We start from the raw sequence: 144,179 nt of genomic DNA, 5'->3' as shown, positions 1-144,179 counted from the left end.
GCCGGGGCTTCTTTACGGCCTGAGGACTTATCCGACTTTTGAGCCTTTCTCGCTCCACCAGCGCGACTGCTGCCACTGGATCGACGCTGGGAGATCACCACAGGCTCCTCCGATTCTACGTTGTGCTGCTGCTGCTGCCGCTGCTGCGAAGTTCCGTCTGGCGATTCCATTGTGTAGGGAAATGGCCAGGAACACCATGTGGCCCACATGCAGCAGTTAAATAAAGCCCCCGAAAAGGTACCGCCCCCGGATGGGGGTCAGCAGGGAGAAGGAGTGGGGAGACCGGTACCACCAATAGGGTCCGCTCTACCCCTGGGCTCTGCCTCCGACCGCCGCAATCGCCGCCTCTCCCGGGCCCTAGCCGGCAGAAAACGCCGGAGCGCCGCCATCAGCCGGAAGGACGCAACTGCGCATGCCCCGTCGCGTCATCACACCGCACAGCCGCGTCACTTCCGGTCGCGGCTGCAGCCAGCACAGCGAGACGCGACCGAGGATGCGAGCGGTCCCCCCGACCGATGCACACGCCGCCCGGACGATGCGGACAGACGGCCAAGTCACAGCGGACGCAGCTACCCAGGAGGAGCCCCCATACTCACCAGGTACCCGGCTCTGTAGACCACCAAAGAAGCCAGCCCCGCCATGTAGGCTGCTTCCTCCTGCTGTCACCGACACTAACAGTGCCCCTGCCGTGTGGTGCTTCCAGCTTCCTGACCAAACCGAGGTGGGGGACCCCCGCCACCTGTATCGGCCTGTCAGGAGTGGGATTCTTCCTAGTCTTCAACCTTCTTCATAAGGCCTGCCTGAAGAGGTTCCGCTGTCAGGGACAGGAAACCAACTGATGCGAGGGAGAGGTACCGCCCTTTTATGTCTGTAGGTTTCCTGTCCCTGAAGGGCGGATCCCCTCTCTTGTTGTGCTGTCATGGCGACTGAATAAATTTTGTTTTAGCCCCAGATTTTACATTTTCACATGGGGAAATGGGTAAAAATGGCACCAAAATGTACTCACAATTCATGCTGAATGTGGCAATACCCCATATGGGGCTGTACAGGACTTAGCCACATGGCGAGACTCGGGAGGGACGCTATTTTGCCTACTGGAGCACAAATTTCAGTTTGCGGACTCCATAAAATACAGAGCCCCTAATTGCTAGAAGAGCAGAATCTCATCTTAAGTGACTCCATTTTGGAAATTATGCCCCTTTGGGAATTTATATACAGGTGTAGAGATGATTTTGACTCCATCGGTATTTCCCAGAAACAAGCAGCAGTGGATAGATCATATAGCAGCAGTGGATGGTGCCAAGTAAAAATTGCAAACAGCCATTGTAGAGCCCAGCTTCTGGAGACACGCACCCATAAATTAGGTGGTCTCTCATCACTACAGAAATGCCAAACATTTGGACGCTGAATGTGGTTTAGGCATACTGGGGAGCTCAGAAGAGAGGCACTTGAATTTGGGAGCACAGAATTCGTTGGATTGTTCTGTGGGAGCCATTTTGCTTTTCTAGAGCCTTTGTACTACCAGTAACGTGGAAGCCCCCTATACTTCCGTTAACTGATGACAGACCTGAGCGAGGACTTGCTTTTTTTGTGGATTGAAGTGAAGCTTTTATTGAGAACATTTTACGTAAAATTTTGGGTCACATTTATCCGGTGCTCTACACTGAGCACTTATATCGGGGTTTCCATCTAAACCTCCGAAGGACGCGATTCTGATGAAACCCCAGAGGGATCCACTATAATGAGGAAGCAGTTATTCTTGACTCCATCAGGCCTCTGTTCAGCAGTTTCCTTTTTTTCCCCAGAAGTACACAAAACTGTGGTCAATGACACTTTTATACTTACATAAAAAGACGGATACCACCGGATCATAGGCCAGATAACATCGACAATGTCTCCATCTACATCTTTATAAGGAATCTCTCGCCGGGGAGTCCATCCGAATCACATATTTCTGAGATTTACACGAAAATCTCAATATAAGCGCTCAGCGCAGAATAAATGTGAGCCGAGCCTTACTGCGATCTTTGGGAGGCAGAATAAACAAATCAACAGCAGGTGAAGAATTGTTTATTTTTTATGCCGTCCCTTGTGTGGTAGAAGTGATTCTACAACTTTATTCTGTATGTCGGTGCGACTACAGCACTAACAGGTTTATATCGGTTTATGTTTGGCTGCTGTCACACTAAAAGAGGGGTTTTTTTGTTGCAAAAACTAGTTTTTGCATCACCATATTTGAGAGCCATAATTTTTCTATATTTCTGCTGACAGTCCTGTGAGGGCTTTTTTTTTGCAGACAAGTTAACGTTTTTATTGGTACCATTTTGCATGTCATAAAATTGATAAGGCAGCATTATTCTTCGGGTCAGCAAGATTATAGCGATATCACATTACATAGTTTTTTTATGTTTTGGCTCTTTTGCCCCAGGTGCAAGTTATCCCATTAAATTGCATTTATGATGACACATGGCAGAAGTTAGGGGTCTCAGCTGACAATAGACTAGATGCATTTTTTGAGGGTCTTACAGCAGACACAGTCTGCCTCTATGGGATGTAGTACTTTGGAAGGAAGTGGCTAAGAGGTAAAAAGTTCAGTATGTGACCATGAAAGTTTCTGTAACCTCTGTAGAAAGTTCATCACAACTCCTCCTTTACTCTCGGTGTATTCTAAAGTCATCACAATACAGGATTTTGAATCTGATTATCAGATTTCAGACCATCAATGAAGCAGATGATGACCTCTTTTTCTCCAACTTCCCTTTAACTAGAACACACTTCCCTACTAAAGTTCATCAGATTTTTTTTTTTTAAACTCAGAAAATTTCTTAACAGCCTTTAAGATTTGCAGCATTTCCTTTTTGGGAAATAGGTGATTCATATAAAACTGGAAATTAGCAAATAAGTTATTTTTACATCCAGAATTCAGTTATGCTTGGTTTTATAAATTATTGGGAGGCCGACTTCAAATATTTACATGTTCAAATTCTGTCTGCAGCCACCACTAGGGGGAGCTCATTGCATACTGCTTAAAAATAATATAAAAAGGGTTATTTTTCACTTAGAAAGTGATCAACTTTGAACAGCTAAGAAGCTGCTGATCAGTTGGGGTCCAAAAGCCGTGACCCACACAAATCCAGGGAACAAGTCTCTGAAATGGAGCAGTGGCCGCATATTCACCTTTTATTTCTGGTAGTCCCTTAGACAAGGAATGGAATAGTTGTGCATGTGTGGCCATCACTCCAATCTAATGGGGCATTTCAGAGATCCATGAGGGTCCTATAGGTCAGAACGTTCTTATCTAATTAGTGATTGGAGTTTATTACAGTTTTTGTCATTTGGTTTGACCACCTGCTTTCGAGGATTGACCACAGGTTCTCAATGATTGGTCTCAGAACTCATGGCAGCGCTAAATCATTCTTCCAGATGTCCCAAACAGTCTGAAGGGGTCTTAATCAGAGAGAATCGCAGGATTACAGGGATTGCACCACAGTGGACTGGGGTAAAGTTATGTTCTCTGATGAATACCCTTGATACAGTCTGGGACATGAAGAAGAAAGATTGTCCGGAGAAGAAAAGGTGAGCACCACCATGAATCCCGTGTCCTGCTAACAGTAAAGCATCCGGAGACCAATCACTGAGAAACTGTGGTCAATCCTCAAAAGTAGGTGGCACAGAAGAGGATATCCAGATCACAGGGCGAAGGGCAGAAGTCTTGAAAAATAAGGCTAAACTTTGTAAATATTAAGAGTTTGCATAAGCTTAATGTATCAACTTGTGTCAGTCTCAAAACTTTTGGCTACAACTGAAATTAGATGTTTGAACACCAAGCAAGCAGTAATGGAAGCTGCAGAGAATCTTTGGGATAAGTATCACTTATGGTGTTTGTTTTTTTACCTGCGTAACAATTTTTATTTTTTTTTTTTTAAATCAGCTGGATAACATTGTGCGGTTTTATTCCCAGTAAAAATAGCAGCAACATAATATCCACGCTCGAGGTATTTTTACTTGAAAATCTGTTTCAAATTTGACCATGGAATCAATTCAAGCCCCAAAAATGCTCCATACACAAACACAGGATTTAATAAAAACCAAAAAACCTCAAAATTTTTTATATTGATTTTTCAGCATGAAAAAAAAAATCATGTAAAAGAATTAAACCTTCTAGTGGATTTCCACACCAAGAATTTTTAAGCCACGGATTGCGTGCAGATTTTGACGCTGATTTTTCCCAGAATTGCTGCATTTTCTTTTTTGCAATGAGGGAAAAAAAAACGCTTGCGAATTTTGGGGTGGAGTCAGTGCAGCCACATCAGCGGTTTAGAAATGCACCAGCTGTGAATTCATTCTCAGTTGTATCAGCCCATAGTATAACTTTTATAGACTGCGGCGGGGCCCCACTGTACTTCTAGATGCCATCAGTTACATAGAGATTTTTTTTCCTTCTTAGGGAGTAATCCATGTTTTTACATGCTGGGAGAGCAGCACTGTCTTCCCACTTACTAATTGTGTTTTTCCTTTTTCTTCTCTTCAGCATAACGATTAGTACATACCTTAACAGCTCATTTCAGGGTTATGTAATCCAAAGTCAGGACTGAGTCAGACAATGGATTCAAAGCTCAAAGTGGGAATTCCACTACACACCCACTCAAGAATGGGGCGACGGCACACTATTCGGGTGAAAAGATCTTTTTACAACTCACATTACACCCCTGTAGGTGATAATAAAGGCAGAAAATGCATTAAATTGTATTACTTATATACCTTCAACAGTGTAAAGGACGCCTGCCACGGCATTGTGTTATCAAAATAGTAGCCATGTTAGAGAAGATATTTTACTGGCACAACTTTATCATTTCTAGATCAACATAACCTATATACAATATTCAGTAATTGTACATACATACAACACTGTTTCTATTCTAGATTGCTCCTGAGTTACATCCTGTATTATACCCCAGAGCTGCACTCACTATTCTGCTGGTGCAGTCACTGTGTACATACATTACTAATCCTGTACTGATCCCGAGTTACATCCTGTATTATTCTCCAGAGCTGCGCTCACTATTCTGCTGGTGCAGTCACTTTGTACATACATTACATTACTGATCCTGAGTTACATCCTGTATTATACCCCAGAGCTGCACTCACTATTCTGCTGGTGCGGTCACTGTGTACATACATTACTAATCCTGTACTGATCCCGAGTTACATCCTGTATTATTCTCCAGAGCTGCGCTCACTATTCTGCTGGTGCAGTCACTGTGTACATACATTACTGATCCTGAGTTACATCCTGTATTATTCTCCAGAGCTGCACTCACTATTCTGCTGGTGCAGTCACTGTGTACATACATTACATTAGTGATCCTGTACTGATCCTGAGTTACATCCTGTATTATACCCCAGAGCTGCACTCACTTTTCTGCTGGTGCAGTCACTGTGTACATACATTACTAATCCTGTACTGATCCCGAGTTACATCCTGTATTATTCTCCAGAGCTGCGCTCACTATTCTGCTGGTGCAGTCACGGTGTACATACATTACTGATCCTGAGTTACATCCTGTATTATACCCCAGAGCTGCACTCAGTATTCTGCTGGTGCAGTCACTGTGTACATTACATTACTGATCCTGAGTTACATCCTGTATTATACTCCAGAGCTGCACTCACTATTCTGCTGGTGCAGTCACTGTGTACATACATTACATATCCTGAGTTACATCCTGTATTATACCCCAGAGCTGCACTCACTATTCTGCTGGTGCGGCCACTGTGTACATACATTACTAATCCTGTACTGATCCCGAGTTACATCCTGTATTATTCTCCAGAGCTGCGCTCACTATTCTGCTGGTGCAGTCACTGTGTACATACATTACTGATCCTGAGTTACATCCTGTATTATTCTCCAGAGCTGCACTCACTATTCTGCTGGTGCAGTCACTGTGTACATACATTACATTAGTGATCCTGTACTGATCCTGAGTTACATCCTGTATTATACCCCAGAGCTGCACTCACTTTTCTGCTGGTGCAGTCACTGTGTACATACATTACTAATCCTGTACTGATCCAGAGTTACATCCTGTATTATTCTCCAGAGCTGCGCTCACTATTCTGCTGGTGCAGTCACTGTGTACATACATTACTGATCCTGAGTTACATCCTGTATTATACCCCAGAGCTGCACTCAGTATTCTGCTGGTGCAGTCACTGTGTACATTACATTACTGATCCTGAGTTACATCCTGTATTATACTCCAGAGCTGCACTCACTATTCTGCTGGTGCAGTCACTGTGTACATACATTACATATCCTGAGTTACATCCTGTATTATGCCCCAGAGCTGCACTCAGTATTCTGCTGGTGCAGTCACTGTGTACATTACTGATCTTGAGTTACATCCTGTATTATACTCCAGAGCTGCACTCACTATTCTGCTGGTGCAGTCACTGTGTACATACATTACTGATCCTGAGTTACATCCTGTATTATACTCCAGAGCTGTAGTCACTATTCTGCTGGTGCAGTTACTGTGTACATACATTACTGATCCTGTATTATACCCAGAGCTGCACTCACTATTCTGGTGTAGTCACTGTGTAGATACATTAATGATCCTGTATTATACCCCAGAGCTGCACTCACTGTTCTGCTGGTGTAGTCACTGTGTACATTACATTTACCCCCCTCTGCAGCAATAACACTCCTACTCTTCTTTCTCCAAGATTTTGGGGGAGTTGGGGAGAATCCTTGTCCCTTCATTCAGTAGAGCATTTGTGAAGTCAGACACTGATGTCTCAGAGAGGCCGTGCTCACAGTTTCTGTTCTAGTTCATCTCCAAGGCGTTCAATTGGGTTGAGGTCGGGGCTCTGAGTCAGGTCGTCTGTTGGGCAGCAATCCAAAAAAGGGGGAAAAAGCAAACTAAATTAACCTACTGTGCTGTGTGGCTTCATCCAGTATTACACTGATCGCAAACTGTGGCTTTAGAAAAGTAATATGGACATAACTGTGTATTCTGTTTTCTCCCCATAGTGGCAGCTTTCTTCAGTGAAAAAGTATGGATTTAAAGTCCATCAACAAAAAATGTCTATAGTATGTCTGAGTCCAGTGGTTCTCCCTATGATTAATATTAGGTGCGCACTGACTAATTATGTCAGCATTAAAGGGTACCTGTTAGTGGGACGAACCCTGCTAAGCAGTTTATATACAGTATATGGGCATGTAGGTCATAGGAAGTTAAACATGATACTGTACAGCAGAGCTAACACCATCCAACTTTGTCTCATTACAAACACATCTGCAGCAGCAGTTATCCTCTCATAGTGCTGTCAGCTCTGCTGCAGAGCTGCCTGATTATAACAGTACAGTAAAGTTACACGTCTCATTGCAAACACAAGAAGCACATTTGCAGTTGTCTTCTCACAGTGTCGTCAGCTCTGCTGTAACACCCTTCTCCCCACACTGGCTGCCTATGAGACGGAAGCTGAAGCACTGAGAAAGGACAACTGCTGCTGCAAATGTGTTTGTAATGAGACAAAGTTCAGTTCCCTTGTGTTAGCTCTGATCTCACTGCAGAACTGTGTGTGATTATGAGAGAAGTCAGTCAGTCATTAACTGGTAACGCCTCCTGCCATAAAATAATCTCTGGAGGCAGATTCTCAGGAAGATCTATGTCCGGCCCATAGGTCTTAACAGCTAATTTACATATTAGTAAAAATGTAACTTTCTCTGGAATAAAACATTGGATCGCAGATATCATGGTATCATTTTATTCAGCTTTATGACCAGCATGGCCATGTAGATGGCTTAGGAGGGTTGATCCTACTGACAGACTCCCTTTAATGACAACTATATAGTATTTATCGGTGTAAACTGGGGCATTCATTTCTGTGATAGAACTGCAGAGTGTATATATGAAGAAGAGGAATAATAAGTCTGCACAATCTGCAGGGAGTTTCAGAGCTCTTCATGTAATATGATGAACCACAGACATCCGTGTCAGATTGCTCAAGATGGCTACAATAAGCTGTAATAAGAAGTTAATGATTAGGACATCTGGTACAGAATGATCCTGGAGAAAGTAAATAAAAAAGACATCCGAGATCATCTGGATATGACCTGCATTAAAATGACGCAACCAACATTGCAAGAATAGGAAACGGTCATACAAGGGTCAATAAAATGATTTAAAGGGATTGGCATTTGCTAATACACAATGTATCAGAGTGCAACACAGAGAAAACGTGGTGCACAATGGGCACAGGAGGCTATGGGAGGTCTCTCACCCCCAATCCTGTGGTCGTATGGGGTGGGCACTGTACATGCTCGCTTGTATGCGCAGTTCACATCAGCAGCTTTTTTTTTTTATAGTGGAAAGTTTTGGGAGCAGAGAGAGTTCTTATAGAAGGGCCACGGCGATTTGATTTGTGGCAGTGATCAGACCCTGCAGTGGCCACCTGTACAATCTGTGGGCTGCGGTGGTGAGCAGACCCATCCAGCGCTCTGTTAGGATAAGAGCGGTATAAATACAGATAAGACAGTGGTACAGTATTCACATCTACACGTGAATCACACTGCAGGCTCCAGCAAAACTGCACTAAAAGTTAATCTCCCATCATTTTGCATGCACCCAGATGAGTAGTAGAGTAGTACTAGCTCGTCTTTGCAACAATCGTAATGATAATGCAATGTATCATTGCTTTTCAAGTGGTAAATTGTGGGAACATATAGAAAATTAAGTAACATTTTTTATATTTTTTACCATTTAAAAACAAAAAAAATAGATATATTTATATTTTTTGTGGGGTGTGGGGGGCAGATTCCCTTTAACACAACAAATTCCTGTGGAAAGGCACAAAGGAAACGAACAATTGTACACGAAATGGCCACTTTATCAGAGCGACCCGTCTAGTAGTTCACTGGACCTCCTATGTTGCTTGCGGTATAGATGCCACTTGTGGGTCTGCAGGAATATTGGTGCGTCCAGACAGGACAGCTGGTCCTGCATGATGGAGATACCGACGCGTTCTGAGCAGTCCAGCTTATCTCTTACTAAAGATACTCTACAGAAGACCTGGCTCAAGTGCGGCCCACGGCCTACAGCTAAAGTACTGGCATCAGTGACATCCCGCACTATCCCAGCGCCTCACTTTCACTGGTGTCTGCAGATGCCGGCGAACATAATGATGGAGCAGTCAGCTCTCTTCCATCGCTGAGCCCGTGTGTCTGAGCGCGCACTGGGTGTCAGCTGCTCCTCCGTACACAGCTCAGCTCGGTTTTGTTTTTTTCTAATTCAAAGTAGGTTGTGGAAAATTGTAGCAATGACATGCTGCCCTATAGGGGTAGGTGTGGGAGAATCAGTCTGTATGGGGAACGGTGTGGGGATATTATACTGTGCAAGAGTCATGTGTAAGGACCTCATTACACATGTATGGAGGCATCATACATTATATGCGTGGCATCATACTGTGTAGGGGGGGCTCTGCCGGGACACCATACTGTGTAAGGGGGGCTCTGCCGGGACAGCATACTGTGTAAGGGGTCTGCGGGGATATCCTACTGTGTAGGGGGGCTCTGCCGGGACATCGTACTGTGTAGGGGGCTCTGCCGGGACATCGTACTGTGTAGGGGGCTCTGCCGGGACATCATACTGTGTAGCGGGCTCTGCGGGGACATCATACTGTGTAGGGGGCTCTGCCGGGACATCGTACTGTATAGGGGGCTCTGCCGGGACATCATACTGTGTAGCGGGCTCTGCGGGGACATCATACTGTGTAGGGGGCTCTGCCGGGACATCATACTGTGTAGGGGGCTCTGTGGGGACATCATACTGTGTAGGGGGCACTGCGGGGACATCATACTGTGTAGGGGCTCTGCGGGGACACCTACTGTGGAGCAGGCTCTGTGGGGACATCATACTGTGTAGGGGGCTCTGCGGGGACATCATACTGTGTAGGGGGCTCTGCCAGGACATCATACTGTGTAGCGGGCTCTGTGGGGACATCATACTGTGTAGGGGGCACTGCGGGGACATCATACTGTGTAGGGGGCACTGCGGGGACATCATGCTGTGTAGGGGGCTCTGCCGGGACATCATACTGTGTAGCGGGCTCTGCCGGGACATCATACTGTGTAGCGGGCTCTGTTGGGACATCATACTGTGTAGGGGGCACTGCGGGGACATCATACTGTGTAGGGGCTCTGCGGGGAAAACTACTGTGGAGCAGGCTCTGTGGGGACATCATACTGTGTAGCGGGCTCTGTGGGGACATCATACTGTGCAGGGGGCTCTGCGGGGACATCATACTGTATAGGGGGCTCTGCGGGGACACCTACTGTGGAGCGGGCTCTGCGGGGACATCATACTGTGTAGGGGGCTCTACGGGGACATCATGCTGTGTAGGGGGCTCTGCGGGGACATCATACTGTATAGGGGGCACTGCGGGACATCATACTGTATAGGGGGCTCTGCCGGGACATCATACTGTGTAGCGGGCTCTGTGGGGACATCATACTGTGTAGGGGGCACTGCGGGGACATCATACTGTATAGGGGGCTCTGCGGGGACACCTACTGTGGAGCGGGCTCTGCGGGGACATCATACTGTGTAGGGGGCTCTGCGGGGACATCATGCTGTGTAGGGGGCTCTGCGGGGACATCATACTGTATAGGGGGCACTGCGGGACATCATGCTCTGTGGGGACTCTCTCCAACCTCATAGGAAGGGGTCATCCATCCACAGGAACCAGAGGAGCCAGGGTGTGCCCAGAAACCATTCACCCACCATTACTCCACATCCGCCAGCATTAAAAGCCAAAATCTGAGAGATCATTGCTGGTAGTGCCAATTTCACAAAAGCAGCCCGAAAAACATGGAACCATAGTGATATGTAGTAGCAAGTTTTTTTTGTTTCGTTAAATGGGATTATGACTAGTGGTGAGCACAATGAGTATTGTGGGTGCTTGAGTGACTTGCACGTGTCCCTGCAGAGGTCAGAGGCACAAAACGTGGGGGGTTGACTGACAAACACGGGCAATACCCGCAAGTTATGTGGCTGTCTAACAGCAGTGAAACGGTTGCGGGGAACATCTCATTTGAGCACCCACGATACTCTACGCCAGTGTTCCCCATTGCATCACCAGGAAATCCTGAAAGCATGACCTGCTGGAGGCTCTTGAGGACCGGAGTTGGGGAACACTGCTCTACTCATACCAGAGCACTTGCACTCATCACTAGTTAGGACTTGTTCTCCACAGATTTGACATGGCTAGAGCGAGCATGCCTACTTATTCCCATAAGAATGGAACAAGCCGAAACACCTCCGTCCTTTCATCTCAGGATCAGGATGTGAACCTTCAAGCCAAGACACAAATTATAGCGTTCACTGATCCAGCTACACTCGCATGATTAATGGATTAATTTAAAGGGCAGATTAGGTCAAGAGCGAGACCACACACAATGATCGCGCTTCTGCTGCCACACTGTGGCCAAGAGACACAATGACATAAGCTATATGTTGCAGTTAACATATATCGGGCAATTTTGCAAAGTTGGCAGCATAGAAGCATCCCACAAAGAAAAACCCTTATCATTTGTATCATATGGAATACACTGCAGAAATCTGAACAAAAAAAACAAAGAAAAAACATTTGCAATGCAAAGAAAAATCAGCAGCAAAAGCCACATTCAACACCACTTTTTGTCTAAGGTGTTATCTGAGCATGCTTGGGTGCTATCAGAGTGTCTTCGGCATGCTCGATTAATATTTTTGAGTCTCCGTGGCTGCAATCTCTGAATGTGTTGCAGCTGTCGAACAGTGGTGAGACATGCACCCACGAAGACGCGAACATATTTTTCAAGCACGCAGACGACACTGATAGCACCCAAGCATGCTCAGATAACACCTTATCCCAGCATGTTCGCTCATCACTACTCCTGTTCACGGGAGAATCGGCTGAGATAGTTGTTGGCCGAACGAGTATCAGTTGGCAGACAGACATCCGAAGTGTAAGGCCAAACCTTACTGTAAAGAATCCATTATCTCTCAGCTCTTACAGTAAAGTTATGCACTGCCCCTACATACGTTTTTCCTAGAGTATTCCCTTATCCAATTTTAAGGGAATCTGAGAAAAGCATGAGGTGAAGGCATAGCACCCGAATCCAGCGATTTGTCGCTTGCTGCAGTTTATCAGCAGATTACCAATGTAGGACTGTGTGTCCTGTGCCAGGCAGTCCAGCTAATCGTGAAACCCCGCCTCCACCACTGATTGGCAGCTTGATGACAGCGTACACAAAGCTGCCAATCAGGGGTGTGGGCGGGGTTATACAGAGCTCAGCATTCAAAGCTTTGCTACATCTATCAAAACGACACAAAGACAAGCGATTCCTCACTGAAATCAGGCTCTCTGCCTCTACATCAAGCTGCGCTCACATTACATAGCAAAAACCATTCTTTTTTAAAGCGAATAGTTTTCACGTGCACATTTTTCAGCCTGATGGACAGTTCCGCAATGTTTCTCCTTCCGGCGGAGATCTCCCAGTGCAAGCTGCAGCCGTCCCGTCAAGCTTGGTGGGCAGAGATCAAGTACGGTGGGCAGAGATCAAGTACGGTAAACTTGGAATCATGAGCTTTCTCTCACTCTAAAGCTGGACTCAGTATCAGGATTATACAATCATTCTTAAATGGATTTTCACAGCAAGTACATCAGTCTCATCAGGTAAAAATAACTATTGTGAACCTAATTATAAAGGGTTATCTGACAGTAAAATATTTTATTTTCTAGGCATGAATTGATTAATAATAAACAGAAGCATTCTCACTTCCCAGCACCCCCACGGATCAAGCACAAGCCTCTCCCGAGGTCTCCACTGGCTCCGGCAGAGGAATCAGCCCGGTCCGGTGGTCCCAGCACCGCTGCAGCCAGTAGTTAGTTGCAGGGGTCAGGTCACTAGACGAGCGCATTAGCAGATGTTTTTTGGATGACACAATCTTATAATTAGCTGATCACAGGGCAGACATCCTCGGAGGCAGCTTGCGCTGGATCCGCAGGGGCATTGGAAACTGAGCATGTGCAGTTTTCTTTTATAATTTGTTAAAAAAAAAATCCATGCCAAAAAAAGAAAAAAAAATCCTGTCAGACAAGGGTTTTTTTTGTTTTTTTTTAAACAATCAGATCTTCAGATTTTTTTCACTGAGGTTTATGTCAGTATGTATATGTGAAAGAGATGGTGGATTATCTATAATACAACAGAGGTTCAGCGGTAAATAGTTTTTAATAATTTTATTCTTGGTATAATGGTGTTTGTTACATGTTGGCATGAGGCCGGTATTAGGCTGCTTTCACACATCAGTTTTTTGCCATCAGTCACAATCTGTCGAATTTTGAAAAAAACGGATCCGTCGCAGATTGTGATGGATCAGCTGATCCAGCTAATTGGATCCTAAAAAAAAAAAAATCGGAGTATGCTCAGTTAAAAAAAAAAAACGGAATCTGTCACCGGATTCCGACAGTTGAACGATCCGGCGCCCATAGGCTCCCATTGTAACAAACGACAGACGGCGACGGATCTGTCGCTGTCCGTTTTTTTCGACGGACACACACAAAAAAAAAGTTATGTCAGTTTTCTCCGGCCGCCGGATAAACAATTTTCAACAGATCTGGCGAACGACAGATGAAACGCGAGGCCATCCATTGCAATCCGTCGCTAATACAAGTCTATGAGAAAAAAAACGGATCCAGCGGCAATATTCGCTGGATACATTTTTTCAAAATTCGCCGGATTGTGACTGATGGCAAAAAACTGATGTGTGAAAGCAGCCTTGCACAGCAGCAGATTCTGGGGTTCTTGTAGTGTAACGTCTCCTAGCCTCAGGTCATGAAGGGGCAAAAGAACCATAAAGTGGCTTAAGATGGTAAAAGCTAAAAGCGCACAATATCTGTAACCACGGCTGTGGAGTCGGTAAGCCAAACCTCCGACTCCTCAATTTCCATGACACCAACTCCACGACGCTGACTCAGACTCCCTCATACATGGCTCATGTTTAAGTGATAAATTTACTGTAGCAAAATGGCAACATCAGGCTTTTAATATTTATAATGATACAATAATCAAGCCATTTAGATAAAATATATTTATTGGAATACAAAAACTTTCATATTTACAATTTATTATACACTATGCAGTAAGTGGAAAAAAAAGTTTTCAACAAAAACATACTGAATAGCATTTGCGCAGTCTATGAATTTGTTCTGAGAAATAGTATCGCCTCCATCAGATGCTCCTTCATAGATGACTTCAAATCTGACCTAATTATTTTAAGGCTAGAGAACAACCTCTCTACACTAACTTGGGTAGGTGGCAAAGCAGTAACCACATGGGAAACATCTCTAACAATTTCAGGGTATAAAGGAATTGCCTCGTGCCCAGTCAGTTTTGATGAACGATTGAACTCATACTTCTTTGAGAGCAAGTGAAAAATTTTGCTGAAATATGGTCAATCTGTTTTCTATGGGAGAGGAATCTCTTTCCCTGCAGTTACGCTTTGCCTGCTCCATGTCGTCCAAATACTTGTCGAAATCAAACTCCTCATCTGATGAGGATGAAGGAACGGCAGCAGCACCACTGGCAGGACCTGAGTCCTTGCTCTTGGCCGTCCTGTAGCCCACATCCTAATTGCTACCTCAATCAGAGCTTCTTTTCCTTTAGTAAACTGTTGATCATCCAGCAATATACGATGACTCTGGTCCACATAAACAGCTGCCAGAAGAATTTTATTTTCTAATAGCAGTGTCTCTCTCCGTTTCATTGAAGCAGCAATGCCACCTGCGATTACACCTCCTCTTTGGGACAGGCAAAACAACAGGTTCTTCCACTCCTTTATAAAAATGCCAGGAGTTAAATCCTCAACTTGTAACTTTTTAGTCACTGTAAATGGTGATGAAGCAATTCCTTTAATTCAGCCACCTGTGTCCATTGACCTTAATATAGTGTTACCTGAGGGTTGGCCACATCTACAAGGAAGGGTTTCAGCTCAAGCAATTGCTCAATCATTAAATAGGTGCTGCCTCACCGAGTGGCTTGATCCACAATTGCCCCTTTTCCAGCACATCTCTTCAAGATGGAATCAATTTTAGTGGTTCTGGCAGCAATAGCCAATTTCCTCACTTTGCTAATCAGAATTCCAGCATGTCCCTCTTGCAGACTATCTCTTATTGCCAGCTGCAGCGTGTGCACAACACAGTGCATTTGATGAATAGGAAAGAGGTGTGAAGCAGCTTCAACAAGATCATCTAATTGTAAAGAATTATTTTGCTGTTCTTCTGTAGTAATATCTGTTTGTTCCTCCGTTATGGAAACAGGACTGTGGCCTTCCATCTCCAACATACTGAATGTGAAATGTTCTTCTAGCTGCTGTTCACCTTCATTATTCTCATTCATCAGTTTAATTGTACTTATGTTTGAAGCATTTATCAGTTACAGTAGCAAGAACCTGTTCTTTTTTTGAGTTCATAATCTTGCAGAAGTTTTTCCACTAAGGTCTGGAGAAACTGGCTGCTGTGATAAGCTTTAGTATCTTTTACTGCCAGCGTCTTCGTAAGAATTTTTTTGCTGTCACAAACATATCGAACGTTGATAGCAAAATAGGGATTTTTGTGTACTCACCATAAAATCCTTTTCTCCGAGCCATTCATTGGGGGACACAGAACGTGGGTGTATGCTGCTGCCACTAGGAGGCTGACACTAAGTGATACAAAGAAAGTTAGCTCCTCCCCTGCAGTATACACCCTCCTGCTGGCTCTCAGCTAACCAGTTCGGTGCAAAAGCAGGAGATCAATAATATATGAGCGTATAGCATGTCACATTATATATGAGAGTATAGCATGTCAAATTATAAAACAAGCACAAGCTAATAACAGGGTGGGAGCTGTGTCCCCCAATGAATGGCTCGGAGAAAAGGATTTTATGGTGAGTACACAAAAATCTCTATTTCTCCTTCGCCTCATTGGGGGACACAGACCATGGGACGTCCCAATGCAGTCTCTGGGTGGGGACAACATCAGATCAGGCCCTGTGTAACCTCTACTTACAAGTGCGCCACCGCAGCCTGGAGAGTCCGCCTGCCCAGCCTCACACCTGTGGAAGTCTGGGAATTATAGTGTTTCAAGAATGCATGCGGACTGGGTGAACCCGCAAACTTGCAGGCGTGCATTGCAGACGCCTGGTGCCTAGAACCCACAAAACCTCGATAGACAGGGAGATAGGCTGACATCTAACACGGAAGGACTCCTGGATGGTGTAACGAATACACCAGGCTAATATGGCCGATGAAATGGCTAAACCCTTCCTGTAACCTTCAGGAAGCCTTCCTCTGACAGTCAGGGAGCCCAAATAAGGTGTCCAACCTTCGGAAGGACGCCGTGCTCGATACGTACCTAAACAGAGCGCTCACTTAGTCCAGAATATGGAGAAAACCATCTCGTTTTGTGGACTGGTGCTGAAAGAGGTGAGGGAAGAACGATGCCCTCGTAACATTGGGAATACAATACCACCATGGTAACAAGGGACGGGGATGGCCTGAAGACAACCTTGCCTTGATGGTAATAAGGAAAAGAAAAAAAAAGTCTGAAGGAACGGAGCAGCTAGCTCCGAAGGCTCGTCAGGATGACGAGATCACAGAGAAAAAAGGGGGCGACCTTCCCTGATAGTAAAGTCTGTCTGGATCAAAAAGGAGTCTATTGTAAGACTCCCAGGACCATTAAGGTCCCAAAGAACTAACGGTATGTGAAAGAGAAGAACCACATGTGAAAATTCCCTGCAAGAAAGTCCCTACTTGCAGCTTTATTGCAATAAGGAGAAAAAGTACTAGCTCCGCAAACAAAAAACCTGACGTGGTCCGTGCGCATCTCCCAGGATCACTGGGGCCTATCCTGCTTCCGAAAGACTCTCGGAAGCAGTGGAAGAGGAGTTATGGAACCTGGTACCACGAAAAAACCAGAGCATGCACTGCGATGGCTTCTGGATCTCGAGGCTGAACCATGAACTCGAGTACATTGGCGTTCAGTGTGGACGCCATACGAACTTACATCTGGAGTGCTCCAGTGAAGGCAGATCTGTTGGCAGATTTCCAGATGAAGTTCCCACTCTCCTGAGGAGAGACCCTGACGGCTGAAGTCTGCCACCCAGAGATCTACTCCTGGGATGAGTACTGCCAAGATCGCCGAATGAGAGATCTTGGCCCATCAGAGTGTGTGAGGTACCTCGATCAAGGCGCCTGACTGCGGGTACCTGTTGGATGATAGACATATGGCACAGCCGTGACAATATCCGATTGAATTCAGATGGAGAGACCTGCCAGAAGGCATTGGACTTGCTGTAGGAGCAGTGGTACCATTCAAATCCCCAGAAAACTGATCGGGAGACTGGATTCCCGAGATAACCAGCAGCCTTGAGCAGTGTGGTGACGCTCTACAGCCCAGAAGACTGGTATTGGAAGTCACTAGTAACCATTGAACCAGGAGAAAGGATCTCCCCCCGGAAGAGTAAGAAGCTCAGAGACTACCCTCTGGAACCTGTTTGACAGAAAAACAAGCGGAGCGAAGGGAACTGCCTTCATTGTCACCATTTTTCCTCAGGACCCTCATAGCAAATCGGATGGAATGAGGGCAGGTACGGACTGGGGCTAAAATTCAGCCCTGTGTTGAGAACCCGTTTTTTTTAACGATGTAGCAGACAAGGAAGCCCACGACCAGAAAGGCCCTTCTGGCGTTTGCCAGAATTGCCAGTCCGGCTCTGAATGAGAGGATGAGTGACCGAGTGCGGGGGCTCCCTGTTGAAGGGCCACGGCCTTGTCTCAAGGGGGGGGGGGGGGGGGATTACCAACCCTCTCTGGAGGTGTCCAGGATCATCCTTAAAAGGATATCTGCTGGGCTGGAAATGAGGAAGAACGGTCTAAGTCTACCCGCCAGCCCAGGTGAGGAAGGGTATAGCAAAGTATATATAGATAGACTCAGGGCAGCCCTGGAAGAACGGCTGAAAAGTCGACCAGATAGGGCAGGACGGCCACGCACTCAGAGTGGAAGAGGGACATGGCAGCTGCCATGATTATGGCGAATACTCTGAGAGCGGTAGTAAGGCCGAAGGGCAAGGTCGTGACCTGAAAATGTTGTTTGCGAATAGAAAAGCGAAGGAATTTTTGAAGAGAGGAAATTAGGAATGCGAAGGTAAGCATCCCGAATGTCGATGGATGCCAGAAAAACGCCACCTTTTTTCCATTGAAGTAATGGCCGAGTGGAGGGACTCCATCCGAAGGAGGAGGACCTTGTCAAGCTTGTTAGAAGTTTGAGGCCCAGAATCGGTCTTACTTTACGGTCCCCTTTTTGGAACCAAGATCCCTTAGATCTAGACTGTCCTGGACAACCCTTCCACTGCTGGTTGGGTCTATAGGACACCAGCGATCCTTTGTTCCTGTGTGGGGAATGCCCCCAACTTCTCAGCGAATAAGCGACCACTCTGTAAGGGAGTGATGTGAGAGGTTTTTGAAAGCGGAGTATGCTTCCGTTCTCTGAGCCATAAAGCCCTTCTGAATGAAATAAAATCAATAGTGGGCAGTTTGCTCCAGAGCGCCAAGAAGGTACCCCAAAGGAAGGGGGAAAGTGCAAAGTCCCCCCGCAGCTCCAGCCGAACACCTCCAATGGAGGATACAGACACAGAAAAAAAAAAATGAAAGCTCATCTAATTTTAAATGTCCACCTGATGAAGACGATATTTCCGTTGAAACGCGTTGCGGCTTAACTCTATCCTGGTGTCAGTCTTCTTTCTGTGCTCCTTAGACTGAGCTTCTGAATGAAATGGCATTCACTGCTGACAGCATCGCGCAACTAGCCCCATTCAAAGAGGCGTGAACCAGATAGTCTGCCACTCAAGAGACTCGATTGGCCAGCTGTACTGTCTCTGGGAAAAGGTTACTGTTCTGAATCAAAGTAGCTTAGGTCTCTGACCAGGAGACCATTGCTCTAGCAACCCGTGCGGCGGCTAAGGAAAGGTAGAGCACTGAACTCGAGGCCGCAAGACGGAACAAGTGAGATTGTCTGACAGACCGTGGTATTTTTTTTTTTTTTTAAATGATGATCCATCAGGTAGGGACACACTAGGTATACCACAGGAGTTAAGCTGCCAGGTGGCAAAGTGCACAGCTGCATCCAGCAGGAATGGAAAAACCCATCTGTTGAGTCGCTGCGGTCTTTGAACGGTGCAGAGATAAAAAGTATGAACCCTCGATCAACCATCCTCTTTACAGGGAAGTGGAGAGGGATCGTCAGCCTTCTTGCATCATCCGCTAAATAGTGGTGATGAAGAGGGGGGCTGCTCGGACGTCAAAAGGAGGACATCTGTACATCCACAGAGATCAAGTCCCTGGGTGGATCAGTTTGGCATTAGGCCCAACTGTAGAAGAGTATACATGGAAGCGACACTCCTTGTGCTCGTTTGATGATGGTGTGAGGAGATCGGTGTCCTTTGAAGGACCCGTCGCCTTTACAAAAAAATCAGACCAGACATGGCATCTCTTGTCGCAGTGTATGCATATTGCTGAAAAAGGGTAACGCGCTTGAAGAGGCTTCTGCTTCTAGAGCAGAGGTCCCCAACGTTTCTGACCTTGAGAGCCACATTCAGTTCTGAGAGAGGGTCGCAAACCACATCCAGCTTTGAGAGAGGGTCGCGAGCCACTTTCAGCTCTCACCCCCTCACAATAGTGGCAACCAAAGCCCCTGTTACATGCATAATGGTAACCAAAGCTTTTCCACAAAAATCAATCACCCCAAAGAAGTATACAAAGATCTAAGGGTTCCTATAATACCCCCATTCAGTATTCTCCTATAAAGCACTCCCAAGACACTGTCATATTCAGCTTCAAACACCTCCTCTGACAGGTGGTGTCATCTGGTCTCCAGCATACCATACTTAAATCATCTCAAAACCCCTAAGAAGAGTATATGTGCATCCAGATCTTCTCTTCTGTGCAGGGTTGCTCACAAAATTCACCATTTTCAGATGTGCTCTTCATACCTGTTTGCTAGACCTGGAGCTAATGCACCAAGCTGACAGCCAGCCGCGAGCCACATGTGGCTCCCGAGATACAGGTTGGGGACCCCTGTTCTAGAGCAAGCCCATTTGCAAATGCTCATAGTGGGACTGGAACCCTGGACTCCCATGCTGCAAAACACCAGTGTTTTCCACTGTGCTGCCATGGTGCTCGCCAGTGAATCGCTTATCCGGATGCTCACTGTCCAGGAAACTGGCAAACTCACTACGAGGGAGTTTAGTCTCCGTTTTGAGGGACCCAGTGTGATCTAGAGCACCGTAGTCCTTGTCAATCTACAGAGATTGGTTGATGGCCTAAATAGGCATATCCATCTTGTTCGGAGGCTCTGGCGAGTCCAGACCCAAGGCAACCTCCGATTCATATGCGGAGTCTTGTTTGTGGCCCGTTAGCCGATGGCTCCCATGTGGTCCTGTGAGCACTTCAAACCACAGAGGGTTCACATAGGGATTCATTCTCTTGGTCAGAGAAGCCAAGGATTGCGTCAGTGACGAAGCCCCTTCAGGGGAACTAGGTACTCTGAGAAAAAAACAACTGGGATCGGCAGCAGCCTCCTGAGTTCATTTGAACAAGGTTCTCTGGGAAAGGTGACCAGCATCGGGCTGGTCATGTGCCTTTAAGACCAGGGAATGCAGGTCATGTACCTTTAAGACCAAGTGTGCCTTTAAGACCAGTGAATGCTGGTCATGCAGTGAATACTGGACATGTGCCCTTTTAAACTAGGGGGTGAATGCTTGCTGGTCATAGCCTTTATGCTGCCGGAGTGCGGGGGGAGGAGTGGGATGGAGCGGTGTCTCCCTACCTGGATCCTGAGTCCCCCGTCAGCGTTGGATTAGCGCTGTCTGCAGCGCTGAATACCACCGGTGTGATGCAGCAGCTGCTTCCGGATGTTTACAGCTCGTGTCCGGAAGCAGCAGGAGGAAGATTACCGCCGAGAATATGCTGCGAGAGTTCTCGTCCTGAACGAGAAGCGCCTGAACAGGGAGGGCGGAGCCATGAAGCGTAGCCTAGCGTGGGCTCTGGCCTACACAAACCCGAAGCCGGGGGCTAAATTTTTGGCGCTGGCCGGGATGAAGGAAAAAAGCGACCCGATGCTGCGAAAAAAAAGGGGGGGGCGGGGGGGGGGGGGGGCGGGCGGGGAATCCGCCGGATGCGCAGAGCCCTCCAGCAGCTCGAGTCCCGGTACTTACCAAGGAAGCTGCCAGAAGGCAGAATATGCAGCTCTGTTCAGCAGGTCAGAGGAGTAGAAGAGATCCTCTGCTGTCTGGATGGTGCACGGATAAAGAGAAGCCCTCAATCCATCATCCCTTTGCTAGGGAGGTGGAGAGGAACCGTCCGCCTCCTTGTACCATCCGCTTTCAACAGTGGTGGTGCAGTGGGGGTTGCTCGGACGCTACGAGGTGGGCCTCTGTACATCCAAAGGGTTATCACCTAGGATGGGACAGGGCTGAATGTCCGGCAATAGGCCTGGCTGGGGAAGAGGGTACATGGAGGCGACACTCCATGTGCTCGTCTGTACAGGTTGTGGGGAGATCGGTGCCCCTGAAGGGACCCGTCGCCCCTAAGAATCAGCTCAGGCGTGGCATCCCACGTCGCAGGAGAGGATACAGAGAGGCGACACTCTCTGTGCTCCGGTCTATGTCCCCCAATGAGGCGAAGGAGAAATAATTCACTCTGTGACGTGTGCAGGCATCCATTTTAAGAAATACAAAGTGTCTCTTGAGTCTTTTTAAGATCTTCCTCAAGCACTAATTTTCTAATACTTTCTCTTTCCAGAGAAACACCAAGTTTGCAGGCCATTCCTCCATTAAGAGCTGTAAAAGCTGGTCATGAAAATAATGATAACACACAGTCCTTTAAAAGCTCGGTGAGCTGTCTATTAAACACATCTGCTGTCATTGTTAGGCTGCCGTCACACTAGCAGTATTTGGTCAGTATTTTACATCAGTATTTGTAAGCCAAAACCAGGAGTGGAACAATTAGAGGAAAAGTATAATAGAAACATATGCACCACTTCTGTATTTATCACCCACTCCTGGTTTTGGCTTCCAAATACTGATGTAAAATACTGACCAAATACTGCTAGTGTGACGGCAGCCTTACAGTAACCTTGTAATTTACAAGATATCTTGTAACTGACATTTGAGACGCTCTTTCCTCCTCCTTTGCCTGGCGGGAAGTGCTGATCTCTGTTTTCTTGGTGCTGCTGTGGAATTTTTCAATCACAGCTTTATAAACTTCTGGGTGGCAGCGTTGTAAATGTCTTTTTAGACTGAAAGCTCTTGGAGGACAATTTTTATCATTGCCTGAGTATGCACTGATTTTGGCATCACAGCATTTGTTTTCATCTGGGTCACTTATACACTGACACAAAATGTTTATTATCTTGAGTCACTGTGAAATGCTCAAATACAGCTGACTTCATAAGATGCTTCTTAGACATTTTGTAACTATGTAAATTCACTCAAAATAATTTCGTCCTGTAAAAAAATTAAGGTATATTGTAATTCTTGTAAGAATAGGGAATCATGCATTGTATAATTTAGGATAGAAATAAAACAATCTTTGCATAAATCAATAGGACAGATAAGTATAAAGTATAAAGTTTGTAAAATATGTTGTTAGATAGCTTTATTCTGAACAAGCTTGTCTCAGGGTACAGCTCACTAAATGCTTCACATCATATTTCTTCACAGTCTATGAAGAGGGGAGGAGAGAGGGAGCATATTTGTGCTGAATCATATTCCAGAACACACACACACACAAATATATATATGTCCTCATCGATCCTGTTACTGTATTTCCGAATTTGAGATGTTAGAAAACAGTTTTTCCCCTTATATTCTATGTATAGTGTATATAAGTCATCAGAGCAGCTAATTTCTCCAAACATAAGCTGAGAGGAAAAACAAACTAAAACAAAAGCATAGAGACAACATACTGGACTATTGATTAATGCACAGTTTATTGTAAGTTTAGATATGCTTTAAGAAGTACTTACCTTCTTTAATCCTGTTTTCCTGTTCACTCCAGAACTTCTGAGATGAATGCAGGTTTTCCTTCCCAGTGTGCTTGTTATTTCTTTCCACTTATCTGTAGAGGAGCTTCATTACTTACCATGCACTAACTGCAGCACAGATTCATCTCAGCTAAAAGTCTAGAACTTAGATCAGGAATAGGACAGACAATTATAGGACATTTCATAACTTTCCCAAATTCTTATGAAAAAAATATTCCCCACAAACTGCAATGAACTACTACTGTACCCATTTTATTATATATTTTAGGAGTCGGTCCATTTTATACAGACTCTACGGCCCTGTCTGTAACGTTCATCTATATTGTTTTCATTCATTCACATTATTACTAAAATCATTGGTATAGGGTCACGTTACATTGTAGCAAACCAGCAACTCTTTGATATAAATAAACGAAATGGTTATAAGACTCGCTTTCTTAGTATCACTGTATGCCGGCTGGTGACTTTCTGAAACCTTAATAACGTGATATATAAATTATTATAACAGTGGGGTTCATGTGACCCCCCCAGTCCGCAGCTTGTGCACCTGCCCTTGAGTCAAAAAACACCCAAGGGGAGGGGAGGGGGGGGGGGGGGGGTTGGGGGGGAGAAAAAAAAAAAAGTAAAAGGAGTTGTTACTTACCACATTTTTTTCAATAATAAATAATATTAGATGAATCTGTCCACAATTCAACGCACAACATTGCCTGTCCATGTGGCTCCCCTTAGGCGTCATCCTTGTCACATCCAGGCATTCATCATTATCTTTGCCAGGGGGTCCCTCCTTCCCATCCAGCCATGTCCTGTCCAGGAAGTCTTTTTCTCTGAAGCCGTAAACCCGCGGACTGTTTTGACAACCCTTTTCTGTATCGATCGCTCGCATAAAAAAAAGAAGTGAAATACCGATAACACTTAGAAATGAAGGACACATGAACAGACCATCCTTTTGCCATACTAATGTATTCCATCTTTCAAAAAGAAAGATATGATTTTAATATTACTTAACAATATGTTAAAAAAGTAGCCACTTGGGCGTCAGTGTTAATACAATTATACACTCTATAACAGATTGATAGTGTGAGTATTTTTTTTCTTCTTTTTTTTCTTTTTCTTCTGTTAACATCCTCATTCTGCAAGTATTCTTTACACAAGCCGGCTACGAGTTTAGGGGAGGGAAAAAAAAAAAAATCCAAAAAAAAAAAAAAACCACAGATAAGCGTATCTTGTACACTTCTTTTCGACAGTAGATTGTATGTGAGCAGAGAAACGTCCGTCCGTTTACGAGAATTTCGCCCATGAGAAAATCGGAGCAGTGATTATTTCATGAGTGGGTATGAAGTCCATTCTTTTATTTTTATCTCGCCGGTAGTCCGTGTGATAAAACGTAGTGTACTGCAGAAGTGACATGAGCCATCGTGGATGACGCAACTAGCTAGGCCTCAACTCAACCCAAGGAACCAGTCTTGAGCCTGACGCCAAGGCAATTTAGAAGAGAGCGTATTGCTACAACCAAAGTCTCACTCACAGACTACAAGCACACAAGCTAACAAATCCAGGTAGAAAGTGGCATATTCGGGGGTTTTCTTTTTTTCAGATCAGCGAGAATGGTCAGGGCTGCGGGGGGTTCAGTGCAGATCCATACAGCACTGGGGACAAGGCAAGGCAGCACTGGCTTGGGGCCGAATTAAGCGGTCAGAACAGCAGGGCATACACCAGTGGCATCGGTTCCTGCAGGGTGACCCCCTCCCCTCTTACACATCTCCATAGTCAGTGTGCAGCATAGGTGGTCTTCTTCAGGCTGAAGTTGGACCAGTTGATTGACAACCTCTGTCTTGTCTGCCGGGCAGAGTCTAAGCAGAACCTGCAAGAAAAAGACCATGAAAATTCACTAAATGCATTAGAGGGGTTCACCAGGCACAAAAAGTCAAGCAGAATTGAATTAGGAACCGTGTGTGTGGCAGGTCGGGTTTTCTAGACAGGAAAGGTCCCCTTCTATTCTGTAGTTATCCAGTTTTCTAGATACAGGAGGGCCCCTTCTATTCTTTAGATATCCAGTTTTCTAGATACAGGAGAGCCCCTTCTATTCTGTAGATAAACAGTTTTCTAGATGCAGGAGGGCCCCCCTTCTATTCTATATATAACCCGTTTTCTAGATACAGGAGGGCCCCTTCTATTCTGTAGATATCCAGTTTCCTAGATAGCGGAAGGCCGTTTCTATTCTCTAGATATCCCGTTTTCTAGATACAGGAGGGCCCCTTCTATTCTATAGATATCCTGTTTTCTAGATATAGGAGGGCCCCTTCTATTCTATAGATACACAGTAAGTGAATAATAAGCCTTTTAAGAAACCCATGAACATCACATTTGCAGCAATACACCTATGCAGTCGGCCGCTTGTAATGAAGCGCTGTATACATCGAAATCTTGCCCATGACAAGGAATCACGAGCAGCTCAGCCCCACAATCTGCTCATGTGTGAAGGGGTCCCTGCAGGGAAGAAAAATCCTTCACCTTTTGAAATATTCCACTTCTCTTTCGGTCTCGTCCATTTCAACACTGTCAAGATCAATGTCTTTTGGAAGAAAAACATCATCTGGAAGAAAAAACAGAAATGATGTATGAAGGAGTTATAGGACTAAGTAAGGTCTGAATAAGACACATCTCACGGTACGTGGGGGACAACATAGTAACATAGTTAGTAAGGCCGAAAAAAGACATTTGTCCATCCAGTTCAGCCTATATTCCATCATAATAAATCCCCAGATCTACGTCCTTCTACAGAACCTAATTGTATGATACAATATTGTTCTGCTCCAGGAAGACAGCCAGGCCTCTCTTGAACCCCTCGACTGAGTTCGCCATCACTACCTCCTCATTCTCACTGCCCTAACAGTAAAGAATCCTCTTCTATGTTGGCGACAACAACGTCGCGCTCACGGATCAACTACTGTAAGGTTTGATCACCTCCTATTTTATACTTTCCAATCTGTCACCATTGCATTAAGTGTAGTCTGTAAACACCAGATAAGTAACACCACAGTCCTGTTAGGGCACGTCCAGCAGAAAGAGCACAGTCCCGTTAGGGTACGTCCAGCAGAAAAAGCACAGTCCCGTTAGGGTACGTCCAGCAGAAAAAGCACAGTCCCGTTAGGGTACGTCCGGCAGAAAGAGCACAGTCCCGTTAGGGTACGTCCGGCAGAAAGAGCACAGTCCCGTTCGGGTAAGTCCGGCAGAAAGAGCACAGTCCCATTAGGGTATGTCCGGCAGAAAGAGCACAGTCTTGTTATAGTTAGCAAACGCAAAAATATATATATATATATTTATATATAAAATGGGGCATTAAAGCAGTCGTCTCAAGTTTATAAAATGGTTAAAATTGGAAAGGGCTAGTAAAAACAAACAACTTTGCGATCGCTTACTAAAATAGGGATTTTTGTGTACTCACCGTAAAATCCTTTTCTCCGAGCCAATCATTGGGGAACACAGGACCATGGGGTGTTATGCTGCTGCCACTAGGAGGACACTAAGTTAACACAAAGAATAACTCCTCCCCTGCAGTAAAAACCCTCCTGCTGGCTCTAAGTGAACCAGTTCGGTAACAAAGCAGTAGGAGCTTAACAATTAACAAGAATGAACTGTCAAGACCAGGTCAACACAGAAAAAAACTAAAGCCAATAGGCCAACAGGGTGGGTGCTGTGTCCCCCAATGATTGGCTCAGAGAAAAGGATTTTACGGCGAGTACACAAAAATCCCTATTTCTCCTACACCTCACTGGGGGACACAGGACCATGGGACGTCCTAAAGCAGTCCCTGGGTGGGAAACAATCCACTGCAATTGCTCCTCGTACCACTGCAATTGCTCCTTGTACCTACAAGTTACAGATGCGGTACTGCCGCCTGCAAAATTCTTCTGCTGACGGACGCATCTGCTGAGGCCTGAGAATGGACATGGTAAAGTTTCGTAAACGTATGCAGGCTGGACCAGGTCGCAGCCCTGTAGACCTGTGCTGCAGACGCCTGGTGCCGGATGGCCCAAGACACACCCACTGACTGAGTAGAATGAGCCTTAATCCCTGCTGGGACGGAGTGACCTCTAACTCGGTAGGACTCCTGGATAGCTGAACGAATCCCCTTGGCTATTGTAGCCTTGGAAGCGGCTAGACCCTTCCGGGTGCACAAACAGGGCATCTGACCTGCGGAAAGACGCCGTCCTCGAGACGTATCTCCTGAGAGCCCTCACCAAATCCAGTGTGTGGAGAGCCTTTTCGGTGCGATGTACCAGCGCCGGGCAAAGCAAAGGCAAGACAATCTCTTCATTGAGGTGGAAAGATGAGACAACTTTCGGTAGAAAAGACGGGGATGTTCTCAAAACCACCTTATCCTGATGAAAAATGAGGAAAGGAACTTGGCAAGACAAGGCCGTCAGTTCTGAAACTCGTCGGATGGACGTGACCGCAACCAGGAAGGCAACCTTCCATGACAGAAAAGACAGGGAAACATCCTGCAGAGGTTCAAAAGGGGCCTCATGCAAGACTCCGAGGACCAGATTAAGGTCCCATGGTTCCCACTGCATCTTATAGGGCGGCACCACATGGGAGACTCCCTGAATGAACGTCTTCACCTGTAATCTGTTGGCAATTTTACGTTGGAACAGGACTGACAAGGCTGAAATCTGCCCTTTGAGAGAACTAAGGGCGAGACCCAAGTCCAAACCCGACTGAAGGAATTCGAGGACAGAAAGGAACTGAAAATTCGAGAGGAGAGCGTCCTCGGTCCAAATGCGATGATATATACGCATGGACGTAGGCTTCCTAGCACTGATCATAGTAGAAATGACTTTTTGAGAAAAGCCTTCCTGTGTCAGGACCCAGGACTCAACGGCCATGCCGTCAAACACAGCGCCTCAGAGTTCTGGTGGTAAATGGGGCCCTGGGCCAACATGTCTCTGCGATTCGGTAATTGCCAGGGGACATCGGCGACTAGTTGAACTAGTTCGGCGTACCAGGCCCTGCACAGCCAATCTGGCGCAATGAGGATTACTGGTATCCCCTCCGCTCTGATCTTCTTGATGACTCTCGGCAGTAAGGGGAGCGGGGCAAATATGTACGGAAGCTGGAACTGATGCCACGAGTGAACGAGTGCATCTGCCCCGAAGGCTGCCAGATCGTGGGACCGAGCTATGAATTTGGGAACCTTGGAATTTAGCCGTGAGGCCATCAGATCCACGTCCGGGGTTCCCCAACGACAGCAGATCTGGTGGAAGATCTCCGGATGGAGAGACCACTCTCCTGAGTCGAGACCTTGGCAGCTGAGGAAATCTGCCTCCCAATTTTCCACTCCCGGGATGTGAACCGCTGATATCATTGAGCGGTTTTCCTCAGCCCAATGAAGGATGTGTCCTACCTCGGACATGGCTGTTTTGCTGCGTGTTCCTCCCTGCCGGTTGATGTATGCCACTGCCGTGGCATTGTCGGACTGAATCCTGATGGGACGACCCGTCAGGAAAGGATGGAATTGAATAAGGGACAACCTGATTGCCCGTATTTCCAGGATGTTGATGGGCAGGCGAGATTCCTGAAGAGACCACCGGCCCTGAGCAGTGTGATGGTGGAACACTGCTCCCCAGCCCAGAAGACTGGCATCTGTTGTCACAACTAGCCAGTGTACTGGGAGAAAGGACTTCCCTTGATTCAGGGAGGACTTCAAAGTCCACCACCTGAGAGACTGACTCGCTGGGGAAGAAGGAAACGACGATCGAGAGGTAACGGGTTCCTGTCCCACACAGCCAGGAGAGCTTGTTGTAAGGGGCAGAGGTGTAGTTGAGTGAATGGGATCGCCTCCATAGCTGCTACCATCCTGCCGAGGACTCTCATACTGAAATGAAGAGAGTGAGTATGAGGATGGGAGAGCTTCTGAGCTTCCCGTTGTAAGACTGAGATTTTTTCCGGGGAAGAAGTACCAACCCCTGGGACGAGTCCAGTATCATTCCTAGGAAGGAAATTCGCTGAGCCGGTAGTGGGGAATATTTTTTTGAAGTTTATCTTCCAACCCAGGCGAGAAAGATTATCTATTGTGATGGTCACGGCCTCCTTGCAGGTGTGGAAAGAGGGGCCTTTGATGAGGATATCGTCGAGATACGGTAAAACCACCACACCTCGGGTATGAAGGATGGTCACGGCGGCTGCCATGACCTTGGTGAATACCCTGGGACCAGTGGCGAGGCCGAAGGGCAGAGCAGCAAAATGGAAGTGATCTTCCTGAACTGCGAAGCGAAGAAACCTTTGGTGAGAAGGTAAAATGGGAATGTGGAGGTACGCGTCCTGGATGTCTATGGACGCCAGGAACTCGCCTTTCTCCATGGAGGCGATGACAGAACGAAGCGATTCCATCCGGAACCGTCGCAACCTGACAAATTTGTTCAGCAGTTTTAGTTCCAGTAGTACTGCACCATCCTTCTTTGGAACAATGAACAGGTTTGAATAAAAACATTGAAACCTTTCGCTTTGAGGACCCGGGATAATAACCCCGTCTTCTTTTAGAGAGTTTATGGCCTGGAAGAACTCTGATGCTTTTGCCCTGGGAGGAGAAGACAGGATAAAATGATTTGGTGGAAGAGAAAGAAAATCTATCTTGTATCCGGAGGACACTAGGTCGCGGACCCATGCATCGTGAAGGAAAGCAGACGGCCGCCTACTTTTGAGGGTGTCCTCAGGATACCGCAGGGAGTCATTGTGTGGGAGACCTGCCCGGGCTGGACCCTCTGGACCCTGACTGCCTAGGCCTGCCTCTCCAAGAGGGAGAAGGTTTGTAAGAGGTTTGAGGACCTCTATCCCTGCGTTGCGCCCGGCCAGGTCCGGAGAATGTGGAAGTAGAGGACCAGTTTGAGTTGAAGCAAAAAAAAAAAAAAATCGGGACCGGGCCTGTTGTTGCCGGTTCTGAAAGGGCCTCTTGTGGAAGAAATTTACTCTTCCCTCCAATGGCGTCAGAAATTAATTGGTCGAGCTTTTCGCCAAAAAGGCGATCGCCCTGATATGGAAGAGAAATCAATGACTTTTTGGAAGTCGAATCCGCACGCCAGTCCCTGAGCCATAAGGATCTGCGGATGGTGATGGCGTTGAGAAGCACAGTTAGCAGCGTCCAGGGACGCGGTAACTACAAAATCTCCCGCTCTGGCCGAGTAGCGAGGTCTGCTACCTCGGGGGGAAGATCGGTATCCAGCACCGCTGCGGACAAGACATCAGCCCAGTGGGTCATACCCTTAGCCACCCACGTAGCAGCAACAGATGGGAAGAGTGCGGCTGCTGAGGCTTCAAAAGCTGAATGCGCCATATTGTCGATCTGACGATCGGTCGGATTTTTAATAGAGGCGCCCTCCGAAGAGGATAAAATAGATTTAGTAGCCAGGCGTGATACCGGAGGATCTACTGGGGGAGATTGAGACCAATCTTTTCTTAGATCCTGGGCAAAGGGATATTTTGATTCCATGGGCTTCTGCCCTGTGAATCGTTTATCGGGACGGATCCTGTGAGATTCAACAATTTCCTTAAATTCTGGATGAGTAGCGAATACCTTGTGGGCTCGCTTGGTCCTCTTAAAGGACACTGCATGATCCGTTTTAGATAAATTCCTGATCTAGGGACGTGTCAGAATCGTCTTCTGAAACAGGTGCTCTGCTAGCCCCAATGGAAGGGGAGGGAGAAAAGGAGCTCTCAGAACCCGAATCCCGGTGATGGTCTGGGGATATGGCATGAGACCTTTTTCTGGAAGGGCGAGAGCCCCTTGGCAAGGTACGACCCCTTGAGTACGAGGGGTTTTGAGGATCGGAAGCGTTGTCCGTAAGAGTACCTTGGTTAGAGGGGTCTCGGAATGATTCTAACGCTTTTGCCAGGGAAGCCATAGACCGGGTAAGGGAGGTAGCCCACTCAGGGGGACCAGGCTCACTAGGTTCGGTATCCTTAACAGGTGGTTCCTGAACAATCGCCGGTTCACAAGCTGTGCATAATGCAGTATTATGACCCCGGGGCAATGAGACCTTACAAGAGGTACATGCAGCAAAAAATACTGTGGGGGTTTTCCCACATTTTTAGTGAGGCCTTGATTGAGACATATTAACCTTGAGGAGAGCGCTTACTAGCAGGGGAAGGGTTAAGCTATGTATCTGCAGCTTACCCAGGTCCTGTGTTCTTGAGTCCCCAGGGGAGGTCCGCAATGTATGTGAAGGCTGTATATCGGTTGTGACCCCGGATCCAGAGATTAGGAAGGCTGGAAAAAAGGCTGCAGGATAAGCGTTGGGTGTCCCAAGATGGCCGCCGAGATCTGAAAGTAATTGCTGGTGGGCGTGGCCAAGGACTCCGGCCTGTATGAAGAGAAAAGCCGGGGACGAAATTTAAAAAACTTGCGGTTGCGGCCTGTTGCCAGTGGCTATTAATGCCAGCCTGAGGTAGCGCTCGTACATCAAAAATGAGCGCTGCGGACCACCCACAGACCCGGGCTTAGCCCTTTAGTAGAGGTGCAAACCTTCCATACCCCGGGGACCAGGACCCCCCCAGCGCCTCGGCCCCCACAGTGTACTCACTGTAGATGCGGTGGGCGGGTGCTCAATCCACCGTCGCCATAGTCAGGGAGGGGGTGGATAGCTTCTGCCACCATGCGTCATCCGCTATATCAGTGGTGATGCAGAGGGGGGCTGCACGGACACCATACATATCTATGTCCGGCTATGCACTTGGCTCCAGGAGAGGTAGATGGAGGGCTACTCCATGTGGTCGCCTGCTATGGAGGGGGGAGATCAGAACGCGAAGGAACTGTCGCCCGTAAGGTGAGCTCAGGGCTGGCATCCAAAGTTGCAGGAAAGGATACGGGAGGGATGCTCCACGTACTTGCCTGTTGATGGTTCGGGGGAGATCGGAACCTAGAAAGGGTCCGTCGCCCCCATTCGCTCCACTAAGGGAAAAAATAGAACAAAAAATAAAAAATTTAAATAAAAACGGTGGGGTCTGAAACAGACCCAAGTGCCTCCTACAGACACTAAGCAAGAACTGGTTCACGGAGAGCCAGCAGGAGGGTGTATACTGCAGGGGAGGAGCTATTCTTTGTGTGTTTACTTAGTGTCCTCCTAGTAGCAGCAGCATAACACCCCATGGTCCTGTGTCCCCCAATGAGGCGTAGGAGAAAATTCTCTTCTCTATAGAAATTTTTTTACATTTTATTGCTTACTGCCACCCCTGCAGTGGATCAGAGGTGGCTGGTTACCTAGATAGGGAGCGTGTCCAGCTTGCAGGCGCAATTCATGAGATCCTGTAAGCACTGCTCTAAGGCTGGCCGAACCTCTTCAGTGTCACCTGGTACAGTGGCAACCCACCCTCATAGAGGCAAGGGAGACAGCCCAGTGCGGACCACCAGCCCGATCAGTTAATCTCCAGGAGCGAACTATTCTCCGGCTCTCTAACATACAGGATACAGCCCTGGAGCGCCTCCACACCACGTACAGAGGCCGGCAGCGATCATCTCTGGAGGTGTGGTCCAGCCAATTGCAAAAATTGCTTTGTGCCATACTGTCAACCGGAGAAGTGGTGCTATTGGGACTCTTAACATTGTTTTTTTTTTCTTAATAAAAAATGGGGTGAGGTTTTTCTGTAGTCTCTATGTCAGCCGGGGTAATAACACCCTTGTAAGACACAGTCTGCATTACTCACATTGCAGTACCCAGCCTCATGCCCACGCTATAGGTGGGGTAATTATGCCACAACACAGATACCATATCCAACACGTCTATGCAGTTAATCGGTGTGTCTGGTCAATGAAAGCAGAATCCCAATACGACTGTGCGCCCAAGAAAGTGACGCACCTATGGGTCCTGCCCGCAGGCACCTCAAAGACTAGGTACGTGTCACCCACCAGCCTAATACCTTGCACCCTGTAATACAGCCACATGGGGCACAAATCCTGGAGGTGTTGTCTATGGGGTCTATTCTACCCACCGATGCAACATCTGCCCGTATACTCTAAGCATAACGTGGACCTGCAATCTGCAGGTTCTCCCCGTGGGGGCATCGACCTGCAATCTGTAGGTTCTGCCCATCGGGGCACCAACCTGCGATCTGTAACCCCCAAAACCTAATCCCAAGAAAGCCTGTCAGGGAACCTTCAGGCAAGCTTTTACAATGCTACAGTCTGGGTTGAACTTAAGATCCAACCTAAGATGGCCTCTGTCACGTACCCGCTTCTCAGCACATGACTTGGGGTTGCGCCTGCAAGGGTTAAAGGGAACCTGTCACCACGTTTTTGGAAGATGGGATAAAAATAGCGTTAAATAGGGGCAGAGGTGGGCGTTACATTAGAGTGTTTGTTATGCGTTTATTACCCACCTAAGTTGCCGAAATACCTTTGCAAAGTCTCCGTTTTCGCCTGTCAATCAGGCTGGTCTGGTCAGATGGGCGTGGTGTCTTCCCCCAGATCTTGTTTAGTTTTCCGTTGGTGGCGTAGTGGTGTGCGCATGCTTAAGGTCCTGAATCCTCTGCCAGGGGATTTCAAAGAGCGCGGTGTCCGTTATTGCATTGGTGATCGGTGGGCGCGGCCATCTTCCTTTGGCCGCGCGTGCGCAGAAGCGGCGCTCTGCTTGCCGCGGCGCTCTGCTGGCCGCGGCTTCAGGAAAATGGCCGCCGCGATATCCATCTGCGCACGCGCGGCATGCCGCGGCCAGCAGAGCGCCGCTTCTGCGCACGCGCGGCCAAAGGAAGATGGCCGCGCCCACCGATCACCAATGCAATAACGGACACCGCGCTCTTTGAAATCCCCTGGCAGAGGATTCGGGACCTTGGGCATGCGCACACCACTACGCCACCAACGGAAAACTACGCAAAATCTGGGGGAAGACAACGCCCATCTGACCAGACTAGCCTGATTGACAGGCGAAAACGGAGACTTTGCAAAGGTATTTCGGCAACTTAGGTGGGTAATAAACGCATAACAAACACACTAATGTAACGCCCACCTCTGCCCCTATTTAACGCTATTTTTATCCCATCTTCCAAAAACATGGTGACAGGTTCCCTTTAATATATCTCCTCTCCCTCAGTCCAGTATTCAACCTCTGTCCTATGCTGCAATGGGAGCATACATCACACCCCAAAACAGACCAAACACCCCACTTCATACAGGCTGCCACCACTCACCGAACACACGGGCGATGAGTCCAGGAAATATTACTACTACTGTCTGCCAATCACCAAGGCTAAGGCTATGGATTCTTTAGAGCATACAAGGTTCAAATTTTTTAAAGATTTAAGCTTTAATAGATATCCAATTAGTATAGTTTCCCCTTGCGGAGTTTGACATGCTAAGCATGCCGAGATGAGGAGACTTAAAGCCGTGATGCTCCTCTGGGAAATATGCTAATTATGCAAATTGTCTCTTCAGAGAGGAAGAGAACTAGAACTCTAGTGTCACCTATTGGAAGGTAGCAATCTTGACAAGCTTTAATAGAAAAGGTACAGTGCTTACAATAAAAGTTATACAAATATGCAAAACAGTTATAAAAAATAAAGGGAGAAAACTTACAGAAATATCTAAACTTTGCAGTCCGTCATTCTGCTCCCTGAGGGGGGGACGGATATGGAATGGCTCACATCAGCTTGGCTGTCCCTCAATCTGTGAACTTGTTTCTATGTGTAAAGGCCTAATTTATAGAGTCAACCCAGGGGTCAGATTTCTAGACCAGCCTCTCCAGTTAATATTCTAATCCTTGGTTTGTGACTGGCTCCTGGCTATTTTACCAATGAATACATTATTTTTCTTTTGAACACTCTTCGTGTAATTTTTCTTTCTCAGAGTAAATATACAGTGTCAGGCTGCTATTTGGTGTCTTCCCATCAAAGGTACTAGGAGGGGTGAAGTGTTTCCAATTCTGTGAGTGTTCTCAGGACATCCCCCCTGGGGTGACTGGAGACCAGGAGACTGCCTGCTCATGATAACATAGGTCATGAGAGCTGCAGTCTCAGAACAGATGTTAACTTACTGCTGGTCATAAATCCATACATATAGATATTTCACTACAGCCTCTGTATGTAGTCCACTTACCATGTCAGTAGGGCCTCTAGGCTAAGGTGTCCCGCACCCCCCCCCCCCCCCCCCCCATTTTAATGCACACCATTTATTGTCGCCAATCAACAAATTGTCCAGATTACCCTGTCCAATCTTCATCAAAGCTACACATGCATCTATCCATGGTGCAGCGAAAGACCAGACCTTCTTACCGCACAATGACTGGTTGTTGCAGGCACACAAGTTTTCATCCCCGTAGACCGATTATTGAGCCCCATAACCTCCATCTGAGGGAATTCTCTTGGCCCAGGTCCATGGCCCATCTTCATTTTGCTTACAATCCTGCTGTTGTAAGTAAAATCGACACCCCAGACCGAATAAAATGGCATGCAGGTCTTTCATATACAAATTTAATCGACACTTATATATCTTTTATCTGTTGCTGCTTTCCAAACAAATAAATTAATAAGCTAATGAGGCTTCACGTGCTCAAGATTGACAAAGCTCTTGACAAGCCCCTGCCTCCCGAGCTTTTTTCCCTGGCCAGCATTAGCCTCTTTACCGATTCCCCTTTAAAAACCAGAAAGCAACACCAATGTGGCTCGGCAACTTACCAATTGAATTATTCACTTTTTCTCCTTTCTTCTTCTTATTCCTCTTGCTTTTCCCCTTGGGCTGCGGGGAATCAGCAGTGATCAGCAGTTTGTTGTTCTGCTGCTCCCCAATGACGGCGGCTTCACAAGGTGCTGGGGGTTTGTCTTCCTTTATAAAGTTTAGCTGTTTCTTGGTGTTACCGTTCGTGGCCTTTTTCTCTTCTTTCTTCTGCTCAACCAAAGATGCGATTTCCACGGCTCGGACTTTGGCTTCGCATTGGTTCTTCGGTTTTGGTTGGAGTTCGGATATTTTGGGGACCTCAGACTTTTTGACTTGCTCCGGGCTGAGCTTTGCCACTTTTGACTTCTGCTTAACGTGGTTTTCTTTTTGTTGGACTAAGTCTAGTAGGAGGGAGAGCTGCTCCTGCTGTTTCGCCTTCACTTCTTTTGAGGTGTAAGATTTTAAGTCTCTGCTGTGTGTGTGATTGGAAAGCTCATTCATGGCCTCTAATAATGGATTCGGCTCGATTTTGTGACACTGCCTTGTGTGTAAAGGAACGGATATGGTTTCCTGCTCTAGGGTCCCATTGGGAAGAACCTCTGTGGAGGCTTCTTTACTGGGGAGAGAGTGGTGCGTGTGTCGGTCAGACTTGTGACAGTCCTTAGCAGAGCGATCCTTTTTCTTTTTCTTGAGCGCATGACACTCCTGGTGCCGATGAAGTTCCTGTTTGAACCTTTCTTCGACCTCTCGTTGCTGCCGTTCTTCTATGAGACGACAAACTTCCAGTTCTCGGACTTCAGCTTCATGTCGTGCCTTTTCCTCCAGCTGTGTTAAAATCAAAAGATATAGGAAGAAACTATTAAAGGTTTTCTGCTATAAAACATTCTCCTTACCATACAAAATACTTAAAATTCTCATACATTTGTGCCCAGTCCATTCCAAAAAAGCATATTAGAGACACGTATTTGGGATACATTGGGGTCCCAGTGATGGGACCCCCACAGATCAGGAAGTTCTCATCTATCCCATGTATAATTGATACCTTTCAATGCTGGAAACAACCCTCTAAATATGGATGATGTTCTCCAACATTTAAGGCTCAAACGGGAACGGGAAGTCAAGGTTGTGGTTAATTGCACATCACTATATGGGATGTCAGGTGTGTCAAGCTGTAGGATACATTACAGATATCTTGGTCGACAAGGTCTTTAAGACTAAAACTACACGGTGACTTAGTTCATGGGACAAGAGTCATGGCCAAAGTTCTTTAGGCATAGTAGCTACATCGTAGCTCAATCCAAGTAAACTGGGTTACATTGTCACCCGCAGGGTACTGCGACAAGCAAGTCACAAAAAGTTAATTCTAGTGGTCGCCGTACCCTTGCAGAGGCAAAACGACCCCATTTATATGTATCAGCGACATCTAGCGACCATACTCATGTAATGAGCTGTGATGTGGCAGCGACACCCAGCGACCATACACATGTAATGAGCTGTGATGTGGCAGCGACATCTAGCGACCATACACATGTAATGAGCTGTGATGTGGCAGCGACATCTAGCGACCATACACATGTAATGAGCTGTGATGTGGCAGCGACATCTAGCGACCATACACATGTAATGAGCTGTAATGCGGCAGCGACATCTAGCGACCATACACATGTAATGACCTGTGATGTGGCAGCGACACCCAGCGACCATACACATGTAATGACCTGTGATGTGGCAGCAACATCTAGTGAACTTTGGTCAGGCAAAGCCACCAAGTAGCCTTAAGGTACCTTCACACTGAACTACTTAACAACGATAACGATAGCGATCCGTGACGTTGCAGCGTCCTGGATAGCGATATCATTGTGTTTGACACGCAGCAGCGATCAGGATCCTGCTGTGACATCGTTGGTCGGAGCTAGAAGGCCAGCACCTTATTTAGTCGCTGGATCACCCGCTGACATCGCTGAATCGGTGTACAGTGGGGCAAAAAAGTATTTAGTCAGTCAGCAATAGTGCAAGTTCCACCACTTAAAAAGATGAGAGGCGTCTGTAATTTACATCATAGGTAGACCTCAACTATGGGAGACAAACAGACAAAAAAATCCAGAAAATCACATTGTCTGTTTTTTTAGCATTTTATTTGCATATTATGGTGGAAAATAAGTATTTGGTCAGAAACAAACAATCAAGATTTCTGGCTCTCACAGACCTGTGACTTCCTCTTTAAGAGTCTCCTCTTTCCTCCACTCATTACCTGTAGTAATGGCACCTGTTTAAACTTGTTATCAGTATAAAAAGACACCTGTGCACACCCTCAAACAGTCTGACTCCAAACTCCACTATGGTGAAGACCAAAGAGCTGTCAAAGGACACCAGAAACAAAATTGTAGCCCTGCACCAGGCTGGGAAGACTGAATCTGCAATAGCCAACCAGCTTGGAGTGAAGAAATCAACAGTGGGAGCAATAATTAGAAAATGGAAGACTTTCAAGACCACTGATAATCTCCCTCGATCTGGGGCTCCACGCAAAATCCCACCCCGTGGGGTCAGAATGATCACAAGAACGGTGAGCAAAAATCCCAGAACCACACGGGGGGACCTAGTGAATGAACTGCAGAGAGCTGGGACCAATGTAACAAGGCCTACCATAAGTAACACACTACGCCACCATGGACTCAGATCCTGCAGTGCCAGACGTGTCCCACTGCTTAAGCCAGTACATGTCCGGGCCCGTCTGAAGTTTGCTAGAGAGCATTTGGATGATCCAGAGGAGTTTTGGGAGAATGTCCTATGGTCTGATGAAACCAAACTGGAACTGTTTGATAGAAACACAACTTGTCGTGTTTGGAGGAAAAAGAATACTGAGTTGCATCCATCAAACACCATACCTACTGTAAAGCATGGTGGTGGAAACATCATGCTTTGGGGCTGTTTCTCTGCAAAGGGGCCAGGACGACTGATCCAGGTACATGAAAGAATGAATGGGGCCATGTATCGTGAGATTTTGAGTGCAAACCTCCTTCCATCAGCAAGGGCATTGAAGCTGAAACGTGGCTGGGTCTTTCAACATGACAATGATCCAAAGCACACCGCCAGGGCAACGAAGGAGTGGCTTCGTAAGAAGCATTTCAAGGTCCTGGAGTGGCCTATCCAGTCTCCAGATCTCAACCCTATAGAAAACCTTTGGAGGGAGTTGAAAGTCCGTGTTGCCAAGCGAAAAGCCAAAAACATCACTGCTCTAGAGGAGATCTGCATGTAGGAATGGGCCAACATACCAACAACAGTGTGTAGCAACCTTGTGAAGACTTACAGAAAACGTTTGACCTCTGTCATTGCCAACAAAGGATATATTACAAAGTATTGAGATGAAATTTTGTTTCTGACCAAATACTTATTTTCCACCATAATATGCAAATAAAATGATAAAAAAAAACAGACAATGTGATTTTCTGGATTTTTTTGTCTCAGTTTGTCTCTAGTTGAGGTCTACCTATGATGTAAATTACAGACGCCTCTCATCTTTTTAAGTGGTGGAACTTGCACTATTGCTGACTGACTAAATACTTTTTTGCCCCACTGTATGTGACGCGGATTCAGCGATGTCTTCACTGGTAACCAGGGTAAACATCGGGTTACTAAGCGCAGGGCCGCGCTTAGTAACTCGATGTTAACCCTGGTTACCAGTGTAAATGTAAAAAAAACTAACACTACATACTTACATTCCCGTGTCTGTCGGGTCCCCCGGCGTCCGCTTCCCTGCACTGTGTCAGCGCCGGCCAGCCGTAAAGCAGAGCACAGCGGTGACGTCACCGCTCTGCTTTACGGACAGCACTTACACAGTGCAGGGAAGCGGACGCCGGGGGACCCGACAGACACCGGAATGTAAGTATGTAGTGTTTGGGTTTTTTTTACATTTACACTGGTAACCAGGGTAAACATCGGGTTACTAAGCGCGGCCCTGTGCTTAGTAACCCGATGTTTACCCTGGTTACCAGTGAAGACATCGCTGAATCCGCGTCACATACAGTGGGGCAAAAAAGTATTTAGTCAGTCAGCAATAGTGCAAGTTCCACCACTTAAAAAGATGAGAGGCGTCTGTAATTTACCCTGGTTACCCGGGGACTTCGGCATCGTTGGTCGCTGGAGAGCTGTCTGTGTGACAGCTCTCCAGCGACCACACAACGACGAAACAGCGACGCTGCAGCGATCGGCATCGTTGTCTATATCGCTGCAGCGTCGCTTAATGTGACGGTACCTTTAGCCTAAGGCTGGAATGACACATGCAGCTATTTGAGCAAACACGAAGTTTATCCAAACGTAACAGGAGATAAAAGGGGTTGGCCACTACTGTAAAGTTACTGCCTCAGATGGAATCTTTTCTAAAAGTATTTCCAAAGACACTGCTTTCCCAAATCTTTCTGTAAAATGAGCAGCTCCCCTGGAGATATAATGTCTAGCCGAGAATATTCTGACTGTGTTAAGTCAACTGTGATGCTCCCCGAGTGAGCAGGTGTCATTCAGCAGAGCTCACTGAAGGTGCTGCAGAACTGATTATACTCAGGATTGGCAGAGGTCAGACCCCACTAATCATAAAGTGATGGAATAATGAACAGTTATGGCCGAAAGCATTAGCACGCTTGATATTGTTCCAGAAAAGGACATATTTCTCACAGAAAATTATTGCACTTACTCATTTTTTTTGTTATATACATGTTTATACCCTTAGTGTGCATTGGTACAGAACAAAAAAAGGGATGAAAAGGCAAGTTGGACATAATTTCCTACAAAACACAAAAAATGGGCAGGATAAAATTATTGGCAAGTCTCCAAAATTGTGGGTAAACAACTTTATTTCAAACATGTGATGTTCGTTCAACCTCACCTGCGGCAAGTAACAAGGAGTGGGCAATATGAAAATCACATCTGAAAACATAAATAGGTGAGAAGTTGACTCAATCTTTGCACTGTGTCTGTGTTTGCCCACACTAAGCAAGGAGAACAGAAAGAGGAGAAAAGAACCATCTGAGGACCACAGACCCAAAATTGTTGAAAAATATCCATCTCCAGAGATATTGCTGTTCCTTTGTCCACGGTGTGCACCATAATCAAGAAGTTTACAATCCATAGCACTGTAGCTAAACTCCTAAATGTGGATGATAGACAAGAAAGGAGATTTTTGTGTACTCACCGTAAAATCTCTTTCTCTTAGCCTCTAATTGGGGGACACAGGACCATGGGTGTTATGCTGCTGTCCACTAGGAGGCGAAACTATGCATAAGATTAACACTAAGATTACTAAGATTTGCACTAAGATTAACTGTGGCTCCTCCTCTGCAGTATACACCCCTGGACGGCGTCGGCCTTCTCCAGTTTTGTGCAAATGCAGTAGGAGGAACGTAACATGATAACATAATTATGCTTGTAAAAAGGCAACTATGTACGCGCTCAAGAAAACAATATGAGAACTCAACAGTTACAACGGCCCAGAAAGGGCAACAGGGTGGGAGCTGTGTCCCCCAATTAGATTTTACGGTGAGTACTGAAAAATCTCCTTTACTCTGTCGCCTTATTGGGGGACACAGGACCATGGGACGTCCTAAAGCAGTCCCTGGGTGGGAAGCAATGGACGAATATTGTGCAGACAGGCCCCTATACCTAGGGCACCGCCGCCTGCAGAACACATCTACCCAGGCTCACGTCCGCTGAGGACTGGGTATGAACCCTGTAGTGTTTAGTAAACGTGTGTAGGCTAGTCCAAGTGGCCGCCTTACACACTTGTTGTGCCGAAGCCTGGTGCCGAATGGCCCAGGAGCCCCTACCGCCCGTGTAGAGTGTGCCGTAATACCGGCTGGAAGAGGAGAATTCTTAAGGCGGTAGGCCTCTTGTATGGTGGATTTGATCCACCTGGCAAGGGTAGCTTTGGAAGCTGGCAGACCCTTGTGGCCGCCTTCCGGAAGGAGGAAAAGAGAATCAGACCTCCGGAAGGACACAGTCCTAGACACGTATATACGCAATGCCCTGACGAGGTCAAGCGTATGCAGAGCCTTCTCCACTCTATGAACCGGAACCGGACAAAGGGATGGTAGTGAAATTTCCTCATTGAGGTGGAAGTTGGACACAACCTTCAAAAGGAAGGATGGGACAGTACGAAGAACTACCTTGTCCTGGTGAAAAGCCAGGAAGGGCCGTCTGCAGGAGAGTGCTGTCTGTTCAGACACCCTGCGTAGCGAAGTGATTGCCACCAGGAAAACCACCTTCTGGGAGAGAAGGCGGAGCGGGACCTCCTTAAGGGGTTCGTAGGGTGGTTCCTGCAATGCTGTCAGGACCAGGTTGAGGTCCCACGTTTCTAGTGGTCGTCTGTAGGGGGGAACCAATCGGGAAACCCCCTGAAGAAAAGTCCTTACTTGCGGCTTGGTAGCAATGCGCCTTTGAAAAAGCACTGAGAGGGCTGACACCTGGCTCTTAAGCGAGCCCAGTGACAGCCTGGCCTCCATACCCGATTGGAGAAAACCAAGTACTTTGGGTAGGGAGTAAGGGAGTGGGGTCTGGCCACGAGATTCGCACCAGGTAAAGAAAGCTTTCCAGGTACGGTAATAAATCTTGGCAGAGGCTGGCTTCCGTGCCCTGATCATGGTTCCAATGACGTCCGGCGAGAGCCCTGCCTGGGTTAGAACCCAGGTTTCAAGGGCCATGCTGTCAAATTGAGAGCCCCTGAGTTCTGGTGGTAGAACGGGCTTTGTGATAGAAGATCCGGGCGGTCGGGGAGGCGCCAGGGGGCGTCTGCTGAAAAAGTTGTAAGACGTCGGCGTACCATGTACGTCTGGGCCAGACCGGTGCGATTAAGATGGTTGGAACTCCATCTTGCTTGATCTTCCCCACCACTCTGGATAACAGGGGGAGAGGTGGAAAAATGCACAGAGGCTGGAACTGGGTCCAGTCCTTAACCAGAGGGTCTGCTCCGAGCGACCGTGGATCGTGTGTTCTGGCCATGAAGTTTGAGACCTTGGCATTGAAGTGGGATGCCATTAGGTCCACATCTGGGGTCCCCCAGCGATGGCAGATCTGACGAAAAATTTCGGGATGGAGAGACCACTCTCCCGAATCTATTCCTTGTCGTCTGAGGAAGTCTGCTTCCCAGTTGTCCACACCCGGAATGTGCACCGCCGAGAGAACCGAGCCTGTGACACTTCTGGCATCGCCTGGGTAGTGCGGGTCCCCCCTTGGTGATTCACATATGCCACGGCCGTGGCATTGTCCGACTGTATTCTGATGCGAGAGACTGCCAGTAAGTGATGGAAGGCCCTCAATGCCAGGAGGATGGCACGAATTCCCAGGATGTTGATGGGCATGGTCGCTTCCACTGGGGACCACTTGCCCTGTGGTGTAGGTGCACTGCACTCCAACCCGTCAGGCTCGCATCGGTGGTCAGAACCTTCCACTGACCTGTGAGAAAGGATTTCCCCTTTGCTAGCGAGGTTGGCTTGAGCCACCAGTGCAGGGACCTCTTGGTTGACGACGTTAGCCGAAACTCCCTGTCGAGAAAGGGATTCCTGTCCCAGGACATGAGAATGGCTAGTTAGAGAGGCCTGAGGTGAAACTGGGCCAAATTGGGACCGCTTCTATTGCTGCCCCCATCCTGCCGAGGACTCATGGCAAACCGGAGAGATCGAGGGGGTTTGCGGAAGAGGATGCGAACTCCTAGGCGGAAAGCCAGTGCCTTGGAAAGAGCACTAGACCCCTGGAAGTGTGGTATAGCATTCCCAGGAAGGTCTGAGAGACTCAGGGTTGGTGATGACCTTTGTAGGTTGACTAACCAGCTCATGCGACTCAGTGTCGATAGTGATTGATACGCTGAGCTCGCAGTCCTTGAAGGTAGGAGCCTTGATGAGTAGATTGTCCAGGTATGGAACGACTACTATGCCTCTGGAGTGCAGGACGTCCATGGTGGCTGCCATGACCTTGGAAGACACTCTGGGAGCCGTGGGAGTCCGAACGAAAGAGCCACGAACTGGTAGGGGTCCTGGTCGATTGCGAACCTGAGAAAACTCTGACGAGCAGGTGCAATCGGCATATGCAGGTATGCATCTTGTATTTCTATGAAGGCAAGATATTCTCCCTTCTCCATTGACGCAATGATGGACCGAAGGGGACTCCAGTGGAAGTGACGAACCCGTAAATATTTGTTGAGTTGTTTTAGGTCCAGTATGGGCCGTACGCTGCCTCCTTTCTTGGGGACTACTAATAGATTGGAGTAGAACCCTCGGAAGCGTCCGGCCGTGGGAACCGGTACTATGACTCCTGCTTGAAGAAGCGAGGGAACCGCTTGGTGGAAGGCACGAGCCTTGGCTGGCGGTTTTGGGGGAACAGAGCGGAAGACTCGGTTCGGTGGGTTGGAGGTTGAACACTATCTTGTATCCGGAAGACACTAGTTCCCTGACCCACCTGTCTTCTGTAGTAGGCATCCAGACTTGCTGGAAGAGCAAAGTCGGCCGCCTACGGTTGGGATGTCTTCCGGGGTCCTTGAGTCATGAGGAGAAAAAAATCTGAGGTTTACCTCCTTTGGGCTTTGACTGGCCTGCTTTTAACTGCCAACTTGTCCGACCTTTGCGTCGACCATGAGTTGTCCCTGTGTGGGGAACGGTTACGATTTTGTGCTGGACACGAGACGGACCTGCCCGAGGAATTCCGAAAGGATCGGAATCGGTTTTGTTACACTTCTTGTAAGTGCGTATAGGTTTCAGTTGAGGGAGAGAGGTACCCCTCCCCTCCCGGTGGCGTTGGATATCAGTGTGTCCAACTTTTCACCGAAAGGTCACCCACTGAGATACGGGAGTGCGTGAGGGACTTCTTTGAGGCTGCGTCCGGTTTCCATTCCGTAGCCAGAGGATACGCAGAACCGTGATGGCGTTTGATGCTATCCCCGCTACGCCCCTTGCTGAATACAGAGCTGCATGAAGCATATAATCTGCTACAACTGCTATTTGAACCGCTTGGTCCGACAGCTCAGGAGCAGATGCTTGGAGGCCAGCTTGTTAATTTTTGGCCCAAGCCAGTATGGCGTTGGCAGCCCAAACTGAAGCGAACGCGGGAGCCAGGGAGGCCCCTGCCGCCTCGAAAATTGAACGAGCCATGCATTCTAACTACCGGTCTGCTGCGTCCCTGAGGGTTGAGCTATCTGGCAGTGAAAGGAGTCTGTGCTGCTAGTCTAGAGACTGGGGGGTCCACTTTGGGTGGATCTGTCCATTCCTTGGTGTCCTTCTGTGGGAAAAGGTACCTTGCCTCCAGATATTTGCGATTAGCGACTTTTTTTTTTTTTTCTCAGGTTGTGAGAGCTGCTCTATAAGGATGGCTTTAAACTCTGGGTGGTTAGAGAAAACCTTAGGCGGCTTCAGAGGTCCTTCAAAGGAAATCCTCTGGTGGCAGATTAGAAATGTCCAGCACCCGATGGATGGAAGAGATTATGTCCTCGACTAGCGCTGTATTGCTAGGGGGGATTGGGATCCCTAGAAGGGGATGACCGTGTGCTATGGGATGACGCAGATGGACTTGACCTATGGGTTCGCTTGCATCCTGACCTAGACGTGGATGTGCCAGGTCGGTCTGTTCCTGAGTCAAGCTCTCCCTTTGCTGGGTAGCGGTCATAGCCGAGGCATGACTCTGCAGAGCCTGAAGCAATGTGGAGGCTTGGTTATCTAGACTGCGTCATAGATTGCGACCTCTGAGTGACCCATTCCGGCGTGGCATTAGACACCGAGGCATTGGCAGGGGCTTCTTGGGGCTCTGACGCAGTAGTCTGGATGCAGTCCTGGCAGCGCGTTACGTGCTACCACTGGGGAGAGCGGTCCAGCAGGCTGTGCAGAATGCATAATAGCAGTCCTGCCTGGTTCTCTTGGACCTTGAGCCTGGCATAGTGCACAGAGCGCAGAAGGGCTGCTATGCAAAGGACCTTACAGGGGTAGAGAAACCTATAGGGGAGCCTTATAGGTAATATGGATTCACAGCCGAGTAAAACAACCCAGCTGTGATCTTACCCCACCAGTATGCCCCTAGGTCCAGCGCTGAAGATCCACAGTCTTGTGCCCCCCGAAGACTGGCTGGCCTGGTCCTGCTGACCGGGAGATGCAGGGTTAATCCTTGCTGCAGTAGAAATGGCCACCGAGGAGAAGAGGCAGGGGGAGAAGGGGGCGGAGAGCTGAGAAAAAGGCTGCAAAGCTGTGTAAAAACGTACCCTGTCTCGATCCACCCCCTCTATGACACTGTAGAGTGTCATATTTGTCATCTGGGGGGGGGGGGGGGGGGGGGGCAGGGGGGGCGGAGAGGAGGCGGCAGCTACAGCTAGGCCGAAGCCGGGGCCTAAATTAGATGCCTGATGCCCAGAAAGGCTCCAGGCCGGCGCTGAAATCCAGGGGGGGGGGTGGTTGTGTCGGATCTGAACCGGACCCCTCCCCCCCCCTCCCCCGGATTTAAAGGTAGGATAGCGGTGGGGCTGTAAGCGGGAGGGGGGCCCGGTGAGGGGTCCCCGAGGCAGTATAGAGCTGGTGCTGCCGCAGAGACAGGGGCGCAGGGAGCCCTGTGTGTCTGTGCCATGCCTGCCTGCACTCCCCCCGGCCCCGACAGGAGCCCGCAGCTGGGCTGGGGTCCCTGGATGCAGGCGCAGTGTGCTAGCCCATTGCTGGGAGCTGTAGAATGCTGCCTCTACAGGCCCTACCTGACCTGAAGCGTCTCAACCTAATACCCCCAGAGGGGGATTAGGGAGGGTGCTGTTATCACCTTCAGGGGGCTTTATCCTCGCCTCGACCTCAACCCAGAAACCAAAAGGAATTGGGGAAGGAGGGGGGGTCTCAACTTCGAACCAGCACCCGAGGGACTGGGGAAGGAGCGGCATGGGGAATAGCCATCTCTACTTCAACCGGGCACCCCGTAATAGGGGGCCGAGGAAGGAGCCATGCCGGGAGTCTCACAGGAGACCCACTTTTCTTCATCTGTAATCCGTCGGAAAAAAAACAGAGTAAAAAATCTTAGGTGTGCCTCCTATGCGACACCAAGCAAAAACTGGAGAAGGCTGACGCCGTCCAGGGGTGTATACTGCAGAGGAGTAGCCACAGTTAATCTTTTTCAGATTATGCATAGTGTCGCCTCCTAGTGGACAGCAGCATAACACCCATGGTCCTGTGTCCCCCAATGAGGCGACAGAGTAATTGATGAAAGGTTTCAATGCAGGATAGTCCGGATGGTGGATACTTTCACACTAGTCCGTCGGTACGGGCCGTCGCAAACCGTCGGCCCGACGGACAGGGTGTTAATTTAACATAACGGGGGCAGCGGATGTAGTTTTACAACGCATCCGCTGCCCCATTGGGAGTTCCGTGGAGGAGGGGGCGGAGTTTCGGAACGACGGATGCGACGTGTGACCATACGTCGCAATGCGTCGCTAATGCAAGCCTATGGAGAAAAAAAACGCATCCTGTGGGCAACTTTGCAGGATGCATTTTTTCTCCAAAACGACGCATTCCGACGTACAGCAAACAACGCTAGTGTGAAAGTAGCCTAAGCAGCCACAAAGTTCCAGGCTCAGGGTGCATTGGTGTCAGCGTGAACTATACGTTGACATTTCAATTATATGAAATGCTATGGCAGGAGACCCAGGAAGATCCCACTGCTGACATAGACATAAGAAAGCTAGACTGCATTTTGCCAAAATGTAAGCGTGTAAGCAAAAACCCCTCTGGGAAAGTGTTTTGTTGACAGATGAGACCAAGATAGAACTTTTTGGTGAAACACATCATTCTACTGTTTACCGAAAATGGAATGAGGCCTACAAAAGAAAAAAACACCGTACCTACAGTTAAATATAGTGGAGGTTCAAAGAGGTTTTGGGGTTGTTTTGCTGCCCCTGGCATTGGGTTTCTTGATCGTTTGCAAGGCATTATGAAAAGACTACCAAAGGATTTGGGGTCACAATGCAGTGCTTAGTGTCAGTGTTATGGGTCTTTCAGTAGGACAATTACCCCAAACATACTACAAGAAGCCCCAAGAAATAGATGGAAACAAAGCGCTGGAAAGTTCATAAGTGGCCATCAATGAGTCCGGATCTAAATCCCATTGAACACCTGTGGAGAGATCTTAAAAAAGTTGTTGGGAGAAGGAGCCTTTACATGACGTATCTGGAGCAGAGTGCTCCAAAATTCCAGTTGAGAGGTGTAAGAATCTTGTTGATAGGAAGCGATCTAATTTTAGTTATTTATTCCAAAGGGTGTGCAACCAAATATTAAGCCGATAGTGTCAACAAATTTTGTTTGGCCCATTTTTGGAGTTGTGTGTGAAATTATGTCCAATTAGTATTTTTTCTCTTTTTTTCTGTTATTCCAATACACACAAAGGAAGCAAACGTGTATAACAAAACATGTGTAATTGCAATAATTTTCAGGAACAATTTCAAGGTTGCTAAAACTTTCGGCCATGACTGTAGTAGCAATAAGTCATCACTTCAAATGGAAATACTCTTTTCAAATATTAACCCCTTAAGCCCCAAGGGTGGTTTGCACGTTAATGACCGGGCCAATTTTTACAATTCTGACCACTGTCCCTTTATAAGGTTATAACTCTGGAACGCTTCAAAGGATCTTGGCGATTCTGACACTGTTTTCTCGTGACAAATTGTACTTCATGATAGTGGTAACATTTCTTCGATATAACTTGCGTTTATTTGTAAAAAAAACGAATATTTGGCGAAAATTTTGAAAATTTCGCAATTTTGAACTTTTATGCCCTTAAATCACAGACATATGTCACGCAAAGTACTTAATAAGTAACATTTCCCACATGTCTACTTTACATCAGCACAATTTTGGAACCAAAATTTTTTTTTGTGACGGAGTTATAAGGGTTAAAAGTTGACCAGCAATTTCTCATTTTTACAACACCATTTTTTTTTAGGGACCACATCTCATTTGAAGTCATTTTGAGGGGTCTATATGATAGAAAATACCCAAGTGTGACACCATTCTAAAAACTGCACCCCTCAAGGTACTCAAAACCACTTTCAAGAAGTTTATTAACCCTTCAGGTGTTTCACAGGAATTTTTGGAATGTTTAAATAAAAATAAACATTTAACTTTTTTTTCACACAAAATTTATTTCAGCTCCAATTTGTTTTATTTTACCAAGGGTAACAGGAGAAAATAGACCCCAAAATATGTTGTCCAATTTGTCCTGAGTACGCTGATACCGCATATGTGGGGGTAAACCACTGTTTGGGCGCATGGCAGAGCTCGGAAGGAAAGGAGCGCCATTTGACTTTTCAATGCAAAATTGACTGGAATTGAGATGGGACGCCATATGTTGCATTTGGAGAGCCCCTGATGTGCCTAAACATTGAAACCCCCCACAAGTGACACCATTTTGGAAAGTAGACCCCCTAAGGATCTTATCTAGATGTGTGGTGAGCACTTTGACCCAACAAGTGCTTCACAGAAGTTTATAATGCAGAGCCGTAAAAATAAAAAATCATTTTTTCACAAAAATGATCTTTTCGCCCCCAATTTTTTATTTTCCCAAGGGTAAGAGAAGAAATTGGACCCCAAAAATTGTTGTGCAATTTGTCCTGAGTACGCTGATACCCCATATGTGGGGGGGAACCACTGTTTGGGCGCATGACAGAGCTCGGAAGGGAAGGAGCGCCATTTGGAATGCAGACTTAAATGGATTGGTCTGCAGGCGGTCACGTTGCATTTGCAGAGCCCCTGATGTACCCAAACAGTACAAACCCCCCACAAGTGACCCCATATTGGAAACTAGACCCCCCAAGGAACTTATCTAGATGTGTTGTGAGAACTTTGAACCCCCAAGTGTTTCACTACAGTTTACAACGCAGAGCCGTGAAAATAAAAATTCTTTTTTTTTTTCACAAAAATGATTTTTAGCCCCCAGTTTTGTATTTTCACAAGGGTATCAGGATAAATTGGACCCCAAAAGTTGTTGTCCAATTTGTCCTGAGTACGCTGATACCCCATATGTTGGGGTAAACCTCTGTTTGGGCACACGGGAGAGCTCTGAAGGGAAGGAGCACTGTTTTCCTTTTTCAACGCAGAATTGGCTGGAATTCAGATCGGATGCCTTGTCCCGTTTGGAGAGCCCCTGATGTGCCTAAACAGTGGAAACCCCCAATTCTAACTGAAACCCTAATCCAAACACACCCCTTACCCTAATCCCAACAGTAGCCCTAACCACACCTCTAACCCAGACACACCCAACCCTATTCCCAACCGTAAATGTAATCCAAACCCTAAAGGTACCGTCACACTAAGCAACGTCGCCAGCGATCTGTGACGTTGCAGCGTCCTAGGGAGCGATATCGCTGTATTTGACACGCAGCAGCGATCAGAATCCCGCTGTGAAATTGCTGGTCGCTGCTAGAAGGTCTGCACATTATTTGGTCGCTAGGTCGCCGTGTATCGCCGTGTTTGACAGCAAAAGCAACCATACCAGCGATATTTTACACTGGTAACCAGGGTAAACATCGGGTTACTAAGCGCAGGGCCGCGCTTAGTAACCCGATGTTTACCCTGGTTACCAGCGTAAAATGTAAAAAAAACAAACAGTACATGCTCACCTGCGCGTCCCCCAGCCTCTGCTTCCTGACTCTACTGATCGCCGGCCCTAAACTGAAAGTGAAAGCACAGCGGTGACGTCACCGCTGTGCTGTTAGGGCCGGAGCTCAGTCAGCGTCAGGAAGCAGAGGCTGGGGGACGCGCTGGTGAGTATGTACTGTTTGTTTTTTTAACTTTTACTCTGGTAACCAGGGTAAACATCGGGTTACTAAGCGCGGCCCTGCGCTTAGCAACCCGATGTTTACCCTGGTTACCCGGGGGCCTCGGCATCGTTGGTCGCTGGAGAGCGGTCTGTGTGACAGCTCTCCAGCGACCAAACAGCGACGCTGCAGCGATCGGCATCGCTGTCGCTATCGCTGCAGCGTCGCTTAGTGTGACGGTACCTTAACCCTATCTTTAGCCCCAACCCTAACTGTAGCCCCAACCCTAGCCCTAACCCTAGCAATAACACTAGCCCTATCACTAGCCCTAACCCTAGCCCTAACCCTAGCCCTAACCCTAGCCCTAACCCTAGCCCTAACCCTAGCCCTAACCCTAGCCCTAACCCTAGCCCTAATGGGAAAATGGAAATAAATACATTTTTTAATTTTTTTATTTTTCCCTAACTAAGGGGGTGATGAAGGGGGATTTGATTTACTTTTATAGCGGGTTTTTTAGCGGATTTTTATGATTGGCAGCCGTCACACACTGAAAGACGCTTTTCATTGCAAAAAATATTTTTTGCGTTACCACATTTTGAGAGCTGTAATTTTTCCATATTTGAGTCCACAGAGTCATGTGAGATCTTGTTTTTTGCGGGACGAGTTGACGTTTTTATTGGTAACATTTTCGGACACGTGACATTTTTTGATCGCTTTTTATTCCGATTTTTGTGAGGCAGAGTGATCAAAAACCAGCTAGTCATGAATTTCTTTTGGGGGAAGCGTTTATACCGTTCCGCGTTTGGTAAAATTGATAAAGCAGTTTTATTCGTCGGGTCAGTACGATTACAGCGATATCTCATTTATATCATTTTTTTTATGTTTTGGCGCTTTTATACGATAAAAACTATTTTATAGAAAAAATAATTATTTTGGCATCGCTTTATTCTCAGGACTATAACTTTTTTATTTTTTTGCTTATGATGCTTTGTGGCGGCTCGTATTTTGCGGGACAAGATGACGTTTTCAGCGGTACCATGGTTATTTATATCCGTCTTTTTGATCGCGTGTTATTCCACTTTTTGTTTGGCGTTATGATAATAAAGCGTTGTTTTTTGGCTCGTTTTTTTTTTTTTTTTTTTTCTTACGGTGTTCACTGAAAGGGTAAACTAGTGGGCCAGTTTTATAGGTGGGGTCGCTACGGACGCGGCGATACTAAATATGTGTACTTTTATTGTTTTTGTTTGTTTTTTTTAGATGAAGAAATGTATTTATGGGAATAATATTTTTTTTTTCCTTTATTTAGGAATTTTATTTTATTTTATTTTTTTTTTTTTACACATGGGGAAATTTTTTTTTTTAACTTTTTTACTTTGTCCCAGGGGGGGACATCACAGATCGCCGATTTGACAGTGTGCACAGCACTCTGTCAAATCGGCGATCATACTTTCATCGGAGCCGGCTGCAGCTTTCATCTGCAGCCTGCTCCTGACCCGGAAGTCCTCCCTGCAGGACCCGGATGCAGCCCCGCGGCCATTTTGGATCCGGGCCCTGCAGGGAGAAGACGCTCGGTACAAGGTGAGTACATCACCTTGTACCGATCGTCTCAGGGAAGCCCGCAGGGAGCCCCCTCCCTGCGCGACGCTTCCCTGTACCGCCGGCACACCGCGATCATGTTTGATCGCGGTGTGCCGGGGGTTAATGTGCCGGGGGCGGTCCGTGACCGCTCCTGGCACATAGTGCCGGATGTCAGCTGCGATAGGCAGCTGACACCCGGCCGCGATCGGCTGCGCTCCCCCCCCCCCCCGTGAGCGCGGCCGATCGCTATGACGTACTATCCCGTCGGTGGGAATTAAGGCCCACCCCACCTCGACGGGATAGTACGTCAGATGGGATTAAGGGGTTAAAAAACCCACAAATCTATAAAGTTATTAAAAAAAAATGTGATGACGGCAAAAAATAAAAAAGTAGTATGAAAACCATTTTACAGCTTGTATATAGAAACATATCTCGGGTCCTCGGTTACAGACTGGATTATCCCCTGAGCTGTACTGTGATAAGACCCCTTTAGAAGTAGTAGGCGAGAATAGGCAACCATATGAATCTGACAGGGGCAGCGATGCCCCGTCCAGTCTCCTCCCCAGCTCCTTTTATTATGGTGAAGCTGCCTTAAACCGGCGTGAGACCGCCAAAACGCGCATAATTAGTGCACAACTGAGCATTGCGCAAACATAAGTCAGTGTTTTACGCCACGTATACCCCAAGATTTAGTGTGAACATCAGCCCTGGAAGCACAGCAGGGATTGATACTGTCCCTTCGGTTACTATTTGGCACCTTGCACCCACAAGATGCTCCCAGACGCCGCTGGCCACGTTGCTAACCTGCTGCTTTTCCAGCCGTTCTCGCTCTGGTTCGGCGTCTACCCTCTCAGTCCGTTCATCGGCCATGCTGCTGCAGGATCTCTGCATGCTCCCATCCGAGCCGAGCACGTGGCTTACGATAATATTCATTGCTGGACTAGCCACATACTCCTATGGAGGGTAGCACATGGGGAATCAGAATAAGAAAATTTCAATTGGCTATTAAAAATGTAAACACAAAATTAATTATAAAGTGGCATGTAAACGTTTGGGCACCCCTGGTCAAAATTACTGTTATTATGAACAGTTAAACAAGTTTGTGCACCCTTGGAGATTTGTGTACTCAGATACCTTTGACCAAGGTTTCAGACCTTAATTAGCCTGTTAGGGTTATGGCTTGTTCCCTATCATCGTTAGGAAAGGCCGGGTAATGCAAATTTCCAGCTTTATACAAACCCAGCCTCCTCTTGCCTTGTGCCAAAACACAGCAGCCAGGGGTTCTTCTAACCAGCTGCCTAACACTCTGAAAATGGTGGAGGTCTACAAAGCAGGAGAAGACTATAAGAAGATAGCAAAGCGTTTTCAAGTTGCCCTTTCCTCAGTTCAAAATGTAATTAAGAAATGGCAGGTAACAGGAACAGTGGAGGTCAAGATAAGGTCTGGAAGACCAAACAAAATTTCAATGAGGGATGCGCGTAATATTGCTAAAGGGGCAAATCAGAACCCCCGCTTAACTGAAAAAGACCTTCAGAGAGACAAGTCCTGTGGACAGAAGAGAGTAAAATATAACTCTTTGGCCACAATGATCAAAGGTATGTGTGGAGAAAAAGAGCACAGAATTTCTGGAAAAGAACATCTCGCCAACCATTAAGCATGGTGGTGGATCAATCATGCTTTGGGGTTGTGTTGCAGCGAATGGCACGGGGAACATTTCATAGGTAGAGGGAAGAATGGATTCAATGAAATTTCAACAAATTCTTGATGCAAACATAACACCATCTGCAAAAAGGCTGAAGTTGAAAAGAGGATGGCTTTTACAAATGGATAAAGACCCTAAACACACGGCAAAATCCACAAAAGACGACCTCAAAAGGCGCAAGCTTTAGATTTTACAATGGCCCTAACAGTCCCATGATGTGATCATCATTGAAAATCTGTGGCTAGACCTCAAAATAGCAAAGTATGGAAGACGACCCAGGAATCTCACTGAACTGGAAGAATTTTCAAGGAAGAATGGATGAAAATCCCTCAAACAAGAATTCAAAGACTCTTGGCTGACTACAGAAAGTGTTCACAAGCTGTGATACTTGCAAAAATTAGGTACTAACCATGCAGGGTGCCAAAACTTTTTGCACTGGCCCATTTTCCTTTTTGTAATTTTTAATTTTTCATTTACAATAACCGTAATTTTGACCAGGGGTGCCCAAACTTTTACATGCCACTGTATCAGTTGCGGATTTAATGACTATATATGACTGTAGAAGAAGCTGACCTCCACATGGATGAGATTGGCCACTGCTTGCACAGAGGCCAGTTTTCATCATGGAGGTCAGGCTCCATCAGCACGGACAATGGGTCTACAGGTGTTGGCGCACAAAGCTGGACCCTATATACACGAGGCAAGGCAGCGTACACGTGTGTCTACACAGTAGCGCCGAGACCAGGTAACGGACAGGAGCTTACCTTTCTTTGCTTGTGTCTCGCCCGCTTGGCTGCCCGCGAGCTGCTGACCGGTTTGGGCTCCGAGCTGTTGATGAACTGTACTAGGTCTTCTACCTTTCGATGGTCGACCACACCGGTATCCCTTTCTGAGATCTGCTCTGGCTTTTTGGGCTGCTCTTCTTTCCTCTTGGTTAGCCGTAAACGGAGTTTCTCCCTCATTTCTGTGTAATTCCGACTGGTCGGTGCTGACGGGGGCTTAAGTAGGAATCAGATCATGTCAGACCACCGAGCGCAGTATCATGACCACGTCACACGGGCAAAATGCTAGTGTACGAACATACTCAAAGACCAAGATCTGGCGGCACTTTCTGCAACGTGTTTATTACTGATTTGGTAAAATAAAACGTTGCAATACTTTTAATTTTTATATTCATTGCTCTAAGTTTAGACACCTCTGATTGCTGTCAATCACGACTTATTATATACTTCCATCTGTTCCGGTCACGTGCTGATCGCTCCGCTGCGAGGAGAGTTACATTACTCGCAGATTTCACCCCATTGGAATGAAACTCATATGTGACAATTTTATGTGAAAAATGTCGGCAGCACAGGGATGAGATTGCTACAAGCGGATCTAATACTGTTATCCTCTGTGGATTTTACCTGCACTAATTTGTAAGTAATATCTGCAGGAAATCAACTGCTTGTAATTTCTTGCACAAAGTGACGTTTTCTCACCTTTTACCCACTAAATCATTACACTGTTTTGGCCGCATGTGGCATCTTCGGTGAGAAATGCCAAACTTAAAGTATAGTGATCAGAAATTTGGCCCCAAGCCTTAAAAAAAAAAAAAAATGCAGAGAAGCAGATTGAGATCAGGGTGAATAATAGAAAGTTGCATGCTAGCCACAACTGCAGTCAGGTAAGGAAGTAGTTAGAATATATGTGAGAACTAGTGATGAGCGAATGTGGTCTTATAAGGCATTATCCGAGCACACTCGGGTGCCAACAGTGCCGTCGACGAGCTCGAAAAAAAGCTGTTTGCTTGGGAATCCCTGCATGCGTTGTGGCTGTCGAACAGCAGCGGGGACTCCAACATTTTTCGAGCACGCTGAAGACAGACTTAGCACACGAGCATGCTCAGATAACACCTTATCCCAGCACGTTCGCTGATCACTAGTTAAAACTCAATTACTACTTCTACACATCAAAAGACCCTCACCCCTCCGTGTCCGAAGAACTCGCAGTAGCAGCAGTCACAGTATTTGCCCTCTTTCTGGTTCGTGGAGGTGGAAGTGCTGGAGCTGTGTTCGGAGCAGCTGTCATCGTCCTGACTCTCCTCCCCGTCGTACTGCTGGTGATCGTACGCAGCGTTGTTTTCACACCGATGACCCTCGCAGTCCGGATCGCTGGAACACAAGTCACTCTGGGTTAAAATCTGAAAACCGTTCAATCAAGTAAATGTTATCAATGTAAAACTTGTGAACAATGTGCCTCTGCTCTTCTCTGACCAAGAGGCCGCGGCCGGCAGAAGTGGAGCCTCTGCACCTCTGTGCCATTCATCATGTATGCACTCTCTGGAGAACACAGAGCGCTGGACTCTGCTCTATCCAACAGTCCAATAGACAATGAATGGAGCCAAGAGTGAGCATCAGCGCCTCTAACATGCGTCCCCTTACCTGCAGACACTAGGCGGTGCGCTGAGCGGGCCGTCTGCAGCCGACGTTGGAGGAGCAGCAGCAGTGGAAGGACAGAACCCTAAATGAGAATCCACAAAACCAGGAGCGGTGGCAGCTGTTTTGGGAAAGGGCTGAGGATTAATATTTGGATGGTGTGGAGTGGAGGCAGATGAATGTGTGGCAGGAGACAGGGAGGGAAGAGCTGCTAAGCTTGTCGGACTGTTTCTTGGTGCAACCGGCGTAGACGGATGTCTGTGCTCTTCTTTGATGTTATGAAATACATCACCTGAAATAACAGAGTAAAAGAGCAGTAAAGCAATGGAATTCCTGCAAACGTAGCATCCATCAGTAAAGACGGCTATCAGCAGCCACCACTAGAGGGAGCTAAGGTGCTTACGGCATACAGGCCTGTGTTCAATGCATAAATGTTGTCAGCGCCATCTAGTGGCAGCAAGAATTGAGTCATCTAAATAAACTGCTGTGTCCAGTTTTTGAGCTTTTAATTTTTCCTCCGCTTCTTCTAAGACCCATAACTATTTTTTCATACTAAAACAGGATTTTTGGTTGCTTACCGTAAAATCTGTTTCTCGGAGCCTTCATTGGGGGACACAGGAACCATGGGTGTATGCTGCTGCCACTAGGAGGCTGACACTATGCAAATAAAAAAGTTAGCTCCTCCTCTGCAGTGTACACCCTACCGACAGGAAGTAGGATATTCAGTTAGTGAGAAAGCAGTAGGAGAAACAACGTGTAAATGAGAAAGAATAATAATAATCTTCAATTATACAGCGCCAAAGACTGTAAAGCGCTGCTTAAGTTTGAACAGTTTCAAACCCTCAAAGAGCGTTCAAAGAACACAAACTTTAACAGTATAACACAATAAACAGAGCTGTTCAACATGGGAGGGTGCTGTGTCCCCCAATGAAGGCTCCGAGAAACAGATTTTACGGTAAGCAACCAAAAATCCTGTTTTCTCTATCGCCTCTCATTGGGGGACACAGGAACCATGGGACGTCCCAAAGCAGTCCCTGGGGTGGGAACAGCAGAAAACTCCATTCAGGTCAGAGGACACATCACTGCCGCCTGCAGGATCCTCCCGCCTAGGCTGGCAACTGCCGAAGCGCAGGTATATAACATTTGGCAAACCTTGGAGGCCGACCGGCCTCTTGGCGTGCCGTCTGGAATGACAAATAGACGGTCCGTCTTCCTAAAGAAGGCGATCCTAGATAAATAGATCCTCACCGCCCTGACCAGGCATAGCCTGCTCAGCGAACGACCCCAGAGAATCGGTCGGAGCAGGACAAAGGTGGGACGGACGATCTTACTAAAGTAGAAGGAGCGATGAAGGCCGTAAAACTACCCTATCCTGGTGAAGAATCCAAGAAGTGGGGCGACAGGAGAGAGCCACCAACTCCGAGGATAATGGAGGAAAAGGCCACCAGAAAACGCTACCCTTCAGGACAGAAAACAGACAGTGAGACCTCATGGGGGGGGCTCAAGGGGGGAACCCCACTGAGCCTCCAGAACAAGATTGAGGTCCCAGGGATCCACGAGAGTCTGGTACGGGGGAGCCGCATGTGCCACTTCTTGAAGAAAAGATCTGATCTGAGAACTGAACGGATATAAATCTCTGTACCGTGGTAGCCAGTAGCTAAGGACTACTGAAAGGGACTTCAGAAAAGGAATGGCAAGGGATGCTATCTGACCCTTTAGAGAACTAAGGGCAAGGCCAGCATCAAGTCCCGCCTAGAGAAAACGGCCAAAATGGAAGGTTTCAGGGGCAAAGCTGTTAAATCGAGCCACCAAGAACTCTGTGGCAGATCGGTCCTTAGTACAGACGATCTGGCCTGTCTGGGGCCTGCAGTGGGAGTCCACGAGGATATGAACGATCTCAGCAACCAGAACCTTCTGGGCCAATCTGGTGCGGTCAGAATGATCGGAACCCCCTCCGCATTGAGCTTCAACAGCCTGGGAAGGAAGGGAAGGGAGGAACAAATAGGGAAGTACAAAATGCGACCCAGGAATGGTCAAAGTATCGGTATCCGCAACAAGAGGATCACCGACCTGGAGACAAAAAGTGGAACCTTGCTAAGCAGTCGGGACGCCAGGAGATCCGCGTCCGGAGTTTTCCATCAAGGCAAAATTGAAGGAAGGCCCCCTGAAGAAGGGACCATTCTCCTGCCGTAAGGCCCTCGTGGCAGAGAAAACACCTAGTTGACCACGACGGGGATATGCACTGCGGATAGTGCCGAAAAGGTCGCCTCTGCCCAGGAGGATGATCTTGGATACCTCCGCCATTGCCAAGAGACTCTGATTCCCTTCCTGGTAATAGACATATGCCACAATCAAGGCATTGGACGTCTGGATTCTGACTGGCAGACCTCTGAGAAGCCTTTCACAGTGACTCAGAGATAGAGGAATGGCCCCTATCTCAAGGGTGTCGATCGGCAAAGAGAACTCTTGCTCCAACCAATGCCCCCATCACTGACAGATGGCGAGAAACCACATCTCAGCCAGGAAGGCGGGTGACCGTCGTCACCACCTGCCTTGGAAGGACCGGACCTGGGGAATGAGAGGGAATGTTCCGACCAATGTCCCCATCACTGTGACAGCCACCAGTTGAGAGGCTATTGGAATCAAATGGAAACCCGGATCAGGGATCCAGAGACCGTACAGACGTGTCCCACTGAAAAAGGATGGCCTGCTGAAGTGGTCTCAAGTGGAACAGCGTAAAAGAGAACGCTCCCGATGCTGTCACCATGCGTCACAGTACCGTCATTGCTGAACGGAAGGAAGGCAGCTGAAGGCCTTGCAGAGGGCGTATGTAGAATTGCCCGCTTCTCCTCGAGAAGAAAAACCCCCGACTGACGGTGTCGAACAACATGCCTAAGAGGACAAAACGCTGACTCGGAATAAGAAAAGACTTTGTTCTGATGGCCAGCCACCAGAAACGGGACAGGGAGTCGAGGACAATGGTCAGACTCACCTGGGCCTGAGAGAGAGGCAGAGGCATGATGAGGAAGCACTAGGCCCCTGATCCTCAATATGGCCATAAATGTGGCCATGATCTCTATGAAGACACCAGGAGCGGTCGCAAGACCGAGCGGCAGGACGACAAACCGGAAATGACCCTTCTGCGTCGCGAAACGCAGGAAAACTCAGGTGTGCTGGGAAAATCAGGGCATGGAGCAAGGCATCTTGGATATCCATGGAGCACAGGAATTCCTGTGGATCCATGGGAGCCAGAACCTTACAGAGGAACTCCATCCAGAAATGCCGCATGCGGAACCTTCTGTTCACTAACTTCAGAGCCAGGGTGGGTCGAGCTGCGCCGCTCTTCTTCGGCACTACAAGCAGGATTGAATAGAAACCTGTGAAGCGTTCCTGCTGTGGGATGGAAACGATAACCTCCGAACAAAGAAGGAAGGTAATGGATGCAAAGAAAACCTGGGATCAAAGGAGGATTTTTAGAGGGCGAGATTCGAAGAAGCGATTCCGGGCCGCGAAGCGAACCCTACCTTGTATCCAGAGGACACCACCTCCCTGATCTAAGCGTCCTCCACCGAGGCCAGCCAAACATTTCTGAACAAAACAGGAGACGCCCGCCCAAACTGAAGGGAACGCTGGGCCCCTAGCCAGAGTTCTGCCGAGGAAGATCTGCCAGATCTAGGCCTGGTGGACAAACTATGGGAGTTGCGGGGACGCCAGGAAGGGGTAGGCTTAAAGGAAGCCTTTTGTCTAGCCAGACGAGATCGCGGTCTGTGTTAGCTAGAGGAATCTTCCGACACTGCAAAACAGCGAAAGGACAAGGGAGCTCGTGCCTCCCGTGGCGTCCTTAATAATTTGTTCCAGCATGTAGCCAAAGAGATGGGCCCCCTGGAAGGGGAGTCTGGTAAGGGACTTCTTGAAGACAAGTCCGCCTGCCGGGAGTAGAGCCGAATATTCCATCGGATGGCCCCCATATTGCTGGACGCGTGAGTTGCACAAGCCGCACATCTGGGGAGACAGATACCAAATATTTCCCTGCACAGGAAATCTGGTCCGTCAGGTCGGCTAGCTCTCCCCGAGGAGCTCCAGCCGGGGTGCTCTTACAAGGCTGATTGATCCATCTAGCTATAGTCCTTGAGACCAAGGTAGAGGTGATGGCCGACAAAGTAGAAGCAGCCGTTTCAAAGGCTGATTTATCCAGCGATTCTAGAATTGTATCCTTGGAACCCATGAGGGAAGTGGAGGGGCCAAGTTGGTAGCCAGTCTGGGGACTGACAAGTCCACAATTGACCGCATCCTGCCGTCTGTTAGCGATGAGCTCAGACGAGAATGAATATATGATGCAGAGATGCTTCCCTGTCTGAAGCATCTGGTATGGTTCGCCTTTCCCCTGACAAGTACCACCACAAATTCAGTGAGTGGGGCAAAGACCTTGGAAGGTGGTTTTGACCGTCTAAACGAAACCGCCTATCCTGCGGGTTCCGTTGAGGTATCCATGATGCTTAAGGTCTGGTTTATTGCAACAATAAGGTTATACCTGTTGAGAACCAAGTCTGAAACATCCTTTGCAAACATGACAGAGGACGCCCGTCTCTCTCTCTCTCTTGAGAGAGAGAGAGGAGGATCAGGAAGAGGGATCTCACCGTTCCAGACCGGAGGGCGAGAAGGAAGGTGTCAGACGTCCATGGAGCTGATGGTGGACGTCCTCGTCTCCTCCAACCGACAGGCTCTGGTGGGCGAGTGGGTGGGTGACGGAACTGGGACCGAACTTCTAAGCACGCTTGTGCGCTAGGATCATGGTCCTGCTGTCGGATCTGTGAGGATACGGGGTGGCAGTACATGCCGTACTCATAGTCCCTAATGTGGGAATACAGGTGTGAATATTCACCCTGTATCCCTCCGAAAAAGGAACCTAGGATTTCGCTCCTGTCTGGATCTCTTGTGCCAGAGTTGAAAAGGCCAGACGGAGAATCCTGTGACCCACTGGCAACTGCGGTCAAGCACAGACCCCAGGGTCGTGACATCCTGGTGTCTCGGTCTCGCCCAGCGAGGGGACTCCTGGACGGACAGTGGAGTTGCTGCAGCAGGAGAACGGAACGCTGTCTTTTTAGGATTAGGCCTGGGAGCAGACCCACTAAATGATTAGGGGAAACAGGAGAGGGGAGTAATGGACTGCATGGCAGAGCTACTCACAGCAATAGTAGGGTCCTGTAGACTGCTCCCGGCTGTAGCTGCGGCCAGATCACGGCACAGGTCCAGGGCACCAGCAGGGAGACGGAGGATGCAGGGGACCCAGTCACCGGGTCCGGAAGAGAACGCTCCTCAGCAAGACAGCGGCGATCCCAGGCCGAATGGGGCGGCTAGAAGTGGGCGGAGCTAGCCGCTCTGTACCAGGGGAGCACCAAGATGGCGCCGGTGGGCGGCTCTGACAGTCGGGCGGGAGAAAAGCCCGCCCGACAGAGGAGGAAGTGGGCGGAGTCAGCCCCGGAAGAGTAGGCCTGAGTAGAAGCCGGGGGCTAAATTAGGAACCGCCGACCGCCGGAGAGTGCAGGGAAGTGCCGCGGCACCGGCACCGGATAGCGGAAGATCGGCGCGGCAGCTGCCAGACCGTCGCAAGAGCGCGGCCTAAGGTTAGTTGCCGGAAGTAGGCCCCGGGGAAGCCGGGGCCTAAATTAGGAACCGGCGACCGCCGGAGAGTGCCGCGGCGCCGGCGCGGCAGCCTGCAAGGGAGCGCGGCCGCAGGCTAGCACATCGCCAGGAATGGGCCCCGGAAGGAGCCGGGTCCTAAATTAGGCCAAAAACGGCGACCGCCAGAAGGGGCCGCGGCGGTTAAAAGAGCACGGCTGTCAGAAAATCAGCCGCTTCGGACAATGTCCTTGCTGCCCACTCCTAAAGGGGATACTCACCTAAAACATCCCACGTCGTCCATTACTAACCTCAAACCTTGTGAAGGTATCAGACGTCCATGTGAGCTGCTGATGGACGTCCTCGTCTCCTCCGACCGACAGGCTCTGGTGGGCGAGTGGGTGGGGGACGGAGCCAGGACCGGACTTCTGAGCACGCTTGTGTGCTAGGATCTTGGTCCTGGACAGGGATCTATGAGGATACGGGGTGGCAGTACACGCCGTACTCATAGTCCGCTATGTGGGACTACAGGTGTGACTGTTCACCCTGTATCCCTTCGGAAAAACCTGAAAAGAAAGGACGCACATTGAGGTAGATAAGGGTCTAATGAAAGACCCGTGTCCACCTCCTACTGACACTAAGCTAAACTGAATATCCTACTTCCTGTCGGTAGGGTGTACACTGCAGAGGAGGAGCTAACTTTTTTATTTGCATAGTGTCAGCCTCCTAGTGGCAGCAGCATACACCCATGGTTCCTGTGTCCCCCAATGAGAGGCGATAGAGAAAGTTTGTTTCTTTTGCAGGATGAGTTGTAGGTTTGAATGACACTATTCATTTTACCATAAAATGTACTGAAAAATAGAAAGAAAAATTCCAAATTGGCTGGGAATGAGAATGAATAAGGGTGGCCGATGGCTGTCAGAGGTGACCTCTTTCCAAAATTGCTAGATTCTACTGTCAATAGTGGCATTCAAAAGGTTAAACTTGTGCAATTGGAGGTAATCTCGGGTGCCGGCTGTATAACAGTCGGCATCTGAGCTGAATTGGTTTAGTCTCAGCTCCTGAGCCCACTCTATAATAGATAGATAGATATTTGCACACGTGTTTCTGGGTTTTTGCCCCTCATCAGTGCAAGGCAAATATAAGTAATTGATAAATGAAGGGGAGAAAAATAATAAAAAAAAAGCTAAAGACAAGCATACGCTCCCTCGCTCACCTATAGAAGAAGGCCTCTTGGATGACACTTTGAACTGGTTGGTGCTAGACTGTACCGTTGTGGCTGTGCAGGAAACGGACGACGTGGCGGACGAGGTTGCCATTACAACCTTATTTGCTTCTATAAAGGCATCCTGGAAATTATATAGACATTTCTTTTTGGCAGTGTTTTTCTTCTCTTTTACGTCCGGTGCCGTTATTGTCTCATTGCTGGATGTGGTGGGAAGTGTTTCTGGTCTAATTTCTGGGAGGGCTGGGCCTAATATATCCCCTCCTGGAAAGCAAAAAATGGGGGAAATATAAGCCATGGTTTATTTTTGTTAAATGCACTTTTTTTCCCCATTTTTGGCAATGTCTCGCCCCCATATCACAATCTGCATTAAAGATAAAAATTAGAAATTTTGCAATTTTCACATAAGCCAGTAGGGCTTTTTTATCCTCCAACTTCCTCTTTCAAGAAATTCACATGAACATTAGCAGGAAAGTGCAGACTACAACCCTATTTTTTTTTGTATTTAATCATCTAATGGGAGCGGGCAAGGAGAAGGGAAGAGGCGGCGGGCAAGGAGAAGAGTAGAGGCGGCGGCAGGCAAGGAGATGGGAAGAGGCGGCAGGCAAGGAGATGGGAAGAGGCGGCAGGCAAGGAGATGGGAAGAGGCGGCAGGCAAGGAGATGGGAAGAGGCGGCAGGCAAGGAGACGGGAAGAGGCGGCAGGCAAGGAGATTGGAAGAGGCGGCAGGCAAGGAGACGGGAAGAGGCGGCAGGCAAGGAGAAGACGAGAACTCTAGTGCCACCTACTGGAAGACTAGCAATACTTAAAGTCAATATCGACCTACTCTATTTGTGGACACTTGTTTCGGGGAGTTTGCCCAGCATCAGTGCAAAGAAAATAAAAAAATCTAAACATAAAAGCTAGCTGGTTAAAATGAAGGTTCACTTTCTGATGACACATTTCCTTTAAACTGGCAACACACCAATAACTATTGTCCAATCTTTCAGCTGACACGTCTCTCTCTCGTCCACCCCACACACAGGAATGCTTGGCCGAGCGCCCCCAGTACTCCTGCCTACTTATATCCTTTGAATGGTGGCGAGACATGCAGCTGTGGGGATTCGAACATATTATTCGAGCACGCCGAAGACACTCAGTTAGCACCCGATCATGCTCGGATAGGACCTTGCTCATCGCTAAAGCCCAAGCAAAGGAAGAAACCAGCGTCACTTTGGCTCCTCTCTTACAGGGCGATGCTCTCGACTGCTCTCTACGCAGAATACTGCCATATTTACCTGCCAAGGGGTCGGGTAAAAAAGACGTTTGACTCCAGTTTTTCTCGTTCATCATTTCTGAATTCCATAAACTTATAAATTTTGACCTGTTCCACTCGGGAGAATTGCCAAAACACGTTGGGTATATGTGATCCTGTAGGGAGGCATTGTACACTTGATGCTTGTTGGTGTGATTCTGTGCGGTTGTGGGTGACAAGGCCTAAACAAAACAGAAAATAAATGCGAGTGTTAACAGGAGCCACGTACCAGAGCACAAAAGTAAAAGCAAAGGACGATATATAGGCTTAGAGGGACGGAAGTGTGCAAAGTTCAACGTCTCAAAACTTACCTTACTGTGTGCAAACGGGGAAGCGTAGAGTGTGGGATGGATGAGAGGTCTGGGCAGGTGGGGGATTGTGTGTAAGGGTAAATGTCCGTGTATATGGGGGTAGAGGTGAAGTGCTGGGTGCGATGACTTGTCAGGATTAACAAACTGATGTCCACTCGGGAGACGTCCAGCCACCAGTGCAGACGGAGAGAGGGCAGAAGCTTCCTGCTTACATACATGACACTCACAAGTATTTGGTATAGTATCCACCTACAATGTAAAACAATGCAATTACACCACTATGTACAGCCATCCAAAAATCAAACTGAGCTAGGAGAGCCTTCATTGTACTACCTGAATGGCTACTCGACTGAACGTCGGCCTAAAGTAATGGCTGCCTGCTAATCCCCTGGCAAACGCCGCTCCGAGGGATGCCAGTCCCAGGACCAGGCTTGATCAGGATCACTCCAATGTATGTATCCAGACTATTGGTTCTCTTCTGAATTAATGTATTATTTTGATCTGAACGCTTTAATATATTTGTACTTTAACTGCTTAATGTTAATAAAATTTGTTTGCTGTCAGTGAATGGAATCGTTTTTTTTCTATACATTTACAGGGCAACATGTGCAAATAGAGAAAAACCCCAAGTCTCTAAATCAATGCCCTTGCATAGTCCTCTGCAACAAGCAGCAGGCCCTGCCGCATCCAACGTCAGTCCCCATAGTCCACCGCATCCAACGTCAGTCCCCATAGTCCACCGCGTCCAACGTCCGGCCCCATAGTCCACCGCGTCCAACGTCCGGCCCCATAGTCTACTGCGTACAACGTCCGGCCCCATAGTCCACCACGTACAACCCCATAGTCCACTGCGTCCAACATCCGGCCCCATAGTCCACTGCGTACAACGTCCGGCCCCATAGTCCACTGCGTACAACGTCCGGCCCCATAGTCCACTGCGTACAACGTCCAGCCCCATAGTCCACTGCGTACAACGTCCGGCCCCATAGTCCACTGCGTACAACGTCCGGCACCATTGTCCACTGCGTACAACGTCCGGCCCCATAGTCCACTGCGTACAACGTCCGCCCCCATAGTCCACTGCGTACAACGTCCGGCCCCATTGCCCCCAGCCAACTTCCACAACCTCTCGTGTAAAACATCATGCCCCTCGCCCCCATGTATAACATTCCGCTCCTACTCTACAAAGTAAGAATCAGTACCAAATTACCTGTGGGCTGAGGTATGATGGAGGGGGACTGTCCATCTTTGCGCTTTCCTTTCGAGGCGACCTCTTCCCAACATGAATGTCATCTTTTGACATGTCTGGTTGCTCACCGCAGCTCTCACCATCTGCTTCTTCATCGTCCGCCTCTGAGGAGCTGCTGCTTGTGCTGCTCACTGAAGGAGACTGTAAAGCAGAGACCATGACAATTTCCCTTTCTATGAAAGACGAGAGAGATGCCAGGTGCCATAGGAAGTGACCTACTTCGTCTTTCAGCGCCATGTTTTCTCCACCGCCATTGAGCTCGTTATGAATACCATTCATGTTGGCGACGACGTCCGCGTCATCGTAGTTGTTCAGGGGGTAAATATCAGCAAATTTTGCTGATAAGGGGGCACCATCTTCATCATCACTACCACTATAAACAAAGAGGATCCGGTTAATTTGAGTTCACCCATTAATAAAGCCTTGGGATAGGCGGATACCTTAAATTTTATGGATAACTGATATATTGAATTAGATACACAAACTACCAATACTGCAGCGCTGTGGTAATACATAGTAACATAGTAACATAGTTAGTAAGGCCGAAAAAAGACATTTGTCCATCCAGTTCAGCCTATATTCCATCATAATAAATCCCCAGATCTACGTCCTTCTACAGAACCTAATAATTGTATGATACAATATTGTTCTGCTCCAGGAAGACATCCAGGCCTCTCTTGAACCCCTCGACTGAGTTCGCCATCACCACCTCCTCAGGCAATACAGTATACTGGGAAGTCCTAAAACCACCACTATCTCTCCAGACCTTTGAGCTCATCATAAATCAAGTCATTCATTGAGTGACAAAGGAGCTCCTGTGGCCACTGAGCTGATAAAGTCAGCAATTTTATGATGAGTTCAGAGGGGGAAAAACAGCAGAAACACTCGCTCCTGTCATAAAACAGGCAGGGAAATGGGATTTCTTACTAAAAGACACAGCTGCCCTTTGTTCACAGGATAACCCCCTTTAAAACAGCCCCAAGATTTCACCAAGTGTCTATAAAGAGGGGCAGAAGGAGCAACCCCCTGAAAAAAAAAGGTATCCTATTTGTGAAAGATCAGATACGAAGAATCCTAGGAATGGAGAAAACCATGTGATGCAAGTCCCTTTGTCTGCACCAGTGAAAGTAGAAATTCCAAGTATGGCAGTAAACATCAGATTGAGATTTATAAGCCTTCAGCATGGTCTGGACAACAGTCAGAAATGGCCTTGGATCTCAGAACCTCGGCTTCAACAGCCAACATGTTAAATGCAGCGGAGATACAGTGGGTGGAAGGTGAGGACCATGAGAAGGATGGTTGTGATGAGAAGGAAAAAGCCATGGAGCTTCTTTGACCAGATCCATATGGTCAGAGTACTATGTCTGGAGAAGCCAGTCTGGAGTCATTAGGATCACACTTGCTTCGATCATTTGAGAACGTGAGGAAGGAGGTGAACAGGAGGGAAGAGAGTACTCTACTCATGGAGTGACCAGAGCATCTACTGTAAAGGTCCTTCAGTTCAGGGATTCGGCGATCTAGGTTGGGGACCTTGTGATTGAGACAAGACAAGTCTACATCAAGGTTGCCCCAGTGATGGTAGCTGGGCTGAACATCTTTAAAAAGATTTCACTCTCCCAGATCCAGAAAGATTCTCAACTGTGGAAATCCAAGGCCCAGGTTTCCACACTTGGAACGGGGTGAGTGATGGAACATGATGCTCCACCCAGTGAAGAATCCTGGTGTCTTCCCTCTAATGGTTCTAGAAGGCCACAAGAGTAGAGTTTGCAGGACTGCTCACGAAGCGGGAGAACTAGAAAGATGGTTTACAGTTCCAGAAAAACTGATCTGTGGTCAGATTCCTCCAAAGACTGAGTGGTATAATAGGTGAACACCCCTCCCCATCAGCAAGAGAGAGTGACATTGGCTATCAAAGTCTGAAATTGAAGAGGAAGGATCTGCCGGAAGTAGAGCCAGGGATGTCAAGCAACAAAGAAGGCTTGAGGTCAAGCTTTCAGAGGCAAAGGTAAGAACCCGTTTGGGAGCAGAGAGACAAATTTAATCTTGTAACCCAAAGAGAAAACATCTCCTGGGCCCAGACGTCGTTCTCGTGAGCCATCTAAATCTCTCTGGAGGAGGGAAGACTTACGACCCACCAGAAAAATTCTATGTGAGCAGGGGCTTTGCAGCTTTGGGATAGCTATGCCAGTGAATATAACCAGGGCTATGGAGTCAAAGTTGGAATCCATTTTGGTGGAGTCGGTGTCATGGAAATTGAGGAGTCTGAGGTTTGGCTTACCAACTCCACAGCCTTGCATATAACATGTACAGGTCCTTCTCAAAAAATTAGCATATAGTGTTAAATTTCATTATTTACCATAATGTAATGATTACAATTAAACTTTCATATATTATAGATTCATTATCCACCAACTGAAATTTGTCAGGTCTTTTATTGTTTTAATACTGATGATTTTGGCCTACAACTCCTGATAACCCAAAAAACCTGTCTCAATAAATTAGCATATTTCACCCGACCAATCAAATAAAAGTGTTTTTTAATACCAAACAAAAAAACCATCAAATAATAATGTTCAGTTATGCACTCAATACTTGGTCGGGAATCCTTTGGCAGAAATGACTGCTTCAATGCGGCGTGGCATGGAGGCAATCAGCCTGTGACACTGCTGAGATGTTATGGAGGCCCAGGATGCTTCAATAGCGGCCTTAAGCTCATCCAGAGTGTTGGGTCTTGCGTCTCTCAACTTTCTCTTCACAATATCCCACAGATTCTCTATGGGGTTCAGGTCAGGAGAGTTGGCAGGCCAATTGAGCACAGTAATACCATGGTCAGTAAACCATTTACCAGTGGTTTTGGCACTGTGAGCAGGTGCCAGGTCGTGCTGAAAAATGAAATCTTCATCTCCATAAAGCATTTCAGCCGATGGAAGCATGAAGTGCTCCAAAATCTCCTGATAGCTAGCTGCATTGACCCTGCCCTTGATGAAACACAGTGGACCAACACCAGCAGCTGACATGGCACCCCACACCATCACTGACTGGGTACTTGACACTGGACTTCAGGCATTTTGGCATTTCCTTCTCCCCAGTCTTCCTCCAGACTCTGGCACCTTGATTTCCGAATGACATGCAAAATTTGCTTTCATCAGAAAAAAGTACTTGGGACCACTTAGCAACAGTCCAGTGCTGCTTCTCTGTAGCCCAGGTCAGGCGCTTCTGCCGCTGTTTATGGTTCAAAAGTGGCTTTACCTGGGGAATGCGGCACCTGTAGCCCATTTCCTGCACACGCCTGTGCACGGTGGCTCTGGATGTTTCCACACCAGACTCAGTCCACTGCTTCCTCAGGTTCCCCAAGGTCTGGAATCGGTCCTTCTCCACAATCTTCCTCAGGGTCCCGTCACCTCTTCTCGTTGTACAGCGTTTTCTGCCACATTGTTTCTTTCCAACAGACTTACCATTGAGGTGCCTTGATACAGCACTCTGGGAACAGCCTATTTGTTGAGAAATTTCTTTCTGGGTCTTACCCTCTTGCTTGAGGGTGTCAATGATGGCCTTCTTGACATCTGTCAGGTCGCTAGTCTTACCCATGATGGGGGTTTTGAGTAATGAACCAGGCAGGGAGTTTTTAAAAGCCTCAGGTATCTTTTGCATGTGTTTAGAGTTAATTAGTTGATTCAGAAGATTAGGGTAATAGGTCATTTAGAGAACCTTTTCTTGATATGCTAATTTATTGAGACAGGTTTTTTGGGTTATCAGGAGTTGTATGCCAAAATCATCAGTATTAAAACAATAAAAGACCTGACAAATTTCAGTTGGTGGATAATGAATCTATAATATATGAAAGTTTAATTGTAATCATTACATTATGGTAAATAATGAAATTTAACACTATATGCTAATTTTTTGAGAAGGACCTGTATAGCTTTAATGTGCTTTACTGAGAAATTCTACATGGATTGTTACTTGCCCATCTGTCATTCGGCAAAAGCAAGGTACAGAGGAGAACCAGTTAATGCAATAATTTGTGCAGCCCAAGGGTCCCGTGCTCATGTAATACATACATGTATAAAATAAATAAACCATACATACACACACATATATACACACACACACACTGTAGACAACATAATCCACACATGCATACTAAGAACTCACAATGTGGGTGCAGAGCCGTTGTCTGCAAGGATCAGCCTGGGATGCTGCTGGATAGTGATGGGAGAACTGGGACCAGAACCTGAACTGGCGGAGGACAAGCTGGGCGGGTGTATCTCCGACAGATAATCTGGAGTGGCGTCTACTTGTAGTGGCAATGGGTTTAGGTGGATATCATCTGTAATGGGGGTATCCATGATGCCACAAGTGAGGATGTGAGACAGGCTGCAGTCATCGCAGGTGCACCTGGGAGAAGAACACAGACCCGACAGCGTACAGTCAGAGAAAAAAAAAAAAAATAATTTATGTTTTTTGTTGTTTTTTTTTCCTGAGAGGTGATAATCAAAACAGCGACACTACACGCTCCATAATTAGTAGTTGCAAAGACTAACGTGCATACAAATTAGTGGCAAGCAATGGGTTATACAAGGCGTCTATGGCCTAGCAGCTTTCCAGGGATTACTTTTAAGCAGTAGTCCGCGGATATACTGACGGCAGTAAACCCACCTCCTCCTGTAGTTGCAGTTCGGACAGTCGGACATGCACATCCGCGTCGACAGCATGTGTCTCATTTTGTCTGCAAAGTTGTTTTCTCCAGTTAACGCCTTCTTGTTGTTTAACTGAGAATGAAAATAAAAAAAATAAAATAAAATATCCATCATGAAGTTTCATAAAACAGAACAAGGTGCTGAGCCATCGGCTCCTGTGTGGTGGTCCGCGGTGACTCCCACCGGCACAGTGTCACTGCAGAGCACTGGTTATAAAGAAAACAGGGACTGACGTGAAGGACAAGAACAGACGGACAAGCAATCAGGATTTCTAATTTGACTGGTTACGTTAAAGCTACATGGGGACTTTGGTTCTGCAACACCAAGATTGCAATGTGACAGTGTGTATAAAAAAAAATAAAAAAACACACGTAGTCACAGATTGCAAACGCCTTTTCTAACAGCTCGATGTAAATGTTGTTCGGATATAAATCAATTTTTTTTCCCCCCCAAGTGCCCTGCAATAAAATCGTTCCCAAGAATAGACTTCAACAACAGCAACTTGTAGGGGGGTCAAAAAAAAGAAAAAAAAAATTGCACACATTTTTCGACTGCATGCCTTGTATGGATCTTGCTGTAGGGGGACCAAAGTTGCCATGTAGCCCCAGTCCCATGAAAATGACAAGGACTTGGACACAGATAATGCAGTAAAAAAAAATATTAAAAAAATACATAAACCAGGCACACACAAAAATTAATGGCAGACCAACTGAAAATAAACACCTGGGCCAAAAGAACAGAACGAAGGACTGAGAATAGAATGCCCAACAGTAATTTGGCAGGACTGGACAATAAGAATCTCACTATAGAAAAAAAAAAATGCGTCAAACTGGCTGCAATGACATCAATGGAAATGAAGTGCAATAACAGACAAGTATGGAGCGGTGTACAGAAGAGAAAAAAGAAGCCTCGCTCTCTGAACAGATCCAGCATGCGACCATTGAAGGGCGCCGGTGAGGAGAGTGGGACCAGCCAGGGCTGTGGAGTCGGAGTCAGAGACGTGGAGTCGGAGCACATTAAGGTGGAGTCGGAGTCATGGAAATTGAGTCGGGAGTTGGATTCGGAGGTTTGGCTTACTGACTCCATAACCCTGGCAGGGCTGTGGAGTCGGAGACGAGGAGTCGAAGCCCATTTTGGTGGAGTCGGAGTCATGGAAATTGAGGAGTCGGATTCGGAGGTTTGGCTTACTGACTCCATAACCCTGGCAGAGCTGTGGAGTCGTAGACGAGGAGTCGAAGCCCATTTTGGTGGAGTCTGAGTCATGGAAATTGAGGAGTCGGGAGTCGGATTTGGAGGCTTGGCTTACCGACTCCATAACCCTGGCAGGGCTGTGGAGTCGGAGTTGTGGAGTCAAAGACCATTTTGGTGGAGTCGGAGTCATGGAAATTGAGGAGTCGGATTCGGAGGTTTGGCTTACTGACTCCCTAATCCTGGCAGGGCTGTGGAGTCAGACGAGGAGTCGAAGCCCATTTTGGTGGAGATGGAGTCGTGGAAATTGAGGAGTCGGGAGTCGGATATTGAGGCTTGGCTTACTGACTCCATAACCCTGGCAGGGCTGTGGAGTTGAAGCCCATTTTGGCGGAGTCAAGAGTCATGGAAATTGAGGAGTCGGGAGTCAGATTTGGAGGCTTGGCTTACAGACTCCATAACCCTGGCAGGGCTGTAGAGTCGGAGACGAGGAGTCGAAGCCCATTTTGGCGGAGTCAAGAGTCATGGAAATTGAGGAATCAGGGTCGGAGGTTTGGCTTATCGACTCCACAGCCCTGGAACCAGCGCCACTTATGTACGGCGTATGTTAAGGATACACCACAAACATCGCAAAGGTATAGACCTGTCAATCACTTCTAGCAGCGCTGGCATGGACCTGGACTAATCTCATCTCTGGCTCTGGTAACTGGCTGGAATATAAAATAGTTTTGGTTTTTTTTCTTTGATCTCTGTTTAATGAGCCTTGAAAATAAGACTGATCGGCAGATTGCAAAGTTGTCTGCAGGTAGAACAAGACCCTGGTTTACTAAACTCAGACTTATTAAAGGGTCAGAGCCTGACTTGTAGGACACCTGCCTCCAGCAGGAAAAACGTCTTATTTTGCTTTTCTTTATTTTGGCAACATGGATTTGAGGAAAGCAGAAGAGCGCACGGCCAGGGCCGGAGATAACCAAGCAGATAACCCAGCAGAGAGGAGGTTGCCATCACAGAGATTAGTCTTGATTTATTCCCTTCCCCAAAGAGGATTTTGCTCCATGAAAGTCAATTCCAAAGCACAGTGAAAGCAATGGCGGTGGTCTTACGTGGTCTTCAATAAACATCCTGTGTCTATAGTATTCCCAATCTTCTTTTAGCTTCCTGTGCTTGGACTGCAATGCCATCTACAATGAAGTTTACACCAAAGTGAACACGCTTTCTGGGAAATCCATAGCCGCCTGCTTCTATTATGGCAGCGCTCCTGTTCTAGGCCCCTTCCTTCCCATGGGTAGGGTGGGCTGCCAGTATCACATGCGCATGACCTGCCGCGATGGTTCTCAGCAGCACAAAGTGCTCCCGAGAACAACGATTTTTAAGTAAGCTTAAAAGGGAACTTATTTATTTATTGTCAATTTATTAGCGCCATCCGATCAACAGGCAGGATAGGTTTAAGAGCAGGAGGAGCTGGATTCTCCAGATCACAGTGTTGGTTTTTTGTTTATTATTTCATGTGCTGAAAAAAAAAAAAAAAAAAAAATTCTGAACTTGGTAAGAAAAAAAAAATAATGGGTTTGGATCACAATTTTCTATTTTTTTTTTCCTCAATCGATGGAGCGGTGTGAGGGCTTGATTTTCGGGTGGCGAGCCATTGTAGAGGTAAAATTTTAGGATTCATATATTTTGATAACGTGTTATTTATTATGGAAGACAGTGCCGAAAAAAGAAAAAAAATTTAAATCTGGCATTGAAATTGTTTTCAATAATTTTCAAATAATTATTGCTGCATTTGGAAATGTTAATATGCGCAATTTAATTACTTTAATTTTAGCATAGGAAAAGAGAATTCTAATTTTTTAGAGCACTAGGATATATTAAAAAAAAAAATTATATATAATCCTCCTCCAAGTGGTTAAACAGCAGCAATCCGATCACTGTTATTAAGAGCAGGTGGCGGCGGTGTAACACGGACGGTATCTAGCCAATAGGGAGTGGCCTCAGCTCCGGAGCCCATTCCATAACCGATATATAAGGGTCATGGAGCAGAAAGGTGCCAATAATCTGTACACCTACGCTGAACCCCATGAAAAGTGAGATCTAACTTATGGGCTATTCCCATCTCCAAGATCCTATCTCAACATGTAGTAGGTGTAATAATAATAATTATATTAGCACATACCACCAATTAAATATGTAGTATAGTTCTTCTGATTAGCTATGTCACTTACCCCATGTGCAGGGCATTACAGTAGCTTGGATATCCATGGTTACAACCACTCAGTGACAGTTAGTTGTTAGTGGTTGTAACCATAGATATCTAAGCTATTGCAATGTTAGTGAATCAGAAGAACTATACTACATTTCTAATTGTAAGGTATTTTCTAATATTACTACTTCTACATATTGGGATAGGATCTCGGAGATGAGAATACCCCTTTAATCTTATCCAATGACTACTCTCCACTTCCTGTCATCATACACAACACTGAAGCAAGAGGTGTGCGGTGTAACACACTGGCATAGCCCGGTCGGGGGGCTTCACCAAGCCAAAGGTGGGATCAGTGATGAGAGCAGTAGATGCTAGGTGACCACTGACCAAGTCCTACAGCTACAGAAGCTGCGGCGGTGGCAAATCTCAGACTAGTCTGTATCCTCTCCACCTGCACATAGGTATGGAAACAGCAAAAACAATGGATGGCAATGAAAAGCGCAACGTGTGAACGTGTAGTTCTCCCATGAGAGAAGCGACTATCACAGGACTAGAGCGGCCCTCTTACCTGCTCATCCACATAGTTGTCGATCCTCTTCTGACACTCCAGCCACTCTTCTGCGATCTGCGCCATCTCTTGCTCCAGCTGAAGGTACCTTTGTAGTAAGGTAGTGTACATGTCCTCGCTGTACGAGTCGTGCGATGCTGTTCCAAGCCTGTGTGTGAGTAAATGACCGATCACACGCCGCTCAGCCAGACAACCCAGCAATCTTATACTGGACCTATCAGAAGTGAGCCATTTAGGATCACCCGCTACAGGAACAAATTTTGGGGAAAAATGACGCTGACCGTTCCCTTCACTGGATTCCTGAGTACTGATCTCGGGATCTCTGGGCGCCCCAGCTTTTTCTACTTGTGCTTCACCAAACAGACCAAGATCATGTCCAGGCTTCCCAAATTATAGTAGAAATCTGCACTATAGTGTCATGGTCTCCAGAAATCATAGCTAGAAGATCCAGCTGGGGACCGTAGCCGGAGAGCAGTCTGACGCTGCCCCTGGCCAGCTCCTCCCAATCGTCCCATCCCCTATGGTCCGGACTGGTCTCCTTTCCAACCATAGTCCTCACCCACATCTTATAAACTACATATATTTTTCTGAAGCGCCAGAACATTCAGAGCTGCAGCCAGGCTCTGACACATACTGCAAATGACCTGGGATCCCCTTGCTGTGTTGTAAGCTGTTTACAGACCATGGCTTTTGCCAAATGCAACCCACAAAAACGACAGGAAAATCCTCCTACAACAGCAAAATGGTGATGAGCGAACGTGCTAAGATAAGGTGCTATCCAAGTGTCTTCGACGTGCTCAAAAAATACGTTCCAAGTCCCTATGCCTGCATGTCTCACGGCTGTCCGACATCCACAACGCCTGCAGGGATTGCCTGTTTGTTAAACTATCCCTGCTTGTGCTGCAGCTTTCGAAAAGTCACGGGACATGTAGCCACAGGGACTCAAATATATGTTTCGAGTACGGCGCAGACACTTTGCATCAGAGCATGCTAAGATAACACCTTATCCCAGCACATTCGCTCATCAGTACAGCTAAAAAACTGTATATGGGGTTAATCAGAATCACTGTACATGAGAGCAGCTGTGCACTACTACTTACCATGCGTTTACATGCGATTGGCCAATAGGGAATTATTTTTAATTAATGTTTTTCAATGAATTGGACAGATTATGGGTGTCAGGTGGAAATATTTTTTCTCATGACAAAAACTTGGCATCCTAGCAGGGGTGTGTAGACTTTTCAGTTTCTACGTGTAGCTTTCTTTTAACACAACCAGCAGAACTAGGCTTACTTTGGTTACTATTATATGAGCCGACTAGCAGGTCCCTGGAGCGGCCACTGACTAGTGTGATGCAGTCTGTATTCTGCTCCCGCTGCCGGAGCTGGTGGCTGACAATCAATGGGGGCTCCTGGTGTCGTAACCCCACCCAACTGATAATCTATCCTATGAATAGGTTATTGATAGCATGCTATAAACCCCCTTAAAAAGCACAGGTCTCATTACATAACGGCCATTAAAGGGGTATTCCAGATCCTATCCAAATATATAGCAGGTGTAATAATAATATTGGCAAATACCTCCATTTAGAAATGTAGTATAGTTCTTCTGATTTGCTATGCTGCTTACCCCATGTGCAAGGCGTTGCAGTAGCTTAGATATCCATGGTTACAACCACTAACAGCTGTCACTATATAAAGAGTCATCACCATGGATACCGAAGCTACTGCAATGTCCTGCATATGGGGTAGGAGGCATGGCTAATCTGAAGAACTATACTACATATCTAATTGGAGGCATTTGCTAATATTATTATTATTATACCTACTACATATCGGGATAGGATCTTGGAAATGGGAATATCTCTTTATCAACAATGAAGATCAGGAAAAAGTCGTATCAGGATCATTAAAACAGTGAAGGCAAATTACCTTAACTGTGAAACCAATGACGGCAAGCTGTTTTGGAGTAACGGTTCAGAAAACACCAAGTTTTCGAAGAGATGCTTATTGTGCAGTTCCCAGGTCACCTGGAATTTCTTCAAATGTTCATTTTCCTGCAGATCAGAAACAAATTAAAAAAAATAAATAAATAAAGCAAATTAAACTCTCAAAAGACGTCGCCTGCCGCCGAGGAGGACAGCGCCATCAAGGCTTACAACACGTAGTTTATTCCTACCAGAGTGACGAGGAAGGTGCCGATCGTGCCTGCCGCCTGACACAGCGCGCTGTACTCTTCTAGGAGGAGGGAGATGAATTGGTGGGCTTGAGGGGGTTTGTTTGGGGTCACCTTGAAGCCCAATGACAAGTGCTTGAGTAGACGGACTTTCATCTCCAGGACGTATTCTCGCGCCTGCTGCTCTAAGCGTTGATACAACTGGTAAGGGTCCCGCTCGCATAACCTGTAGAGGAGGCAGGAAAAGCTATAAAGTGAGGCAGTGTAGTAAAGAGATGAGTCGATCACCGGTGGTCGTAGGCTCTGCGTAGAGCTGTAACAAATGATGGAAAATGGGGCCACAACGAATCCTATGACAGACAAGTGAGTACCTATTTAGGCCTTTATTAACCTCATGATGGCCCGAGTTTAACCCCCTTCATGACATGGTCATTTTCGATTTGCTGTGTCCCCCAATGAATGGCTCGGAGAAAAGAATTTTACGGTGAGTACACAAAAATCCCTATTTTCTTACCAGAGGCATATTTTTTTATTTTTTTTTTCCCATCAAAATAGCAATAGGAGGGCTTTTTTGTTTTTTTTAAATTACACCATTCATTATACCACACATTGTACTGGAAAATGGGGAAAAAATTCCAAGTGCGGTGAAACTTAAAAATAAAGTGCAGTTCCACAACGGATTTTAGCATTTCTTTATTTATCATACAGTAAACAGAGCTGGAGAATCCTACTGCCAGGTCAGAACCTGGACCTCGATACTAAACATTTATAGTTTTCTTTTAAGTGGTGAAAAAAAAAATGTAAAAATTTGTAAAATATTAAAAAAAAATTTTTTTTTAAATGCTTGTCGCTATTCATTTTGTTTTATTTTTTTAAAGACCCATAACGTTTTCATTTTTCATGACACGGGGCTCTGTGAGGGCTTATTTTTTGCCATCTGATCTATTTTACTAATACCATTTTGGGATAGATACAATGTTTTGATCGCCTCTTATGGCCCCCCAAAAAATTCGTAATTTGGCGGTTTGATTTTTTTTTCTTCTCGTTACGCCGTTTACAGATCGCCTTAACTTATTATATTTTGATAGATCAGACTTTTACGAACACAAATACCAAATGTGTATTTTTTTTTAATGGTTTTATTTTTAATGGGGTGATTTGACCTTGTGAGGGTTTTTTCCATATTTTTTTTAAATTGATTTTTTCCTGTATTTGTTAGTCCCCTTAGGGCACTTGACACTTCTACTATACACAGCAGCACAGAAAATCACGATCTCTTATGAATGCCAGCTAAACGCTGGCTTTCACAGGAAGATTATAAGGACAGACACAGGGTATCAGCAGACCCCTGGCTTCCATAATAACACAACAGCACCCCACAACGACGTTACAGGCGTGCCGATGGGAGCATGTAATGACACATCCTGATTGCGAGTGTTAAATCCCGCTGTCAAGAGATTTACAGCAGGATGTAACAGGTTAACAATCACGTGCAGAGCTCCACTCCACCCACATTTGTTAGAGGCACATGATGGCTGATTAAATCAGCCATCATGTGCAGGAAAATATGCGGGCTCAGCGTGCGAGCCTGCTTCAGACGCAGGGCCACGACATATGACGCAAGGTAACGACATGTCATATGTCGTGAAGGATTCAACCCCTTAGCGACCAGAGTATTTTTGTTTTTACATTTTCATTTTTTGCTCCCCTTCTTCCCAGAGCCATAACTTTTTTATTTTTCCATCAATATGGCCATGTGAGGGCTTAGTTTTTGCGGGCCGAGTTGTACTTTTGAACGACGCTGTTGGTTTTAACATATCCTGCTCTGGTAAACAGGGGAAAAAAAATCCCAAGTGCTGTGAAATTGAAAAACGAGTGCAATCCCACAGTTTTGGTTTTTTTTTACCATGTTCACCAAATAAAACTGACCTGCCATTGTGATTCTCCAGGTCATTACGAGTCTGTAGACACCAAACATGACTAGGTTCTTTTTTATTTAAGTGGTAAAAAAACAAACAAACTTTGTTTAAAAAAAAAAATTAAAAAAAATTGTGCCATTTTCCGATACCCTTAGCGTCTCCATTTTTTGTGATCTCGGGTTGGGCGAGGGCTTATTTTTAGCGTGCCGAGCTGACATTTTATTATACCATTTTGGTGCAGATACAATCTTTTGATGATCCATTATTGCATTTTAACGCAATGTTGTGGCGAGGAAAAAAACGTAATTTTGGCATTTTTACATTTTTTCTCGCTATGCCGCTTAACGATCAGGTAAATTTTTTTTATATTGATAGATCAGGCGATTCTGAACACGGCGATACCAAATGTTTTGGTTTTTTTATTTTATTTTGAATGGGGTGAAAGGGGGGTGATTTGAACTTTTATTTTCTTTTTTTTTTAAACTTTTTGCATGTGCTTCAATAGTCTCCATGGGAGACTAGAAGCTGCAGTTGTCTGATTGGCTCTGCTATGCACATGTTAATGATCATATCGCCTTTATGTAGCAGAAATGCTCACTTGCTATGAGTGCCGACCACCAGATGCCACCCATAGCAATCAGGCTATGTCAACCATAAAGGTCTGCTGGAGACCTCTGGTTATCATGCCAACCCATCGGTGACCAGCAATCACGTGACGGGGTCACCGATGGGCGGGATTTCCCGGCGAGTTTCCCAGAAGCACAAGTTGAATGCCGCTGTCCGAGATTAACAGTGGAATTTAATTTGTTAACAGCTGCGGGTGGAACGCGAATCCACCCGTGAATTTTAGAAAGAAAAAAAAAAAAAAGTTCAATTAGAGAAAAAAGAAAAGTTGAAAAACAACCCCTTTCCCACCATTTAAAAATTATCTTAAAAAAAAACCCAAAACACTACATGAGGTATCTCCACATCCGTAAAAGGTTCAATCAAAAACTTAAAAATTAACCCAAACTGTAATCTACAACTAAAATAAAAATCAAAACACCAGAACGGCAGAATTTTTTGACTGCTGCAACAGCATGGGAAAAACAGTAAGTCAATCAAAACATCATAACTACCCCAAAACGGTATAATGTCTGCCGCCATACATTGGATTACAGTGCACGTGACGCAGACAGTCCGCTCGTGATTGTCCATCTCGTGCATTTACCTATCTACCAGCTCTTTCATCCCATCCTTCTCTGGCACCAGGGACTGGTCTTGGTCGTCCGCCAAAGGCGTTCCAGCTTGCCGGTATATGCATCGGATCATGTACCGTACGTCTGACCAGTAATTTTGGAGTTGTTGGGATTCCCGTTCAGTCTCTGCTGAAATTTCCCTAAAATTAAAACAGCAAAAAAAAAATCATTAATATCGCAAAAGTCACAGCAAAGCGTATGAGCTTTCTGAAATCTCATGCACACCGCTTATTTTTTCCTTGCAGGTTTAAACCATCAAAAGAATTCCAAGTTAGCTGTAATTGCAAAAAAAAAAAAAAAGAAGTGAAATTCTACAATTGTTTTATGGGCATTTCATTAAATAGCAAAACTCCCCATACCATTCCCCAGGTCAGTACTAGTACACAGATACAAAACAGGTACACTTTATTTTTTTAATTAAGTGATTAAAAAATACTCAAATTTGTCAAAAAAAAAAAAAAAAAGTTGTGTTTCTGGCCATTTTCCTGAGACCCGAAACGTTTTCACTTTTCTGGACATTGGGCTCGGCGACGGCTTTAATTTTTTGCGTCCTGTGTAGACTTTTTTTTATGGACACTATATTGGAGTAGATACAATCTTTTGATCACCTCTTACTTAAATTTTGAGGAGACCAAAACAAAAGGTAATTTTGGCATTTTCTTTTTCTCGTTACTGCGTTTACAGATAAAATTACCGTATATACTCGGGTATAAGCCAAGATTTTCAGCCCATTTTTGGTAGGCTGAAAGTGCCCCTCTCGGCTTATACTCGAGTCATGGTCGGCAGGTGAGGGGGAGCGGCGGCTGTGACATACTCACCAGCTCCTGGCACGGAGCATATTAATTACTGTAATGAGCGGTAGCGGTGACCACTCAAAGCTGGAAGAGCTGCCGCGCCCGGAGAGTCCATCAGAGAAGCTGCCAGGGACCGCGCCGGGAGCAGGTGAGTATAATGGGGAGGGGGAGCACGGAGATCTTCATCTCTCCTCGTTCCACCGCCTGGCGCCATCTTCCGCATCATCTGCCTGTGACGCTCAGGTCAGAGGGCGCAATGACGTGGTTAGTGCGCCTCCCTCTGCATGAGCGTCAGTGCGGAGGATGGGGAAGACACAGCGGCGCCCGGCGGTGGAACGGGGAAAGGTGACTATAACAAGTGCCGCAGCCTGAGCGACGAGAGGTATGTCTTTTTTTTTTTTTATTATTATTATCGCAGCAACAGCATATGGGGCATAATAGTCTATGGAGCATCTTATGGAGCCATAATCAGCATTTGTGGAGCATTATATGGGGCAAATGTGTCTATGGAGCATCTTATGGGGCCATAATCAACATTTGTGCAGCATTATATGGGGCGTATTTTGTATGGAGCATCTTATGGGGCCCATCATGAACTGTATGGAGCATTATATGGGGCTCCTGATTCAATATGGATATTCAAAAACACTTAACCTACTGATGTCTCAATTAATTTTACTTTTATTGGTATCTATTTTTATCTTTTACCAGTAGCTGCTGCATTTCCCACCCTAGGCTTATACTCGAGACATTAAGTTTTCCCAGTTTTTTGTGGCAAAATTAGGGGTCTCGACTTATACTCGAGTATATACGGTAATTTATTTTAGGTTTTGATAGACCGGACATTTCTGAAAGCAGCGATACCAAATATGTTTATTTTGTTTATTTTTTATTGCTTTATTTTTATGGGGCAAAAAAGGGGGGTGGATGTGAACTATTGTGTTTTTTCATTCTTTGATTATTTTTTAAAAGTGTTTTTTTTTTCACTGTTTACTGTATTTAATAGTAAAAAAAATGGAAGCTTGACGCACATCCACCCCCAAAAAAAATAAAAATAAAAAAAACAAGCCCTCAAACAGCTCCATCACTGGGGTAAAAAAAACATTTTATGTCTCAAAATTGGTTTGCAGTATTAATTTTATTTTTCTTATTTCCAGATTTTTTTTATAACAAAATTGCCATGCCTAACTCTCTTTTTTCCCCATCAAGGGAAAATCCTCACACCCTGTACGCATTGGATGGCTGGAGCTGGCCCCGACTGGCCGGGTAATGCAGCATTTCCATCCATTCACTCATACAAAACACAGCAGGAGCTGAAATGATAAAGGCGATGCGGGGGAACATGTACATGATTGTGTTACTTCTCATTTTGTCATCTTGCAGTAGGGGGTAATAATCCAGAATGAAGGAGCCCCTGATGCACCGTCCCGTTAAAGATACTAGAACAAAACCTTCATTGAGCTGAAATTAGGACAGTGACATGGGACTACACTCCAGGGGAATGCAAAAAAAAAAATTTAGGAGGCCAATTTTTATTTCTATTTTTTATATCCTAACATCCGGTGATGCTTCTGCAAACAAGGGTCTTACCTGCGCTCGTTACATGCTTCACAACCGCATGACATTTCTGGAGGTGCAGTGTTATTAAGGGCCACGGTGGGTGCAACGGTCTGAGCTCCGACTAACATCCGCCCTCCGCCGACAGATTCCTGTTTTGAACCGCTATTTCCCGGTGGCATGTGCAAAAGGAAATCTTGACTCTACAATATAAGGGATAAAATACATATAGGTGTATATAGTACATGATTAACAAATGGAACGTAGTAGTACCGAGAAAATGTCAGCAGAACCAAGTGACTATGGATCAGGGAGTGTGTCAGCACAGAATGACTGATCAAACCAAGCCCAGCCTCTCGGTACACCTTCCCAATTGATTGTTTCCCACCTATCTCAACCCTTTTCTGGATAGTGTAAAGTGAGTCAGTCGTGGAAAGAGGGAGCAGATGGACAGAAAACTAAAGACGAGTAGGAGGGAGCGAGCGCCTGTGCTTGGTGTGAACAGTCATTTTGTGCTGAGATTCCCTCTAAAACAATATTGTAGCAACAAACTTACCACTAATGATTGGTCTTGCGTGGGGTGGATATCCTCGTTTTCTACCGTCCGCCGGCAGTCGGAGCATACCCACAAGGGAAGGTGCATCTTGGAGTTGGATTTTGGAGATGTGGAAAGTGCTATTTTGCTGGAGTTTTTTGTGCCGCACTCCGAGAGTGTAAGGTCCTTTCGTTCACTCCTACACAGGAGGCAGTGTTCTCCCGTGGTGTAAGGCGCCCTCTGACCCAGACCAAATGTAAATGGTGCCTTTAATTAAAAAAAGAAAGAAAAAAAAAAGATATTAAGGAATGATACTACTACAAAACATCAATTAAGTCACTGTTGACTTACACAACTTTTTCGCATCTTTACCTATTGATTTTTATTGAATTTTATGACCCTTCTAAAATTCTGGTAAGGGACACACACACAAATCTTAGTCAATTTAGTATTTCACCCCCTATGTGTGACTGCAGACTAGTGTGTGCTTTCGGGATTCTACGATGTCAGGAGCAGGGGTTTCTACTGTCCAGGCCCATAGGGGCTCACCAAACAACATGATGCCTGCAGACCATTCCAAAATGTCGCACTTTCATTTGAGCCCTGCAGTAGTTTTCCCCCTCCATACGAGGTCTCGGCATACTCAGGGGAAATTGCACAACACACTTTGGAGTCTATTTTCCCCTCTTCTCCTAGTGAAAAAAAAAAAAAAATTGGGGCCAATAACTTTTATAGGGGGAAAAAAAGGAGATTTTTGTGTACTCACCGTAAAATCTCTTTCTCTTAGCCTCTAATTGGGGGACACAGGACCATGGGAGTTATGCTGCTGTCCACTAGGAGGCGACACTATGCATAATCTGAAAAAGATTAACTGTGGCTCCTCCTGTGCAGTATACACCCCTAGACGGCATCAGCCTTCTCCAGTTTTGTGCAAAAGCAGTAGGAGGAACGTAACATGAATAACATAATTATGCCTGTAAGAAGGCAACTATGTACGAGCTCAAGAAACAATATGAGAACTCAACAGTTACAACAGCCCGGAAAGGGCAACAGGGTGGGAGCTGTGTCCCCCAATTAGAGGCTAAGAGAAAGAGATTTTACGGTGAGTACACAAAAATCTCCTTTACTCTGTCGCCTCATTGGGGGACACAGGACCATGGGACGTCCTAAAGCAGTCCCTGGGTGGGAAGCAATGGACGAATATTGTGCAGACAGGCCCGTACACTTAGGGCACCGCCACCTGCAGGACACGTCTACCCAGGCTCGCGTCCGCTGAGGACTGGGTATGAACCCTGTAGTGTTTAGTAAACGTGTGTAAGCTAGTCCAAGTGGCCACCTTACACACTTGTTGTGCCGAAGCCTGGTGCCGAATGGCCCAGGAGGCCCCTACCGCCCGTGTAGAGTGTGCCGTAATACCGGCTGGAAGAGGAGAATTCTTAAGGCGGTACGCCTCTTGTATGGTGGATTTGATCCACCTGGCAAGAGTAGCTTTGGAAGCTGGCATACCCTTGTGGCCGCCTTCCGGAAGGAGGAAAAGGGAATCAGACCTCCGGAAGGACGCAGTCCTAGACACGTATATACGCAAAGCCCTGACAAGGTCAAGCGTATGCAGAGCCTTCTCCACTCTATGAACCGGACAAAGGGATGGTAGTGAAATTTCCTCATTGAGGTGGAAGTCGGACACAACCTTCGGGAGGAAGGATGGGACCGTACGAAGAACTACCTTGTCCTGGTGAAATGCCAGGAAAGGCCGTCTGCAGGAGAGTGCTGTCAGTTCAGACACCCTGCGTAGCGAGGTGATTGCCACCAGGAAAACCACCTTCTGGGAAAGAAGGCGGAGCGGGACCTCCTTAAGAGGTTCGAAGGGTGGTTCCTGCAATGCTGTCAGGACCAGGTTGAGGTCCCACGTTTCTAGTGGTCGTCTGTAGGGGGGAACTAATCGGGAAACCCCCTGAAGGAAAGTCCTTACTTGCGGCTTGGTAGCAATGCGCTTTTGGAAAAGCACTGAGAGGGCTGACACCTGGCTCTTAAGCGAGCCCAATGACAGCCTGGCCTCCAGTCCCGATTGGAGAAAACCAAGTACTTTGGGTATGGAATAAGGGAGTGGGATCTGGCCACGAGATTCGCACCAGGTAAAGAAAGCTTTCCAGGTACGGTAATAAATCTTGGCAGAGGCTGGTTTCCGTGCTCTGATCATGGTTCCAATGACATCTGCCGAGAGCCCTGCCTGGGTTAGAACCCAGGTCTCAAGGGCCACGCAGTCAAATTGAGAGCCCCTGAGTTCTGGTGGTAGAACGGCCCTTGTGATAGAAGATCGTGGCGGTCGGGGAGACGCCAAGGGGCGTCTGCTGTGAGTTGTACGATGTCGGCGTACCATGTGCGTCTGGGCCAGTCCGGTGCAATGAGGATGGTTGGAACTCCCTCTTGTTTGATCTTCCTCACCACTCTGGATATCAGGGGGAGAGGTGGAAAAATGTACAGAAGCTGGAACTGGGTCCAGTCCTGAACCAGAGCGTCTGCTCCGAGCGACCGCGGATCGTGTGTTCTGGCAATGAAGTTGGAGACCTTGGCATTGAAATGGGATGCCATTAGGTCCACATCCGGGGTCCCCCAGCGGAGACAGTTCTGTTGAAAAATTTCGGGATGGAGAGACCACTCTCCCGAGTCTATTCCTTGTCGGCTGAGGAAGTCTGCTTCCCAGTTGTCCACACCCAGAATGTGGACCGCCGAAAGAACCGACCCTGTGTCCTCCGCCCAGCGGAGGATATGTGACACTTCCCGCATCGCCTGGGTAGTGCGGGTCCCCCCTTGATGATTCACATATGCCACAGCCGTGGCATTGTCCGACTGTATCCTGATGTGAGAGGCTGCCAGTAAGTGATGGAAGGCCCTCAATGCCAGTAGGATGGCACGAATTTCCAGGATGTTGATGGGCATGGTCGCTTCCGCTGGGGACCACTTGCCCTGCGCCCTGTGGTGTAGGTGCACCGCACCCCAACCCGTCAGGCTCGCGTCGGTGGTCAGGACCTTCCATTGACCTGAGAGAAAGGATTTCCCCTTTGCTAGCGAGGTTGGCTTGAGCCACCAGTGCAGGGACCTCCTGGTTGACGACGTTAGCTGGAACTCCCTGTCGAGAGAAAAGGGATTCCTGTCCCAGGACTTGAGAATGGCTAGTTGGAGAGGTCTGAGGTGAAACTGGGCAAATGGGACAGCTTCTATTGCCGCTGCCATCTTGCCGAGGACTCTCATGGCAAACCGGAGAGATCGAGGGGGTTTGCGGAGGAGGGTGCGAACTGCAAGTCGGAGAGCCAGTGCCTTGTCCTTGGGAAGGAGCACTAGACCCCTGGAGGTGTTGAATAACATTCCCAGGAAGGTCAGGGACTGACTTGGGGTTGGTGATGACTTTTGTAGGTTGATTAACCAGCCCATGCGACTGAGAGTATCGGTTGTGATTGAGACGCTGAGCTCGCAGTCCTTGAAGGTGGGAGCCTTGATGAGTAGATCGTCCAGGTATGGAACGACTACTATGCCTCTGGAGTGCAGGACGTCCATTGGTGAACACTCTGGGAGCCGTGGCGAGTCCAAAGGGGAGAGCCACGAATTGGTAGTGGTCCTGGCCTATTGCGAACCTGAGAAACCTCTGATGGGCAGGTGCAATGGGTATATGCAGGTATGCGTCTTGTATGTTTATGGAGGCGAGATATTCTCCCTTCTCCATGGACGCAATGATGGACCGAAGGGACTCCATGCGGAAATGACGGACCCGTACATATTTGTTGAGCTGTTTTAGGTCTAGTATGGGCCGTACGCTGCCTCCTTTCTTGGGAACTACGAACAGATTGGAGTAGAACCCTCGGAAGCGGTCGGTTGTGGGTACCGGTACTATGACTCCTGATTGACAAAGCGAGGAGACCGCTTGGTGGTAGGCTCGAGCCTTGGCTGGCGGTTTTGGGGGGACAGAGAGGAAGAACCGGTCCGGTGGGTTGGAGGTGAAGTCTATTTTGTATCCGGAAGACACTAGTTCCGTGACCCACCTGTCTTCTGTAATAGGCAGCCAGACTTGATGAAAGAGCAAAAGTCGGCTGCCTACTGGTGTGGTGTCTTCCGGAGTCCGTGAGTCATGAGGAGGAGAAAGTCTGAGATTTTCCTCCTCTGGGCTTAGACTGGCCTGCTTTTGACTGCCAGGTCTTGTCCGACCTTTGCGTCGATCGTGAGTTGTCCCTGCGTGGGGAACGGTTACGATTTTGTACTGGACGTGAGACGGACCAGCCGGAGGAATTCCGAAAGGATCGGAATCGAGTTTGGTTACGCTTCTTGTAAGTGCGTTTAGGTTTCAGTTGGGGAAGAGAAGTACTCTTACCCCCTGTGGCGTTGGATATCATAGTGTCCAACTGTTCACCGAAAAGTCTCCCACTGAGGTAGGGGAGGTGCGAGAGGGACTTCTTTGAGGCTGCGTCCGCTTTCCATTCCCGCAGCCAGAGGATACGCCGAATCGTGATGGCGTTTGATGCTATCCCCGCGACTCGCCTTGCTGAATCCAGAGCTGCATGGAGCATGTAATCTGCTACAACAGCAATTTGAACCGCTTGGTCCGACAGTTCAGGAGCGGATGCTTGGAAGGCTTGTAAATTCTTTGCCCAGGCAAGGATGGCCTTGGCAGCCCAAACTGAGGCGAACGCGGGAGCCAGGGATGCCCCTGCTGCCTCGAAAATTGAACGAGCCATGCGTTCTACCTGCCGGTCTGCTGCGTCCCTTAGGGTTGAGCTATCTGGCAGTGAAAGGAGGGTCTGTGCTGCTAGCCTGGAGAATCCACTTCAGGTGGATCTGTCCATTCCTTGGTGTCCTTCTGTGGGAAGGGGTACCTCGCCTCCAGATATTTGCGATTAGCGAATTTTTTCTCAGGCTGTGAGAGCTGTTTTTTAAGGATCGCCTTAAACTCTGGGTGGTTAGAGAAAACCTTAGGCGGCTTCAGAGGTCCTTCAAAGGAAATCTGATGTTCTGGGGCCTCTGGTGGCGGATCAGAAATGTCCAGCACCCGATGGATGGACGATATTATGTCCTCAACTAGCGCTGTATTGCTAGGAGGGATTGGGATCAGGGACCCCTCCGTTTCTCTGTCTGAGTCAGAGTCGCAGATGCCTTCCGAATCCTGTGTATCACTGAGGCGTCCCCTGCTGGGTGAGCTGGGGAGGAGGCCTTCTCTGGTTGGGGATTGCGGAGATCTGCATTGTCTGTCCCTGGAATGGGACGGTCTAGATGACCTGGAGCAACGGTGTCTCTCCCTAGAGGGGGATGACCGTGTGCTATGGGATGACGCAGATGGACTTGATCTATGGATCCGCTTGCGTCGTGACCTAGACGTGGATGTGCCAGGGTCATCTTGTTCCTGAGTCAAGCTCTCCCTTTGCTGGGTAACGGTCATAGCCGGGGCATGACCCTGCAGAGCCTGAAGCAATGTGGAAGTTAGGTTATCTATAGACTGCATCATAGATTGCGATATCTGAGTAGCCCATTCCGGTGTGGCATTAGACACCGAGGCATTGGCAGGGGCTTCTTGAGGCTGTGACACAGTAGTTTGTATACAGTTCTGACAATGCGGGTACGTGCTACTACTGGGGAGAGCGGTCCTGCAGGCTGTGCAGAATGCATAATAGCAGTTCTGCCTGGTTCTCTTAGACCTTGAGCCCGGCATAGTGCACAGAGTGCAGAAGTGCTGCCAGCAGATGGACCTTACAGGGGTAGAGAACCTACAGGGGAGCCTTATAGGTAATATGGATTCACAGCTGAGTAAAGATGACCCAGCTGTGATCTTACCCCACCAGTGTGCCCCGAGGTCCAGCGCCGAAGATCCACAGTCCTGTGCCCCCCGGAGACTGGCTGCCTGGTCCTGGTCCTGCAGACCGGGAGATGCAGGGTTAATCTGCAGCCGAAAATGGCTGCAGAGACAGAGGAGAGAGGAGGAGAAGGGGGCGGAGAGCTGGAAAAAGGCGGCAAGGCTATAAAAAACCCGCCCTTTCTGTCTCGATCCGCCCCTTGTATGACACTGTAGAGTGTCATATTTGTCATCCGGGGGGCGGGCCGGGGGGCGGAGAGGAGGCTGCTGCTTCAGCTAGGCCGAAGCCGGGGCCTAAATTAGATGCCTGAGGCCCAGAAGGGCTCCAGGCCGGCGCGAAAGTCCGGGAGGGGGTCGGATCTGAACCGGACCCCTCCGGATTTGAAGGCAGGATGGCGGTGGGGCTATAAGCGGAAGGGGGAGCCCGGCTGGGGTCCCCCTGAGGAAGTATAGAGCTGGTGCTGCCGCAGAGACAGGGACGCAGGGAGCCCTGTGTCTGTATGTGCCATGCCTGCCTGCACTCCCCCCGGCCCCAACAGGAGCCCGCAGCTGGGCTGGGGTCCCTGGATGCAGGCGCAGTGTGCTGGCCCATTGCTGGGAGCTGTAGGATGCTGCCTGTACAGGCCCTACCTGAGGTGTCTCAACCTAATACCCCCAGAGGGGGATAGGGAGGGTGCTTTTGTCACACCTTCAGGGGCCTTTATCCTCGCCTCGACCTCAACCCAGAAACCAAAAGGAATTGGGGAAGGAGGGGGGTCTCGACTTCGAACCAACACCCGAGGGGTTGGGGAAGGAGCAGCATGGGGAATAGCCCTCTCAACTTCAACTGGGCACCCCATAATAGGGGGCCGAGGAAGGAGCCATGCCGGGGGTCTCACAGGAGACCCTCTTTTCTTCATCTGTAATCCCGTCGGAAAACGGGAAACGGAGTAAAACTGAGTAAAAATCTTTAGGTGTGCCTCCTTTGCGACACTAAGCAAAAACTGGAGAAGGCTGATGCCGTCCAGGGGTGTATACTGCACAGGAGGAGCCACAGTTAATCTTTTTCAGATTATGCATAGTGTCGCCTCCTAGTGGACAGCAGCATAACACCCATGGTCCTGTGTCCCCCAATGAGGCGACAGAGTAAACGGATTTTTTTTTGTTTCACAGCTTAACATCTAAAATGTCTGTGAAGCACCTGGGTGTTCAAGGTGCTCACCACACATCTAAGATAAGTTCTTTGAGGGTTCTAGTTTTCAAAATGGGGTCCATTGTGGGGGATTTCCACTGTTTAGGCACCTCAGGGGCGCACCAAATGTGATATGTGTCGTCCACTCTCTACTGCAGCCAATTTTGTGCTTAAAACATCAAAAGATGATACTTTCGTTTCAAGCCTTGCGCCCAAACAGTAGTTTTCCCCCACATATAGGGTATTAGCATACTCAGAAGAAATTGCATAACATATTCTGGGGTACATATTCTCTTCGGTCACCCTTTTGAAAATAAAAAAAAATAAAAAATAGGTCTAAAGTAAAAAATGTTATGAAAAAGTAAAATGTTAATTTTTTTCTTACACATTGTTTTAGTTCCCGAGAAGCACTTGAAGGGTTAATATTCTTCTTGAATGTGGTTTTGAGTACCTTGAGGGGTGCAGTTTTTAGAATGGTGTCACTTGGGTGCTGTCATCTAGACCCCACAAAGTAACTTCAAACACAATGTGGTCTCTAATAAAAATGGTTTTGTAAATTTTGTTGGAAAAATGAGAAATCGCTGGCCAACTTTTTACTTCAGCACTGTTTTAAAAAAATTTTTTTTTGTTATGATGTATAGTAGACATGTGGGAAATGTTACTAATCATTTCGTGTGATATAACACTGATTTAAGGGTATAAAAATTTAAGTTTTCGCCAAGTTTCCGATTTTTTTTTCACAAATAAAAGCAAGACATATCGAAGAAATTTTACCACTATCATGAAGTACAATGTATGATGAAAAAAAAAATCTCATAACCATTGAAGCGCTCCAGAGTTATTACCACAAAGTGACACTGATCAGAATTGTAAAATTTGACCTGGTCATGAAGGTGAACACAGGCTTCGGGGTTTAGGGGATATTATTGTTTGAGAATTTATTCAATGTTAAGTGAAATGATCATAAAACGTCAATTCAGGAGTTGGTTACTGGGCAGGATAAATGGTGTACTCATGTTATAGTTTGGGTGAATACAGACACAGCGATGTATGTAGCACATGTATCGTTTAGTTACCCTTTATCACATAAGAAAAATAAATAAGGATAAAATGGTGTTTTTACACTCAGAGCATAAGTGTTTTTTGTTTTTTAATTGAGAAGGTTATTAAAAGGTTTATTTTATTGCAGACTAAACTAAAATTTTAGTTGTATAATTTTTGGGCTTGTGACTTTTTGGTCAATTTTTTTTTTTTTTTTTTTTTGAGGCAAGGCGATTAGTTTTTTGGTGTTTTTTTTTTTGTTTCTTGGCATTTGTAGGGAGAGAGAGTTAGTCTAAGGTATTCAAATCCAAATACCAGGAAGCATCAAAAACAAAGCAGGTTTAACCCCTTAGTGACAGTCAATTTGGTACTTAATGACCAAGCCAATTTTTACAATTCTGACCACTGTCCCTTTATGAGGTTATAACTCGGGAACGCTTCAACGGATCCTGTTTTTTCGTGACATATTGTACTTCATGTTAGTGGTCACATTTCTTCGATATTACTTGTGTTTATTTATTTTAAAAAAACGGAAATATTTTCAAACTTTGAATTTTTATGCCCTTACATCAGAGGGATATGTCACACAAAATGGTCAACAAATAACATTTCCCATATGTCTACTTTACATTAGCACAATTTTGGAAACATTTTTATTAGGGAATTAGAAGGGTTAAAATTTGACCAGCAATTTCTTATTTTTACAACAAAATTTACAAAACCATTTTTTTAGGGACCACCTCACATTTGAAGTCATTTTTAGGGGTCTACATGGCAGAAAATACCCCAAAGTGACACCATTCTAAAAACTACACCCCTCAAGGTGCGCAAAACCACATTCAAGAACTTTATTAACCCTTCAGTTGCTGCACAGGAACTGAAGCAATGTGGAAAGAAAAAATGAACATTTAATTTTTTTCACAAACATTTTACTTCAGAACCAATTTTTTTTTATTTTCACAAGGGTAAAAAGAGAAAATGAACCATAAAATTTGTTGTGCAATTTGTCCGGAGAATGCCGATACCCCATATGTGGGGGGGGGGGGGGAACCACTGTTTGGGTGCACAGCAGAGCTCAGAAGGGAAGGAACGCCATTTGACTTTTTCAACACAGAATTCCCTGGAATTGAGATCGGACGCCATGTCGGGTTTGGAGAGCCCCTGATGTGCCTAAACAGTGGAAACCCCCCCACAAGTGACACCATTTTGGAAACTAGACCCCCTAAGGAACTTATCTAGGTGTGTGGTCAACACTTTGAACCCCCAAGTGCTTCACACAAGTTTATAACGTAGAGCCGAAAAAATAAAAATCATATTTTTTTTTTACAAAAATGATCTTTTCGACCCCAATTTTTTATTTTCCCAAGGGTAGCAAGAGAAATTGCACCCCAAAAGTTGTTGTGCAATTTGTCCTGAGTATGTCGATACCCCATATGTGGGGGTAAACCTCTGGGCGCACTGCGGAGCTCGGAAGGGAAGGAGCGCCGTTTGACTTTTTAATCTCTTAATTGTGAGAGCGGACGCCATTTTGGGTTTGTAGATGTGCCTAACAGCAGAAACCCCCCACAACTGACCCCATTTTGGAAACTACACTCCTCAAAGACTTTAATCAGTGGTATATTGAGCAATTTGAACCCACATTTACGACACAGAGTTTGATAACATTAGGTCGTCAAATTGAAAAAAAATCATTTTTTTCACGAAAATCTTGTTTTAGACCTGAATTTCTCACTTTTTTCAGAAACACCACCAAAAAGTGGACCCCACAATTCGTTACCCACTTTATTATGAGCGCAGCGATATCCCATATGTAGTCAAAAAGTTCTGTTTGGACAAATGGCAGGGCTTGGACAGAAAGGGGCACAATGTGACAAATTTGGTTTTATTTGAAATAGATTGTTATAGTGGCAGAGCCTGTATGGTTCAAGAGCAACAGAAATCCCCCATAAATGTCTTTTTTATAAATTGTACCCTCTAATCTATTTATCTAGGGAGGTAATGAGTAGTTTGATGCCACCATTTTTTATGCAGTTGATGCAACACAAGCTTGAAAATTTATAATTTGCATTTTTTTCACTGTCTCTTTTATGATTCTTTTTTGTAAGTTCTGAGGAACACACCTCAAATTTTATTTCACTAGTTTTTAAGTGTTCAGAAATATATCCAATATGGCACCAATCTGAGTACTGGTGACAAAGCAGTGTGTATAATAGACGGCACACCATTTGGTCTTTAGGGTGAAATTGAAGATCCAGGACCCATTCAAAGCTTCTAGAGACGTTGAGCAAACAAGAAAATCCTTCCAGGAATTATTACACTCAGAGGGAGGCATGCTCCGAAAACACATTGGCTGACTATAAAATTGGTCTTGCTAACAAAACCGTTGTCCCGCATTTGCGTATAGTGTAGCAGGAAGAATAAACTGTACTGGAATGAAGGGCAAAATGTGGAGGAAAATGCAGCCAACTATGTGGCAAAGCGGAGTTTGTTCCAAAGATGAAAGAACACCATCAGGGCTAGAATGGCAGACACTTTCAGAGACTGGTCGTACAACATCCTTTTAGCTCCATCAATCCCTATATGAGAGACAAATGTGCCAATAGACGTGGTACACCATAGCAAGCTCCCACCCGCCAAGGTCAGAACCGCTATGTGCACAAAACAACCAGTTCTCTATAGAAAGTATTGTCTGGTACCAGAGGTTCGGCAAGAACCATAAAGTAAAGCCCTTACTGTATAAGTACGGAACTTCCTAATTTTTTTAGGAATCCTACAATAAAATGGTCATGCCCGTATCATCAACATAAATGTAAGTAATATAAATGGAAGCCAAAGTTTTGTGTAGCAAGACAGTCGTAAAAACAGTCAAAGTTAGATAAATGGTCAACAATGTTTGTGAGTAATCAAGTCGTCCTAGAATTCATTTTCAGATGATCTCACTTTTCAAGATCATTTCTGGGGTCCACATTCTAACGCTTATTGACGTGGGTACATGGACGAGAATTTGTTGGAATAGTAGTTTGATATGGGATTGATCGAGTCCTAGAATTTTCAGATGACCTGACTTTGCAAGAACATTTGTGGGGTCCACACTCTAGAGCGTACAGACGTGGGTACGTGGATGAGAATTTGTTGTGATAGTAGTTTGGTATGGGATTGACCAAGTTCTGGAATTAATTGCGAAATGGGGTAAAATGGGATCTACTAATTAAAATATTCTTTATCAATTGTTCCAAATTGTTCTACTGGGGCCACTAAGCAGAAAATAAAAATTATTGAAAAAAAAAACCCTAATAATTGTAGGTGGTGTGGTAGGTCTCAAAACAGGGGGAGATACAAAGGCCTGGTTGGGATGGGCATGTGGGGCAATAGAATATGGAATCACTCCGTCTGCCATGCTTTCTGCAAACTCGGCATCTTTTTTGAGGATACCTTTGGGTGGGAGTGACAGGGACAGGGTAAGGAAAATGGCGTTCTGCAAGTCTCCGGGAATCCTCAGAGTCGAAGGCTTCCCCCGATATGCCATTGACTCAAATATGAGGCTCTCTACAATTTTTTCCTGAAAGTGCAGGAAAGTAAGTGGTCCTTGGGACTTTTTATACAGGACAAAGCTGTTATACAGTGCCTACAAGTAGTATTCAACCCCCTGCAGATTTAGCAGGTTTACACATTTGGAATTAACTTGGCATTGTGACATTTGGACTGTAGATCAGCCTGGAAGTGTGAAATGCACTGCAGCAAAAAAGAATGTTATTTCTTTGTTTATTTTTTTTTAAATTGTGAAAAGTCTTTTCAGAGGGTCATTTATTATTCAACCCCTCAACCCACCAGAATTCTGTTTGGTTCCCCTAAAGTATTAAGAAGTAGTTCAGGCACAAAGAACAATGAGCTTCACATGTTTGGATTAATTATCTCTTTTTCCAGCCTTTTCTGACTATTTAAGACCCTCCCCAAACTTGTGAACAGCACTCATACATGGTCAACATGGGAAAGACAAAGGAGCATTCCAAGGCCATCAGAGACAAGATCGTGGAGGGTCACAAGGCTGGCAAGGGGTACAAAACCCTTTCCAAGGAGTTGGGCCTACCTGTCTCCACTGTTGGGAGCATCATCCGGAAGTGGAAGGCTTATGGAACTACTGTTAGCCTTCCACGGCCTGGACAGCCTTTGAAAGTTTCCTCCCGTGCCGAGGCCAGGCTTGTCCGAAGAGTCAAGGCTAACCCAAGGACAACAAGGAAGGAGCTCCGGGAAGATCTCATGGCAGTGGGGACATTGGTTTCAGTCAATACCATAAGTAACGTACTCCACCGCAATGGTCTCCGTTCCAGATGAGCCTGTAAGGTACCTTTACTTTCAAAGCGTCATGTCAAGGCTCGTCTACAGTTTGCTCATGATCACTTGGAGGACTCTGAGACTGACTGGTTCAAGGTTCTCTGGTCTGATGAGACCAAGATCGAGATCTTTGGTGCCAACCACACACGTGACGTTTGGAGACTGGATGGCACTGCATACGACCCCAAGAATACCATCCCTACAGTCAAGCATGGTGGTGGCAGCATCATGCTGTGGGGCTGTTTCTCAGCCAAGGGGCCTGGCCATCTGGTCCGCATCCATGGGAAGATGGATAGCACGGCCTACCTGGAGATTTTGGCCAAGAACCTCCGCTCCTCCATCAAGGATCTTAAGATGGGTCGGCATTTCATCTTCCAACAAGACAACGACCCAAAGCACACAGCCAAGAAAACCAAGGCCTGGTTCAAGAGGCAAAAAATCAAGGTGTTGCAGTGGCCTAGTCAGTCTCCTGACCTTAACCCAATTGAAAACTTGTGGAAGGAGCTCAAGATTAAAGTCCACATGAGACACCTAAAGAACCTAGATAACTTGGAGAAGATCTGCATGGAGGAGTGGGCCAAGATAACTCCAGAGACCTGTGCCGGCCTGATCAGGTCTTATAAAAGACGATTATTAGCTGTAATTGCAAACAAAGGTTATTCCACAAAATATTAAACCTAGGGGTTGAATAATAATTGACCCACACTTTTATGTTTAAAATTTATAAAAATTTAACTGAGCAACAAAACTTTTTGGTTTGTAAGATTTATGCATCTGTTAATAAATCCTGCTCTTGTTTGAAGTTTGAAGGCTCTAACTTATTTGCATCTTTTTAAACCTGCTAAATCTGCAGGGGGTTGAATACTACTTGTAGGCATTGTATGTGGCAGTTTGAATAAGGTAGATTGCCACCTTTTGGTACCAGGCCCTGGTCTTCCTCTTGACCAGGTATGGTTGCAGAACCTGGTCTGACAAGTCTACGCCACCCATATGTTTGTTATAGTCTGTGATGCAGACTGTTTTTTCCTTGTCCCTGGTGGCACCCCTCTCTCTGACCGTCAGAGTGGTGTCCGCATGCAGTGTGGAAAGCATGTAGACGTCCTTCCTGTCTTTCCACTTCACTGCAATAAGTTGGTCACTTGCGAGTGAGAATGACGCCCCCCTCTCCAAACGTCTGGACACCAACTGTGACGGAAACCCCACTCTGTTTTTCCTGACTGTCCCCACAGGCCCCTGTATTTTCAGCATGGAGGGATTTATATAGGGGGATGCTCGTGTAGTAGTTGTCAGTATACACGTGGTACCCTTGATGGAGAAAGGGCGTCATTAGCTCCCAGACAATTTTGCCTGGGATACCAATTGTCTGGGGGCAGTTTGGGGGTTTATTTGGCGGTCCATACCTTCATAAATTAAGAAAGTGGACGTGTACCCTGATGAGCTCTCGCAAGTTTTGTATAATTTTATGCCGTATTTGGCTCTCTTGGAGGGAATAAATTGGCGGAATGACAGACAGCCACATTTTGCTCTGGGGTATAGGAATTTAGAAATGAAGTTTTTAGAAGGGAAATTAGGTGTCTCAATTTATTTCGCCGATCGTAGTTGGGGTCAGTTCTTGGGGGGGCTTGGGAATTGTCACTAAAGTGGAGGAATCTCATCAGGGCTTCGTAACGGACTCGGGACATGACGGCTGCAAATACAAAGGGTGCTGTGGACAGCTTTTGTTGCCCAGTAAGAGCGGAGTGTGTTTTTTTTTACTAAACCAATATTCAGGGTGAGGCCTAAGAATTTTTTTTTTTTTTTTATTTTGGGGACATTTGTGGGGATCCAGGAACGGGAATGAAAGGCAGTGGGTTTTTGGGAAATATATTGCCGGGCATATAGGTTTGTTTGGTGGACGATTAATTGCAGGACTTCGGGGCTAATGAAAATTTGAAAAAAATCAATGGGGGTAAAATTGGCGACATCTACTTTTATTCCAGGGACTTCAGAAAAAGGGGGAATTTGAGGGGAAAATGAGGTCATTATACCACAGCGGTGGGGGGACTGCGGTACTTGGTACTCCGAATCTTCAGCATTGACGACCGACTCCGCTACCATCGGGCTGGGAGATCCCGTGGAAGAAGAGTCGTCATCACTTCTCTGAAAGCTGCTCAGCTTCAGAGGCAGATTCTGTTTCACTACCGGAGCAAAGGAGGCTGTAAGCTTGTTCCGCGCTGAAAGTTCTGTGGGCCATTTTATTTATTTCCTCTGCTAACCCTAATATGTGTAACACTAACCCTAATACGTGTAACCCTAAAAAATAAAAAAAAAATTATAAAAAAAAAAAAATGATTAAAGTTTTTTTTTTTTTTAATATAATCTTCTGCTGATGATGCAGGGATTACGGAGAACGGGGGTGGGTAAATGGGATGCTGGCGGATGCAGAAATGACGTTTTATCACTCTGACAGGGCATCACTTGAACTGTAGTCTCTCTCTCTTCTCTCCCAGAACAACTACAAGGAGAGAAGAGAGAGGTACAGCCCAAGTGCTGCCATATTTATCAAATATTAGGGGTTTTGATCACTGTGATAGGACATATTACAGTAATCAAAACCCAGCAGCCAATGAGAAAATGCTCACTGGCTGCCGGGTGTCTGCTGGCAGATCTTGGCGGGCGCACTGCGCATGCACCTGCCATTTTCTTCCAGCCGAGAAGAAAGGGGGCCGGCGTCTGCGGGGGCCTCGGGGAACCCTATTTCTCTCCCCTCTGATGTGCGATCACATCAGAGGGGAGAGAAAATGCAAAGCAAACTCTATCTCTACACATACACACACACACCGTATTTTACGCTTTGTAAGACGCACTTTATTTCCCCCAAATTTGGGGGAGGGAAATGTGGGTGCGTCTAACAAAGCGGATATACCGCTTACCATTACAGGCTGGGATGAGGGGGTGTCCGCCGCCGCTGTCGTCCGCCGCCGCTGCTGCCCCGGGTGATGCTGGAGGCTCCGGTGCTGCGGGGGGCTCTGGCGACATTTTGTTAAAGACCAGAGCCCCCAGGCAGTTCGTCCATGCGTTCCAGTATGACTAATTCCGGGAAAATGGCCGCCAGAATCTCGGGAAATGAGATTTCAGCGCTGAGATCTCATATCTCGAGATTCCGGCGGCCATTTTCCCGGAGTCAGTCATACAGGAACGCATGGATGAACTGCCAGGGGCTCTGGCCTTTCACAAAATGTCGCCAGAGCCCCCCGCAGCACCGGAGACAGCCCTGCAGCACAGGAGCCCCCTGCAGACCCCTCATCCCAGCTTGCAGCACAGAAGCCCCCCTGCAGACCCCTCATCCCAGCTTGCAGCACAGGTGCCCCCCTGCAGACCCCTCATCCCAGCCTGCAGCACAGCACAGCTCTACCGAAGACACGCAAAGCCGCACATACAGGATCTCTACAGAAGACACGCAGCGCCGCACATACAGGATCTCTACAGAAGACACGCAGGGCCGCACATACAGGATCTCTACAGAAGACACGCAGCGCCGCACATACAGGATCTCTGTATAAGCAGCTTCTTATTCAAGGCTGCAGGATACAGCTTTCAAGTGCTGCAATATTCGGAAAGCGAGTGTCTGGGCCACACAAATAATACATGTGCCATGAATCAAGGGCTTTTAATTGCTGTGACTTGAGACACAGAGGGCAGCACAAATATTGCTTTCCACATACAGACTTAGGGATCATACTCAAACGAAAATGGACAAGTGGAACCCAATACTAAAAGAAAAAAAAAATATCTTATTTCACTCTGACCAATATTAGTCTGAGTCCCTGCTCATCTGTGATTTAGCGGTCTGCTGAGTCATCTGGGTAATTTCGCAATGCATCACTGGGAACGGAAGCTGGCGGCAGCATCTAGTAGTGCATCGGTGGACGGTAGAAAGTGAAAAAAGCACAATTTTTTTTAAAATTATTTTTAACATTATATCTTTTTTACTATTCATAGGCTGCATCAAAAGTAAAAAGTTGGTCCGGGATGGGGCGACACACGGGCACTGACTGGAGGAGAGTAGGGAGGGGCCAATTCGCGACCAATCAGCGACGGGGGATTTCCGCGACAGACGGACAGACAGACGGAAGTACCCCATAGACAAAAAATATATATATATATATACACACACACACATATATACACACACACACATAGATACACACTAGATGGTGGCCCGATTCTAACGCATCAGGTATTCTACAATATGTATGTCCACATGCCCAGCTACGTAGTATATTGCCCAGCCACGCAGTATATCGGGCAGTCACGTAGTATATTGCCCAGCCACGTAGTATATTGCCCAGCCACGTAGTATATTGCCCAGCCACGCAGTATATCGGGCAGTCACGTAGTATATTGCCCAGCCACGTAGTATATTGCCCAGCCACGTAGTATATTGCCCAGCCACGTAGTATATTGCCCAGCCACGTAGTATATTGCCCAGCCACGTAGTATATTGCCCAGCCACGTAGTATATTGCCCAGCCACGTATGTCACAGGTTAAAAAAATAAAAAATAAACATATACTCACCTTCTGCAGGCGCGTTGTAGTTCTGTCGCCTGTGTTCGGTGCAGGCGGCAGCTTCCGGTCCCAGGGTGTGATGACGTCGCGGTCACGTGACCGTGAAGTCATGGCAGGTCCTTCTCGCGCAGGACCTGTGATGACCGTGTCGCGGTCACATGACCGTGACGTCATGGCAGGTCCTTCTCCCAGACCATCCTTGCCACCGGAATGTGCCGCTTGCATGGACCGGCCGGAGCATCGCGAGGAGCGGGAAAGGCGGCGGAAGGTGAGTATATAATGATTTTTTATTTTTTTTAATTATTTTTAACATTAGATGTTTTTACTATTGACGCTGCATAGGCTGCGTCAATAGTAAAAACTTGGTCACACAGGGTTAATAGCGGCGGTAACGGAGTGCGTTACCCGCGGCATAACGCGGTCTGCTACCGCCGGCATTAACCCTGTGTGAGCGGTGACCGGAGGGGTGTATGCGGGCGCCGGGCACTGAGTGCGGGGAGTAAGGAGCGGCCATTTTCTTCTGGACTGTGCGCGTCGCTGATTGGTCGTGGCAATGGTCGTGGGCGGTTTGCCACGACCAATCAGCGACTTGGATTCAATGACAGACAGACAGACAGAAGGACAGAAAGATGGAATTGACCCTTAGACAATTATATAGTATATATATCTACATATATACACACACATACATACATACACACACACACACACACACCAACATTTAGATTTATTATACCCTCGCATGAAAATCAGGTGATACTCGTCAGACTTTTCTGGACTGAAATCGGAGCTTTTGTTCCACAGTGATGCGTACGAGCCCTTATCAGTTTGCTAAAACAGATTTTAAAGGCATTGCCTTAGTGCTGAACTGTAGTTTCCACCAGGCATTATAGTAATCGTGATGGAGGAACTGATCCCAAAGTTTGGATGAGATCAGTCCTACCTGTCCGGCTTAACAGGTGCAGAAATGATATGATTTGACCCCAGACCAGCGCCTGGAATTAATAGTGAAAAGGCTAGATTGCAACGGATGCATTTTTTCATCGGTTTTGATCTGTTGAGTTGCAACACAAAAAAAAAAAAACCACAACTGAGCCTAATGCAGCAAATATGAGCCCGGCCTAATTGGGCCACAGGAGAGTCTGGACCTTCAGTATTTGCACGAGGAGAAAAAATTGGCAATGGGAATTGACCGTCGCTGCAAATTAAAATGAAGTGGAATGGGAAAGAACGCTGCAGATTTAGTGTAGGTTCCACCACTTACAGTGCATTGTCGGAAAGTGGCAGCATGTCCGCAGCGGCTTACCTCGGATAACTGAGTGGATGAAAACGCACATGGGCCCGGCCAGTACATGTACTGCACTGAGGGGGGTCCATTTATTCTGCATATACAATGCTTATATACAACTTATATATGCTTATATACAACACAGGACAACTATCCCCAACTTTCTCCGATCATTAGATTCTGCTTGTTCAGGTCCACAGGATGGCCATTATTATAACAAGCTTACTATGAATAACCAGTGATTGCCCAGAGCGGCACTCCCATTAACTATACATATGGACACCGCAAGAAGACATCTCCCAAAGCATCACACTGGGCCTGTGCAGAGAAAACCCATGTGCTACGTCTACTATTATGTCCCTATTGTGGACCTGCAGCATGCACAGAGAGGACCCGTGCATTAACCCTTACATTTTAATGAGGGCTGAGGAGTATGTTTCCATTTTGGTAGAATTCGAAGCTGGAAAAAAAATGGACAATGTATAATAAATTGGGTACAGTAGTATATTGCAGTATATGCTCTAAATGTTTTCAGAGGAATTTGGGTAAGTAATGAAATGTCCTATAAATGTATATTTGGTTCCTGATCTAAGGATCTGGTCTTTTAGTTGAGATGAACCTGTGCTGCACTTTATGTACATGCTCAGCAGTGATCAGTGCTGTGGGGTCGTAGATGAGATGAACCTGTGCTGCACTTTATGTACATGCTCAGCAGTGACCAGTGCTGTGGGGTCGTAGATGAGATGAACCTGTGCTGCACTTTATGTACATGCTCAGCAGTGATCAGTGCTGTGGGGTCGTAGATGAGATGAACCTGTGCTGCACTTTATGTACATGCTCAGCAGTGACCAGTGCTGTGGGGTCGTAGATGAGATGAACCTGTGCTGCACTTTATGTACATGCTCAGCAGTGATCAGTGCTGTGGGGTCGTAGATGAGATGAACCTGTGCTGCACTTTATGTACATGCTCAGTAGTGACCAGTGCTGTGGGGTCGTAGATGAGATGAATCTGTGCTGCACTTTATGTACATGCTCAGTAGTGATCAGTGCTGTGGGGTCGTAGATGAGATGAATCTGTGCTGCACTTTATGTACATGCTCAGTAGTGAGACTGTGCTGGGGAGACAGGAGTCAAGGAAATTGTTAAGTCAGAGGTTTGGCTCACCGAATCCATGGTCCGACATTTTAATGTGCATTTGGATAACCAGTGAACAAGCATTCGCAGGAATCCTTGTTCGCAATTATCAGCCTGTGTAACAATGCCATTCATTGACCATGCAACAAATGAGCAAATGGTTCATATGAAAAATAATTACTTTCGGCAACACGCCACCCATGGAAAGATGATACTGTATGGGGACAGAATGATAGTATTGGTGATGGCTCAGTCCCATTATTTTTGCAGATAAATATTTCATGTGTACATTATATAGCACTTTTTTCCTACTTTCTATGGCAGTAATGCATTTTCAATATTCTAGAGTAATCATTCTTAGTAAATAATGGTGCTACCTTTATCGTTTTTCAACTTATGTTTTTTTGGTTGGCGCCTGTTCACACTAGCTTGGATGTGCTGGTCTTGTGCTCTATTTGTATTAAGCCTTTTTGGACATGGGCACTCCCACTCCCAAGAGCCACAGGTGATTTTAAGTAGTTAGCTGGTCCACTCTTGACCCATAAATTGTAGGCTTTTTTGCCCAGGAGAGGTGACAAAACAGGACAGGGACCCAATTATGAAGGACGCCTTGACATGGCAGTTGGGCTCACATACATTGACCAATTTATGCGCGAAGTACCTTCTTTTTTTTCATAGCAATTTTTGCAGATAAATATGTCATGTGTACATTATATAGCGCTTTTTTGCTATTTTCTATGGCAGTAATGGATTTTCAATATTGTAGAGTAATCATTCTTGGTAAATAATGGTGCAACCTTTATTGTTTTTCAACATATGTTTTTTTGGTCAGCGCCTGTTCACACTAGCTTGGATGTGCTGGTCTTGTTCTCTATCCTTAGCAGTCCAGTTATTGTTTGGCGACATAAGAGAACTAAATAAAAAGCATTCAGTAGATTGTATATAGTCATGTCTGCAGCGTTCACATTTTGCACAAAGACACTGATCAAGCAGACTGGTGGGGAATGCAGCATTGACTACAGAGGAGCCGCACCAGTCTGGGATGCGGCCATTGATCTTAAGGGTTTTTTCCCCGTTGACCTTATTAATAAGAGTTATTGCAGAAGTGGATAATCCAGTAGTGGCATGCAAAGTATAGACTAAGCTCTCCACATTTGCTTCCATGTCATGAGCCAACGTTTCTACATACACAACTTTTTACCTGTGGGACGCCTGTGAAATCGGAGCCGAAGGGTCCATCAGTAAAAGGGGTACCGTTTAATGCAATCTGGAAAACAAAGAAATTAAATCTATTAGAATCAAAACAAATAACATTTTACAATTACAGATCGGTTTCAGCCAATGTGTTCCTTAACTTCAAATGAATTCCTACGTGTGCGATACAACGACATGTATAGCAGAGCGTAGCGAGGACTCCTCCTTGCCATAATCTGTGCAGCACTTCGCATGGAGGAGAGTCTTTGGCGATATTTCAGACCATCTGTTTAACCACAAGTGCCACAAACTATGCAAAATAACAAACACACTGTAACGACACAAACTATCACCGGCGAGGTTACATTTACGTTCTTCGAGATGAGTGAAAAATAAATAAATAAATAAGCACAGTAAATGTATGTTTGCTAATTTCCACGGAACCGAAAAGGGCCTGACCATGCTGTTGTATAGTGTAATATAAAAATATATTATATATATATATATATATATATATATATATATATATATATATTTTTTTTTTTACACACATTCCATCTACCCCTTGGTCCAGCTGGAAGAGGAAGTGCGCTGCTCAGTGAAAATGGCTTTTTTTTTCATTTAGGTTTTTGTACTACATGTATACATTTAAAAATTAATTTTCATATCAAAATCTTAAAAAAAAAAAAGAAAAAAAAAAAAAAGAAAAGAAAATTCTCACTGGCCACTGGGTGCTAGACATTTCAGGATGAGTTCTTTTGATAGGCATGGGGGCTACCAGGCTGGCCACTGTCACGTTGGGGGAAGAAAAGGATCGGACTTGTTGAAATATAGATGCCTTTTTGATTTCAGCAGGACTGTGGAGTCAATAAGAAAAACCTCAGACTCCACAGCCCTGGTTTTCAGGAGTCTGCCACCGGTTTTCTCCACTCTGAAAACACATGAAGGCTTGGGACGTAACAACTCGCGAAGACACTAGGCTACTCCAGGAGTTTGCCGAAGCCTGAACATGATCAAACAAATTATTTTTCACGCTGATCTCTGCAGTTTAGAGAAAGAAAAAAAACAAAAAAAAAAATACTGTTCACAATTTCAGTAAATATGGTGCAAAAAATGTTTTACCGTGCACACAAGTGATGTAATCTATGGGAGTCACAAACTGCTGAGCTGGGATTTGTAGTTTTGTAGCAGCTTGAGACTAAATGCTAAGTCAGGACTAATGAGAAGGAAGGCAACAAAATAATAAAGATGTGTCGGATGTTTTCAAACATCGGAGCGGAACAGGAAAATCACAATATTGGACGAGGACCGATATTGGATCAGAAAGGGCTATACAAAAAATAAAAAAAAGTACTGTAAGCGGGATTAGCAGCCCTGGTGAGCCAAGTCGCCTTCCTAGCAGAATAGGGGACAAACTTGCTGGCATGTGTAGTACACAGACCCCTGAACCGTCATAGGCCCATCTGAGGCCACTGACTATGGGCTGATGGAGCTAATAAGTCTCTAACAAGAGCAGGTTAATGAGGGCGGAGAACCAAGGCATGCCGGCACAATAACAGCTGGCACCTTCAGCCATGCCAGAGACGAATACTAAGCAGCTCTTCATAAAATCTGCCGCTCGAGTCAAATATTAATAATTCTGCACCCTGTTTCCAGCCTGCGATGGTCTAAAAATAGGAGGCAAAAAGCAGCGGAGGATGTGAATGCAGCCATATTGAATCAGACAAAGCAGCCAGGTGGCCTAAAGGGCAGGATTTCTGTTTAACCACAGACTCATGAACACATACAATGTAGACTAGTGTAATAACCCCACCATTTCACTGCAAGGTCCAGGAGAGCGACAGCCATCGGCATGGGAAGAGTTCTATTGTAAATCACCTTAAAAAGAAATCTGTCAGAAGGTTTTTGTGATGTAATCTGAGAGCAGCATGTTGTAGAGGCTGAGACCCTGATTCCAGCGATGTGTCACTTGCTTCGCAGCTTGCTGTAGTTTCAATACAATCAGTATTTTATCAGTAGGAGATTATCACTGCAGGACTAGGTTCCACGTGCATGGTAGTCAGGCTAATCTGTGTAGCCCCTTCCCCACCACTGATAGGCAGCTTCCTGTGTACACTGTACATTGCTGCCAATCAGTGGTGGGGGCGGGGTTAGACAGAGCTCAGCATTGAAGCACTGCTAGATCAACAGCAAAGCAAACAGGGATTGTATCACAACGACAGCAAGCGACATCGCTGGAATCAGGTTCTCTGCCCCAACATCAGGCTGCTTTCAGACTACTTAACACAAAAACGCCCAATACATAATTGGATGCAGGACAAGAGAACTCAAAAACATGAACACCACTAGATGTGGGGGAAAGATCAAACCAATCCAAAAGGAGTATAATCCACAATAAAAAAAACATTTTATAAGACATACATTAAAAAAAAGTCTGCTAGACACCAAATAGCAGGGGCCAGGGTAACCTGCGCATGCAGCTAATTTGCCACAATAAATAATGCAAATATAAGAATGCTCGTATAATATATGTGACTAATCCTTTTTCATTAAAGATTAAAATACATAATTTCAAAAACAGGCAGGAGAAAAAATAAGATATATAAATAAACATTAAATGCCTGAATATGATTCAGTGAGAAAATAATCCCTACATATTACCAGTAAGATTTAGTGAACAAAGTGAAGATCAACGAAACATGCATTGGGGTAACGGGGATGCCAGGATTGCCTGCTCATTTTGCAGTAAGTGTACTGTCTGCTTACGTTAGCTTGTTCAAGAGGTTAGATTTTTCATAAATATATATTCATATATTTTTCACCACTTCCACTAGCATTTACTATTATACTATCCAGTTCACGTAATGACATGATATATGATGTACACTACTTTGTGGAGAGTTGGTGCAGATTTAAATCTGCATGTCAATTCAACGTTTTTGCTGCAGATTTTACCCATACTAAGAGTGGGGGATAAAAAAAAAAAAAAAATCATCTACTGTATATAGAGGTGTTATCAGTCATTGTACAGGAGGAGGAGGTGAGCTGTGACATCAGCTATTGTGTATGGTGGATCCTGTGTTATCTACAGTATATAGAGGTGTTATCAGTCATTGTACAAAAGGAGGAGGTGAGCTGTGACATCCCCTATTGTAAATTGTGTACAGAAGGGGGAGGAGGTGAACTGTGATCTCATCCATTGTGAATGATGGATCCGGTCTTTATTATCTACTGTATATAGAGGTGTTATCAGTCATTGTACTGTACACAGGGAGGAGGTGAGCTGTGACTTCCCCTATTGTAAATTGTGGATCATTTCCTTTCTACAGTACACAATGTGTAACTTTATTGTAATCCTGTGATAATGAGACTTGAAAAGTAGGAACTTTGAGTCTAGTATAAAACCGCAAAGGTTAGAACTGCACATTTTTTTTTTTCTTTTACACATGGAAAAATGGTTTAAAAAAAAATCCTTAGGACAGGTTTTCAATATAAAAATGGTGAGGGCGAGACACGTGTCACTCTTGCCCATCAGTTGCGGTACTGCACAGTACAGATCTGTCAGCTGTATGGTGGCCGAGTACTGCACAGCACAGCTCTGCCAGCTGTATGGTGGCCGAGTACTGCACAGCACAGCTCTGTCAGTATTATGGTGGCCGGGAACTGCACAGCTGTCGTCTGTATGGTGGCCGAGTACTGCACAGCACAGATCTGTCAGCTGTATGGTGGCCATGTACTGCACAGCACAGATCTGTCAGCTGTATGGTGGCCGGGTACTGCACAGCACAGCTCTGTCAGCTGTATGGTGGCCGGGTACTGCATGGCCGTGTACTGCACAGCACAGATCTGTCAGCTGTATGGTGGCCGGGTACTGCACAGCACAGCTGTCTGTATGGCGGCCGGGTACTGCACAGCACAGCTCTGTCAGCTGTATGGAGGCCGGGTACTGCACAGCACAGATCTGTCAGCTGTATGGTGGCCTGGTACTGCACAGCACAGATCTGTCAGCTGTATGGTGGCCGGGTACTGCACAGCACAGATCTGTCAGCTGTATGGTGACCGGGTACTGCACATTTACCATATTCAAATGAAAAGTAGTGTATCTGGCCGCTATACAGGCGACGGAGCTGTGCTGATCAGTGATCCCCACCTATCTGATATTCATGACCTATCCTAAAAGCAGACCATTAACATGGACAGTATTGATGCGGTTTGGAAGAGTTTTTCTCTGAATTTCTTTTTTTTTTTTTTTTGCATCCTTTGTAATTCGCTAGCGTCCCTGCTTGGATCGGATTCCTACAGGAGCCACTTGGAAGTAGTGACATGCACTTTTTCAAAACCTCCTCAGGCAAAAAAGGAATTAACTCTTGTACAGCAAAATGGATTTCCCACAGAAATGAATACGAAGAGTTTTCATGTGTTTTTAGGATGATGTTTGGAGAGGATCCACTCACCCAGAATAGGAGAAAAAAAAAGAAAGCACGTCAAACTTCATGTGAACAACGTCTAAAATTGCAAATACGATTTTTATTTAGCAAGCAATGTGATTACTAGGCAACCAACTAAAGACACGAGCAGCAAGATGACGACTGATGGATGCCCTGCGGGGACAGCGGTCATATTGCAGGGGCCCTGGTGGAGCATAATGGTGTGACACCACCAACACCCTTAGGCAGTGGTAAGTGTCCCCTATGTTTAAAAACTGCAGACTGTGCTAATGTATATTGCAAAAAAAATAAAAATAAGGGACAAAACTTATGGCCCTTTTGGAATGAAGTGGCCTACAGATACGTTGAGGTGTGCTGCAGAGGTTTTCCTGGCAAAAACGGTGTGAAGTCAGAGTGAACGATCCTGTGATGAGTGTAGCAGATGAAATCCTCTGTGCTTACTGTATCGGGCGAGTTACTATACCAGCAGCGCCCCTCGGAGGAGAGCGGTCCCGCGACGCTGCCATTACAGGCTTCTCCACACGCAACGCACACTGTACTACTAATAGGCACAGATCTAAATGTGAACCTCATCCCACGAGGTCACAGACGTCGCGGGCACACGGCAGCTCAGGTTATTCCATTTGTCCTACGCTGCGATGTAGACACTCGTTAGCACCCGAGCATGCTCAGATAACGCCTTATTGGAGCACGGTCACGCATCACTAATCAGCTTGTGTTCCCAACAGCATTTGTCAGTCTATGTAAAATGACCAGTAAACGAGCGCCCTGTATATAGTGAATAAGCACTCATACAGCCGAAGAGACGAGATGAAATCAGCACGTCCAAATACACCAAGGCCCCCGTTCAGTACGGCTTTTTCTCTACTTTTCTGGGTTATTTCACCTCTTTTTAAAAAAGTTAATTAATTTCAGTTCTTCAATACAAAAAGTGAAACTCAATAAATATATATATATATATATATATATATATATATATATATATATATATATATATATATATATATATATATATATATATATATATATATATATATATTTATTTAGAAGGTGGCCCGATTCTAACGCATCGGATATTCTAGAATATGCATGTCCACGTAGTATATTGCCCAGCCACGTAGTATACAGCACAGAGCCACGTAGTATACAGACTTAAAATAAAAAATAAACATATACTCACCTTCCGAAGGCCCCTTGAAGTCCTGGCCCTGTGTGCGGTGCACGCGGCAGCTTCCGGTCCCAGGGTTGGTATGTGCGCAGGACCTGGGATGACGTCGCGGTCACATGACCGACACGTCATGGCAGGTCCTTCTCGCATACCATCCTTAGCAGCGGAACCTGCCGCTTGCATGGAGCGGTCACCGGAGTGTCGCGAGGAGCGGGAAAGGCGGCGGAAGATGAGTATATAATGATTTTTTATTATTTTTAACATTAGATCTTTTTACTATTGATGTTGCATAGGCAGCATCAATAGTAAAAATTTGGTCACACAGGGTTAATAGCAGCGTTAATAGAGTGCGTTACACCAGCATAACGCGGTCCAATAGCGCTGCCATTAACCCTGTGTGAGCGCTGACTAGAGGGGATAATGGAGCGGGAACTGACTGCGGGGAGGATGGAGCGGCCATTTTGGTGCCGGACTGTGCCCGTTGCTGATTGGTCGTGGCAGTTTTGCCATGACCAATCAGGGAGTTGGATTTCCCTGACAGACAGAGGCCGCGACCAATGAATATCCGAGACAGACGGAAGTACATCCATCCATCTATCTAGAGAGAGAGAGATAGAGAGAGTCATTACAGAGTGATCTATAAACCCCAAAGTCATTATCTCAGTATATTAGAAAAAAAAAAAAAAAAACACACCTGCAAAGGCTTCCTAAGCTTTTTTAAAAAAGGTCCCTTAGCCTGTATCAGTAGGTTCCACAATCATGGGGAAGACTGCTGACTTGACAGATGTCCAGAAGGCGTCACTGACACACTCCACAAGGAGGGGAAGCCACAAAAGGTCATTGGTAAAGAAGCTGGCTGCTCGCAGAGTGCTGTATCCAAGCATATTAATGGAAAGTTGAGTGGAAGGAAAAAGTGTGGTAGAAAAATGTGCACAAGCAACCGGGATAATCACAGCCTTGAAAGGATTGTTAGGAAAATGTCATTCAAAAATCTGGTGTAGATTCACAAGGAGCGGACTGCTGCTGGAGTCATTGCTTCAGGAGCCACCACACACAGACGTATCCAGGACATGGGCTACAAGTGTCATATTCCTTGTGTCAGCTACTCAAGACCAATAGACATCGCCAGAAGCGTCTTACCTGGGCCAAGGAGAAAAAGAACTGGACTGTTGCTCAGTGGTCCAAGGTGGTGTTTTCAGATGAAAGTAAATTTTGCATTTCATTTGGAATCAAGGTCCCAGAGTCTGGAGGAAGAGTGGAGAGGCCACAATCCAAGCTGCTGGAGGTCTAGTGTGAAGTTTCCACAATCAGTGATTGTTTGGGGAGCCATGTCATCTGCTGGTGTAGGTCCACTGTGTTTTATCAAGACCAAAGTCAGCGCAGCCGTCTACCAGGACATTTTAGAGCACTTCATGCTTCCCTCTGCTGACAAGCTATTTGGAGATGGAAATGTCATTCTCCAGCAGGACTTGGCACCTGTCCACACTGCCAAAAGTACCAATACCTGGTTTATAAACAACAGTATCACTGTGCTTGATTGTCAGCAAACTCTGCTGACCTTAACCCAATAGAGAATCTATGGAGTATTGTCAAGAGGAAGATGAGACACGAGACCCAACAATGCAGACGAGCTTAAGGCTGCTATCAAAGCAACCTGGGCTTCCATAACCCCTCAGTGTAACAACTCTGCTGGCATCACGGCATGGCCTCGCATTTCTCACACTATCTTACCCACTGCTCCAGGCCATGATGTGGTTTCTGTTTCTTGCCAGCTCCATGTTCTGTGTCTCTGCTCTCTGCATGCTTCATAGTTCTGTGTATGGAGGGGCGGCGCCTGAACTCTCTGGTTCTTATAGGAATCAGGTGCATCTGTCCAATCTGTTCCTGACCAATTGCCAGGAGACCTCCAGTATATAGTGCAGCCCCACCCAGTGTTCTGGGCCTGTGCAATGTGTTAGCTCAGTTAGTGTCTTGCTTCTGAGTTTGCCTGGCCTTTCTCTGAGTTACTCCCTCTCTGGAGGATTCTCTGTGTTATTTCCTTGGTCTTGTTGTCCGCCCACTAGGAGGCAGTATATCCTGGTCCCAGTGTCTTTGTCCTTGTGTCTTGTTCCATTGCCTTGTCTGTACTTAGTCTTATCTCTGTCTCCTAGTCTTTGGCTTCCTTCCCTGTTGTCTTTCCTTGTATTCTCAGTCTGCTTTCACTCCGCACTCTTGCAGCTCTGCCTGCTCTGAACCTTTGTGACTTTACCTCTGCTCCTCACTTCTGCGTTTCTGCTCCTTTCTACTCAGCTTATCTTCTGCTGTTGCAGTTATCCCTTGCTGCAGCTTCTCTCCACATTCTTTGTGGCTCTGCTCAGCTTTGCTGCAGAGACCCCTCCCGCAGCACGGCTCCGCTCCTTGCGGTTCTACCTGGCTCCGCTCCTTGCGGTTCTACCTGGCTCCGCTCCTTGCGGTTCTACCTGGCTCCGCTCCTTGCGGTTCTACCTGGCTCCGCTCCTTGCGGTTCTACCTGGCTCCGCTCCTTGCGGTTCTACCTGGCTCCGCTCCTTGCGGTTCTACCTGGCTCCGCTCCTTGCGGTTCTACCTGGCTCCGCTCCTTGCGGTTCTACCTGGCTCCGCTCCTTGCGGTTCTACCTGGCTCCGCTCCTTGCGGTTCTACCTGGCTCCGCTCCTTGCGGTTCTACCTGGCTCCGCTCCTTGCGGTTCTACCTGGCTCCGCTCCTTGCGGTTCTACCTGGCTCCGCTCCTTGCGGTTCTACCTGGCTCCGCTCCTTGCGGTTCTACCTGGCTCCGCTCCTTGCGGTTCTACCTGGCTCCGCTCCTTGCGGTTCTACCTGGCTCCGCTCCTTGCGGTTCTACCTGGCTCCGCTCCTTGCGGTTCTACCTGGCTCCGCTCCTTGCGGTTCTACCTGGCTCCGCTCCTTGCGGTTCTACCTGGCTCCGCTCCTTGCGGTTCTACCTGGCTCCGCTCCTTGCGGTTCTACCTGGCTCCGCTCCTTGCGGTTCTACCTGGCTCCGCTCCTTGCGGTTCTACCTGGCTCCGCTCCTTGCGGTTCTACCTGGCTCCGCTCCTTGCGGTTCTACCTGGCTCCGCTCCTTGCGGTTCTACCTGGCTCCGCTCCTTGCGGTTCTACCTGGCTCCGCTCCTTGCGGTTCTACCTGGCTCCGCTCCTTGCGGTTCTACCTGGCTCCGCTCCTTGCGGTTCTACCTGGCTCCGCTCCTTGCGGTTCTACCTGGCTCCGCTCCTTGCGGTTCTACCTGGCTCCGCTCCTTGCGGTTCTACCTGGCTCCGCTCTTTGCGGTTCTACCTGGCTCCGCTCTTTGCGATTCTACTTCTCCTGCACTTGGCTCCGCCGCCAGCTCTTGGCTCCGCCTCCTGCCTGTCTGCACTTGGCTCCGCCTCCAGCTCTTGGCTCCGCCTCCTGCCTGTCTGCACTTGGCTCCGCCTCCAGCTCTTGGCTCCGCCTCCTGCGGTTTTGCACTTGGCTCCGCCTCCAGCTCTTGGCTCCGCCTCCTGCGGTTTTGCACTTGGCTCCACCTCCTGCTCTTGGCTCCGCCTCCTACATTTCTGTTCTTGGCTCTAGCTCCTGTGCTTTCGCTCTGCATCCGCTCTTGCGGTCTTTATCTACTTATTCCTAGGTCCTCGTGTCTGAACAGGTTCTTACCCATTCTACATACCTGCCTGCAGACCGGTCCCTGCCGGTTCTTCCAGTGTACCAGTCTTGTCCACCAGTCCTGCCAGAGAGCCAGCCGTGCCCGCCTGCCTACCAGAGAGCCAGCCGTGCCCGCCTGCCTCACAGTGTTCCTGTTGTACCCGTCTGCCTGCCTATGTGCCAGCCGTGCCCACTTGCTTGTCTATGTTCCGTTCCCCGGTGGGATCAGCAGCCACAACCAGACTCTACCCTGGAGTGGTACCTGGTAGCTTCCTATTGCACAAGTCTGACCTCACCATCAGAGGCTCCAGCGAACACCTAGGAAGCTACTTAGTTACGCCCCTTCCAGGGAGGTTTGGTCTGTGGTCCAGTGGGGCCACTCCCCCGCACGCCCGCGCCAACCAGTCTGGGCGCGAGCATGACACTCAGCAGCGCCACAGGCTGATCGCCTCCCTCCATGCCACGCCGCATTGATGCAGTAATTGATGTAAAAGGAGCCCTAACCAAGTATTGAGTGCATTTACTGAACATACATTTCAGTAGGACAACATTTTGGATTTTAAAATCATTTTTCAAGCTGGTGTTATAAAGTATCCTAATTTACTGAGATAATGACTTGGGTTTTCATTGACTGTAAGCCATAATAATCAACATTAACTGAAATAAAAACTTGAAATAGATCACTCTGTAATGACTGTGTATAATACGAGTTTCACTTTTTGCATTGAAGAACTGATAAATTCACTTTTTGATATTCTGATTTTGTGAGACCTGTATATTACACACTTACATACATTTAACAACCAAAGGGGACAAAAAATATGCCCCTAAAATATAACTTTTATTTAGTCAGGTAAAAATGACCTGTTAGGGTCAGGAGACAGTAATTAATTAACCATATAACTAAAAAAGGATAGAGGTAATAGGTGAGGGGGTGCTCTCTCCCTGACTCACCCTACCTTACCGCGGAGGTTGGCACCCTAAGTTCGACATGGCGCCCCCACTCAACGACGGCTCTCCCTTAAGACCCTAGCGGGGACTTACCAAAGAAAACCACCACCAACACCAATACTACTACTCAATTAAAGTGCTAATGTGCTAACAAAGTGTTTAAATAACACCTGCGAGGTATATATTGATTGTCATATACCAGACGTTTTTGTTTCAGGATTCATTAATAAGAGTCCTGGTACTTGATAACTCAGGTGCAATTTGTGAGCGGGGATCGATAGTTATTGTGCCTGGTATTTAAGATAGGTAGGTAATTAAAGTTAATACATCCTATCTAAAGCCAGTCTTAGGCTAATAATCTTATCAAATATAGATGTTAGACGATATGCAAGGAAAAATATTGCAAATATAGGATAGTGGCACTTAAAATCTCAAAAAATAGATAGAGATATAGTCATAAATGTCAGAACACCATCTTATTCAGAAATGCTCGTGAATTACTTTTTATACATCACAATAGTTTGTGTACCATAACGTGAGTATATAATAGCCAGCTAGTGATTCAATACATAATCACACTGCCCCATATAATAAATCAAAATATAGTCATAGCTATAAAAGGCACAAAAGCCGCTCACAAGGACTCAATCAGAGATAACAATAAAAGGTATCCGAATTAATTTTCCAATATAAGTAATCTGTTTTAAAATCAGTCACGGGCACCTTCCCTCCTATTGCGTAATGCAGTAGAGTTTTTAAGAAAGGACTAGCAATTAAGCAGGTATACTTATGCTTCCCTCTCTGCAAGATTGTACACTTACGATACGTCATATCCAATGCGCCTGCGCGAGGTGGTACACATAGCGTTCCAATGCCGAGTGCTACTGGAAAAGCTTCCCGTGTGACAAGCGCCTCCCACCGTAGGATCGCCTTACTGCTTGTACTAGCGATACGTCATTTCCGGCGGGAGGACACGCTGAATATGGCGGCGGATGTTATTTAAACAGGATAGCGAGGATCAGGTAACCCTTCATAGTAAGCGGTCAGGACGAGGTGCAGCGCATTGTAGCAGCCCCCGGTTCGGGAAACAAGCCCTTTTTCTGGTCCCCTGATGAACCCTGGTCTATACCCCGGGGGGAAACGCAACAAACCGATAAGTACTATCTGTACTATTTTTCTATGACCATAATCTAACTATGGATCACCAAAATCCCTGCAGTGTGTCATATAACTGGGTTTCTATTGTTATCTCTGATTGAGTCCTTGTGAGCGGCTTTTGTGCCTTTTATAGCTATGACTATATTTTGATTTATTATATGGGGCAGTGTGATTATGTATTGAATCACTAGCTGGCTATTATATACTCACGTTATGGTACACAAACTATTGTGATGTATAAAAAGTAATTCACGAGCATTTCTGAATAAGATGGTGTTCTGACATTTATGACTATATCTCTATTTTTTGAGATTTTAAGTGCCACTATCCTATATTGGCAATATTTTTCCTTGCATATCGTCTAACATCTATATTTGATAAGATTATTAGCCTAAGACTGGCTTTAGATAGGATGTATCAACTTTAATTACCTATCTTAAATACCAGGCACAATAACTATCGATCCCCGCTCACAAATTGCACCCGAGTTATCAAGTACCAGGTTATATGGTTAATTAATTACTGTCTCCTGACCCTAACAGGTCATTTTTACCTGACTAAATAAAAGTTATATTTTAGGGGCATATTTTTTGTCCTCTTTGGTTGTTAAATAATTATATGCTCCGAATTTATTTTGGTTTGGTTTTACACTTACATACACAAAAAGCAGCATTTTACTCTTACAGCAAAGTGAACGAGACTTTGGAAATCTCATGCTCGTGCTGCCTATCTTTTTTTCTTTGCAGATTTGTAGAAGTTTCAGATCTGCATCATGTAAATTCTTTCAGCAGTTTTTGTAGCTTTCTCTCACACAAATGAATGGGGGGAGGAGGACAAAAAAAAGACAGCAAAACCTAGCGTATTTTACTGTGATTTTTCCTGCCAACACTGCGGTATTTGCAGATTTTTCTGAACATTTGCACACACTTCGGCAGATTCATGAAATACAACTAATTAAATGACGCATTTTTTCCCCTTTATTTTAATAAGGCTTTTTTGCAACTTTGCAAAGCATATGCAACTTGCCTGCTAAAAAGTCACAAATACTGGTTAACCCCTTCCCGACCTTTGACACATACGCTGCGTCATGAAAGTCTGTGCCAATCCGACCTATGACGCAGCGTATGCGTCATGGAATGATCGCGTCCCTGCAGATCGGGTGAAAGGGTTAACTCCGATTTTACCCGATCTGCAGAGACAGGGGGAGTGGTGCTTCAGCCCAGGGGGGGTGGCTTCACCCCCCCGTGGCTACGATCGCTCTGATTGGCTGTTGAAAGTGAAACTGCCAATCAGAGCGATTTGTAATATTTCACCTAAAAAACTGGTGAAATATTACAATCCAGCCATGGCCGATGTTGCAATATCATCGGCCATGGCTGGAAATACTCAAGTGACCCCCCCCCACACCCACCGATCGCCCCCCCAGTCCTCCGTTATGGGGTCCGGTCCCCTCCGTCCGCCTGCCGGCTCCCCCGTCCTCCTGTCCGCTCCCTCCTTGTTTGTATTCACCCCCCCTGTGCTCCGATCCACCCCCCCTTCATACTTACCGATCCTCCCGGTGTCCGTACGTCTCCTCGCTGGGCGCCGCCATCTTCCAAAATGGCGGGCGCATGCTCAGTGCGCCCGCCGAATCTGCCAGCCGGCAGATTCCTTACAGGTACATTTTGATCGCTGTGGTAGGTTCTATCACAGCGATCAAAATAAAAAAAATAATAAATAAACCCCCCCCCCCCCCTTTATCACCCCCATAGGGACAATAATAAAATAAAGAAATGGTTTTTTTTTTTTTATTCGTTTTCCACTAGGGTTAGGGGTAGGGTTAGGGTTAGGGGTAGGGTTAGGGTTACGGGTAGGGTTAGGGTTACGGGTAGGGTTAGGGTTACGGGTAGGGTTAGGGGTAGGGTTATGGCATGTCCACACAGTGCGGATTTGGCTGCGGATCCGCAGCGGATTGGCCGCGGATCCGCAGCGGATTGGCCGCGGATCCGCAGCGGATTGGCCGCGGATCCGCAGCGGATTGGCCGCGGATCCGCAGCGGATTGGCCGCGGATCCGCAGCGGATTGGCCGCGGATCCGCAGCGGATTGGCCGCGGATCCGCAGCGGATTGGCCGCTGCGAATTCGTAGCAGTTTTCCATCAGGTTTACAGTACCATGTACACCTATGGAAAACCAAATCCACTGTGCCCATGGTGCGGAAAATTCCGTGCAGAAACGCTGCGTTGTATTTTCCGCAGCATGTCAATTCTTTGTGCGGATTCCGCAGCGTTTTACACCTGTTCCTCAATAGGAATCCACAGGTGAAATCCGCACAAAAAAACACTGGAAATCTGCTGTAAATCTGCAGGTAAAACGCAGTGCCTTTTACCTGCACATTTTTCAAAAATCGTGCGGAAAAATCTCACACGAATCCGCAACGTGGGCACATAGCCTTAGGGTTAGGGTTGGAATTAGAGTTAGGGTTGGAAATAGGGCTAGGGTTGGAAATAGGGTTAAGATAAGGCTTGTGGTTAGGGTTACGGATAGGGTTAGGGGTGTGTTGGGGTTACAGTTGTGGTTAGGGTTGGGATTAGGGTTAGGGTTGGAATTAGGGTTACGGGTGTGTTGCGGTTAGGGTTGTGGTTAGGGGTGTGTTGGGGATAGGGTTGTGATTAGGGTTATGGCTACAGTTGGGATTAGGATTAGGGGTGTGTTGGGGTTAGTGTTGAAGTTAGAATTGAGGGGTTTCCACTGTTTAGGCACATCAGGGGTCTCCAAACGCAACATGGCGCCACCATTGATTCCAGCCAATCTTGCGTTCAAAAAGTCAAATGGTGCTCCCTCCCTTCCAAGCCCCAACGTGCGCCCAAACAGTGGTTTACCCCCACATTTGGGGTACCAGCGTACTCAGGACAAACTGGGCAACAACTGTTGGGGTCCAATTTCTCCTGTTACCCTTGTGAAAATAAAAAATTGCTTGCTAAAACATCTTTTTTGAGGAAAGAAAAATGATTTTTTATTTTCACGGCTCTGCGTTGTAAACTTCTGTGAAGCACTTGGGGGTTGAACGTGCTCACCACACATCTAGATAAGTTCCTTGGGGGGTCTAGTTTCCAAAATGGGGTCAATTGTGGGGGGTTTCTACTGTTTAGGCATATCAGGGGCTCTGCACACGTAACATGATGCCCGCAGACCATTCCATCAAAGTCTGCATTCCAAAACGTCACTACTTCCATTCTGAGCCCCGGCATATGCCCAAACAGTGGTTTACCCCCACATATGGGGTATCAGCGTACTCAGGAGAAACTGGACAACAACTTTTGGGGTCCAATTTCTCCTGTTACTCTTGCAAAAATAAAAAATTCTGGGCTAAAAAATATTTTTGAGGAAAGGAAACATTATTTTCACGGCTCTGCGTTATAAACTTCTGTGAAGCACTTGGGGGTTGAACGTGCTCGCCACACATCTAGATAAGTTCCTTGGGGGGTCTAGTTTCCAAAGTGGAGTCACTTGTGGGGAGTTCCTACTGTTTAGGCACATCAGGGGCTCTGCAAACGCAACCTGACGCCCGCAGAGCATTCCATCAAAGTCTGCATTTCAAAACGTCACTACTTCCCTTCCGAACCCCGACGTGTGCCAAAACAGTGGTTTACCCCCACATATGGGGTATCAGCATGCTCAGGAGAAACTGGACAACAACTTTTGGGGTCCAATTTCTCCTGTTACCCTTGGGAAAAAAAAATTGTGGGCTAAAAAATCATTTTTGAGAAAAGAAAAATTATTTTTTATTTTCATGGCTCTGCGTTATAAACTTCTGTGAAGCACTTGGGGGTTCAAAGTGCTCACCACACATCTAGATTAGTTCCTTGGGAGGTCTAGTTTCCAAAATGGGGTCACTTGTAGGGGAGCTCCAATGTTTAGGCACACAGGGGCTCTCCAAAAGCGACATGGTGTCCACTAACGATTGGAGCTAATTTTTCATTCAAAAAGTCAAATGGCGCTCCTTCCCTTCCGAGCCTTACCATGTGCCCAAACAGTGGTTTACCCCCACATGTGAGGTATTGGTGTACTCAGGAGAAATTGTCCAACAAATTTTAGGATCCATTTTATCCTGTTGCCCATGTGAAAATGAAAGAATTGAGGCTAAAAGAAATTTTGTGCGAAAAAAAAGTACTTTTTCATTTTTGCGGATCAATTTGTGAAGTACCTGGGGGTTTAAAGTGCTCACTATGCCTCTAGATAAGTTCCTTGCGGGGTCTAGTTTCCAAAATGGGGTCACTTGCGGAGGAGCTCCAATGTTTAGGCACACGGGGGCTTTCCAAACGTGACATGGTGTCCGCTAACGATTGGAGCTAATTTTTCATTCAAAAAGTCAAATGGCGCTCCTTCCCTTCAGAGCCTTACCATGTGCCCAAACAGTGGTTTACCCCCACATGTGAGGTATTGGTGTACTCAGGAGAAATTGTCCAACAAATTTTAGGATCCATTTTATCCTGTTGCCCATGTGAAAATGAAAAAATTGAGGCTAAAATAATTTTTTTGTGAAAAAAAAAGTACTTTTTCATTTTTATGGAACAATTTGTGAAGCACCTGGGGGTTTAAAGTGCCCAAACAGTGGTTTACCCCCACATATGAGGTATCAGCGTACTCAGGACAAATTGTACAACAACGTCCATGGTCCAGTTTCTCCTTTTACCCTTGGGAAAATAAAAAAATTGTTGCTAAAAGATCATTTTTGTGACTAAAAAGTTAAATGTTCATTTTTTACTTCCATGTTGCTTCTGCTGCTGTGAAACACCTGAAGGGTTAATAAACTGGTTTTGTGGTTTTGAGCACCTTGAGGGGTGCAGTTTTTAGAATGGTGTCACTTTTGGATATTTTCAGCCATATAGAACCCTCAAACTGACTTCAAATGTGAGGTGGTCCCTAAAAAAAATGGTTTTGTAAATTTTGTTGTAAAAATGAGAAGTCACTGGTCAAATTTTAACCCTTATAACTTCCTAGCAAAAAAAAAATTTGTTTCCAAAATTGTGCTGATGTAAAGTAGACATGTGGGAAATGTTATTTATTAACTATTTTGTGTCACATAACTCTCTGGTTTAACAGAATAAAAATTCAAAATGTGAAAATTGCGAAATTTTCAAAATTTTCGCCAAATTTCCGTTTTTTTCACAAATAAACTCAGAAATTATCGACCTAAATTTACCACTAACATGAAGCCCATTATGTCACGAAAAAACAATCTCAGAATCTCTAGGATCCGTTGAAGCGTTCCGGAGTTATTACCTCATAAAGGGACACTGGTCAGAATTGCAAAAAACGGCAAGGTCATTAAGGCCAAAATAGGCTGGGTCATGAAGGGGTTAAAGAAAAAGCATTTTTTTTTTTATTTTGTGTCATTGTAAAGACTGTGACTGCTGTACATAAAGAGGCAGCAGTGCGATTCCGCATAGCATGAAGTCACCCCAACCTGGTAAAGGACAATGGCGCCAGGGCCGAGCATGCATCATCATGTAAATGAGCAGACGACAACACTCCCTCCTCCTCCTCCTCGCCGGCCTCTCCCTGGACACAATCCTGCATGGGAAAAGGACACTTCAGGACACCGCACGGTGAAGAGACCACGAGTCGGCCAATCACTCGTATCTTTAGAGAGATGCACGGGGGAAAACACGAAATCCACCGAAATGTCATGAGGGATCCGTCAGCCCAACACCTCCACAGATCGGAGCCGATTAATTAAAGGAGGAACATACATCCAGCGCAGAGGTTCTGTGTACGGTGTATGCCTCATTTCCTACTACTTCATTGTAACTACCATATTTCCCCCGCCCTCGGACGCCGTCACCTGCTTACCCAATACACCAACATCATCTAAGAGGGAAACGTTCACACATCTGCGACACAATCTGCACCAAACTGTGCGGCTTTTTTTTTTTTTTTGCTGTGGATTTACAATATATTTGCACAGGGTGAAAACCATTGTGAATATCAGCAGCATAATATTTGTGGGCTGCCAAAATCAAATCCGCAGCGACTGTCAATTTAAGGCTACGTTTACACGTTGTGGTTTTATTTTTTAAAGCAACGTTTAGCTGCGTTTTACAGTATCAGAAAAATCTCTTGGGTTTTCTTGTCCTCTGTATTTTGTGCAAAACCTTGGGTTTTGCAGAAAGGAGCATGTCACTTTCAGACCTTTTTCATCCACTGTAAATAATGGGTAGTGCAAAAAAGGGGCTGTGAAAAAAGAAAAAAACAACACAGGTATCAATTTTTGCTGTGTTTTTTTTTTGTGCCAAAACCTGGTTTAGTAGAATCAGATTTTTTATATGTCTTTTTTTGCAATAAACTTTATCGGCATGTACAAGAGGCAAAAAGCAGCATGAAGATACCGCTGCCCAAAAGAATAAAGACGCAGCGAAAGAAAAAAAAAAAAAAAGTTACAAAAACTAAACAAAACCGGCTTTTTTGCAGCAAGTTTACTCTGACCGATTGCTACAAACTGCTCTGAAGAGCGTCTTTTAAGTTGCTGTCCCTGAAATCGCAAGGTCCGTGAATAAAATCTTAAATGAACCGGACATGGGCCAATTGGGAAATGCAGAGGAGCAATTTTTTTTTTCCATAAACCAAATTTGCATGTGAAATAAAGTTCGGGGGAAGAAAAAAAAATACAAAAATCGGATTCAGTACGCAGCCACTATATAGCGTCCGATTTTTAAGGATAAATTGTAATTCTTTAACATAGGAAGCTGCATTTAGTCTTGTAAAGATTTAACAACTGCTGCTGTGTAAAACTGAGGCCACAAGGAATTTAAAAAAAAGTCATCCGTTTTCTGGATAAAACTCGGACATTTATTTATACACTTGTGTGAACGCGGCCTTACAGTATCAGCAAATCAGATAAGGTTTTAAGAATTCTAAAACGCATTAAGAATTCTAAAACGCAGACTAGAGAAAATCCACAGTGGAAAATTAACTGTGCAGTGGATTCCAAATCAAGAGCATTTCCGCACGGAAATCCGCAGCTTTATTTTATTTTATTTTTTTACGCGCCCCATTGGTCTCAGCAAAGAATGATGTTCCACTGTATAGTGGATGTTCCTCAATTTTCTATTTACACTTAAAGGGAACCTGTCACCCCCAAAATCGATAGTAAGGTAAGCCCACCGGCATCAGGGGCATTCTGGAATGCTGTAGATAAGCCCCCGATGTTACCTGAAAGAGGAGAAAAAGACATTAGATTATACTCATCCAGGGGCGGTCCCCCTCCAATGGGCGTCTCAGGTCCGGTCCGGGGCCTCCCATCTTCATTCCATGAGGTCCTCTTCTGGTCTTCACGCCGCGGCTCCGGCGCAGGCGTACTTTGTCGGCCCTGTTGAGGGCAGAGCAAAGTACTGCAGTGTGCAGGTGCTGGAAAGGTCAGAGAGGCCCGGCGCACTACAGTACTTTGCTCTGCCCTCAACAGGACAAAGTACGCCTGCGCCGGAGCCGCGGCGTGAAGACCAGAAGAGGACGTCATGGAATTTAGATAGGACACGCCGGAGCGGACCTGAGACACACATCGGAGTGGACTGCAGCGGGACCGCCCCTGGGTGAGTATAATCTAACCTCTTTTTCTCATCTTTCAGGTTAAGGTACCTTCACACGAAACGACTTTACAACGAGAACGACAACGATCCGTGACGTTGCAGCGTCCTGGCTAGCGATATCGTTGTGTTTGACACGCAGCAGCGATCTGGATCCTGCTGTGATATCGCTGGTCGTTGAATAAAGTTCAGAACTTTATTTGGTCGTCAGACCGGCGTGTATCGTCAGGTTTGACACCAAAAGCAACGATACCAGCGATGTTTTACGCTGGTAACCAGGGTAAATATCGGGTTACTAAGCGCAGGGCCGCGCTTAGTAACCCGATGTTTACCCTGGTTACCAGCGTAAAAGTAAAAAAAACAAATAGTACATACTCACCTGCGCGTCCCCTGCCGTCCGCTTCCTGCTCTGACTGAGCGCCGGCCCTAAAGTGAAAGTAAAAGCACAGCGGTGACGTCACCGCTCTGCTGTTAGGGCCGGCGCTCACACAGTACAGGAAGCGGACGCCGGGGGACGCGCAGGTGAGCATGTACTGTTTGTTATTTTTACTTTTACGCTGGTAACCAGGGTAAACATCGGGTTACTAAGCGCGGCCCTGAGCTTAGCAACCCGATGTTTACCCTGGTTACCCGGGGACCTCGGCATCGTTGGTCGCTGGAGAGCGGTCTGTGTGACAGCTCTCCAGCGACCAAACAGCGACACTGCAGCGATCGGCATCGTTGTCGCTATCGCTGCAGCGTCGCTTCGTGTGAAGGTACCTTAACATCGGGGGCTTATCTACAGCATTACAGAATGCATTACAGAATGCTGTAGATAAGCCCCTGATGCCGGTGGGCTTACCTCATCATCGATTTTGGGGGTGACAGGTTCCCTTTAATAGGGAGACAACTAAACTAAATAGGGAGAAAATAAAAAAAAATTATTTATTTTACACTATTTTGAAATGTAAACAGGAGGTCCAAATCCAGAGGCAAAAAAGGATATCAGTTACCTGTGAACCTGGCGCACTATAGCTTATGGGGAAAAAAAAAAAAAAGGCCAAAAGGACACTGCCAGTCTCGTTCTACAGCCAAAGCATTTTTTTTTTTATTATTTGGTGCAGTGCCTTCATGTCCCAGGTGTAGGGTTTCCCCCACACATGCCGCACGCTCTAGACGTGGCTCTTAATTATATGATTTCTCATAACCTCATATATAGGGGAAAAAAAAACTAAAAAATGCATAATAAATGGCCCAACGTTACAGGAAAAAAAAAAGAAAAAAGCAACCTATAAACAGTAAATATGCACACCATTTAGTGTGGATATTCCACATCAGAATTTTGGTAGCATCAAAAGGTAAACAAATAAAATAAATAAATTTGATACTTATAAACAATGGAACAGGATTCCCAGTAGGACAAGCTGCCATTGGATAGAAAAGAAAATCTGCAGTGTTCAAGTGGAAATGCTGCCTCTTTTGGGTAAGTTTTCCTTTTCCTGAAGTGGCTTTTAAGAATTTAAGCATTCTGAAAGAGTTTTTTCCTGTAGCGCTATTTTGCAGCGTTTATTGGATAGTGGCAAAATTGAAGCGATTTACACCACGAGCCACGCCAGGCATTTTTTCAAACATTTAAAGGGAAGGTACCATAAATTTTTTCTTTTTTTTGTATGTGTGAAAATAACATTTAAATATTATTTCTAAATTTTTAATCCAGTTTTTGCATTGATTGCAAATACTGCAATACAATTATAAAAAAAAAAATTCTTATACTTGCAGCTAGGGGGAGCATTTTCCTGTGTAGACCTCAAGCAACTACAGTAATGCTTACTAGCTTTACATTAGCTGCAAAATTAGGGCAGGATCTAGTGATGTCAATGTTTCACTCACCCAAAAGAGGAGGGGACAGAATCAATACCACACAAAAATCAGAAACTATACCTCAGAGAAAATTTTTTCCCCTCCTCCTGGACTGGTCCATTCATTCTCAAAATTTACAATTTAGGGGTAAAATGTGTCTTCAGTGAAGACAGAATTTCCTATTCCTGAGATAGGAGATGACAGCTGGTGCTCATTCTATGCAGAACTTGCAGCGGAATGTCTGTGTTCCGCTAGCTCCTCCTCCTCCATAGAATTCTAAAAGCACCAACCGTCATCTCTTATCTTCTCAGTAATGAGAAGATCAGTTTCCAGTGAATACTGTTTTACCCATAAATTGAGAGTGAAAGATCAGTCAGGAGGAGAAAGAAGATTTCTCTGATATATTAAAAAATTGATTACATTTGGTGTGTACTACTGATTTATGGAAAAATCAAATTAAAACGACGGTTACTCATTAAGGTGGAGAAGAAAATACTGCTTTTTACAATAGAAATGAATCGGAAAAGGCTTTCAAGTGTTTTTGAAGCAATTTTAAAATCAACCCTCCGGGTGCACATAGACCGAGTATGAAGCGTGCGTGAGCTGACGGGTAATGAGGAGAACTGGACGATTCGATGGCGTACAATCCTTCTGTGCCCCCCATACTTTCTCAAGTCATCACCAGTGATTTTCTCGGGTGTTAGCCAAAATGTTTTCACAAGTCAATAACTGAGCGCTCTCATGAACCAATTCTTGGCCACCCGAGGTCACCTATTGGCTACATTACACGACAGACATGGCGATTGATAGCCTCATGGCTACCTCTGTTGTGAACCTGCAACCGCGATCAAACTAAACAGGGCTTATACATGGGATATATATGGCTTCCTTTAATAAAAAACACTTTAGTGTCATAATCCCATAATGACCGTAATATGTAATGGGGTTAAACCTCTATCCCGGGCATTAAAGCTACAAACTGCTGTGGGTAAATGTACAGAAAGGGAATAACTGAACAGTCTGAAAAAGTATGAGAAAGAAAAGAAAAATTGGATTCAGTCTTTTCCAAGGTTAGTATTGCCCTGCACCCACCTAAGCACCGAAGGGAGGAGGCCGCAGACAATGATAGAACGAACAATCTCCTCTCCTGGATGTGAGAACTGCACAGCTGCTACTTGACAATACTTGTTGGAGTATCGCACATCTCCGGAGCACCGCGGCTGCCCTCCGTGACCTGGTACGGCACGACGATGGTTAAAGGCGAAGTGATGCATCTAAAATTAAGCAACGTTGCAATGGGACTTGATTACCACTTTCCTACCGGATTACATATACAGCTCCTGAGCAAAGCTATGCGTCTCCATGGTAACCAAAACAGTCTGAATCAACATAGTGAACAAGATAGTCTGCAGCCTGCACAGAGCAGTAACACATGGATCTGCTGCATCTGAACACATCCTTAGGCCACACGCACATGTGAATTGACAGCGGTACATCCGCAGAGTAATGCAGTATCGGCATTGTAGACAGAACTTTAAGAAAGAAAGATTGCTGGAAGTTGCGGATCTGAAGTGAAGCGCACGGAATGAAAGCTGCTGCCAATCTTAAATTAAATCCACTGTAAATTCGGATGACGATTTGCCCGTCTTACTGCTGAGAAGTTTATGGCAGGGATAACTCCCGTGTGCAGATTTGTTGTGGATAAGAACAACAAAAAAATCTTTCAAAATGTGCACCAATTGTGAGGATTTGACCCTTTGCAACATCAAGGATGAAATCCACCATCTTACCTTGGCAGAACCAGCAAGCTAATGATCCAACATGCTGGAAAAATCGACAGTTTATTTTCTGGATTTACAGCACAGAAAAGTTGAAAATCCACTCTGAGAATTCCACACATGATGCAAAATCTGCTGCTGCCAATTATATGTGGTTCCTCTGTCAGTAAGGTTCATGTAGAATTGTTTGCATGGAATTTTGGAGGGTTTTTCATACATTGCAAGAGGGACGCATTTTTTTGCTTCAATTGATTCAAAAGTCAAATTTGGAGAGGTCTGGGTTTTTTTTTTAACCACTAAAAAAGCTTCAATAATTGACTTGTTGCTGCTACTTCAACATGGGGGAAAAAAAAACCGCAAACGCACTATAGGCGTGTTTACCTAAAATTATTAGGAAGCTTATTAAAAAAAAAGTGCATTTGTAGTGACTGGATTTTGGAGCAGATTTCTCCAAAATCTAGGTAAGAAACTTCATGTGAACATACCCTTAGTAAATGCTTCTCTATGACCATTGCCACCTCGCAGAACGACAGCGGCCCCACCGTCTCCACCCCGCAGAACGACAGCGGCCCCACCGTCGCCACCCCACAGAACGACAGCGGCCCCACCGTCGCCACCCCGCAGAACGACAGCGGCCCCACCGTCGCCAACCCATAGAACGACAGCGGCCCCACCGTCGCCACCCCGCAGAACGACAGCGGCCCCACCGTCGCCACCCCATAGAACGACAGCGGCCCCACCGTCACCACCCCATAGAACGACAGCGGCCCCAACGTCGCCACCCCGCAGAACGACAGCGGACCCACCGTCGCCAACCCATAGAACGACAGGGGCCCCACCGTCACCACCCCATAGAACGACAGCGGCCCCAACGTCGCCACCCCGCAGAACGACAGCGGACCCACCGTTGCCACCCCGCAGAACGACAGGGGCCCCACCGTCGCCACCCCGCAGAACGACAGCGGCCCCACCGTCGCCACCCCATAGAACGACAGCGGCCCCACCGTCGCCACCCCACAGAACGACAGCGGCCCCACCGTCGCCACCCCATAGAACGACAGCGGCCCCACCGTCGCCACCCCATAGAACGACAGCGGCCCCACCGTCGCCACCCCATAGAACGACAGCGGCCCCACCGTCGCCACCCCGCAGAATAGGAGAAAAAAAAAGAAAACGCGTCAAACATCATGTGAACAAAGTCTAAAATTACAAATAAGATTTTTGTTTAGCAATCGATGTGATTATTAGGCAACATCTAAAGACATGAGCAGCAAGATGACAACTGATGGATGCCCTGTGAGGACAGCAGCCATATTTCAGGGGCCCTGGTGGAGCATAAAGGGGTGACACCACCGACACCCTTAGGCAGCGGTATCTGTCACCCATGTTTAAAAACTGCAGACTGTGCTTAATGTATATTGCAAAAAGAAAAAAGAAAACTTTTGGCCCTTTTGGGATGAAGCGGCCTAGAGATACGGTTGAGGTGTGCTGCAGAGGTTTCCTGGCAAAAACAGTGTGAAGTCAGAGTGAACGATCCTGTGATGAGTAGCAGATGAAATCCTCTGTGCTTACTGTATCGGGCGAGTTACTATACCAGCAGCGCCCCTCGGAGGAGAGCGGTTCCACGACGCTGCCATTACAGGCTTCTCCACACGCAACGCACACTGTACTACTAATAGGCACAGATCTAAATGTGAACCTCATCCCACGAGGTCACAGACGACGACGCTGTCGTTCTGCGGGGTGGCGAATGTCAGAGTACCTTTTACTAAGGGTATGTTCACATGAAGTTTCTTACCTAGATTTTAGAGAAATCTGCTCCAAAATCCAGTCACTACAAATACACTTTTTTTTTTAATAAGCTTCCTATTAATTTTGATAGGTAAACACGCCTATAGTGCGTTTGCGGGGGGGGGGGGGGGGGGGGTGTTTCCCCCATGTTTTAGTAGCAGAAATATGTCAATTATTGAAGCTTTTTTACTTTGTTTAAAAAAATAAAAAAAAAAAACTCCAAATTTGACTTATGAACCAATTGAAGCAGAAAAATGCGTCCCTTCTGCAATGTATGAAAAACCCTCCAAAATTCCATGCAAACGATTCTACATAAACCTTACTGACAGAGGAACCACATATATTGGCAGCAGCAGATTTTGCATCATGTGTGGAATACTCAGAGTGGATTTTCAACTTTTCTGTGCTGTAAATCCAGAAAATAAATCTGTGGATTTTCCAGCATGTTGGATCATTAGCTTGTTGGTTCTGCTGAGGAAAGGTGGTGGATTTCATCCTTGATGTTGCAAAGGGTCAAATCCTCACAAAGAGTGCACATTTTGAAATATTTTTTTTTGTTGCTGTTATCCACCACAAATCTAACACACTGGCACAGAACGACAGCGGCCCCACCGTCGCCACCCCACAGAACGACAGCGGCCCCACCGTCGCCACCCCACAGAACGACAGCAGCCCCACCGTCGCCACCCCACAGAACGACAGCAGCCCCACCGTCGCCACCCCACAGAACGACAGCAGCCCAACCGTTGCCACCCCTCAGAACGACAGCGGCCCCGTCGCCACCCCACAGAACGACAGCGGCCCCACCGTCGCCACCCCACAGAACGACAGAGGGCTAACCGTGGCCACCCCACAGAATGACAGAGGGCCAACCGTGGCCACCTCGGGTCCTGTAATTCTTATTTGGAATTCAAAATCAGCAATTCAAGTCTATGGGTCAGTGAAAAAAAAAAAAATAGGACGTAATTCAGATGCTATGCGAGTACTGTGTTTTTCACAGACAGCTAGATAAGAAAAGATAGAGAATGTTGTTTGTTTTTGTTGGGGGGGGGGGGGGGGGTTGTTTCTCATCTAAGAAAAAAAACAAAAAAACTGACGAAACGCAGACCAGACTGAGGATAAAAATGAACAACTGGCCAAACTGAGGAAAAACTTGGTGGGTAAAAAAAATAAGTGGGGAATCGCAGACCAATTTTCTCGTACGAGAAAATCACTACTGTCTAAACAAGCCCTAACTTGTGTTTTAATCACTTAAACCTTCCTGGGATCTTTGGTCCAGTGGGCGGTCCCTATCAATGACTGACAGCTCTCAGTATGCACAGTTATACAAAGCTGTCAGTCACTGAACAGACAGACCACTGTACTGACAATCCCACAAAGGGTAGAGGATTAAATAATAAAGCACAGGAAATACTTAATCTTCTCTCACAAAACTGTTCATCAGTCCACTGAGCTCCTCCGGCTCTATAACACATGTGGCGCATAGAGTGGACGGCATTTTCATGGTGACAGGTCCCCTTTAAGACAAGAGAAAATAAACATTTTTTTTTTTTACAGACTCCGAATCTTCAAATAAAGTGCACTGAAATCATGACTGTCCCATTAACACCCAGATTAAGACCAGTCAGTATAAAGCTGAGTAGTTTCCACCTCCTGGGGCCATAGCCATGTTTATGTGACACTTTCATAAGAGGGCCGCCCATTCTGTAGGACGGGTGTACATCATAAAGCTTACAAAGCAGCAGGTTTCCTCTCTATCTGGTTTCTTCAAACTTAATTACTACTACACACTACTTTCACACTGGCGTTAACTGCATTACGTCGCAATGCGTCGTTTTGCCAAAAAAACGCATCCTGCAAAAGTGCTTGCAGGATGTGGTTTTTCTGCATTGACTAACATTAGCGACGCATTTGCGACGCAATGACACACGTCGCAACCGTCATGCGACGGTTGCAAAAAACGTTACATGTAACGTTTTTTGCTCCCGACGGTCCGCCTTTTCCGACCGTGCATGCGCGGCCGGAACTCCGCCCCCACCTCCCCGCACCTCATAATGGGGCAGCGGATGCGCTGGAAAAATGCATCCGCTGCCCCCGTTGTGCGGCGGAGACAACACTAGCGTCGGGAACCTCGGCCCGACGCACCGCGACGGGCCGACCCCGACGCTAGTGTGAAAGTAGCCGCGGCCGGCAGCACATGGCAAAATGTACACCGACATCATCAGCACAGACCGACAACTACAGTTCTCACATCTGCAAAGCCTGTTAAAAAAAGAAAAATACCCACAGCATAAAATATCTGCGTATCCACAAGATTCCTTAAAACCTAAAATACTCTGCTAAAAAAGCAGTGGATCATTAATCCAAGGGAATCAGCTGCAAAGAGTTGTGGGAATTTACGATCAGGTGTATTTTCATATGTGTCTCCATGGTTACAGACTACAAAGAAACGCAGTCTGTAACCCTGGAGACACATAGTTCTGAATATTAACTGACGATGCAAAAAGATGGGCAATTTTTCATTTTTTTATAAACTTTACACGCCTGACGGCCCTCATTGTCTATATTGGGGTCTGTCGAGTTTCCATTACAGCTACGGTTATTTTAACAGATGCTGCGCTTTTATGTCCAGGAAAATACTACATAGTAAATAGTACTACAATGCAACGAAAGACAACATAAAGGAAGCCTAAGAAAATTACCATTATGCAACACATACAAAAAAAAAAACTTTAAGGTCTGTTCACGCTGAGCTTTGTAAACCTCAAGTCTTTTTTTTTTTTTTTTTTAAGTGTTTTCTTGGTTATTTCCTGAGCACTTTGTCGCATGCATATTTTAAATTTATCTTATTTTTTAGGGGTCTTCTTGCTATTCTCCAGATGTTTATTAAATCCTTTAAGCTAAGTAAGAAAATGATAGTATTTTTTAAGCAAAATGCTGGAAAAGATGCCCATGAGTCAAAAGCTTTCCCATTTACTTGTATGATAGACAAGTATGTAGTGTCTTTCTAGTGGAAACCACCACAACCATGTACATGCTGAACACATGGGCCCACTGGTGTAAATCACTTTAATGAGTACGGTAGTCACATTTCGGTGCAATACAGGGCTCCACAAATACCATATATTGCAACCTTTGGTGTTTTCGCAGTCTTACACTAGAGATGGATCACAGAACTGTTACGGCATTTACGGACCCCATACTGCACAGCTAGGTGCATACTCTATCTGATACTAGCGCTAAAAAACAAACAAAAAAAACAAAAAACACACATCTAGGAAAGCCAACAAAGACAGTCTACATTAATGCAGTATAATAGTAAAGGGTATGTAGACTGTAACAACCATTTATCGCTTTATGCATCAAAAATGTAAAAATAAAACAACTGCTATTAGTTTGTCTTACATTAAAAAAAAAAAAAAAAAAACACTATCAACCTGTGTATACAGCTCTCATGCAAAGCTATGTTGCCATAGTTATGCACTACAAACAAACCATGTGTAGTCTGATCCTGCAGTCATACTCCGTTGAGACTCAAACATTTTGCCACCCGACCGACAACAGCCCACCTGACCGACGCAGCTGGGAGCACATTTCTGGTTTGAGAACAGCTTTTTTTTTTTTGCCTAGTCAAGGTCAGAAGACGCCTTTAAACTCCCACAAGTATATTATAAAGAAAGGGAGGCTGAAGAAGTTGAGTAGGAGTAGCATGTGCAGGCTGTATAGGAGCTGTGTACACAAAACAGCATGATCTAAGCCAATTCAAAGACCCGCTGCTCAAGTTAGATATACTGAAGGAAAAAAAAATGTTGCAAAATGATCCATAACATCCTCCGAGAGCTCCTCAGTATCACCAACAGGTGCACAAAGACTGACAAACATTTACACAAATCACAATATGTTTTGAAAAATGAATTTGCTTAAAAACAAAAGAGCAAACTAAACTGCGGTTCTGACTGTCTGAGCAAGACGAAGCAGTCTGCCAGCAACATAAAAACATACAAAAGAATGAAAAGTAAAGTGCACAACTACATCTAGACTTCATCCACACACAAACCATCCTTTCCTGATACGTCGGCGTAATGGTCGGGATCGGAGAGCCGCTGAACAATCACAACCTCGCACAGAACCGCCCGCTTTATTTACATGGATGTTACACAAGCGGCAGCCGAAGTGCTCGGGAGAAGACAGACAGCAGACACATTCACACGGATCGACAGCACCTCCTGGCTCCGCAAATGTCACATACACAGCGCTTTCCACAGTTCAGTCATCAGCAAACAGCAATGTAGAGAAAGCGGAGCAGAAAGGAGCCAGCGACCTGCCAGCGCAGAGACTACATCAGGGGCCGGCTGCGGTGGAGGAAAAGCATGGAGTTGCTTGGAGACCGGCCCCAAGGCACCGAGTGATTTACATAAGATGCATTACCCCTTATTTACCAAGTGCTGCATATATAGATACATATACACAGTATCAGTTGCAGAAAAACCTCAGAACACCACAAAGCAGTCATGAAATCCAACAACACTTTATTAAAGACACAATCAACAATAAAAAAAATAGAACAGACTATATCAGACAGTCAGATATAATGGGGCTAAAAAAGATGACAAGGACATCATCAGCATCAAGCAAAGCCCAAGGTAGGGTACATCCCTGAAAACGGTAGTTGCATGCAAAAAATCCGCATAATGCAAAGTAGTGCAGTACTGGTGACAACCACTGACACACACAGCTATGCCAACCATACAATCGTTCAATAGGTAGTCCAATACATGTCTTCCATAGCTGTAGTGCCAGCAAGTATATAACTAATAACGAATAACATTATATGCATACACATTACCTAGTGCAGATGGCAGAGAGCACTCACAGGGACACCCGTCCACCCCGACGCATGTTTCGGTATGGTACCTTCCTCAGGGACATGTATTGGACTACCTATTGAACGATTGTATGGTTGGCATAGCTGTGTGTGTCAGTGGTTGTCACCAGTACTGCACTACTTTGCATTATGCGGATTTTTTGCATACAACTACCGTTTTCAGGGATGTACCCTACCTTGGGCTTGGCTTGATGTTGATGATGTCCTTGTCATCTTTTTTAGCCCCATTATATCTGACTGTCTGATATAGTCTGTTCTATTTTTTTTTATTGTTGATTGTGTCTTTATTAAAGTGTTGTTGGATTTCATGACTGCTTTGTGGTGTTTTGAGGTTTTTCTGCGATTGTTCTTGCAGTTATCAATATATTTCCATACTTGGGTGGTGTTTAGGTAGACATGTAGTTTTATGTACACTGTACTCTATTTAGTGATATGTTAGGTACCCACCACCAATAATGTTCATCAGAATATTTTTCCACAGTATATCAGTTGAAAATTAACAAGGCATTGGCCACACGTCCTAGCAACTTGCCACCAATGTTCACGTTCCAACCTGTGACACCATACACATCCTATATTTAATAAAGTGAATGAACAAAAACCTATAAAGAACAGGTGGGAGATTACGTTACACAAGAATGCTTGTACCAGCAGCAAAACCCAGAAGGGACGTTAGGGGCATATTGTCAAAGCAGGAGACGCAGGTCCATGCCCCCCGATCTACGCTGCCACCCATCTTCTCTAAAAATGGAGATACTACTGCATAGGTATGTAGGGGTGTCACTCAGGAGCCAGGGAAAGCTGGGCGACAGCACCAGCAGGGGCTGCAGAAGTGGTCGATACTGGCTCTCTTCCCAATAAATGAAGCATAAAAATATATATTCGGTGAAACGATTCCCAAGACCTGACCCAGCGGACACGGCGGTGATCTATGGCTGCTGGACGGGAAGCTTGACTACCGCCTTCTACTTACTGTACACTTGATTGGCGGTTGTGGCGTGGCGTACATGTGACATCGCGCCAGACCGGCTAAGCAAAAGAGGAGCTGGGATGGCAGCATGTAGGAAGTGGTTCACGGGGCTCCCATCCAGCGGCCACAGATTAACCAATGTGTCCAGGGCCCTGCAAATGGTTCCCACCTACTCTAATTTAAAAAAAGTCTCAATTTGCAGCGTTATCATTATCACAGGACCAGACAGTTTTGTCCGCAATCATCTGCATTGAAGCTGTATACCAAAACCAGCAGCCATTTACAAGGTTTGCCTTATTCATTCCTCCTGTTACTAGCGGGGAAAACCAACCAGAGGACCGGACTGGACCAGGGCAGCGCAAATCTTTTGGCTCATCTCTAAGTCTGCATGGTCTCCCACCGTTTGGGTGGGTTGCTTTCGTCAGTCAACTTGGGATGACAAATGTGTACAGCGTTGTAGAATATGCCGGCGTTATATAAATGAATAAAATACATAAATCATAGAAGAGTATCACAACACTGCTGAAGAATAAGACACCACATTTGGGGGATTGTTTTTTTAAGCAATTTGCTAATAGTTCTACTAGTGCTAAACTGCAGGCTCCCATTACCGTCAGCAATGGTGGTCTATGGGCAGGACGCTACATCAGTGGCTGACAGGTGGGGGTCCCCAAGAGGGGGCTGCAAGCCCTCAATCTGTTCCCAACCACAGGCTTATTGCACCATAATCACAACTCTCCCCACTAGATATCAGACTCAAGGAGATGAGCAACCTGTGGCCCTCCAGTTGGCCATCACTGCATGCTGGGAGTTGTAGTTTTTCTAACAGCTGGCCTGCTGCAGATCATTAGCACAAGATGTGTCACCTGGAAAGAAAATGTGTGACCAACCTAGTGACAGCGCCTGGCTAGAAAGAGGGAAATGAGCGACATCGGGACAGGAGGACCTGAAATACCTGTACCCAGTACACCCAGCCCTAGGAAGAAATAGGAAAAGGTAATGAGCTGCCAAGCCTGGTAAATGAAAGTGGAAATAAAGTATGTGAACCCTCGTGATGGGGACCAGTCACACAGGCTCTTTTCTCTCGTACATCAATGTAGAGGAGCTCGGAGCCCCCAAATCTCTCCTGTGTCTACACTGATCACCTTACCATTAGGCAGCGCTCCTCATTAGCTAAAAATCTGCACAGTATTTACATCCATAGTTTGCATTATGGACATCTATAGGACCTATAAATTCACATACTGGCACGACAAAGTAAGTACATCCCTTGTAATTTATATATTTGCTCCAAAGGAACTGAATTTAAACCAAATGTCAGCTTTGCAAATATAGTTTTGGTTACATCTCTGTGGCCAATTTGTGTCTGCAGCTCCTCGGCAGAGTAATGTGATTCCAAGGTTACAGATAAACACATCGTAGAATCTCATGTTGTGGACTCGATGCAGATTCTCCGCTGTTATTCTGCATAAAAATACACAGACTTTTCATCCTGAAAGGCCGAAATAAAACCCACGTGAAGAACCGACGTACTGCGGGGTTTAACATCTGCACGGCAGGTCAATTTATATGCAGAAAATTTCCAACATAAACTTAGTTGACGCTTTACTACGCTGCGTTTCTTCCGTTCAGACATCTAGGTGGAAAATCTGCAACGCGTGCATTCGGCTCTATGTGCGGGAATGGAGTTACTTGTCACACTATACACAGGGTTTGTTACCATGGAGACACACAGGTCTGCAGGGGAAGCTGTAAACTCCAAACGCTGGTTGTATCTTTTTAGATCTATAGTTTAAAAACTCTTCATAATAAAAAAGTATGGATTATAAATGTCAAAAGCATGAATACCTTACTTCTAACTCGGAGACGTAGCTGCCTGAAGTTCCAGATATAAAAAAAAGACAGTCACCTCCAGATGAAAAAGCAGGTCACCATACAAAAAAAAAAAAAAAAAGACGGACCCTACTATAGTCCACGGGGTCAGTCGCGCAGTGTTGGTGCCCATCCCTCCAGCCATCTGCACGGCTCAGCTCCGTGACAGAGCAGGTTACTATAATGTGAATGAAGCCTTACATGTAACAAACCCTCAGCTGTGTAAGCGAGGAATTTTCAACCTCTGATCTGGAGTCTAGTTACTGACAGCAAGCACTGGTCTTAAAGTTAGAAAGAAACTGCATCAACGTATATTAGAAAGATAATGAAGGCACTGAAGTAGTCAACGTAGCCTCTAGGTGAGGAGCATCGCTGCCATCCATCCAGGTACCAGGACCACAACTGCCAGGCAATGCCCTGACCACAGCAATGCATACAGCATCCTCCACCAAAAGCTGTACAAACAGTATAGTAGCATTCACCGCTGAAGAAATGCTGAAAATCACAGGTGACAGCAAACACCAAGCTCACCGAAGGGTTTTCAGGAAATACTCTAGCCAAAAGACAGCCAAAATCGTGCACTCATCCTCCCCAGGTCCAGCGCTGCATCTCTAATACTGCAGCACTGATGTCACGTTGACGGCGCTGCAGCCAATCGGCATTCCCAGCAGCTCTGCCCGAGCAGACAGTTCCAGGTGCTGAACTCACTGATTGGATGGAGCGCTGTCAATGTGATGACAGCACTGCAGACAAAATCAGACACTGGGAGCAGCGGCGGAGACTCCGTGAAGGACCTGGGGAGAGCAAGTAATGCAAAATATTCATTTAGGCAGAGGAACAGGGGTCTTTCGAAACCAGGAAAAAATCCCTTTAGAGGTTCTTGGGGGAAAAAAACTAATTTTTTTTACTCTACTCACCCTCCCCAAGTCCATCGCTGTATCTTCGCTGCAGTGTCAGTGTCTTATCTGCAGGGCTGATGTTACATTGACAGTGCTGCAGCCAATCAGCATTTCCAGCGGCTCTGCCTGATTACTCCGTACCAGCTGCTGAGCTCACTGATTGGATGCACCGCTGTCAACCTGACTTCAGCACTGCAGACAGGATCAGACACCAGGAGCGGCGGCGGTGACTCAGCTAAGGACCTGGGGAGGGCGAGTAATGTTTTTTTTTGTTTTTTTAGGCAGAGGAACAGGGGTTTTGAGAAACCGGAAAAATCTCTTTAATCTGCAACGCTGAGGTCATGTTGGCAGCAGTACAGCCACAATCAGACATCGGGAGCAGAGGCGGTGACTCAGCTAAGGACCTGGGGAGGGCGAGTAATGCAGGGTTGTTCTTACACTCGAAACATCCCATTAGAGGTTAAGTGAAAAATGGCGCTGCACTCACCCTCCCCAGGACCAGCGCTGTTTTCCCGCTGCTGTTGCCAGTGTCTTATCTGCAGCGGTGATGTCACGTTGACAGCGCTGCAGCCAATCAGTAGGCTCAGCTAGAGCAGACAGATAGAGCTGCCGAGCTTTGATTGGCTGCAGCGCTGTCAATGTGACATCAGATCCCCAAACAAAACAAAAAAAAAAACACAGACAGCAGCAGCAGAGACTCCGTGCGGGACCTGGGAAGAGGGACTAATGCACAATTTCTTTGTTTTTAGGATTTTTTTCAAAATCCCCTTAAAAAAAAAAAAACCAACAACACACCAGCATAGTTTTAGCAAAACAGCGCCACTCAAGGTCGTGTCTGGTAATTGCAAGAAATAAAAAATAAATGCAACCTTCATCATGACAGACATGTGAGGCGGCAAGATGCTGAGGTAAGCTGGTACTAGTAGTTCTCCAAACCAAGATGCTTAGAGTACGACTCCTCCACCCCACCCCCCTGATGGTATGGTTACCATGACAACTACATTAGCATAACCCCAAAAGTGGCCCCCACAAAATAAGAGCAGCGCCAGTCCTGGTAACAGCTGACACCACCCAGGCCCGGTCCGGGAGACACATGGCAGGGTACACACCGGGAACAGGGCCTGGCACCGCGGGCTGGCAGCTCACCTCCGTGCCGGGCGCGGTGCTGGAGATGAGGCCTGCTCCTGCCGCGCTGCCCGCTCCTCCACTGCCTCCTCCGGCGGCCGCACTGTGCTGTCCCCGCAGAGCCGCCGCTGCCTTCACGTCCCCGGCTGCACTGCTGTTACTGCCGCTGCTGCTGCCGCTGCTGCCTCCGCCCCGCTTGTTCTTCCTCCGCTTCGCCCCTCTCTTGGCGTCGGCCGGGCTCATATCTGCGCTATAATACCGTCCGCTCTGCCGAGAGCCGCACACCGGAGCTCTACCGAAGAGGAGCGCGGATTCAAGCCGCAACGATAAATGACAGGGCGGCGGAAGAGGCGAACAACCGACCAGAGCGGAGCCAAGCTAGACTCCAATATGGCGGACCACAAGGAGGAAAGCTATTCCCGTCTTACGCACAGACGTCATCGCGTAATCCTACGTCAACGTGCTGCTGGGAGGCTGAGCGCTCACTGCTGCCACCTTCAGGGGGAAAAAAAGAGGTTAGGTTAGAAAAGCCCGCAGTATACGCCTGATGCGAACTACGAATCCCAAGATGCAATGCGCGGACGCTGACTGCGCTAGCTAGCGAGGGGAAGTAGCACAGGCATGCCGGGAATTGTAGTTCAATAAAGTCTTAGGGCTGTGTCTGTAGAGATAAACGTCAAGGTGTTCAGTTTGTGGTAAAAGTGGCCCTAGCGTTTGTCACCAATGTATATCAGAAGATGAGAATCACAAATTAATAAATTCATGAGTAACAACTTACTTATAAAGGGGCATTTAGAAGTCAAGGGGTTTTTTTTACCTAGATTTTTCTGGCAGAAAATGTCAAAATACCTCACGTTTTTGGTGTTTTTTGTGTATAAAGGGGAAAGTATCGATTCACAAAAAATAAAAACCGATGGACACTTGGACAGTACTGATTTTGGCCCCTTTCACACATCAGTTTTTTGTCAGTCACAATCCAGTGGCTCGACGGATTGTGAGAAACTGAAGCGACTGATCCATTTTTTGGAAGGATCCGACTAGCGGATCTGGCTAACTGGATCGGAGCATGCTCAGTTAAAAAAGCAGAATCTGCTGCCGGATTCCGTCATTTGACAGATCCGGCGCCCATAGGCTTCCATTCTAAGCAAACGACGGATGGCGACGGATCCGTCGCTGTCCATTTTTTCGACATACACAAAAAACGTTACTATGTCCGTTGTCTCCGGCTGCAGGACAAACAATTTTCGACGGATCCGGTGGAGGACGGATGAAACGTGAGGCCATCTGTCGCTAATACAAGTCTATGAGAAAAAAATGAATCTGGCGGCATCATTCGCCGTATCTGTTTTTTCAAAATTCGACTGGTGGCAAAATACTGATGCGTGAAAGGGGCGTTACAGAGTATTCATAGCGTTATTTTTACTTGGAAATTTCTGCGCAATCTGCACTAAAATCCACCTGAAGAAACTGTGTGTGAACGGATCCTTACGGCAGATTTACACTCCATTGTACTGCCTGCGGGTGTCCTGACCCGATGTGACTCGCCCACCTCATACATGCCTAGGAGGCCATCGAGCTCGGATCAGGAGCCCCCCTGGAGGTCCGTACGGACCACAAAACACTGATTTGTGAATCTGGCCTTAGGCCAAGCGCGCACTGATTTTTTTACGGGAGGATTTTGAAGTAGATCTGCTCTAAAAAAGACGGCTTCAGATACTCTTTGAATTACAGTGCCTTGAAAAAGTGTTCACGCCTTTTTCACTCCACTGTATCTTTTTCATTTCACTGGAACCCTCACTTTGTTGTTCAAACAAGTTTTTTTTTCCTACAGAGGCTTGGCATCCTCGCTGTGGATAAAATAATAGTGATACTCACCTTCTTTGATGAGGGTTCCTCCTGGTATTTGCTCCAGACTTGTCACTACATAATCAACTGGCTGCGAAAAAAAATATAATAATAATTTTGAGGGGAAAAAATGGCATAAAAAATGTTGTCAATACCACTTAAAAACTGGTCTGAAAAAGCAAACTGCCTAAAAAAAAATAACTACATCTCCCAAAGTAAATTTCACTTGAAAAACCCATTCGATTTTTCCACCTCTGAAAAGATTATTTTTCACATCCCATTTTGCATGATTTTTTTTTTCCCTAGCCTTTGCAAAAAAAGCGTTGGGTCATGTGCACACGACATCTTTTTTTCCTGAAATCTGCCAGAAAAAAAAAAGCCGCAAAAGAATTCAAGAGGAAACAGAGTGGAAAATTTGCAAATCCTCCTCAAAACCTCAAAACTCTATACGGCATCTTTCAGGCTGCCGTCACACTAGCAGTATTTGGTCAGTATTTTACATCAGTATTTGTAAGCCAAAACCAGGAGTGGGTGATAAATACAGAAGTGGTGCATATGTTTCTATTATACTTTTCCTCTAATTGTTTCACTCCTGGTTTTGGCTTACAAATACTGAGGTAAAATACTGACCAAATACTGCTAGTGTGACAGCAGCCTCAAACTGAGGTGAAACCGACGACCTTTCAAAGCTGAAGATGCTTCACGCAACGCTGGAGTTTTTCTCCCTGATACTTCTTTTGTGTCGCTTTTTCTGTCATTTCCTAAGTGTTTTTTTTTTTTTTTTAATGTTTTTTCAGCCTGTGGCTTTTTGAAGGGTTTTCTTACAGTTTTTGCGAAGTCTCTTTTACTGTCGTTTTCCAGTCATTTTTCTCACCCCTTTGAGTCATGAAGAAATCGCTAGTGTGTATGTAAGGCTACTTTCCCACTAGCGTCGGGTACTGCACGTCGCAATGCGTCATTGTGGAGAACAAACGCATCCTGCAAAGTTGCCCGCAGGATGCGTTTTTTCTTCATAGACTTTTATTAGCGACGCATTTCAACGCAGTGCCACACGTCGCAACCGTTGTGCGACGGTTGCGTCGTGTTTTGGCGGACCGCTGCCACAAAAAAAGTTACATGTAACTTTTTTTGTGCGTCGAGTCCGTCATTTTCGACCGCGCATGCGGGGCCGAAAATCCGCCCCCTCCTCCCCGGATCTTGCAATGGGGCAGCGGAAGCGTCGTGAGACTGCTTCCGCTGCCCACGTCGGGCATTTTTTTCACAGTATGCGTCGGTACGTCGGGCCGACGCAGCACGACGGCCCCGTACCGACACTAGTGTGAAAGCAGCCTAAGACGATGGCAAAAATCCCCCCAAAAAAGTCAGTTTATCTTCCGTGTGTCTTTTTACGGAGCACAGCCGCGGAGGAGGCGGAGAAATTAATTTCTCCATCTCCTCTGCTGCCAGCGTCGGCGTATATCGCACCACACTCAGATATCGTTGTTTTTTTTTATAAACTTTGGATTTGTTTTTTTACCACATAAATAAAAAAGAACCTAGACATGTTTGGTATCAGCGAACTCATAATGACCTGGAGAATCATAATGGCGGTCAGTTTTAGCATTTCTATTGGAAGATAGTAGATTTGCGCAAAGGAAAAACAGGAGAATATCTGGGGGGAAAAAAACTTTTTTCCCCAGATATTCTCCTGTTTTTTCTTTGCGCAAATCTACTATCTTCCAATACATATCCAATTGACAAACCTGTGGTTATTGTCCAGATTTGCAGCATTGAAAAACTTTCTACTACTAGCGCCGCTGAATCATATACTTCAGTTTTAGCATTTAGTGAACATGGTAAAAAAAAACAATAAACAAAAAATTGTGGAATTGCACTTTTTTTTGCAATATCACTGCACTTGGAATTTTTTTTAACCATTTTCCATTACACTGTGTGGTAAAATCAGCGGTGTCGTTCAAAAGTACAAATCGTCCCGCAAAAAAAACAAAGCCCTCATACTTCTACATTGATGGAAAAAATTTAAAAAAAGTTATAGCTCTGGGAAGAAGGGGAGAAAAAAATGAAAATGGAAAATCCCAAGGTGGTGAAGGGGTTAAAGTGCCGTACATGTACGTGAGATGCACCTAAAAAAAAAGAAAAAAGCGGCTTCCAGAAAAGTCTAAAACATCTGGATAAGCAAAGTTGGTAAGGAAAAATTAATAATAGACTTAGAAATGAAAAACTTTAAAAAATGTTGAAAAACTTATAGAGAATGAGATGCAAATGCAAAAGGGGGTAATAAAGAACAAATTACTCCAAAAAAAGTCAATAATCGACAATGAGGAATGGGGGGTTTTATCTTTATTTGGGGGTGCTGTGTTTCGTGTGTGCCGTTAGTGATCCAAAAGCTGTAGGACACCAGGAAAGCTGAGTTACAGTTCTGTAATATTGCTGGAATTGCTTGTTAATTTGCCATCCGGCCTGAAGAATAATCATGGCGTTGTCTCCTGTGCCAGCAGGACATGCTGCAGCTCTCGTGATGCTGAACACCTGCAGTAAAGCCCAGCGGAGGTCCTGGCTCTGCTCTTCGGGGCCGATTATTACAGTAAAGCTACAGGTGCACCAATTATCCCATTAACTCTCTCAGAGCCAGCCATATCTGCAAGTCACTACTCCTAAATCCCGTAATGCGAAGCTTTAGGTAAATTGCTCCATTGGGAACCATTATCTACCGCTGGTTCCACTACCACTAAAGTGCAGGTGCCACAGCAGAGCGCTGCCGAGCAGCGACTATTGTTTATCACTAGCAACCACTCAGAAAGTGTAAGAAAAATAAGACATTTACTCACTTCTGCTTCAGGAGGCAAGCGACAATGGTGAAATCACGTCAACAGATAGCTGACGATTCAGTGGCTTGATCGGCAGGTATATGGCTTGCAAACCGGCAGGTATCAACAGATGTGAAGTCTCCTATTGGGCAACGATACCTGACAGGTACCGTATATGTCGGACTGACCTCACCGGCTCCACTTCCCTTTCATTGCAGAAGTAAGCGGAACAGGAATACTCCTTTAATGTTCAACACTGTAATAGTGAAATACTTTTCTTTTCCATGGAATAACACATCTGAAGCACCTTTTTTTTTTAAATAACTCCAAAGTATGTCATCTCTTTGTTATCCCTCTTGCAAATCACACTCTGATCAGACTTCGATAAGGGTTTTGATCAGTGTGATCCAATTCTCTCAGACGAGGACAAGATGGAGAACAAAATCTCTTCATCTTCTCCATTCTGTCAATTCATGATGTCATACGAGTGCAGTCTGATGTTTTCCACACACTCATTGACTTTAATGGCGGAGTGAAATCTGAATATCATGATGTGTTTTTTTCTGGGACAGACTCTAGAATAACGTTGGTCCGGGAGCGATTTGACGTTTTGTCGGATCACACTTAGACCAAAAAAACAGTCGTGTACACCTGCCCTCACACTGGAGACACACCATATTGTCAAGCGGGATGGAAATTGTCCAGTGGTCAATTTTAGGATAATTTTCCAGGATAAATAACCAAGGAACAGCACAGAGTTCTGAGAAAAGATGGCTCAGTGTTGTTACTTCATTGGAAATGCATTCAGTTAAACAGACGTATCAGAAAAAGTTGATCTGTAATTTCCAAACCTACTAGCACTAAATAATGATCCACACACAGGAAACCCTACACCCTACCAAGTTTTCCATAATTCGTGGTGGAATGAGAGAGCCGTTGAAGCTGGACGAGCTGTAGGTACTACCTAAAGCCCCAGAAGATCACTGGGGGCTGCCTCACGAAACACGAAAGCCGGCTGTGGTTCAGGTGATGCAGGGAGTGGTGGCTCATTGCTACATGACTGGGGCCCCTACAGTGTCAAGGGCTGGGTCATCTGCCAGGGAACAGAGTCTACAGAAAGTAGATGAAGGTTGTCCCCAAGAGGAAGAGAGTACAGACACGGGATGAGCTAAAAGATAGAAATAATAGAGAAAATTCTGTCAGGAGTTGGAAGTTTGAATGGGCCATGTTGTGCTAGTTGCACCCGTGTTCTAAGAGCCCAAAGCTCCGATGGGTCTAGGACCCACGAATCTGGGACTCCCCTACAGTACGGCCACATTTGTTTTCCCATTTCCAGTTTTGTTGCGACTGTTGTGCATTCCCCTGATGGATTAGGGAGCCACTGGTGGGTCCTACACCCTCAGTCCAGGACTGAACCATATCCAGTAAGGGATATACATCTAAGGGACTGTTTCCCCATACTATGGACTAATGGGGAACAATTTACTTTACCCCTCATGGACTGGGACCTTACCACAAGGATCAATGTTGGGGGAAGGGAGGGATGTATGACCCGATGTACCGGCAGGGTTGAAGTTGTTTTAAGGGACTGTATTGTTGGCCTAAAGGCCATTGTTTGGTAAGATGAAATTAACCTGATCGACTGATGCCAGGTTAGGAACATTGCAACATGGACTCGGATGGACGTAAGGGTCCTAACCGAGGGGACCGGTCTACACGAAGCGGAAAGTAAAGGTCACTGGTCACGGGTCTAAGTAAAGTGCAGGAGAGTGTCTGGTGCCAACTGCTATTGATGATTGTAAGCTATGTACTGGAGTGTGTTGGTGTTTTATAGATTCCGGATGGTCAAAGGTGACCATCAATAAAGATGGGTTGAAAGTAAGGATATGGACATGCTGCCCACATTTTCACCTTGAAGAAACAAGTTTGTTGTTGTTGAAGTGTGTGTAATCTGACAATCTGACATGTCATGTAAAATGTAATAAGTGTTAATGACATCTAATGTGAACTGCGCTGTGAATTGTGATGTGCATTAGCTATGTGCACCTTGCCTGTAAGAATAATCAGAGTTGATGTTTGGGACTAGCCCACAGTGGGAGGGGATG

At 46.2% G+C, this 144,179-nt stretch overlaps 1 protein-coding gene across 2 annotated transcripts; it reads right to left on the bottom strand.

Moving 5' to 3' along the window:
• Positions 1-24,084: 24,084 nt before the first annotated feature.
• On the bottom strand, positions 24,085-137,811 carry FAM193A (family with sequence similarity 193 member A). 2 transcript variants are annotated; one of them, XM_077280169.1, is made up of 23 exons: positions 137,444-137,811; positions 103,329-103,394; positions 82,801-83,046; positions 82,278-82,447; positions 79,866-80,033; positions 76,740-76,962; positions 76,493-76,617; positions 74,562-74,709; positions 72,894-72,971; positions 70,562-70,674; positions 70,058-70,300; positions 66,122-66,275; positions 65,864-66,043; positions 64,654-64,902; positions 64,326-64,524; positions 63,040-63,312; positions 56,211-56,496; positions 55,754-55,940; positions 54,552-54,785; positions 52,890-53,039; positions 35,782-36,586; positions 25,636-25,717; positions 24,085-24,985 (listed from the first exon to the last, which is right to left on the bottom strand). In XM_077280169.1, the coding sequence occupies exons 1-23, from the start codon at positions 137,663-137,665 to the stop codon at positions 24,892-24,894; spliced, it is 4,695 nt and encodes a 1,564-aa protein (XP_077136284.1). In that variant the 5' UTR covers positions 137,666-137,811; the 3' UTR covers positions 24,085-24,891. The 2 variants fall into 2 exon arrangements, with proteins under 2 accessions (XP_077136284.1, XP_077136285.1); XM_077280170.1 differs by lacking the exon at positions 72,894-72,971.
• Between the last annotated feature and the right edge of the window lie 6,368 nt (positions 137,812-144,179).

The sequence above is a fragment of the Ranitomeya variabilis genome, chromosome 1 (genome assembly GCF_051348905.1).
Source record: "Ranitomeya variabilis isolate aRanVar5 chromosome 1, aRanVar5.hap1, whole genome shotgun sequence".
Taxonomy (NCBI): domain Eukaryota; kingdom Metazoa; phylum Chordata; class Amphibia; order Anura; family Dendrobatidae; genus Ranitomeya; species Ranitomeya variabilis.
Note: the sequence above shows the minus strand (reverse complement) of the source record. Positions and strands in the feature narration are given on the sequence as shown.

Bases quoted from the DNA above. Each gene is read 5' to 3' on its own strand.
- FAM193A (XM_077280169.1), bottom strand. From the start codon at position 137,665: ATGAGCCCGGCCGACGCCAAGAGAGGGGCGAAGCGGAGGAAGAACAAG. The intron at 70,675-72,893 runs GTAAGACCACCG...TTTCATTCTCAG, and splicing joins GGATGTTTATTGAAGACCAC to TTAAACAACAAGAAGGCGTT. The intron at 66,276-70,057 runs GTGAGTTCTTAG...CTTTGTTTATAG, and splicing joins AACGGCTCTGCACCCACATT to TGGTAGTGATGATGAAGATG.